This window comes from Cyprinus carpio, chromosome A5 (genome assembly GCF_018340385.1).
Source record: "Cyprinus carpio isolate SPL01 chromosome A5, ASM1834038v1, whole genome shotgun sequence".
Taxonomy (NCBI): Eukaryota; Metazoa; Chordata; class Actinopteri; order Cypriniformes; family Cyprinidae; genus Cyprinus; species Cyprinus carpio.
In genome coordinates this window covers 36,434,709-36,574,460 of record NC_056576.1, presented here as the reverse complement: position 1 = coordinate 36,574,460, position 139,752 = coordinate 36,434,709, and the positions used below count along the sequence as shown (strand labels likewise).

General features: G+C 36.9%; 6 protein-coding genes across 7 annotated transcripts in view; 5 read left to right on the top strand and 1 right to left on the bottom strand.

Moving 5' to 3' along the window:
- Positions 1-3,963, top strand: part of LOC109088989 (kinesin-like protein KIF1C) — a 55,022-nt gene extending 51,059 nt beyond the window's left edge. Inside the window, exons 23-25 of the mRNA XM_042757113.1 lie at positions 1-49; positions 293-670; positions 2,760-3,963. The exon at positions 1-49 is cut by the window's left edge and continues 126 nt beyond it. Of these exons, the coding sequence (XP_042613047.1) occupies positions 1-49; positions 293-670; positions 2,760-3,620 (1,288 nt within the window). The 3' untranslated portion in view covers positions 3,621-3,963. The remainder of the gene's footprint in view (positions 50-292; positions 671-2,759) is intronic.
- A 15,046-nt stretch (positions 3,964-19,009) lies between these two features.
- On the bottom strand, positions 19,010-46,502 carry LOC109098058 (voltage-gated potassium channel subunit beta-3-like). Its single transcript, XM_042757112.1, has 14 exons — positions 45,274-46,502; positions 32,173-32,216; positions 31,537-31,574; positions 31,077-31,156; positions 28,665-28,709; positions 28,409-28,453; positions 27,438-27,481; positions 27,276-27,362; positions 27,091-27,176; positions 26,080-26,200; positions 25,490-25,584; positions 25,217-25,337; positions 24,910-24,998; positions 19,010-23,170 (listed from the first exon to the last, which is right to left on the bottom strand). The coding sequence occupies exons 1-14, from the start codon at positions 45,525-45,527 to the stop codon at positions 23,081-23,083; spliced, it is 1,239 nt and encodes a 412-aa protein (XP_042613046.1). The 5' UTR covers positions 45,528-46,502; the 3' UTR covers positions 19,010-23,080.
- A 15,614-nt stretch (positions 46,503-62,116) lies between these two features.
- On the top strand, positions 62,117-70,069 carry LOC109081397 (mitochondrial 2-oxoglutarate/malate carrier protein-like). Its single transcript, XM_042757111.1, is given in 7 exon segments — positions 62,117-62,314; positions 63,492-63,644; positions 63,943-64,237; positions 65,048-65,138; positions 65,310-65,409; positions 68,107-68,158; positions 69,623-70,069. Coding segments are annotated over 7 exon segments (942 nt in total). The 5' UTR covers positions 62,117-62,219; the 3' UTR covers positions 69,779-70,069.
- Positions 70,070-71,255: 1,186 nt separating this feature from the next.
- LOC109081413 (sperm-associated antigen 7 homolog) lies at positions 71,256-76,533 on the top strand. Its single transcript, XM_019096402.2, has 7 exons — positions 71,256-71,410; positions 72,034-72,101; positions 72,171-72,259; positions 72,916-73,000; positions 73,784-73,873; positions 74,026-74,182; positions 76,012-76,533. Exons 1-7 carry the CDS (start codon positions 71,326-71,328, stop codon positions 76,122-76,124), a joined length of 687 nt encoding a protein of 228 aa, XP_018951947.1. The 5' UTR covers positions 71,256-71,325; the 3' UTR covers positions 76,125-76,533.
- Positions 76,534-77,608: 1,075 nt separating this feature from the next.
- On the top strand, positions 77,609-93,704 carry LOC109081415 (E3 ubiquitin-protein ligase RNF167-like). Its single transcript, XM_042757110.1, has 10 exons — positions 77,609-77,851; positions 81,170-81,281; positions 81,446-81,526; positions 81,610-81,750; positions 83,128-83,215; positions 83,595-83,685; positions 84,122-84,227; positions 84,460-84,553; positions 85,239-85,319; positions 92,674-93,704. The coding sequence occupies exons 2-10, from the start codon at positions 81,192-81,194 to the stop codon at positions 93,111-93,113; spliced, it is 1,212 nt and encodes a 403-aa protein (XP_042613044.1). The 5' UTR covers positions 77,609-77,851; positions 81,170-81,191; the 3' UTR covers positions 93,114-93,704.
- A 19,579-nt stretch (positions 93,705-113,283) lies between these two features.
- On the top strand, positions 113,284-119,564 carry gtf3aa (general transcription factor IIIAa). 2 transcript variants are annotated; one of them, XM_042757109.1, is made up of 10 exons: positions 113,285-113,598; positions 113,757-113,857; positions 113,949-114,045; positions 115,968-116,056; positions 116,184-116,257; positions 116,471-116,551; positions 116,635-116,864; positions 118,562-118,609; positions 118,744-118,891; positions 119,315-119,564. In XM_042757109.1, the coding sequence occupies exons 1-10, from the start codon at positions 113,476-113,478 to the stop codon at positions 119,320-119,322; spliced, it is 999 nt and encodes a 332-aa protein (XP_042613043.1). In that variant the 5' UTR covers positions 113,285-113,475; the 3' UTR covers positions 119,323-119,564. The 2 variants fall into 2 exon arrangements, with proteins under 2 accessions (XP_042613042.1, XP_042613043.1); XM_042757108.1 differs by having other exon boundaries at positions 113,284-113,598; positions 118,744-119,564.
- The last annotated feature ends 20,188 nt before the right edge of the window (positions 119,565-139,752 follow it).

Sequence of the window (139,752 nt, the reverse complement as noted above, 5' to 3'; positions counted from 1 at the left end):
CAGCTTAGAGGAGCTTCGCACGCAGGCTGTTAAAGAGATCTGCTATGAGGTGCCTCACTGTGTTCAAGAGAACATCTGAAATGGGAAATACAGGCACTGTTTTAATTCATCTCAGAGTAGATTTAGCCTCAGATGGCTTATGCATATTACACACAGAATAGCAAGAGCTCTCTCAGATCAGCAAGAACCAATTTGATTGGCTAGTGACTGGTCATACCAAATATTAATGTCTAGCTTACATGAGCAGTAGTTTGCAATAACAGGAGGATATGTTTTTATTTCTCCTCTTAAGGTGGCGCTTGGAGACTTTAAACACACTCGGCAAGAGATCGAGGCCTTGGCCATTGTCAGGATGAAGGAGCTTTATCGGACATACGGCCAAAAAGACCCTCAGGAAAGAGAGAGCTGGAAAAGTGTGGCCAAAGACGTATGTGAGACGGTGGGCATCGGAGAAGAGGAAGAAGACAGGGAGGAAAGAACGACGGCAGCAGCTGGAGGAGGAGCGAGCGAGCGAGGAAAGACAGATATGGGAGACCTCAAAGCTCATATCGACAAGCTGACTGATATACTGCAGGAAGTCAAGTTGCAGAATAATATGAAGGATGAGGAGATCCGATCGCTGAGGGACCGCATGGTGAAGATGGAGAAGATATTCCCAGTCGAAGATCAGGTAACACTCGTATATCTAGAAACCGCCACACTTCTCCCCAGTCCGTCACTAACAGTGTAATGCACGTTGGAAACAAAACTGGCAAATGTGAGCTGAAAATCTCACCTCACCTTATGCAACGTCCAAGACTGTTAGTGTGGTATCAGATATTTCCGATAAAACTGCTCGTTAATAACATTTTAAAAGAAAAACTGTGCTCGAAAGTCAAAACTGACACAACTACTTTCTACTATTAGACAGTTTTGCTTGTGGAATAAATCATCACAAATAGAGGAAGAAAGGCATGATGTCATTTAGTGGTCGACCACTTTATTTTTCACTTAATTTATCGTTTTTTTAAATTACCGATAAACCGATAATCTTGTCTGTTTGGCCACTAAATGTCAGTAGTTTTATTTTGACAGTGCCGAGAGTTTTATTTTTGATAGCACTGAGAATGCCACCGCCTGAGCGCAGACGTACAGAATTGACAAAAAGAAAGTAAAGAGTATATAAAAGGTGGTATAGCTTTGTAAATGTGCAAAAATACTATGAGAGGTTTACAAAATCATGTTTCCATCTAAAATATAAATGCAAGTTTATTGTTTTCAAATCATTTATTTAATAAATTATGTAAAATAAATATAAATCTTTAAATCAAAGGTGTTATGTGATATGCATATTGGCCGTTGCCCACCCTGCTGTCAGACATCAAAAAATCAAAACTGTATCGGTCAACCTTTTTTATTCATTTAAGATATAGTTGTGAAGGTTTTTTGTTTACTGAATTACTGTATGAATTCAATAATACATGACCGTTTTCCACCTTCTGACTGAAACTCTCCATTTTAAGGCCATTGACCTTTAGGACTTGAGTGTAAACGGCCACGATATTATGATGGCCTGCATCTGTCTAGCATCTTTGCATGATAAATGATTATGGTCCCTTTGATCATGCTTGTGAAACTCGTTTCAAAACTCTAGAATTCTTCCAAAAAGTCCATGCAATTAAAGGTGAAGGAGAGCGGGCTCTGGAGATCGTTTTACTCTTGGTTTCTGGCTCATTTTGGCACAATTATGACTAATTCAGTGAATTGTTATTATTTGGAGCCTCACTCTTGACTGTTTCACTGAATCAGTGAGCTGGCTTTTTGTTGTTTGAATTTGTTATTTGTGAACTGATTCGAGTTTCATGGAAAAAGATGATTGGTGAATAAATCACTGTCTTTCACAAACATCGCATGATGATATAATTAGAAACAATATGTTTTGATGAAACATAACAAACTTTGGAATGTAGTAAAGTAAAAGTTTCCCAGAACTCCATAAAACTGCAAAAAAAAGAAAGAACAACAACAAAAAAAAAAAAATACTAACAACTTATTTTAATATTTTAAGGTGTAGTTACTTGTTACATGTACTTAATATAGTAATAACAGTAAATTATGCATAATTACAAGCAACTACTCCTAAACCAAACCCACACCTTAACCTGTAGTAAGTAAAGTTATTATAGTTAACTAAAACTAAAACCATTAAAAAAAAGAAAATGAAAAAAAATGTTTTACTTGAAATAAAATGTTACCAGAAATAAAATATTAAAAATGTAAACTCTTATTTCAGCTAGTTGACAAAGCAACACTTCTAATTTTCTGTGTGTACTAAAACTGAAATAAAAATGTATTAATAAAAAGGACAAAACACATTTAAAATGAAAGCTGAAAATATAAAAAAAACACACCAAAATTACTAAAACTGTCTAAAATTAAAATGAAAGCTGAAAATATAAAAATAAAATCTCTCAAGTAGTACTAAAGTAATACTAGTAGTATGTTTAGTTAATATTACATTAATATTTGTGTAATTACACTTTATTTTAAGGTGTCCTTGTTACAGTGTAATTATACATTTAAGTACAGAGTAATATCAGTTAACTACATGTACTTACTATATGGTTAGGGTTAGATTTGTGTTTGGCTTAGTATGTAATTATGCATAATTATAACAGTAAGTACATGTAACGTGTAACAAGGACACCTTAAAATAAAGTCTTACCAAATAAAGTGTAACCAAAACATGACGAGCCGCCAGCACAAGTCGTGTATTTCAGGGAGACGACGATGACATCGGCTCGGATGGGGTCAGAGGTGACGAGCCGCCAGCACAAGTCGACAGATGCGACGAGGATTCGGGATACCAGCGGGGTCGCCATCGCTGGCAGTACCCAGAGAAATACCACAACCCTAAACGCCGCAAAGGAGCCGGCAATCAGCCAAACAACGCCCTCTACCCGGCGCCTCCCTCAGGACACTCTCAGAGCAACCCGTCTCGATTCTCAAACCCATCTTTCATTCCTCAAACCTCTCGCCACCCCAATGGGCCTTTCATGCCAGGCACGGGACGCTTCTTGCCGCCTCATGAGAGGAAGCTACAGTTCCCCTTTAAGAATAATCCTCAACACCGAGGGTTCATCTGGGGCCTGTCATCAGGGGGCGAAAGTAGAAAGGACCCATCCACTCAGTCCAGTTCGGATCTGGTTCATACTTTCCACTCATATACCTCACCAAACAAAGGCCAGTGGCCAAGCAGCCATCACCAGCAGCGGCGCAATCACGGGAACAGAGGCTACGGCAACTGGGGGACCAGGCAACGATCCAGAAACAGGGGACGGAATCCATTCGATGGATATTTAACCAATGAACAGGCTGGAAATGTTGAGCATAAAGACGCTGGCTCGTTTCAGCACAAGCAGGGTAGGGTGCGCTACACATGGTACAGTCCCAGCTTCTCTTCAGACCAGTCTGTTGGAGACGGATTCCAGCACAACTACAACCAAAGCAGACAGGGTGTCTACAAATACCCCAACTCACACTACCAGCACAACCCCCCAGAGACGACCCAGCGTGGGTCTGAAGGCAATCCCAATCCAACATCCATCCCAGACTGCAGTAGTACCCCCATGGAGACCTGATTTCATCTGCGGAGACCTGCGAGCCATAACACTCCGACTCTCTTGTGCACAGTTCTCGAGTGGGACTCCTAGAAACCTCTGACCTCAGATATACGGTGTTTTGGTTTGTTGTGGAAGGGTTTTAGATGCTGGGAGCGGTTTTTAAGAGGAACTTCTTAGTGCAATAACACCTTTCTGTTTGAAATGAGACACTATTTTATGCAGCTGAGTTTTTATGTACATATTGCAGTTACATACCTGCACCTACAGTGCTTTATGAGTGAAGTTTTTATGTGCGCACATATCTATATTAATGCTGTCAAACGATTAATCGCATCTAAAATAAAAGTTTTTGTTTACATGATATGTGTGTGTGTGTGCTGTGTGTATTTATTATGTATATAAATACACACACATACAGTATATATTTTGAAAATATTTACATGTATTTTAGGGATGCACAATATTGGATTTTTGCCGATATCCGATATGCCGATATTTTGCAACTCATTTTGGCCGATACCGATATGTTTCCCTTTGTTCACAAAACAGTGAATCCAATCACCATTTAGGCAAAACTTTGCTTCAAGAATGGGCTGCAATGCTGACTTTATCTAATCTCTAGCACACCCTGAGCACATGTGAGTTAATGTATTCCTCTTATCGGCAAGACATATCTGCATAAATTTTCATATCGGGCAGATGCCGATATTTATATTTAAAGCCATATTTCTGCCTAATGTATCCCTAAGGTATATTAAATTAAAATTACATTTATGCATTTAGCAGACGCTTTTATCCAAAGCGACTTACAGTGCATTCAGGCTATCAATTTTTACCTATCATGTGTTCCCGGGGAATCGAACCCCCAACCTTGCGCTTCGTAACGCAATGCTCTACCACTTGAGCTACAGGAGCACGTTATATAGGTTATATACGATATACAGTACTAATATAAGTTATATAAGTTATATTATAAATAAAATATATTTAATATATAAACATTTTTCTTAAATATATACATAATAAACATACACAGTACACACACATATATCATGTAAACAAAAACTTATTTTGGATGGGATTAATCGTTTGACAGCACTAATCTATATGTTGTTCAGATGTATGTATATCTAGACGTAGGTTATAAATTGGAAGGGTATGTATTTGCAAGAGAACTGAACCTCTTTTAACGCACAGTGCACTGCAATGTCGACGTTATGGCCTGAGAAGTGTTGTGCCTATAGAGATTTCTGATGAATTGACATTGTGCCTGCTGAAAAGCCAAAGAACTTTGATTTAGTCGCCCTCAGGCTCATAACTGCTTCGGATGCCATTTTTATAGTTGACATTTTTCTCTTTTTTTATCTTGGTATTCATGTTCTTTTATTCTTGCATCAAGAGGGGCGTGTTTCATGAATTGTGTTGTTTAGAGGTATAAAACATAAAAAAAAAGACATTCATGATCCTAAAACAGTTAAGGGCAAACAATCAGGGAGCAAAATGGACTACTTCCATTCTACTCAGAACAGCTCAGGAGTTTCCAGTCAGGGTTTAGTGCACCTGCATACAGACAGATTATTACTATGTTTTTAAAACAATTAGACATTCTCTGTGTTAACATGAAATATCTTCAACCTGCTGTAACGTTCCTATGAATATATTTCTCTTCCAAATATGCATTCTGAATAATAAATGAATATATTTCCCCACTAACCTGCCGAGGTCCAGTGCTTGTCTTCATATTCTTCTCTTACTGATCATATTTCATACCTGTTTTAAATTAATTTGACTGATAAACACCCTTACAAACAAAAACCATGGTTTTACTATAGTAAAAGTGTAGTAACCTTTTTTGTGTGTGTGGTTTACCATGTGTATAGCCAAATATAAACACCTCCAAACTGGTTGACAGTGCGACTACTTTGAATATTCATATTTTGGCAATGCAAACAGTAAAATGATTGTGAATGAAAAATGATACAGAATAGTGACATTTATATAGGCTACATATTTTTAAACATTTAATACAGATAAATCTGATCTTATTGATCAGATCTCACACACACTGCAGCGTCACGATCACTAGTTTAGAGCACTGACACCCTGTGCTGAAACAATCGTGTGTGTGTGTTTACCGGCCACTGCTTTATCACATCGGCTTGAGTTGGATTAAAACATAAAGTTTGGAAAACTGCACACAGTAATCATCAGAATATCTCTTCACCTGTCTCTGAAAACATCCGGATTTTGAAATCATCCTGCGGACTCTCATTTTAATAGGCATTTAACTCAACTAGATGATTATGGCACAATGAAAATATACAAAACCGGTAATAACTGAGCTGTATTATTTCAAAACGGAAGTGTGTCATAAGGCTCAGTGCAAGTAGTCCATTCTTTTCTCTTTGGTGTTACCTTGTCGTAATCGGGCACAACATGATAAAGAGGCACAAAGAGAACGGCTGCAGTCACACTGGCAATGTTTTGCATCAAAAAAAGCCACATAAATGTCAAGTCAAGTCAAGTCATCTTTATTTATATAGCGCTTTAAACAAAAAAGATTGCGTCAAAGCAACTGAACAACATTAATTAGGAAAACAGTGTGTCAATAATGCAAAATGACAGTTAAAGGCAGCTCATCATTGAATTCAGTGATGTCATCATGCAGCTCAGTTCAGTTTAAATAGTATCTGTGCAATAATTTGCTATCAAGTCAACGATATCGCTGTAAATGAAGTGTCCCCAACTAAGCAAGCCAGAGGCGACAGCGGCAAGGAACCAAAACTCCATCGGTGACAGAATGGAGAAAAAACCTTGGGAGAAACCAGACTCAGTCGGGGGGCCAGTTCTCCTCTGACCAGAACAAAACCAGCAGTTCAATTCCAGGCTGCAGCAAAGTCAGATTGTGCAGAAGAATCATCTGTTTCCTGTGGTCTTGTCCCGGTGATCGTCTGAGACAAGGTCTTTACAGGGGATCTGTCTCTGGGGCTCTAGTTGTCCTGGTCTCCGCTGTCTTTCAGGGCTGTAGAGGTCCTTTCTAGGTGCTGATCCACCATCTGTTCTGGATAAATACTGGATCCGGGTGACTGCAGTGACCTTCTGACTTGGAAACAGACTGGATCTGGTGGCTACAGTGACCTCTGAATAAGAGAGAAACAGACTAGTATTAGCGTAGATGCCATTCTTCTAATGATGTAGCAAGTACATACGGTGTTATGGGAAGTGTTCCCGGTTCCGGTTTACCTAATTAAAGCAGCCTAAAAATCCTTTAACGGATTTGGATATTAGAAGTGTATTAGTATGTTATGTGTAAGCCAGGTTAAAGAGATGGGTCTTTAATCTAGATTTAAACTGCAAGAGTGTGTCTGCCTCCAGAACAATGTTAGGTAGGTTATTCCAGAGTTTGGAGCGCTAAATAGGAGAAGGATCTGCCGCCCGCAGTTGACTTGGATATTCTAGGTATTATCAAATTGCCAGAGTTTTGAGAACGGAGCGGACGTGGAGGACTATAATGTAACAAGAGCTCGTTCAAATACTGAGGTGCTAAACCATTCAGGGCTTTATAAGTAATAAGCAAGATTTTAAAATCTATACGATGTTTGATAGGTTGCCAGTGCAGTGTTGACAGGACCGGGCTAATATGAGCATACTTCCTGGTTCTAGTAAGAACTCTAGCTGCTGTGTTTTGGACTAACTGGAGTTTGTTTACTAAGCGTGCAGAACAACCACCCAATAGAGCATTACAATAATCTAACCTTGAGGTCATAAACGCATGGATTAACATTTCTGCATTTGACATTGAGAGCATAGGCTGTAATTTAGATATATTTTTGAGATGGAAAAATGCAGTTTTACAAATGCTAGAAATGTGGCTTTCTAAGAAATGTGGCTATCAAATAACACACCTAGGTTCCTAACTGATGACAAAGAATTGACAGAGCAGCCATCAAGGCTTAGACAGCGTTCTAGGTTATTACATGCAGAGCTTTTTGGCCCTATAATTAACACCTCTGTTTTTTTTCAGAATTTAGCAGTAAGAAATTACTCGTCATCCAGTTTTTTATATCGACTATGCATTCCGCTGTGACAGAGCCACCCCTCAAGCTTCTGAAGTTTGCAGACAACACCACACTCGTCGGCCTCATCCAGGACGGTGACGAGTCTGCTTACAGACAGGAGGTTAAAGAGCTGGCTGTCTGGTGCAGTCACAACAACCCTGGAGCTGAACATGCTCAGAACAGTGTAGATGATGGTGGACTTCAGGAGAAACCCCCCTGCACTCCCCCCACTCACCATCATGAACAGCACTGTGACTGCAGTGGAGTCATTCAGGTTTCTGTGCACCACCATCTCTCAGGACCTGAAGTGGGACATTCACATTGACTCCATTGTGAAAAAGGCCCAACAGAAGTTGTACTTACTTCATCAGCTGAAAAAGTTCAACCTGCCACAGGCACAGATGACACAGTTTTACTCGGCTATTATTGAGTCGGTTCTATGCTCTTCTATAACTGTCTGGTTTGGGTCAGCTAGCAAATCAGATTTAAGAAGACTGAAATGAACTGTTAGGACAGCAGAAAGGATCATTGGTGTGCACCTGCCCAGTCTTCAGGACTTGTACAACTCCAGAGTGAAGAAACGGGCAGGTAACATCATCACAGACCCCTCTCACCCCGGACACAACCTGTGTGCACTTCTCCCCTCAGCCAGATCTCCAGCTGAAACAGCTAACATATGAATCGTTACCTGTGTTCTGTAATTCATTTCCGTAAATCATTCTACATCTTTAATTATTGCCTTTCTCAAGTATTATGTAAATACATATGTATATCTCTTTATTTATACAGTTCTATATAGAGTATAATTGCACAAATCTGTACATAAATCAATGTACTGCTCCAGATTGATACACATTATATATTGCTAAGTCTTACTAATTTTATTTCATTTTTATTCTGTTCTCATGTCAGATGTGTATGTATGCATGTATGTATGTACCAGGAGCACCTTAAAAAACACACACACAACAAATTCCTTGTGTGTTTGCGCACACCTGGCGAATAAAGCTAATTCTGATAAAGCTAATTCTAACTGAAAGAGACTGTTGGCAATGCAAACAACGTGAGCAGAGTTCAAATCCTGCTTCACATTGCTGTGTAGCTGGGAAGTCGTGGCCTAATGGTTAGAGAGTTTGACTCCTAACCCTAAGGTTGTGGGTTCGAGTCTCAGGCCGGCAATACTACGACTGAGCTGTCTTTGAGCAAGGCACCGAAGCCCCAACTACTCCCTGGGTGCCGCAGTATAAATGATACCCACTGCTCCGGGTGTGTGTTCACAGTGTGTGTGTGTTCACTGCTGTGTGTGTGCACTTTGGATGGGTTAAACGCAGAACAAGAAATTCTGAGTATGGGTCACCATACTTGGCTGTATGCTATCACTTCATGCATCATTTCATTTCAATTGGTGTTTGATTGTTTTTGGCCAGAATAAGCTGCAATGTGGAGCAGACTTCATGGCAAGGGTCTGAATCTGTGACACTAGCCAAATCCTCAGTCACGGCAGCGCCATATTTAATGTTTGGCAGGAATGAAAGTTAGGCTGTGAGGGACTGAAGCACAGCGCGTTCAGCTGTTGTTTAACAGCATAGTTTAGTTGACAAAATGTCTTTCCAAAAGACTTCCTTTCAGTTATGAGTTTTAAAAAAATGACGTGATCTAGGACTCTTATCCAGTGCATTTGAAGACTGTAAGTCTGTCCCTCACTGCCTCTTTGTCGTCTGTGTAACATTTAACACAGGATCCGTAGTCTACTATTAGGCAGTTCTTGATCACAGAATAAATCATGGGTGACAGATGTTGAATTTTTGTCTTTTTGTGCCACACTTTATAATGAAATTATAGACAGTTATGACTTCTTGCTGGATTCTTGTTCTGTTATTCCCAGTTTGACCCCTTGTAAGTTATCTGCTGATCTACAATTGGTAAAATAAATAATTTTATCTTAACTACCCTAGTAGTTTTATTTATTCAATAAAAGCACAATGATTTCTGTATTGTGTATAATTTCCAAAAAATACAATATGGACCAAAAAAAAAAAAAAAAAAAGTTAAGGTGTCTTAAGGTTTGCATTTGACTCTACCAAATATACTGAAATAAAAGTTAAAGTATTCCTCATCCTCTTTGGCATTAGGCAGTGTGGTTTTTATTCATATTTGGAATTAGTAATGTGCTTTTTTATTTTTTTTAATATTTTTTTTAATTACTATTTATGGTTTAATTTATTTTTATTTCTGTTTTAGTTTTTAATTTTATATGATAACACAGTTAGTAATTTTATAGCTTCAGCTTAAACAGAACAAAAATGAGAAATGTTGTCTTGGAAACTAACTTAAGCTTACCTTCTAATAGTTAGATTTTATCTTAAATTTATGTCAATTTACAAAAACGTTTTAATAGTTTTAGATAACAATAATAACCCTGGTGCAAGGTCAGACTTACACTGAAACATTTCTGATCTCTGTTTCACAGGACTCATCACACTCTGTAGCAGGAGACAGAGACACTATTATTTGAACACCAATGTAAACACTGGTATATGCATATGGTAGTTATTCACTGCCTTTATTCTTCTTTTGTAGGCGATAAAGAGAAGCATAGGAGTGATGGTCAGCATTGATTTCTGAGGTTATTCAAAGATATTTTTTCCTTTAAGCCAGCAGTCAGTATAATTTAAACAATTAAATATATATATATATATTTGCAATAATTAGCCAAATACCAGTGAAGAACTACACTACTTATGAAACCCTAAAGAGAGCTGTCATTCAGACGGCTAAGACACCAAGACAAAAAAGAATTAGTTACTGTTGTTTACCTGTATTTATGTACTGTACTTAGTGTACATTTATATGTCACTTCATATCGTCACCTAGCTTAATCGCCATTGGTTTTGTACCACTTTTTTAATGATGTAAAGTGTTTTTGTTTTTTTTCTGTAAACAATGGAAGCTTGTTTCAGTCACTGAATAAAAATTGTAATTGAGACTTTTTAGCATAAAATTTTCTCTCACAATCTCACAGACATTTCTTCTCAGAATTTTGAGTTCATAGCTCGCAGTTGCAACTCATAAATTCATAAATGTGAGTTTATATCTAGCAGTTCAAGATGTGTTCATTTTTCTCTGAATACTGAGTCTGTGTCTCACAATTCAGTTATTGTTTCCAGCACGAAATTTAGACTTTTCATTTCAGAATTGCTAGTCTATATGTTTTCGCAAGAAAAAAGTCAGAATTGTGGAATATAAACTCAAAATTCCAAGACAATGTCAGAATTTGAGATAAGTCTGTTTATTTTTATCTTGTGTGGAAACAAGCTTCCATTATAATCTTAGGATATTAAGTTTCAATGCAGTTAGCTTCTTTTGGTTGTAGCTTGTAGCTTGGCATGCATTTTTTTTTTTTTTTTTTTTACCTTGTACTTAAACTATTTTAAAATAGCTTTTAACTTTAGGGCTGCACAATTAATTGAATATTTAATCGCAATTACAATTATGGATGCCACAATTACGTAATCGTTCAAAGTGGCAATTAATCATCCAAAGTCCACTTATGTTTTTCATGCGTTTAAGATGCATTTTTTTCTTTCTACATGTTATCTTAAGGGTTTTTCCATTCATATATATATATATATATATATATATATATAATACAAATAAAAATATATATATACATATATATATATATATAAATATATATATATTATATATATATATATTATATATATATATATTTTTTTAATTTAAAGAAGAAACCAATCCGATGTATAGTTGACATTTGAGTGTTAAAGGGGACCTATTATGCAAAATTCACTTTCACATGTTGTTTGGACATAAATATGTGTTGCCAGTGTTTGTACACAACCACCCTATAGTAATAAAAATCCACCCATTCCTTTTTTTTAAAAAAATCCCCTTAAGTAATAAGCAGTGTCTTCCAACTACCTGTTTTCAGCATTGCTGCTAATGTGACGTCCCGCCCACGAAAGTTGACAGACACTGCTGTTCTAACATAGAACTGCCCCAAGCGAGTTCACAGCAAGTTGTATACAGTCCGCCATTGCTGCACTGACAAGAATGTCTCCCAATCATTTTAGGTGTTCTGTAGCTGGATGTATTAATCCACATAACTCTCTCCATTTACTCCCGGAACCTGAGCCACTGAAGACGAGGTGGATTAATTTTGATTTTGAAATTTACCGAAATTTGTTTATGTCTTTGTGAATCATTTACACTGGACTGCTTTGCGAATGAAGGTCAGTATAAAGCAGGTTTTGCACAAAAGTTGCCCCTGAAGGATGAAGCACTTCCAATTGCTCGTGATCCAGCTACACCTCCAGAAGAAGTAAGTATCACGCGTTTGTTTTTCGAATTGCCTTTCTGAAAGAGCTTCTTGGCACTCTGTAAGGCTAATGTTGCTAAAACTACCATTGTCTGTCTGTTTTCACCGATGCTGCCTTCACGTGCTACCAGAATGATAGTGAATAGGAAAGTGGGAATTAAAATTGCATACGAAAGCAATGTGAAGTCGACCGCTGGGATTAGCCGAGCTCATAATCACAATTGGGGCTTACAAAGTTTATATGGCACCATGAGTTATTTTTTATTGCGCCGTGCTCCCATCTGTGTAATTCATAAAGTGGATTTTTTTATGCACAGTACAATCAGATGACTGACTTTTAAAGTTTTCTGTAAAGATAACAGGCTTGTACTAATAGTGGAGTGTTTATTTGCAAAGGTTTGATACTCGGGTCGTGCTTCTCAACCTTACTCTCTTTAACCACTGAAGCTACACCCTCTTACCCAGAGCACCAGCTCATTTGCATTTAAAAGGAAAGACATGAAAATGGTGCGTTTTGGCTCATATCCTAAAAGTGGCAATTTTAACAAGCTATAAAAATGATCTGTAAGGTATTTTGAGTTAAAACTTAACCTACACGCTCTGGGGACATCAGAGACTTATTTTACATCTAGTGAAAAGGGGCATAATAGGTCCCCTTTAATGCTATAGAAAAGTACTAAAAAATTTCAGTTAGAGTGTTTTCAGCATATTTATTTTCATATAAAAATACGGCATGCAGTTGCATCAAACAATGGTATAAACATCATTCAATGTAAATTGTGATAATCGTAATTAATAATCGAAATTACAATTTTTAAGGGAATAATCGACAATTATAATTTTTGTCATAATCGTGCAGCCCTATTTAACTTGTCAAGCTAGTTGCTTCCCCAACATTTAGACATGCACAAATGAGCATGCGTGAAGGTGTACTAGCATGCTCACACACAGATTCATTCTGCTGACCATCTTTCTGTGCTGTAAAAGGCGCAAAATTCAGCACAATAATCTGCAGATGATTTATTTGGGTTATTCTGGGGTGTCGAAAGCTGTGTGAGTGTGTGTACTGTACTGTACTGTACTGTATTATGCACATTCAGCATGTTATGTCACCGATGCAGATGATCATAACAGACTCTCAGTAGGACATGAGGCACATATTTAACAACTCAGAGCACACGTTTATCTCCCTGCTTTCTGTCGCATGGCTATTTTCAACCCTTTGCGAAAGAACTGGGTCAGCTGTGTCATCCAGGGCTGATGTTGCACACTCGCAAACAAGCAAAATACACACAGATACATTTCAGCTCAGAATTTTACATTCTCATTACACAAACTACAAGATGTTTATCATTGTTTTATGAGGGGTTTTAAAAAATGCATTTTTTTTTTTTTTTAGATCCTGATGGAACTCTTCAATGTAATAGATGTACATATATTGAACAAGACAAAATAACTGAATTTGAAATGTACATACAATAGCCATTGTTTCTTAAAGGTTTACTTCACACACAAATGTAAATTGTCATCATTTACCCACTGTCCAAACTTATCTTGTAAAAAAAAAAAGAAGTGTGCTTAGTTGTAATGAATGTGCTCTTGTAGTGTCCTTCAAATCTTAAAAGTAAATATTATTGCATATTGTAATATTAATAACATAAAAGGCCACTTAATTGTACTTAAAGAGAGATATTTTCATAGCATTTCTTTAACACTTAAGTGCGATTTTAAAAATTGCACTGTATGTCAAATTTTTTTTTTTTTACTTTAAAGTACATTTTAAACCATTGTTTAAATCTGTTGTTGTGATTTAAATAAGTACACATATTTTGATGTATTAACTAACATACTAAAGCAAATGTAAAGTACTTATTATTTTAACTGTAGCGTTATTCGATACATTGCATAAATTGAAAGTTTAATATATTATGTACTGAATTGTAACTTCATCATTACAAAAATGCAATTACAAATATATTTAAATTCTTGACATTTAAGTTTCAATAGAAATAACATTAAAGTATATTTTAGTTTACCATAAATGCTTGTCAGTATAAGCTGCTTTGATGATCCATATTGTATAAAGTGCTATAGAAGTAAAGGTGACTTGACCTTTGAAAATTGCCTCTGTGGTTCCTTTTCATGTGGAACTCAGTGCTGCGTCTTGACATTAATACTATGGGAATGCTCCTATGTGAGCCAGCACCTGAAGCACATGTTGGAAACATGGCAATTCTACTGGCCATCAGAATGGTGACGTAACGTAACTGCATCACCATGACCATAAATAAACTCCTGAAATGCATGTCACCAGATTCTTTGTCTTCAGGAAGCCGTTTGTTTGCATGTGAGTGCACAATCTCTGTGTTAAATCCTTTGTGTTCTTTAGAAGTAAAAAACATTTTGGTAAAAGTTTGATAATCTCTTTGGGGTTTTATGTGAAAGATGGCATCTGCAAAAAATTGCAAGCAGTGTGTTCTGCCATACTCTCACTATCTGTGTGTCATCTGCTTGGGAGCGGAGAATGATAGATCGGCTCTCGAGGGAACCAATTTCCCTCATTGTGAACATTTCACTTTGAGGAGGATCCACTCATGCCTGGCTCTTTTCATGAGCAATGGGGGTCAGCCGTCTGCACCCTGTGGTTGGGGTCCAAAGTCTGCCAAGGCAGCGCTCCAACTCAGGTCGTGTGGGTCCCAGATGGAGATCTGTCATTCTTCTCGAATGAGGTCTTGGGGCAGTTAATACTTAGCTCGTATACACAGTTGATGGGATGCTTGCTAGCTATCTCTCCCCAGATTCGGCATCATCATTTAAAAAGGTTTTTTAAAGTTTTTTTTTTAAACCAGGCTTTTAAAGAACTGGACTCTGGTAAGGGTCTTCATCCTGAGTCAGTCAAGGAACTCCCCATGGCCACAGAATATGCTCTCTGTGCCACTAAGCACATGGCCCATTGCTGTTCGATGGCTGTGTTGGTTGGCATGGAGATGCATCTGTGGCTCAAATTGTCTGGCAGCAGGGAGAAAGAGAAAAGCTTCCTTCTGGACACTTCGGTTTTACCATCTGGCCTGTTCATCAATGCAGTTAATACTGTCGTCAACAGGTTTCAGGCAGCCAAGAAGCAATCGGTGGCATTCAGACAATTTCTCCCTCACCAGAGCCAGAATCCATAAGCTTCCACAAGCCATCCAAAAGCCAGGCCCTAGCTCCTCTCTAACAAAGAAAGGAGGCGCAATGGGCCAGTGTGGCTGCACAAGACCCCCACCACGCACACTCACACCGGTCCAAAGCAAAGGCTGTTTTAAGGGCAGTCATCATCACAGGAATCAAGTCTCCATTATATCGAGTCTCATCTCCACCCAAGAACCCTTGGAGGCTTTTCCACTCACCCTGCCACCTCTGGTGTTTCAAGAGGCGGCAGTCTCTGGTGGGGTTTCCCCCCGATCTCTGCTCAACAAAGCTCACGGAAAGTAGTGACCTCCTGCTATTCAAGAAATACTGAATCATATAAAGATGTGTGAGGGACAAGTTTGAGGGTTCCTTTGCCAGTATGCTGTTTCACATTCCCAAACAAATGACCTCCCGTTACAAGTCGAGTCAGGTTTTTACAGCCATTACCGACTAGTCTGCAAGAGGGAAGTTGGGGTTGCATCCAATTTTAGACCTGCAGGCTCTGAACCATACTCTGCAGACTTACAGGTTCAAGATGCTAATGCTCAAAATGATTGTGTCTCAGATTCAATCTGAGGATTGGTTTATCAAGATAGACTTAAAGGGGACATCAGATGAAATGTTAAAATTTTGGGGGGGCTTTTATTGCTTTTAGTTCTGGTGTGCCTGCCAGCTCAGAAAAGCTGAAAAGAAAACATGCAGCCAGTTTGGGGCTTCTGCACATGACGTGACATACAGCCAAGTATGGTGACCCATACTCAGAATTCGTGCTCTGCATTTAACCCATCCAAAGTGAACACACACACACACCGTGAACACACACCCAGAGCAGTGGGCAGCCATTATGCTGCGGCGCCAGGGGAGCAGTTAGGGGTTCGGTGCCTTGCTTAAGGGCACCTCAGTCATGGTATAGCCAGCCCGAGACTCGAACCCACAACCCTAGGGTTAGGAGTCAATTTTTCTAACCACTAGGCCACAACTTCCCCATGAGACCATTTCAGTTGTGCCTCAGAAGCAGAGGACTAGTGTTATGGAATGAAAACGTTTTTCGGGAGATCACGGCAGTAAAGGCTTGGTAACAATAACGACATGTCTATAAACCCGCCCACGCTAAAGCGGCACTAAACTGCAGTGGAAATGCAAACTGAGCCGTACCATGCAGTGTAAAAGTGTTATTACATGCAGAGGCCCTCATTCTCTTTCTATGTGGAAGGAACCACGTTTTCTGACCTTGGGACCCGCACTGGTCACAGGATGCCACAAGTCAGTGGCTATAGTTGCCTCCCTTACAGGTTGGGCAGCCATCCTGGATTGTTGTCCAGTCAAGGGGGTCTGGGAAGGCTGACTTCTCTTTTGGCACATAAACTGCCTGGAGATAAAGAATCAAACTGCTCTCCCTGAGACACTGAAATATGGGAGCAGACATCCTGTTGAGGCAGGGGGTAAAGCCTGGGGAATAGAGACTCCACCCCAAGGTTAATTTGGCAGATGTTCTTCAGAATGGAAGTGGACCTCTTTGCTCTGATATGACGACCCACTGTTTCCCCCAGTTGCTCTGCTCTTCTAGCCAGAGTTCATCAGGACGGAGTTTACCTATTCAGTGGCTCCATTCTGGGTGGCCCGAGTGTGGTTCCTTCTCTCTCAGGCACAATCTTTCACTCCCAGTTCAAGATATGGAAGTTATGGGTCTGGCCCCTGTGGGGTACCAGCTCATAGATTCCATTCTTTCAACTGAGGTTGTTGAGACATTCTGAATACTATACCACTTTTCTATAGTCCTGGAAGGATTATCGAGGGCTCCGTTTGAGCCTTTGCAAGCAGCCTCAGAGAAGCTTTTGACCGACAGATAGATCAGTTATTGGCATTTACCTCGCTTTAAGAAAGTAGGATATTTGCAGGACTTATCATCTGCATCCTACTTTCTAGACTTTGCCTGTGGACTGGTCGAAGTGATACTGCATCCATCGCTGGGTTACATTCCAAAGGTAGCATTTTCAACCAATAATCTGGTTGTCCTTCAAGCCTTCTCTCTTCTGCTGTTTGACTTGCTGGAGCTATAGAGGCTTCATCTCTTATGTGCAGTCAGGTCCCTTAGAATTTATCTTGACGTTCAAGCCTAAGGCATAATTCTAATCAGTTATTGGTTTGCTTTGGAGGTCAGGGCAGGTGTTCCCCTATCTCCAAGCAGTGCTTACCACACTGGAATGTGAATGCAATTTCTTTCATATAAGGGTGGGCAGCATGGCTTCGCCTCTAGGTATCAGAGCCCACTCTACCAGGAGTGTGGCTTTCTCTAAGGTTTTCACTAAGTTTGCACCCTTGCATCCTGCAAGTTCTGCGGCAAGTTGGTCATTCGAGGATTTACAGTCTGGACAAGGATCAAACCCCAGAATCTCAAGTCCTTTCAGGTTAATCCCTTTTGCATGCCATGAGTTTAAGGAAGATATATACAGTGACCTTACTGGTTGGTCTTTTCCTTCCTACTTACATTTTGCCTCTAGGCACCACCACATTCAATGTGTGGGAATTTATTTTTGATATGTTTGTGTTGTGGCAGGCCGATTCTTTTCACACCTATTTATGCATGTAACTGATGAATCGGATTGATCCCAGGCTTGATCCCTTTGGGTTTATTCATTCTTCGGGCCAAGGGGGTTGTGCTTGTGTGTATTTCGCAAACATTCTTGTTAGGCATTCCTTCAGTATGTCGATGTTGGTATTAACATTCCCATTGCATCAACGTAATTATGCAACTTTGAGTTTCATTTGAAAGGGAAGCATCTTCCTTCAGACAGTTAGAATCTGACATGCATTTCTGGCATCAATTTATGGTATACATTACGTCACCTTATGTAACCTGAAACTTTTTTGGGTTTTTTTGTCCACAGTGAACAGTGAATGTCAGTGGGGTCCAATATTGTTCTAAATTTGGAACGACATGAGAATGGGTAAATAATGACAACATTTTCATTTTTAGGTTAACTATTCCTTTAATATGATGTGTTGCCTCATGTTACCCTGTTGTGCATGGGTTGAGCATATATGTATTTTATAAATAGATGAATATAAGTATCTGTCAAAAAGCTTAATCAGAATGGTACTAAATAAAAATGCATTTTTTGGTCCATGAAAAAACAATAATACATTTCATGTAGCTTCTGCATGGGCTATGTTAACTTAGGAGCAAAAATGTATCTGAATACTTTTCATCTCAGCGCTACTGTCTAATGTGTAAGAGGTTCAAGTATGCTGTTGTGTAACATTTGTTTCATCAGATAAAATCATTGGTGTGTTAAACTCACAGCTGCTGCTTACAGGCTGACTACACAACCAGCAGAAAGTGTGATGGACACTGCATACAATGTGTTACACAGACTTGCCATGCTTTCTTTTTTATGTGAATCTCCGAAAATAAATAAATAAGATGGAAATTATATTTGATATATCTTGAACTTTTTCCCACCATTACAATTAGTATAACTTGCAACTTGGTCCGAATTTTTATGCAAAATACTTTCTTCTTCTTCTTCTTTTGATTATGGGATTAAATATAATGTTTTTTGGCAGCTTTTATTTTTTTTTATTTTTTATTTTTTTATAAGATTCACTTAAGGCAGAGAATATCCTGAATGTCAAATGCTTTTAAAATGTTGGATTCATTTAAATTACCTTTTACATGTAAATCTTAAATGACAATGTGCTTTTATTATGTGAGTTGTGAATTTATCTTGTTGGATGTGCGTGAATAAGTGTGCATTATTTTTTGGTGCGTAACATGCAAGTGTTGTTGTGATTGTCATGTTCTCCATCAGTTGACATAAATGACACCTGTGACAATAGTTTTCTCCACACATTTTAAAGGCAAGCAAGATACATTCAGTACAGGGCTTGTTTCTTGTTTCTTGTTGTTTTTTTGCTTCTTGTTGCATGACAGTAAATTAAACATATTCAGGCAAAATTACCATATGAGGGAGTGCACTAAATGTATATATACATTAGTTCAGGTTAACTAATGATAGTTAAGTCTTGTTAATGATTATATTGATCAAAAAAGATCAATCATTCCGATGCTTTTTCCGACTTGCCAACTCGGGTACAATACTTACATAAATCACTGAGCATTATAAATACAAAGAGACATTAGTACCAACCAGTTCTGTAGAAAGAATACAGAAGTGAACTTGGATTACCACTAAAGGGACTTGTGTTACTCCATTAAGAAGTGACCCAGGACCAGCTTGATGCTAAAAAAAAAAAAAAAAAAGCCGCAAAACTGATCTCAGTTCTGTCAGTGCTCGTAATTCTCTCCAACCCCGGCTCTGTTTAATAGAGGAAAGCTTAGCTGAATAAGTAGCAGTCTTGGGTTTTTGGGGAAAGAAAAACATTCAAATAAAAATTTCAACAGCATAAAATCATATACTAAATGTAATAAATACAGTGAATCTTGCTAGCTCTGCTGACCACGGTCTGGTTTCTCCAATGCAATTCATATTACACACATTGTAAAACTGATCTTAGTTGAATATAAAAGGATTAATTCTGTCTGTGCCTGTTTATTGTGCTGAACTAAATCTTTTTGTCTTCTTGTTTTTGACTGGGTTCAGTAGAGTTAAAAGAATAGTTCACCAAAATGAAAATTTGCTTGAAGTTTACTCATTAGTTTATTGGTTTATTATTATTGGCTCAATGATGATTGTTGGTTTGTTTCTTACAAACACTCAGCATTTGGCGTCTCAAGACATTAACTGATGGAGTGGAGTGTCATGGATTACTTGTGAATTATTGTGATGTTTTTATCAGCTGTTTAAACTCTCATTCTGACGGCACCCATTCACTGTAGAGCATCCATTGATGAGGAAGTGATGTTACATGTAATGTAAAATTACTCCAAATCTGTTCTGATGAAGAAACAAACATCGTAGAAGGCTTGAAGGCGAGTACATTTTCAGCAAATTTTCATTTTTGGGTGAACAATTCCTTTAAGCTTGATTAATAGCATGCTGTCATTTACTGCAGAAAATAATTGAGCTTTTGATTTAGTTTGTAAAAACAAAAATTGAGTTTACAGTAATTCACTCACAATAGTGGAAGTCTATGGGGCAAGTTGTACTATCTGTTCAAATACATACAATTTTGAAAGTGTGAGCACAAGACTAGACACAAAGCTAATGTGAAAATATCACTTACTAACCTTATCTGTGCACAGCTTCACATTTCTGCTATAAACCTCACTGTGGTGCACTTACCCTAAAAAGTTCATTGTAGATGCATTACTGTAAACAACATTTGCATTTTTATACACGAGTCCAAATGATTTTCTGTGGTAACCGACAGCATGCCATGCGATGCGTTTTGGGTTATGGAACAGGTGGAGTTATGAACCACATTCTGAGGCACTGCACACTCTGATATTCAACAATGGCTGATGGGAAATTGACAGTAATCCAGCCAATCTGTGTCTTTCGATCTGAAATCATGGAATGACACAAACACATTTTAAAAGTGAAGCGCTTCGCTTTTCATTGTCACTGACGCAGCTTGTATTTGTCAAACACACAAAGCAATACTAGCACAGTTCTCTGGTCATGTTAACCTTTGATCTTCATGACTATTTGTGAACTATGATCTTTAAATTATGACTCTGTCCACTTAGTGCAAAGGATGCTGACCGCTGAAGCCAAGCCCCACACCTATGATGATGCCTTGCAGAAGTATTCAGACCAGCATCCACTTCGTAAACTACAAATCCTGCATATAAAGAAGTGAAGTGTGTATCTTGCAGAAAACAGATTTTCAAACACCTGCCAATATTCAAGCAAGCAGTCCCTGTTATATCAGGCCCAGACAGACTTCTCAAACAGACTGCACTTCCTTTTGGTTCTTTCATTTTTCCTAAACACACTAATTCAATACAGGATATATATAGATTTAAGAATAAGAAAATAATCATAGAAATTATATTATATTAAGAAATTATTCCTATAATTAATTTTACACAAATGAAAAATATTTACCCTACTTATAACGCAACTGTCGATGGAAGCTTATTTCTGCTATGGAGTAAAAAAAATAAACTAAAAAGCTAATTGCAACATTTCATTTCACAATTTTGCTTTTTTTTTTCTTCTTGAAATTCTAATAAAAAGTTACAAACACAGAATTGAAAGAAGAATAGTCTGAATTGTGCATGAAAGGGATGCCTCTACAAAATTTGAAATTTGGGAATAAATGCATATTATAGGTCTTATTGTTACATTTCATATGTGCATGTTTCATTTTTATCTATCTATCTATCTATTTATTTTGACCTCGTAATGTTTAATCAGAAGGTCATCTTCCAGTGAAAATGACAGAATTCTCTCCAGTGATGTACTCTGACCTTTTGTCCACTCAAGAATGGTTTATCGTATCATATTGTCATCCAGCGCAGCGCTTCAGATTGTACAGTGAATATGTGGGAGGTAAGCAGCTTAACATTTAATATTTGACAACCATTTTGCAATAGAAATGTTCATGATCAACAGCAATATAGAGTGATGCAAGCTACTCAACGTTTTGTCAAATGTTGCTGATTTGTTGCTAATTCATGTAATTCATAATGCATATGAATAAGATTAAATGTGTGCATAATTTAAAATAAAAATATTATTTGCAAACTAATTTGAGTACTTCACAGTACTTTACTGTTCTTCTTTCTTTTCCAAATACATTTAAATCCTTAATTTATGTAATCCTACATATATATATTGTATTTTATTTTAATAAAAATACCTTTACCACTGGGGTCTTTCAAGTTCAAGACATGGCTATGGCCTTGGTCAGTGATATTCTGGTCCTATAGAGATTTTCTTACCTGTTTTTGTAATTAAAATCATTTGGAAACAAGCCGCGTGATTTGAGGTATCTTTCCCGTCTGTAGCACTGCATCAGTTTAAGTTAACAGAGAGTTAGGTGTTTGTTAGTAATAGTTAAGAGAGTAAAAGAGTTGTTTTTTAATAAGTGAACTGGTGAGGGTCTGAATATATTCGCAAGGTACTGCATCCACACTCACACGCCCCTCCACTATCTGCACAGATTCTCTTAAAGGGACAGGTGCACCGTTGTAAACACAAGGAGAGATGGAAAGGAGGGAAATGGAGGAAGACTTGTGATGTGTCCAAACAGCTGTTTGCAGTTGCTGCATGTTGCTCCTGTAGGCAGTGAACGTCCCAACAAACAGGACGGGCAGCTTTTATAAACATCTTCTGAGTCACTCATGTGCAACGCCATTCATGGAGAGTTTGATTCAGAAAGCGTGCCACCGCATGCACACACACGATCTTGAACGCACGACCAGGCCCACGCGGAATCTGTGCAGGTTTCCGCAGAAAGCTCACGATTCGGAAAGTCCTACACATCATTCGTCCCGCACATGTCCTTTTAATAAATATTTTGGCAAATCTGATCATGCTTCCAGCTGGAGATAACAATATAGCACTTTCCAATTTATCACATTTGATTCATTTCGCAGAATTCCGCACTGGAATTTCCGTAGCGGAAAAAGCTGCAGATTCCGTCTGGGCCTGCTAATAAACAAGCTTTTTGACACTTTCATCCTACAGTCGGCAGCAATTCCTCATGGAAGACTGAATCTTCATTCTCTCCGAGTAAAGAAATGAAAAGCTGTTGTTCGTCACATCGCTGTGATGTTGCAGACAGCCGATTCCGTGTTGAATTGGTAGGTTGTGTTCAGATATTTGAGCAGGGTTACAGAGAGCAGTGTGGGGTGGGCTGGAAGCATGTTGCAGAAGGCATGCAGGTGTTGTAATATATGGGAGAGCAGAAAAGCAATGGCACGCCATGTTCCGTTTTTCCCCTTGCGTTCTTTGTCTTTTCTGGCTGCACATGTTCATGTCATCTCTCTGGTTCCCTCACGCACGTGACTCTTTCTTGGAGTGAGGCTTGTTGCCCAGGAGAGCATCCATCTCGCTCACAGTCTGAGGCGTCATCTGAGACAGCACCTAGAGAGAATATGAAAATCATCTTATTAGGAAGTCTGTCTCATCGCAAGATGCCCCTTTTCATGAAACGTATTCAGCAAGGATTTATTACATTGATCAAAAAAGACTTTTAGAATGTTACAAAATATTTCCATTTTAAATAAATTTGTGAAAAAATGTATACGTTTCCACACAAACTGAAGCAGCATAACATTGATAATAATAAGAAATGTTGTTTGTTTGAGCATCAAAGCAGAACAGTAGAACCCTTGTGAGAAAGTACACTTTAGCAAACTTTTCAAGCGAGGGCTTTTTACGAAAAGTGATATACATATATGCATGTTATTTGCAATGAGAATGAAAATTTTTTATAGTTTAAATTAATATTAAACTTGTTGAAGAGTGCTTTTCTGACCCACTGAAGGAGGACTCAAGTACATCTTTATGTCATTTCATAATTACTTCTGTTGTCTTAACTTGTATGTCTTGTTTTTAAATATATTTGTTGTTGCTTTTGTTTTTAAATATATTTGTTGTTGCTCATTTGAAATGATGAAGTATGTCTTGTTTTTAAATATATTTGTTGTTGCTCATTTGAAATGATGAAGTAGCAGTTTAGTACATTTCAAATATGTTAACTTTAAATGTAATATCAAATAACACACTAAAATTTAAATAAGTATTTTAAATGAACTTTAGTATGTAATTCAACATAAAAGTAAGTGTACTTCTTTAAAGCATGCCTAAAAACTTTTAATTGGACAAAACTGCACCTTTTTTTTTCTTTAAACAGTCTTGAAAGTTTATTCTCTTTAGGTTCACTTCAGTGGTCTTTTATTGCATGAATATTATATTGTCTGCAAGTAGTTTTTAAAGAGATTATACATTTAAGATTTGAAGTACACTGCAAGTGCACATTTAATAGCTATGATTAATCACTTTTTCACAAGGGAATGATTTCTTAAGGATCATGTACAAATTCAGCTTTGCATCACAGGAACAAATTAAACTTTGAACTATATTTAAATAGAAAACAATTATTTTAAATTGTAATAGTATTTCACAATGTTACAGTTTTTACTGTTTTTGATCAAATAAATGCAGCATTGGTGTGCAGTAGAGAATTCTAATAAATAAATAAAATCAAGCCCTAATGTGTGTGTGTGTGTGTGTGTATGAGTGTGTGTGTGCATTTGTGTCTGTGTGTGTGTGTGTGTGTGTGTGTGTGTGTGTGTGTGTGCGCGCGCGTGTGTGTGTGTGTGTGTGTGTGTGTGTGTGTGTGTGTGTGTGTGCGCGTGCATGTGCGCTTGGGTCTGCATGAGTGTGTGTGTAAACAGTCTTGTGTGTGTGCGTGCGTGTTTGTGTCTGTGTGTGTGTGCGCACGTGCGTTTGTGTGTGTGCGAGTTTGTGTCAGTGTGTGTGTGTGTGTGTGCGCGTGCGTGTGCGTGTGCGCTTGGGTCTGTATGAGTGTGTGTGTGTCTGTGTGCGTGCATGCATGTGTGTGTGTGTGTGTGTGTGTGTGCGTGTGTGTGTGTGTGTGTGTGCGTGTTTGTGTGTGTGCGCGCACGTGCATTTGTGTTTGTGTGTGCGAGTTTGTGTCAGTGTGTGTGTGTGTGTGTGTGTGTCTGCGTGTGTGTGTGTGTGTGTGTGTTCTATCTATTTTTGTGTGTGTGTGTGTGTGTGTGGTGTGTGTGTCTGCGTGTGTGTGTGTGTGTGTGTGTGTGTGTGTGTGTGTGTGTGTGTGTGTGTGTGTGTGTTACCCGCAGGGCTCCGAGGTTCTCAAGGAGCTGGTCTGTATTGGAGACACCAAGAAGTACAGAACTGACCCCTTCACTACGCAAACACCACGCTGAGTGAGAGATTTCACAAAACATTATTGTACACAAGCACTGACCTTTATAAAGAACATCAATCTGTTCAATGACCATCTGATGCACATCACACACGAAAATCACAAGCACTTTCTGTGTCTGGCCTGCTCTAATCTACATAACTTCAAGAGGTTGTGGAGCACAAACAGTATAATATAAGTGACCAGATCATTTGCACGAGTACAGAGACACTCACCAATGGCGAGCTGAGCAGCCGTGCAGCCCAGTCTGTCAGCCACCAGATGGAGCTCTTTGATTTTTGCCAGCTGTCTGCGTCCTTCTTCACTGAACACTCGCTCCTTTAGCCACTGATAGCCCTAATGCACACAGTCACACACTGGGCCTTTATCATCGCTCACATGGATTTAGCAAGTACAGGACAGTCACTGAGTTAGACTTCAAACAGCACAGAGACACTGAACAGAGACTCCCAGGGAGGAGAGACGATCTCCTGCTGTTCACCACTCACTTTAATTGCGGCTCTGGAACAGTCTGGAACCCCGTCACTGTATTTCCCGGTGATCAGCCCGCATGCCAGAGGAGACCAGGTCATGGCTCCAACACCTGACGCAGCATGTGACAGACACAAGACATGGAGTAAGACTCGATCTGTCCTCAAATCATGAAATCAAACACTGTAAATTAAAGATTTTGCACATTAAAAAGGTTAGAGGGTCAAGGTTAGATACGGTAAATATATCCTGCCGTTTTATTCTGCACTGGCAAATTATAGCTTTGTAGTACAAAACGTCTAAAAACATAAGAAATGTAGTCTATGTTTCACCAGTGACTGATTTTTGGCTTTAAGCTTTTCAGTTTAAAAGCATGTTAAGTATGTTAAATTATTTTGTGTTGCTTTAAAGAACTACACTTATTTTGATGTGTATATATATATATTTAATCTAAAGATATGTTTTATTTTAATTGCAATTAACATGCAATTAAGTGTCCAAAAACACAACATTTCAGATCACGCTTTAAAGTATGAAATTTGAGAGTATGCTAAAGTGTGCTTGTTTCAGACTGAATTTCATTGTGAGGTAACTCTTGTGGACTGACCGATCTTGTGGTAGAGCTCTGGCAGCTGCACCTCCACTTTATCCCTCTGGAAATAGTGATACTCGGCCTGCTCACACACCGGTGGGATTAAATTAAACTGCCTCGCTACAGAGTACGCCTCCTAAACACACAAACACACAGACAACAAGGGGTTAAAGCGTCCTTTCAATGGCTGAGAAAACCAGCGTAACAGCAGTTCTGGGGAGGGACTAATAGTAGCGACACAATCAGTTTATTGAGATTGTCATATAGTAGTTCATATATATTCATAATAACAGTGTAACTTTTCCAGTAACAGATACGATACTTTTCTCAATGAGCAGAAGTGTAGACAAGCGAGTGTTACTCTGCAGTTTTTAATGTGAAAAAGCTTTTTTCTTAGAATTGCAAGATATAAAGTCAGAATTGCAAAATATACATTTTCAAACTCACAATTCTAAAAAAAAATTAAATATAAACTCATAGATATCAACTTTCAATTGTGAGTTTAAAAAAAAGGCAGAAATTTGAGATAAAAAGTTGCTATAACCTTTTTTATTCCATGGTAGGGAAAAAAACTAAATTGCGAGATGTAAACTCAGAACTCTGAGGAAAAAAAAACTGATTTGCAAAAGTCAGAATAACAAGATACAAATTCTCACAATTCTTAGTTAAAAAATGTTGCAATTATCTTTTTTTTTCCATACCAGAAGGCTTCCATAATAATAAAACACGCTCTTCTACATTTAATTTAGTTAATTAATTTATTTATTTTTAATGTAGCATTGGAAAATGAAAATAAAAATCGAACATGATATTGCTGGATAGTACATTTAATAGCTTGTAGTGTAACGAGCCACTTTCTCAAAATTTGAGTTGCTTGACTATGTTTTAACTACTTTCAATTGCTAGTTGTGCAGTTTGTAAAACTTGTGGCTTGACTTACATGCATCATATTATGTGAAACAGCTGCTGTGACACAGGAAAGCTTTGTGGTATAATTTTGGTATATCGAGAGAAGAAAGAGCGTACCATGATCTCCATGGCACTCCAGCGTGACGTGCCCCAGTACATGGCCATTCCCTGGTTTATTACAAACGTCATCGCACGTACTACCTCTGCAAACACAAACACACAACAGCGCTTGAGAGGTGCGATGTGGCATAAATGATGCATTCGTCACGCATGCCATGAGAGATGCTGAAGAAACGACAGACCTTCCATAGGGCTGTTCACATCGTTTCGGTTGGCGAAGACAATATCCACGTAATCCAGCTGTAGTCTAGACAGGGAACCTCTGAGACCTGTAGACACATCACCATCACTGTCCGTCTGCCTTATCATCATCATCATCGTGATATTCATAAACAGCACTTTACCTTCTATGATGTGTTTTCTGGACAGGCCTCTCTCTGTCTCTGCCCTGAGGATCATGAACGCAAATGTCAGAGAGTCAGAAAACCTCTCAAGACCAATCAAAATGCAGTGCATTTAAGTAGTACAGAGAATCTGCTGGGACATGATGAACAAGCATTGATACTGAATATTTATGATTTTCAATTCATTTGTATAATAAAAAAATAAAATGGGAAGAGCAAATTTTAATCTCACAATTTTGGCTTTTTTCTTATTTTTTTTCAGAATTGCAAGAAAAAGTCAGAATTGTGAGATATAAAACTGCAATTGCAAGAGTTAAAAAAAAAAGTGAGGATTATGATTCTGAGAAAAAAAAGTCACAATTACCTTTTTTTGTTTAGTGGCAGAAACCTGCTTCCATAGTGCACTGTACAGTATATAGCACACTTGTACATAGAAATTTGTTTCTGATGTTCATTACTGTTGTTGTTTCTATGCACTGGAAGCTTATTCTGACACCAAAACAAATTCCATGTGTGTGTAAATCACAAAAATAAATCTCATTCTGATTATGACCAGTTATTCAGTTCATTTCCTTCAGCTCTGCCACATTAGATTGTGAGGAATGACATAAATCAGGTAAGAAGAGTATCTGCGCATGCATAAGTGTTCCAGTGCTGCACTGACAAACATCAGCGCTCCTGGAAAACAGTTTGGTTAGAGGACTGGAAATAACTTTTGCATACAAATCTGTAAAATTGTTTACCTTTTCTTTTCTTTTGCATCAATTCTGCAGCTTTACGAACTGTCACATATTGCATTTGCCAGTCACCTCAGATTTGTATATATTTTGAGACTTGACTGACTGATTATGATTCATAAATAGTTTAAGAACTTAATAAAGAACTACTGTATATATATTCATTTTGACACTATTCTGAATCATTTGTGTGGGTCTGAATAAACTGCATGATGAAACTCAACAGATACTCACTGTCCTCCCCAGTAGATCTTAGTCGTTACTACATAACTGGACCGTCTGAAACACATTTTAAGGGAAAAAAGGTGATTATTATAGTGAGGACAAGCCTAATAGTGTTCTATATTCCCCCCTCCCCGCTAAATTAATCCAAGATTGACCATAACTAGAGCACAGGAATACAGAAATACTAGATAAAACGATTATTGATTATTCTGTGTATACTCAATCTGTAAAAAATGTAAGAGACATATGAATAAAAGCAGGTCACCTCCAGCCTTTCTTCTTGATGATATTTCCTAGAGTGATTTCAGCCCTGCGGAAAAAAGAAGGATACAAAATCTGAAAATATATATTTATGATTATTTCTGCACTGCAAAAAAATTAATAATAATAATAATAGTCTCAATATCAGACAGTCTAGTTTTACCAGAAGATACCTTTACATAAGAACCAAAAATACCAAAAGATATTACAGTGGTCATACTATATATTTTTTTTATATTATATATTTTTTTTAACATATTATATATTATACTATATTTTACATTATATTTTCAGAAATTGTATACATGCATTTTATCATGTTTGTCTTGCGTAAATCAGAAAATGCCGCTTTATGTACAATTTTTTTTCTTATTATCCCTACACAGCTATTTTTCAGTGTATTTCGTTCTATCATTTGTATTTAATCATACATTTGTAGGGTTTGAAGAAGTCATGATCACACTTTTATCAGGGGTCTCAGCTCTCTGCACACATTCGGAAGTGCTTCCTCTGCAGACACCAGTGAATAAAGCAATGCTATCATATAATCCAGCATATAAGAGAATCACTATTACTATTTCTTACGCTTTGGGTCAGGATCTAAATGAGCATTAAAGTATGTAACTTGTCCCACATTGTTTGGTCAGGGACAGCTTATTAAAGACGGATTAGATCAGTCATGTTGTGCATTAACCCTGCATTAACCCTATAAAGCCTGACATAATTTTCTGAACAATGTATTTAATCTTTAGACATGATATTAAAAAAGGGTAAAAGTTGTGCAGTATTATATTTGATGCATCATACATTTATGACTCATATAGTGTAATGTGTTGCTTATATTCCAGGAAGAAAATATATAATGCAATGCAATGCAATGATGATTATGAGATAAACAAATAAACATTCCTTAAAAGACTGATGATCATATCTGTATTTATACTCACATTTTAACATGACTTTTCTAAAAAAAAAAAAAAAAAAAAAAATGATGCATGGATAATCAAGAAAACTTACATTGCTTCAGTGCAGTAAATATTCATTTTTAAATATTACAAACAATATAGAAGCTTTTAGTCTCTTTTTACTTTGAAAAAATCAGTAAAGAACCACAACCCAAAGTTACATAATTTTATAAAGATATTAAAAAGACTTTTTCTTGCAAAAGAAAGAGCTTAGAAATGAGTGTTTCTAATATGATACGGTATGCTTTATAGCATTAAGGAAAGTGTATGGTTGACACTGGGCAATGTATGGATTTTAAAATAACCAACTAATATCAGGTCATAAAAGATGCATGCATAATAATTATAATACAACTATCTATTTGAAACTAATTTTACACACGACACGTTGACTTCTCGGAGGTTATTATGTAATCTACACAGCTCCGCATGACGATGAGCATGTTGGTATAATCCTCCCAAGCACAAAGATCCCCAAACAGCTGTTCAGGTCACTCCACCTTTATTTTAAACTAAGTAACTAGGTTAAATGGCACTACATCAGGGCTGTCCGATCCGGCTCCTGGAGGGCCTCCATCCTGCAGAGTTCAGCTCCAGTCTGCTCCAACACACCTGTTTAATTAGGACTGGAGCGAAACACTGCAGAAAGATCCTCCAGGAGCAGTGCTCCACACCGATGCCTACAAATGAAGACCTCAGCTCTCAATTCTGTCAAGTCAAAATGTTGCATGTTGATTGCAATAAAATGAAAATGTATTATTCAATGCAATTTCATAATTACCATTATGGTCTTTGAAATATGGTTAAAATTACTGCTGAATGAACTGACAAGCATTTGTGGTAAACTAAAATATACGTTAATATAATTTCTATAGACTAATTTGTACAATATGCCAGGCTTTTAAATATATTTGTAATTGCACATTTGTGATGATGAGGTTGCAATTTTTAATTGCAATACTGAATAGTACAATCCAGTATTTTACATGTGCTTTAGTATGTTAGTCAACACATCAAAATAAGTGTATATCTCAACAAAAGATTATTAAAACAATGGTTTCAAATGTTGAAATGTCAAAAATGTCAATTTTTAATTTGACATTATTACGAAGCACACTTTTTAAAAGTCTACTTAAGTGTGTTAAAAAATATAGTCATGAAAGTGTCTCTCAGTGCATTTAAGTGGCCTTTTATTTCATGAATATTATTATCTGCAAGTACAATTAAAGCACACACACACACACACACACACACACACACACACACACACACACACACACACACACACACACATATATATAAGATTTAAAGTACAAGTGCATACTCAACACAATTAAGTGCACTTCTTTCTCACAAAATGCATTCAGAAAAAAACCCAAATCTATCTCTTTGGTCCAGTACAAGACGGTTACAGTGAAATCTGTTCTCCACTGCATCGGTGGGAATCTTACCTTCCTGAAGCGTACACTTCTGCTGTGTCGAACAGATTAACTCCGTTCTCATAAGCTATCGTCATCACACTCTCTGCCATCTACAGAAAAACATCCACACACAAAACACACACGCAGAAGATGACAGAGATCTGGCTATTTAAAGACAAAAGCTTGGTGCAAAGTGTTTCAGTTACCACAGAACAATGATTTAAACTCATGCAGAAGCTATTTATGTTTGCTTACTGAGTTCCATTACATGCACAACATTTTTTTTATTTTTTAAAATGATCTTCTTTTATGTTTCACAATGGAAAGAAAGCCATACAGGTTTGGAACGACATGAGGGTGAGTAAATTATGACAGGTTATTTATTTATTTTTTTGTTAACTATTCCCTTAAGTGTGTCAATAACATATATTAAACACTAGAGGTAATCATGTGAAATTAAGCAACATTTATCCCAAACATTATGATTCACCTCATCAGAGATCTGAGATCCAAATGTCACCCAGGTACCTGTGGACAGAAAGACAGACCGATGAAACCATACTTTTTCAAAACTATGAAAAAATACCAAATGAATCATCAACTTGTCTATTTTCAATTTTCAGAAAATATCTTGACAATGTCCAACATGAACTAAGTATAAGCAATATATTTTTAACGTTAATGTTATTTATTAAAAACATTTGTTTGTTCATCTTAGTTGAGAGGTCATTAACTAATGCTAACATACTTTTTGATTTTAAAAACGTCTTAGCAAATGTAGAAATAAACATGAACTAAGATTAATAAATGCTGTTGAAGTGTTGTTCATTGTTGGTTAATGCTAACTAATGTAGTTAACTACAGTAATATTAATAAATGAATTTGCATGAAATTATAAAGTGTTAACAGAATTGATAAAATAATGATTGATTTCAACAGGTTTGTCTGCCACTGGTTAGAATGCACTGCTGTGACTTATTTATACTTGCATAAGCTGGGATAAATGAAAGCATTTAAACATGGAAAAAATAGACACTTCAGTTTTAAATAAATGACTGACTCCAGTTTAAACCTTGAAACAATTTCAGCCTTAAACAGAGATGACTGAAAATCACTGGCTACTCACCAAGACCCAAGCAAGAAACACGTAGACCCGACTTTCCAAGGTTCCTGAGAGAAAAAATAAAGCGAGAGAGAACATTTAGCAATTTTAACTGATATAGTTTTATCAAATTAAGATTTGCTTAAAGATGTGTTATATTGTCCATATGCTTTAATTCTGACTGTATTCATTTGCATCAAACAGAAAAAATGAAATCTTTAATAATTCTGCATATTCTTCATATAGCTTACATAAATACATTTACTGCATTCGTTTACATGATGTTTGTGAAAAACAATGAGCATGATGCAGAATTACTTTTGTAAACAAAATACAAAAAAAGAAAAAAACTTTTTGTAATCTAATTAATTCGCTCCAATTCATTCCAATAGCTGTCACTGGGGTAGTACATTTTTTTAAAGGCACACCTTGGTATCTAAACAGTCCATATTGGTAACTTAAAGGAACATATTAGTACCTAAAAGGTAAAAAAGTGTACCTTTTGAAAAGGTACTGCCCCAGTGACAGCTTTTGGACCTTTTTTTCTGAGAGTGTTGATTACTCAAAGGCAGAGCTGACTGGTTAATTGATTATTAGAATAATAGTCACATCCCAACACAATGCATGTGGATGTCAGCTCTTCATCTTAACGCCAGACAGCATACTGTATTTTGGATATGGATGCATATTCAAAACCATTGTAAAATGGCTAATAATAAATGAAAGTGTTGAAAGCTTGCGTAGCACCCTTGGTGTTTTAATTACAGATGCATGCTGCTCGTGAGAACACCAGTTGAAGATCTGCCTGCTTTTCATTTCCACCGCGGCTCGCTTACGTGTCCGACAGAAACAGAGAGATAGAAAGAGACAGACTGTCAGCGTGTTTAGATCCAGGCGGCTGAACCATGCTTTCTCTTCTCTGCATCTATTTTTGTTTGCCCGGCCAGTCTATTTATAGAATGGTTGCAAGTGTGCATTTGTTTGCGTCCAGTGTGTGTGTGTGTGTGTGTGTGTGTGTGTGTGTGTGTGTGTGTGTGTGTGTGTGTGTGTGTGTGTGTGTGTGTGTGTGTGTGTGTGTGTGCGTGTGTGTGGAACGCACTATTCATTACATTGATATAGACATATTACCAGCCAAGACCGTGAGGAATTGCTGAATTAGTAGCATTAATTTGATCTAAAAAAGCTGAGGAAAAAAAGGCAGATCTATTCATCACATGAGAGGACTGGGTGAGAGAGGTAGAGAAAGCTGCAAAGCTCTTTCTCGCTGACACAAATATTTTCACTTTCACTGTCATCCTTCATTTTTATCTTTCTCCAGCCTTTCCCTTTTTCCACAGCGCTGCATTAGAGCGCTGAATCACACACGCACACACACACGCACACACACATCTATATGCATGTATATGATGAGAAGCCGCAGGGAAGAAAACATGAAGATCATGGTGCTGAATATTCACAGTCGATGCTGCATGATTACACACACACACACACACACACACACACACACACACACACACACACACACACACACACACAAACACACACACACACACACACATTTTACTATGATGGTGGGGGCTTTCTGTGATATTTTCTAGCCCCTAGAACTAACTGTTATAGAAACCTGCAATATAATTTATGCAGTGCATTTTAGTAATATATATATAATTCAAATTCTGTTATCATTTACTCATCCTCACATTGTTTTAAAATTGTGTTGAACACAAAACGAGAATTACTCTTTTCCTTGCAACTGGTCTCTGTGTTTGAGGCTCTTAACTCGCATAATGCTTTCAAAATCTATACGATTTTCACATTCCAGGACGTTTGGACCTGAAGAATTGTAGACAGTCATAACTTAATATTTTTCAACTAAAACTATGATGTATCCGATCACCAACTTTTAATTAATGAGTGAATGTGATAAAAAATGTTGTTATCATATTATTACCACGGTATTACTGCATTCACCCCTTTTGATTAAAAATGAGAAATTCTTCAAAATGTATAATTCAACATGAACCTATATATATATATATATATATATATATATATATATATATATATATATATATATATATATATATATATGATTTGAATATATCATTGTATGAATTGGAATGTATTCAATTAATTTGACTTTATTATGTAATCCATGATTGTTAAAAACCAGTCCAAATTTATGAAACAAACATATTTGTTTCTAACAAAACAACATCCAAGCAACATAAATAGTACTCATAAAAGTTTTCAAATAAAATGAATTCATTGTACATGCATAAACCTTCACTTTCAGGTGAAAAAACTGATCATTTTTCATGCTGCAATAGTTCATCAATGGACTTACGCGTGTTTATCAACAAAATTCAGTCACAAAAGATGGGGAAATTGGGAAAATGCTATTTATATATTTAAGAATTCATGTTTACCCGATCACAAAACATTTGAAACATTTCTTAAAAGTGGTTATATCTTTTAACATGTAATCGTATAATCTATACTGTTTTATGAAATGTTTGTGTAACTCTTAGGTCAAATCGGACCTAAATGTGCAAATGAGGGGTAAAGCTCTAAACAGACACAAAAGCAGCATCTTGTAAATCATGCATATAATCTATAAAGCTCGTGCTCTGTGTTCAAGGTTTTATATTTACCTTCCAGTGGACTGTTAAATGCTACACCTGAGTCAGAGACCCAGATCCACTGAACGAGATCAACTGAGCTCACAAATCACACATACTGTATATAAGCATGCCAAGGAAAGATAGGGCGGATGTCAAGATTTTGAGTGATTAATGAGCTTGACTCTCACACAAACTATCGAGACGTCAACCTCATTGCAATGAGTGACTACAGCATTACCAGTCAAAAGTTGAGAGTGATTTTTTTTAAGGTATGTTTTTGAAAGAAATGAATACTTTTATCCAGCAAGGATATATTAAATTGATCAAAAGTGACAGGGAAACATTTGTAATCTTGCAAAAGATCAAATAAAAAAATTTATCATTACAAAAAAGCCCAAAAAAAAAACAAAAACAAGAAAGCATTAGCATTAGAATGAATTCTGAAGGATCATGTGACACTGAAGACTGGAGTTATGATGCTGAAAAACATTTGCACTACATTACAGTTTGTACCGTATATTTTTGAGCCAGAGACTTTAAGAGATCTTACAGATACCAAACAGTAGTGTGCAATGACAAAATTGTAATTTATGGGTGAACTAATCTTGTGGTTTTTCTTTTGGGAACCAGCCAACAGGAGGTCATTCCAGGTTTCACAAACAATGCTGTAACCTCCACACACAATTTTCACATTTTCTTAGATGCTTTTGCAATATGTCCAAGACAAGTGACTCTTAGATTCTTGCACTCTAAGTGATATCTCCACCATGAGTTGATTTCCACAACAGCAGCAGTTGGGACAAACGTTGAGCACCTGTACATTTGTTAACCATTCAGTTTCTGTTTCTGCAGTATCACTGCTGCACATACTATACATACTGTACAAACATGTATTTTCTGGTTGTGAGTGTGTTATGTGATGCAGCATCTCAATTTGAGACTTGTCATCTGGTCCTGCTTTTTTTCCTGAATATATCAACGGTGAACACTTGTTAAAGGCATTTGTTGCAAAAGATAGAAAAGATCTTTTAAAAGTCACACGCTCCCTATATCTCTTTCTTTTGTCTCTTTTGCCTTTTTCTGTGAGACAGAGAGGTTCAATAATGCTGAGATCTTGCCTGATTCTCTTTTTCCTACCATAAGCCTCACTGTAAATCATCCTGTTGACACACAAGCACATGCTGAAGAACTGCAGTAATCTCACACATGCCTCTATACAGAGAGTTTAACAAGAGATGTCTCAAACTGTGCTCAGATTTGCCAAGATCCCAAAGCCTGCAAGCAAAGTTTAAAAAACAGAACTATTTATCAATGCATTCTTTCAAAATATCCAAGCAATGACATTCACATTAACTGTATAGCAAGTGTATGTCAAGAATGGCCTCATCTGGTTTCAATTTGTTTTCTCAAAAATTTTTATGAGAAACTTTTTTTTTTTTTTGCAAGTTTTTGCTCGATTTGGGTCTCTGAATGAAACTGAGCTGTTTTTTTTTTTTTTTTTTCAACACATTCTCACTTTTCGACATTCAGGGTTTCATCCATTGCTTTCAAAGAGAACACTTTGGCATCATACATGGATGTGATGTACAGTATGGGAATATCGCCTTGATGCATTTAAATATCAAACTATTAATAAATACCTGTAAATAAACATTTGTGCAAAACATGCATCTTTATGCATAAAGTGTTTTGTTTATGTTTCATATTTATGTTTATGTTTAAATTTTTTATACTTATTTTTTTTTTAATAAAATGTATACTTTTACATATGTGAAGAATTACATGCATCATTATCTGACACATAAACTGAAAGCAATGGAGTATCCTGACTGTTAAAGTGTGTCACATTGGATCCTGATCAAGTGTCAATACATGATGAGCTCCACATTCTCTCTATATCATACTATATGAGCCCACCCCCCCCCTCCATTTCCCCCCAAAGTTTTTACCTTTTTTTTTTATTCAGCACAACAACACATCATGTAATATTAGGCATGCAGTTTGCTGTAAGTACAGGATGGCCCAAAAATTCACATTATCATTATTATTATTATTATTTAAACACAAATTAACTTGTATAATTTTTAAATTACAGCAAAAGAAGAAGAGAGTAGAGTTTATGTCGGCTTGAGCACTGCTGTCATTAAAGCATAATTTTTAACATTTTTTTAAATGAAACGTTTCTCTCCCATTGTTATGCTGCTAATATAATTCACGGTGACATGACACATTATATTTTCTCCTGTGGTCTCAGACTGTTGGGCCCCACTGTATATGCAAAGGTCACATCATACATCAACACAGACATCAGGCAGATTCATAAAAATCAGAAATGCAGAGCGCACAACTCCTCAGACACACTCCTCTCAGAATACTGCAGTGCACCACAACAGGGTGGAGAGAGAGAGAGAGAGAGAGAGAGACGGAGAGAGAGAGCAACACATGTGAAAATGTGAGTGAAGGCAGATAAAGTGGGAATGAAATAATGACAAGATGAGGCAAAATTGAAAAAATAGAAATAGGCAGAGGACAAAGAGTGAAAAGCAATGTGATAGAAAGACAGAGGGAACAATATTTAAGGAGAGCAGTGAACATTCGAGAAAGAGAGAGAGAGAGAGAGAGAGAGGGAAGAAAATGAACAGCAGTGGTGGAAGAGAATGGTGCATATTTCTCCACAGTGTGTCTGTCTGTAAGCTGTAAAAGGCCCGGTCTGATTAATGTACTTTATAATGAGTTAGCATAGGCAATTACTGCACATACTGAGAAGTGACCGAAAAAAACAGTGAGTGAGCAAGAGAGAGAGAGTTATGTGTGGAATGGATTTCTATCATATTACTCCTTCTACATACTATTCTACATAGATTCGTCACACACACACACACACACACACACACACACACACACACACACACACAAAGATATAAATATATATATATATATATATATACATAACCATATGTGCACCAGAGAATATTGCATAATATAATGTGCTCAGCTTCGTCTACTATTTCTTGTATGACAAATGCACCGAGAGCAATATCAACCATTAGTTTGATTGTGTACATAAAAAAACCTTTGCATACATTTTTGCATACTTTCAAAAAAAGTACTTGTTAGAGAAACAATATATTTTAAAATAATATTGTTTTCAGATTTTAAGACAGCAGTACATGCATTATTATTATTATTATTATTTTTTTTTACAATTTATATTAAATGCAATTTGTTAAATTTAAGAGTGCTTTTTGACCCACTTAAGTAGGAATTCAGTCATACTTTTTATGCAATTTCAGAAATTACTTATATTTTCTTTGACATGTAGTTAAAGCGTACTGTCGAATGTTTTGACATCCTTTACGGTGAACTAAAATACACTCTGAATATATGTCAGTTGAAGCTTGCGTGTCCTGTGTATTGACATGCATTTGTAATTACACAATTTTAATGCTGAAGTTACAATTTAGTACAAAATAAATGAACTTACACTTAACACATTACAGTTAATAATGAAAGTAAATAATTAAATAACAAGTACTTAACAAGTATTAATAATACTAAATAGTAAGTACTTTACATGTTCTTTAGTATGTTAGTCAACACAAGTGTCCTTCTTGAAACCACAACAAAAGATGTTCAAAACAGTGCTCTATAATGTACATTAAACTAAACTTTTATAAGTGCACTTTTTAATATTGTACTTAAGTGTGTAAAGAATCATATAGTCTTGAAAGTGGCAATGCAAACAGTATTCACTGTTTATTATCCCGGCTAAAAATCATTCTTGACTTGTTTCCATTAGGGACTATCCTCTAGAGATCAAGCTCTTTGTAGCACAGCATCACAGCTTAAAGGGACAGTTCACTCAGTAATGAAAATTAACTCGATAAGTCATGATTTACTCATTCCAAACCTGAAGTATATGCATTTCTGTAAATGTAAAAGAAGAGTTTCTCAGTGTTTCTTTTTTTCTTATCCAATACAATAGTTTTGGACCCCAACGACTTTAATTTTATAAGCAAAAGGAGTTGAAACATCCTTCAGAATGCACTTTATTTTACGATATGTGCACTTACAGTGTACTGTCCCAATAAACTTCTACTTATGTGGAGTAAACATAGGTTAGGGTTAGTTTTCAGGTTCAGGGTTAGTTCTTCTAGTTAGTCTTCTTTTGTGTTCAGCAGAAGAAATAAGATCATAAAGTGAACTGTGTGAACCATCCCTTTAATAGCATTGTTTGTAATTTGAAAATAAAAAACAGAAATAATTAAGAAAACACATACAAAGATGTATTTACGTCCTACTTAAACACGGGAAAAGGCACTCTGAAGTTCAGCTTTATTGCTTTCGACATTTCCGTTCATATGTTGTCTTGGATAAGTGTTAGAGATTTAATGGTAATCTTAGTTATGGATTTTGTGTGGGAATCAGAGATCAGTGTCTCTGACCCGATTGATTTTTATCGACTATCAATCAGACCAGCGCTGGATCACTCACTGTTGATTATGATATTGGGTTACTGAGAGAATTACATATTAGGAGACTGAACTGAACAGAGGGACCCAGTACACATTCATTTCATTTGCCCATATTTTGTATCAAACTCATCATTAGCCAAAACAGCAGTTAATCTTATTTTGTTTTTTACCCTAAAACAAAAATTCTTTCATCATTGACCCACCCTCATGTTGTTCCAAACCCATAACCTTCATTCATTTTCGAATAAAAAATGAAGATTATTTTAATGAAACCTGAAAGATTTCTGTCCCTCCTTTCAAAAAGTCTATTCACTGAAAACCTTTAAAAGGTTAGAAAAAGAGTGTAAAAGAAATCCATATAATTAAACCTCCTTTTTTCATATCATTTAAAATATAGTGCATGAATCATATGGAAAACTCTGATTATGCTTTTTGGAAGTTAATTTTTGTTGTATGGGAAAAGAGAAACATGGACATTCTGCCAAAAGTCTTCTTTTGTGTTTTTCATGAATGAAAAACACGTCATACATCTATAGAACAACATTGGGGTGAGATTTATCACAAATTATTATTTTCATTGAACTAACACACACACACACAAAAATAATAATAATAATAAAAAAACCTTTCCCAGTGAAAATGACTCTTGTGAAAAAGAAATACACTTAGAAAGAAAAAAAGAGAGAGAAAGTACTTATTACAGAAATAATAGTGCAAACTGAATGTAGTGTTTTTGGACATTTCATTTTATGTTATTTATAATTTATATAAAAATGCATATTAAATTCAATTAGTTGAACTTAAATGTACTTTTTGACCTACTTAAATATGACTTAATTGCGTCTATTGTATTTGAAACAAGATTAAAGTATATTGCCGAATGTACTGACAACCATTTATGATAAACTAAAATATTTGTTAAATGTGAGCCAAAATCATCACAATTAAAAGAACCAAAGACTTAAACTACTTCAGTCTGTGTGCATTGAATTTATTTAATAAACGAGTTTCACAATTTGAGTTGAATTACTGAAATAAATGAACTTTTCCACAACATTCTAATTTATTGAGATGCATCTGTATATATATATATATATCTTGTAGGCGCCTCTAGCAAAGAATCTGCAGGATTAATAAGCTCAGCTCACCTGCCGCTTCTCTCCTGTTGAAAATAACTTGAGCTCGCGGTTGCCGTGTATCGGTGCAGTACAGAAGGGATGAAAGGGGCATTTCAGTGCTGCCCACACATTCAAAACAAATATTAAAGCCTAATCTCATTTTTTACCCTTTAACAAAAATACAAAAAATCAAGCTAAATTTTAGTTTTCCGTCTCTTAAAAAAATCGAAAAAATTAAAATCAAACCGTTTCTCATTTCTCTTTATTTCTTTTTAAGTAGAAAATCAAAATGACCGAAAGATACACGGACCCTGAACATAAAACTTTTCATTTTACATTATTACAAAGTTAATTTTTTAAAATGTGTACTTAATTGTGTTATCTCTTTAAGCATACTTAAGTGTCCCTTTATTTCATTGAAATATTATCAGATGTACTGTACCTTTAAGAGACAGAGTACACTATAAGAGCACATTCATGTTAAACCCATAAATCACTGCAAGCCACTTCAGTCCTGCAGGAACTGATATAAAAACCTAACATATGGTTTGTGAGTAATTTTCTGGCTAATACAGAGTGCTGGACATTGCTGTATAACCTCTCTCTACGACAAGCACAACTGCAATATTCACAGATGATGTGCTATCAGACACATATGTTTCTTAATGGCCTCCATCTCCCATGAAAATGAATGGTAGCTTTTTAATCACAACAATTAGGGGTCATTAGCATAATTATAGCTGTTGTTATTCTGAATGTCATTAATGCTATTACACAGCAATTCTAATGTGTTGGTATACATGCATTTAAGGGGTCGGTAACACTTTACTTGAAAGGGTGTGCATAAGACTGACATGACACCTTCATAATCATGACATGACACACGTCATGAATATGAAGGAGGTTTTATGCATGTTTATGACAACTATCATTATGTCATTCACTCAGTTATGTCATTTTTAATGCAAAGATGACACTGTTTGAGATGTCTTTGTTATGGGTTAGGGGTTAGGGGTAAGGGTAGGGGTAGGGTTAGGTTAGGGTTAGGTCAAACAGTGTCATCTTTGCATTAAAAATGACATAACTGAGCGAATGACATTCAATGACAGTTGTCATAAACATAAACGTGTGTCATGTCATGATTATGAAGGTGTCATGTCAGTCTTTTGCACACCCCTTCAAGTAAAGTGTAACCAAGGGGTCATATGAAGCGATTTCAAATTTTTTCTTTCTCTTTGGAGTGTTACAAGCTCTTGGTGAATAAAGAAGATCTGTGAAGTTGCAAAGACTAAAGTCTCAAATCCAAAGAGATATTCTTTATAAAAGTTGAGACTCATCCACGCCCCCCTGAAACGGCTCTTTCTAACACGCCCCCACATCTCTACGTCAGTATGTGGGAAGATTTGCATAACGCCGCCCAGATGTTCACGCAAAGAAAGAAGGTGTTACTTTTATTCTCGTTGTAGTATTGTTGTTGCCGCCAACGCCGCCATGTTGTATAGACGCTGTGTGTTTCACTGTGAAAGCGAAACTTCTTTGTTTGGCCTTCCAAAAGAGGACGATATCCACTTCATCATGCCTGGAGCTGATCCGTGCTGGTCGCTGAGGAAATACATCAACTTTGCACAGAGTCCAGCCCGGTGTCGTCACATGTGGTTGCTGCAATCACAAGGCATGCTCCTTCGTAGAATCCACCTCAAGTCGCCCGCCTCTGCTCACTCAAGCCGGCCGCGGCTGTGTGTGACGCTGTTTCATTGAGAAACGAAACTACTTTGTTTTTGCCTTCCAAAAGAAGACACGACTAGAAATCATGTTTATATCACGTTTATAATGGGTTTCATGTTTATGTCTCGTCGCTCCGGCTGGACAGGGCATCACAATGTGTTAAGAGGCGTTACATTTCCATCATTTCCTTCCCGCTTGAGGCATTCGGCCAATCACAACGCACTGGATAGCTGGCCAATCACAGCACACCTCGCTTTTCAGAACGATGAGCTTTGTTTCAGAAGGCGGGGCATAGAGGAGAAACAATAATGTACGGTATGTTGAAAATAATGTTTTTTTTAACCTTAAACCGCATAAACACATTTCATTACACCAAATACACAAAATAATGTTCTTTTTACAAAAAAAAAAAAAAACATTTAAATAAATAAAAAATGCACATGGCGGCATTTAACTGCATTTGTGTGGGGATCCACTGAATAACATGCTATCTACTACTAATTATCAACTTCACTAGGAAAGAAAACCATTACACACAGTACATGCATGCTGTTTAGAAAATAGTTGGCAGTATGCAGTGTACACTGCGCAGCATGCAGTAAGCAGTACGCTAGTATTCTGAACACACTACTGATCCGTAAGAATGTAAGAAAGAGAGAGATTTGGTGAGAATCTCTTTATCTTACCCACATGAAACAGGTTTTGACTTGAAAGCACAGTGGGCACTTACTGAAGTTACAGCGCTTTTGTGTCTACATTAATTAAAAACTGAGATGACAGATTATTGAGAAAACTCAATAGAAAGACAATTTCTCTTTCCACCTGCCAGCTTCCACCCTCTGGCTAACAATCTCCTGTCCTTTCACCATTGGCACAGCTGCTCAACAGACAGGACTCCAGTAATAGCACAACGTAAACTAGATTAAAAAGTTTGCCAAGGCAAACTTTGAAGTTGGCTTAAGTAAGCCTGGCCAAAAGTTTGAAGTGGTTTTAAAAGACTGAAATCTGAAGGTTTTAATAGATAGAAATTTTAAATGACAGATGTGGTTGCTATGAATGATAGGGTGTTTCTACGTGGTTACTAAAGAATTCTGGTGGTTGCTAGGGTGGATAGATAGAAAAATAGAAGGGAGTTTAAAAGCATATCAAATGTCTAGTGAGTGTTTCTCAAGCCAGCATAATAACATCCATCTCACTTTCCAACACTCTCCACTAAACCTGTACTGCACTCTCTCTCTCTCTCTCTCTCTGTGTGTGTGTGTGTGTGTGTGTGTGTGTGTGTGTGTGTGTGTGTGTGTGTGTGTGTGTGTGTGTGTGTGTGTGATGCCTAGGAGGAGTCACTTGACCACAAGCAGCACCACACAGGACGTGAGTGTCTGGGAAATAGCCAACCAGAGTGTGCTTTAGGTCTAGCAGATCCAACAGAGTGATGTGCAGCAAAGTGGAAACTCATTTAAATAATGGCTCAGCAATCTCTGAGAAAGATCCGTGAACGATCCGTGGGTGTGAGTCTGAGGCTGAGATTAGCACAACACACGCTCACACAAACATATTTCACAGTGAAGCAACATATTCAATGAGAAGAAATGTGACGTTGTACTGGACTGTATCCACCCAGAATTGATTAGGTCATGAAAAGCCGGCATTCAGAGCAAGTACATTTTGATCATGAAATTTACAGAGCATTTTTTCTTTTTTTTCTCTTTGGGATATCATGCACTGATGAATCATGCAGGAATGTGTATGAAGGGGCAAATAGGGTCAATTCTGATTCCATGTTGTCTTTAATGGATAAATCTGCATTTCCTCATGTTCTAATAATATAGCATCCCTCAGACAGTGACTCATGACCTTTACAGACCTTATGGACAGCATAGATTGTCTGACTGTAAAATATGTGCTTGTGTGTGCTGTATAATCGCATTCCACAGAATACACCTAATCCAGATAACACACACACACACACACAAATAGTTGAGCTATAGTACAGAACTCCATCGACCAACTAGGTTTACATTTCCTAAGGAAAATGCCACAGTTCTAGATTGTTGTTGAGTGATTGCCAAAGTGTTGCAATGCTGTTGATAAGTAAAGATGGTTGCTTCAAATCAAAAGAGACCACACTTGTAATATTTTCTAACATTCTGGTGCCTACACTTTAAAAAATGTTTGTAAATTGTAATTATCACATGTGGTTAAAAAAACGATACATTTAACATCATATTTCAAGTCATTTTGCTGTAAAATACTGTCAAATATATGGATTTTGACAGGGTTTTATATGGGTTTGTATGAAAACAATAAAAGGTCATTCCCAGAAGTCCCTGAGTGATGACATATGGATATATTTTCTTTAAATAGTTATGTTTCATATTTTTGTTAGCAGTAGTGTACATTGGGATGTTACATTGTTACATTTTCTGTTATTTAGTTAATGTGTATGCATTATTTTAGTGACGTGTGTGTGTCCCTGATGGTGTTTTGTCTTTGTGTGTTTGATCAATCACAAAATTTTAAGGTAAAAGTCAGAATTTTACATTAAAAAGCCACTTAAGATTGTACAACCTGTATTATTATTGATGCTATCAGTACATTTTAAGGTAAAAGTCAGATTTTGATAGTAGATTGGTATTTAAAATGATATCAATTAATGAAATATACTGTTTGTAAAATATGCAGGCAGCATTATCCTTGACAAACATTATCAGTTCTGATGGCGGATTGCAGGCTGGGAATTTTATTTATTTATTTATTTTGAGCATCCACTCTTTTATCATCCACCAAACACAAAACACAAGTCAGATTACTTAAAAAATAACTCATAAAACAAGCTACTTTCGGCAAGCTGTGTGTTTTATGCAACAACTAATTCTGTGTGTCATGGTATAAGAGCTTATTGTGCTATATATAAAATACTGAAGGCATTAGATGGACTACTCAATAATGCAAATAAAGGAGATGATTCCATTCCTGCCCCATTGACATACAGTTTGCCATTCATTCAACTCAGCCATAACACAAGCACTGAAGTGAGCACACACACACTCAGTATTAAACTGGCTGTCAGTGGGCCTTTATGAATCTTTAAAGAAGCCATAAAACATCAGCCAGCGCAGAATAACCCAGTCTGCCACCCAACAGGTGGTGTTACACACATACACACACCACTTTCACCTGTCTCACCTGTATTTCATGCTACTGTGTCGACCAAGAGCCTCCTTCATGTGGGCGTGGCCTTGCGGCAGGGGTCGGGACCCCGCCACGTCCCGTGACTTGACCAAGCCGTGAGGGGTGTAGTTGCCGTTCCCCCCCTGCCCGCTCCCTCCTCCTCCTCCGCTGTTGCTGCCCCCTGGTGGAGGGGCAGTTCGCAGGCCGCACAGGCGGTCCTCGCTGCGACTCTTCAGATTGTGCTCCGTACAAGCGAATGAAACCTGCATCCTGACCACACTTGTGACACCTGTGTGTTTCAGTCTATCAGAATGAAACGCTTTGTGTTTGTGGTAGTCTCACAGTATGTGCCTGATAGATAGATAGATAGATAGATAGATAGATAGATAGATAGATAGATAGATAGATAGATAGATAGATAGATAGATACTCAAGTCAGGTCTTGCACCTGCTGGCACTGACTTGCAGCTGTTGCGCGGAGGCGGCGCGTCCGAACGCAACCCTAACGCGGTGGGGTGCGTGTTTATGTCGCCACTCAAAAAGTCACGACTGGCTGCTGTCCAGGCCTTTATTGTGCCGCTGCGTGCACTGTCTGTCTATGCAGTCGCCCACTGCACTTCTCCAATACCCGGATCAACGCAACTTGAAGACGCTCCTCTCCGTGTTGAGGCATTCCTCCGCAGAATCCGGGTGGTCTCTCTGTATAAGGCGGGGGACCTCCTCAGAATCCGGAACCACCCATCCACACCGGGCTTGCACCGACGGGATGCGCAACAGCCGGTGCCGCGTCACCTAAATGGCACTGAAGCTGAGCTCCGCGGTGGACGAACGCGACAGCAGAGACGCTTGTGTTCAGGCGCGCCTGGCCATCTCCTCGTCTACAGTCGAATGAACACAAATTCGAGCACACACTCACTAGGTAGTGATGGTCACTATCTGACACACAGCGCGCCCTCACGCGCTCGACACACGGCAGCAAATGTCGCGCTGTTTTCCTGACGCGTAATTATTATTGCCATGGTGATCATCGCACGCGATCAGAAGAGAGTCTGACAGCTCCGCAGTGTCCATATTCCGTCGTCAGATCTGACTATAGCAGCGCATATGTCGCATCTTGAAGGTGGTATATAATGACGAAAGGCTGTCGATGGAGATGTGAAGGGAAGTGTGCGTTCCTCCGTTCAGAGTCATCAGACGCGATACTGCCAACTCAGAGCCCAATCAAACTCTCTCTCTCTCTCTCTCTCTCTCTCTCTCTCTCTCTCTCTCTCTCTCTCTCTCTCTCTCTCTCTCTCTCCCTGATCTCCATTGTGATTAATGTGTGAATTGAGGAGGACCACTGCGGATTAATCACGTTATTGTTTGGTTTAGGGCTTGACACACACACACACGCACACACGCACGCACACACGCACACACGCACACACGCACGCACACACACACACACACACACACACACACACACACACACACTTTTTTACATTCCTCTGTTGCTTAAATATAAGCATAAGCAGCAAAGCAAAAAGGTTCCAAAGGTTAAGAATAAAATAAAAATAAAAACATTTAAAAATCTGCACTTTTCACTGTACAAGTAGACCAAAACAGGAGTTTGCCATTCAGACTCTCAGCCAAATTAAACCTAATAAAATGCTACAACAAACTTCCAAAACCATAAACCATTAACAGACCAAATTTGATCAAAACAAAATAATATATATATATATATATATATATATATATATATATATATATATATATATATATATATATATATATATTTATATATATATATATATATATATGTAATAATTTTACATTATATTTTTATTTGTATATTTTGTCATAACAGCCCACAGACCTTCTGCAGTAAATTTTTTTTTTCCCTAAAATATAATTACACTAAAATATTTAATTAACACTTGGAAATATTTTACAATCTCTGGACACAATCAAACTTCAAACACAAAAAGTGACAACGAGAGAGCAAGGGAAATATTTAAATTAAAGTAGCACAGAAGTGTAACAGATTATCAAAAAAAAAAAAATGTCGGGTGGAGATTTGTTTCTGTGCATTGGTTGTCATTCGGATGTTGAAATGTGGGTGATGCACTCAGATGTGGATTTGAGCTTGCAGGGATGGTGTTTAAGTGGACAAAATAATTAGAGAAGACGAGAGAGAAGTCTGACATTTCACCAGAAGGTCCAGTTATGATATTCTGATTAAACATTACAGGGTCAAAAAAAAAAAAAAAAAAAAAAGGCAAATGCAAGGATGAATTGTTCACATTATGGTCTATAACATGCACTTGGAAAACAGATAGAGTGAATTTTCATTTCATACCTACTTTAAGATGGCATGAGAAACATAAACATGCTATATATATACAGAATAATCTCTTCCAAGTCTCTGAGTTGATCACAAACCTGTACAATGAGTGAACAGCAACCCTGACATAAATATGAATAACAAACACATGCTCTTGGCTCTCCTCACAAGCTGCTTAAGAAGGCCACGGGTGGTTTTTAGAGCCGGACGGTTGCTAATGGATGCTGCTGCTGTAACATCTGCACTGAACCAGCTCTCTGACCACAGGCACAGGAGACAAAACCTCAAAATGATCACACCAAAGCATCCCGGATAATGCAGAATCGACATGAAACTGCAGTCGTTTACAGAGAAATGTAAGCATTCCTACACTGAGTTCTGTGTGTTGTTCAACTGACTGTTCAAGTGGCGCTGCATTTGTACACTGTCATGCAGCTAAAGCATGTTTTTCAAAGCCGTACTCAGTACATCAGAGCACACAGAGACTGCTGCCAACCAATCAGAGCGAGGCAGTGCAGAGGAATCAGCCAGTGACAGCGCAGCTGTGCGGTGTAGTGCACATGGGGGGGGGGGGGGGGGGGGGGGTAGAACAAATCTGCTCTCATCAGAGAACATCTGCATGCAATCCAGAGCCAGAGAGCGAGCGAGCGAGAGCGAGAGATGGAGGTATAGCTGCATGTCACTCAATTCATTTGCTTACTGACAATGCAAATAAACCAATCAAGAATGCTGTTTTAGGAACTGTCCAGGGTTCTGAAATGCTCCAAAAATGCCGGATAAGCATGAATTTACAATTTATCAGTATTAAATACTGTGTTTTTAATACTGTGTTCAAGGTGATCACAGCTGTGTCAGAGGCGATCCATGAATTTTCACTGCGTGCTGCGTTCCTGAGCAAGCCACTGAAATAAAGCTCATCGCATCCCTGCTGTGTTAGCTGAGGGCCACTGTCCTGAACCAGCTGATCAAGCTCTTACTAGGCATACTAGAAACTTCCAGGGAGGAGTGTTGAGGCACACTGGAGCTAAACTCTGCAGGACACCGAGTTTGGACACCCCTGTGTTAGATTGTACTTCTGTTAGTCTTCAAACAGTCGTCTCAGCTGCAAACAACACGAGGAGCGGTGACTGAACACGTGCTTTGTGGAATCAGAGCACAAACCACCTGGTTGTGATTTAGTCCATATGGCGGTAGAACGATGGAAAGAAAGACAGAATATGCCCTCTTATTTGCCTGTAAGGTGTGTCCTACTAAAAGCATAATTAAGATATAATTGCAAACTAATTGGCAGAAAATGACAAAAGTAGGTCTCGTCCGATAGCGTGAAGGGATTTATCAGAGGACGAAAAGCTCTACTTTCGTTCTTGTTCTAATTTAAGTAAAAAAGCATTAAATGGGGATTGGAAAACAGTTTAATTCTCATTCGCTTTTCTTCAGTAAATCTGTTGCATGGCCTCCAGTGGACAGCAAAGAGAACTGCATGTCAATTATTCATGGAAGTAAGATGATGTTTTTTAAAAAAGAGGAAAACTGGACACAGATCGCTGTCCCCCCTGGAGAGACAGAGCTTTTAAGTGCTTCCATCTGGAGAAAACACAATATGGGATAACATAAAAGCGTACACACACACACACATGTGCATGGACACTTCTAACAGTGGGATATGCATTCAGACAAACGCTGCTTTTTCTATCACTCATCTTCCAGATCCTCACCATCCCTGTGGCTCTCATTGCCCTCTCTGGATTTTTTTAAATTATTTTTTTCTCTTTAAGCTGCTAAACATAATCCTCTGATTCCTGTATGTTTGTCATCTTTATCTTCTCAGAACCACTGTCATAATTTAATGCAATACATTGAAAAACGTGAAAAAAGACACAACATCAAGAATGATTTAAGAGAAATTAGACATATCAAGCCATACGGCAAATAAATATATATTTTCACATATATTTTCAGTATATTTCAAAATATACACAAATGGCAAAAATATATTTACCAAAATATGTTTTATAATTTATGTAAATATATTTTTCACCAATATATTTTGGACATTTTTCTTAAATATATTTTTTAAATTACTATATTTCAATCCAAGAAAATGCATTTACAAATGTAACGTGAATTTTTTTTTTTAAATTAATGTCTGTAAAGTGTGAACTTGTAACACATTTGAATACAAATAAATGTGTTACAAGGCAAACATACATACATATCAACAGCCAACATGACAAGTTTATTCTGACTTCTTTATTGCTGCAGTTTGAGCTTGAACAGAAGAATTAATTAACACTCTGTTTTGCATCTGTATATGGTTTTCATATGAATCCATACTGACGTGAAATGTCATAATGCACCACACCTGACACCAGTCAGGCCATAGAGGACCGTCGCTCTTTCACACGCACACAAACAAGCACGCACACTGCGATCTCTCAGGATATATGAGGACACTGAGCCTCAAACCAGCGAACCTTGAGCACGGCCAGCAGTTCCCATGGCAACCTGCATAGAACTAATCACCTGGAGACACACAACAGCCTTATGGGATTTGTAGTAGTATACATTATTGTCCTCGGAAGGGAAATTGTTATGGTCCTGCAATTATAACAGGATCAAGTATTATAAACCTCACGAAAACGTCCACTATGTCAGGAGAGTCTCAGTCTATTAATAGTGTTCCTTGTGATAAATAAGTATGGATTACTATTCTCGTTCTGTTTCTGCATTTTATGTAGATTTATTATATGCACAGAATACCTGAATGTCTTGCTAAATGTATGCAATATATAACCAGAACACCTTGTGTAATCCACTGCAACCCAAAATGCATTGCATTCAACTCGACCTTCTACGCTGTCAGAAAAACAAAAAAGTGCAGAAATTGTACCTTTGAGGGTACAACATCTTGTTACTGAGCAGTACCCTCAAAAGGGCTTATTCACCACAGCCTTTACCACATTTAGCACAGATTTAGCTGAGAATGTACTGTATTTATAATGCGACAAACAAACAATAAGTAATACCAGCCTTGGTTTTTAACTAATTTTTAAAACACTGCCAAAGACATTTTTACACAAAATTAGATTTAAATGCACAACCACAATTATTCTAAGATGATAACTGAACAACATTCACTGAATGTGAACATGCAACATAGTGAGGTAATGTGAGAACAATGAAGCAATTCTAGCCAACACTCTGTCATTGCATATTTCACACTTTTTGTTTTTACTTATAGTTATTTGTTTATGTATAAATAATATTTGATATTTTGATATATTCAATTTTTATTTTTATTTTTTTTTTATAATACACATGAATGAATCATGCAAAATAATAACAACTATAATATGTATTACATTTATTGGTTAAAATGTTTTGGTTGTATGCAGGATTTATTTGTTTGTTTGTTTGTTTTCTGTTTATGTATTTGTTTAAAAAAAGCAAAGCAACTCAATTTGACGAAAAAAGGACACTGTTTGCTGAATTTAACAAGCAACAGAGTGTCTTCACATAACAGTTATGTAGTGCACTACTGTATACGGTTTACTGTGCAGCAAACAGCATGAGAGCATCCCATTCTGCTGCTGCTATCTCCACTTTTATACACCTTCATTTGCTCTCCTTTCACATCTGCTTTATCAGGTTTGACATTTTGACACCACTGAGAGAGCTTTTCCCCAAACACTTCCCCACACACACTCACCGGTACAGCATGGCTTTCCTATCTGAATTCAATTAATCTGATGCCAAACCCACACACTCACAGGTAAAGCTCGAGACGCCGCCTCTCGACCAGTCTGTGTGCCGCCTCCAGGATCTGAGAGGCCAAGGCATCCGTTTCTCTTTTCTGCCCCTTCCCACGGCCTTGCACGGCTCCTTTTGCCCCGGCGCTGCTTGCTGGCCCTAATGAGGCTTTAGGTTTCTTGCTGATCCCGTACAGGTCCTCAACGGAGAACTTGCCTCCCTTTGCCCCACGACTCCCAAACATGGCCATATTCCTGGGTTTGGTTTGGTTTGTGTTCGTCCTCAGTTTGAGCTCTCAGTTGAGCGTTTAGACACACTCCAACAAGCAGGACTAAATGTACAAAGATAAAAGAAAAGCAAAAAAAAAAAAAGAAGAAGAAGAACAAAGTTTCAGCATGCAGGTACAAAATAAATATATCATTTGGAGATGCCACATTTATCTGAAACTCTCACAGACAAAAAAAAAAAAAAAAAAGTCTCGTCCTGGATGTTTGTTCTTTTACACTATAAAATGGTGCCAAAACATCTGTACATATCACTGTCAAAAAGCACACACACATTCCCTTTTAAATTATCTTCTCTTGCAGTGTATAAAAAAATCATTGTTTACTTTCTAATTTTCTACTCGCTTAATATCTAATGTTATATTTTCTAGTAAATATATTTAGAATTCTGGTAAATAAGAATTTAAAATCCGTGAAAATAATATGATTTGCTGTAAAAGACTATCTCCTGATTTAAGATATTTTTTCTTTCTCCGTGATAGTGAAAATAGTGTGATGATGTTGCTGATACTTTAGGCATAAACCTATAGTTTGGTTTATGCTTAAAGGTAAACAAATAAACAACAAATAAAAACAACCCAGGTGAACGAAGGTTAAAAATTCATGAAAGTTTGCAAATCTCAGAAAAATTCTTACTTTTGTCTCTTTTGCTCTTTCCCTCTTTTTCTCCCGATCTCTTTCACTCTTTGGAATGAAAGATGATGGGGATTTACAGTGATGTCATTTAGATTTAACACACACACACACACACACACACACACACACAAACACACACTAATTCACAAGCAGCTTGCATTGGGCCTGATTAAAAAATAAAAAAAGAAAAAAAAAATCACCGGATGACAAGTGACCAGGTCACCCCTCCCTCATCACACGCAGGATGCAGGAACGGAAACGCTAAAAAAGACACAACACAACAAAGAAGTGACATCCAAAGGTAAACCAAAAATACCACACAAAGAACTAATTATAAAAATAGATGTTTGACAGGTATAATCACACTCATCTTAATATAATCTGCAAACAGTAGAAGCACTGCTCAAAGCACTAGATACAGAGTATGGTAAAACATCATATGACGTAAATACAACACTCATTATGGTATAAGTGCAGATGCAGATGTGTGTTATCATACAAAAATAATAAAAGCACAACTCTGTTGTTTCTCGTTGACAGGGTTGGGTAGTAACTAGTAGTAGTAACTGGGTAGTAAAGGTTCGTAAGATCTTTGGATCATTTCACTCAGCTGTTAATCTGTCTGTTATTCTGCGACACGCAGCACATGTTGATTCTGCTTTGACTTCCTTTTAGAATGTAAAATGTACAGTTCAGAAAAAACTTGTTTGTAGAACTGTTGTGTCGGTAGAAACGTGATGTATAGTGATGAAACGTGCATGCAGCATCATGAGAAACATCTGAAAGAAAGCTGAGACTTTCTCTGAGAGCTGAACTCCATTAGTCATGAAAAATCTGTCTACAGTGTCAAATTTTCTTCTGGATTGTTTTTCAGCAGCCTCTCTATGGAGCACTGAGCACTCGCTCTCTCTCTCTCTCTCTCTCTCTCACACACACACACACACACACACACACACACACACACACACACACACACACACACACACACACACAGATGTGTTGCTTTCTGTCCCATTTGTGTCACAGGACACAGAGGGTTTGGGAGGGGGACGAGAGACTCGAGAGCAGTGTAACAGTGATTAATCGTTTAACAGTACACTATTCTTCCATCACAGCACATCCTACAAACATGCGAAAATACTATTTTCTTGTTTTAAACATAAATCTATCAAGATACCCTTGTGAAAAAGAAAAACACTTTAGCATAAAGTATTTTTTATTTTTTTTTAAAGTGCTTCATTAAATGATATACTTTAAGTGTGAACTGAGTATAATGTTTTTTGGACACTGATTGCATGTTAACTCCAGTTAAATAAAAATGTATTATAGTTTAATTTATATTAAATGCAATTAGATGAACTTAAGAGTGATTTTTTTGATCCACTTAAACACATCTTTATATGTAAATTCATAATTATGTGTATTGACAAGCATTTATGGTGAACTAAAATATACTTTACTGTCCTTTCTATCAAAAAATGTTTACACATTTGTTGTGATGAAGTACATTTAGAATATATATTGGCTTTAAATGTAATATCAAATTAATTTAAAATGATCATCAAGTACCTGATGTGCTTTAGTATGTTAAACACAACAAAATAAGAGTCATTTTAAAGCACGAGAAAAGATTATTAAAACAATGATTTAAAATGTGCTTTAAACTTTTCATTTGACTTTAATTAAATTTTTGATTGCAAATTTTTAATAGTGTGTTAAGAAACTATGAAAGTGAACTCTCTACAATACACTTAAGTGGCCTTTTATTTCATTAATATATTATATATTCATATATCTCAGAAAAATTACTCACTTTTGTTTTTAAGTAAATTCAATGAGGACCTTCATTTATACAACATGTATTTTTGCAAAAAGAAAAAAAAAGAAAAGTTACTAATTGATATAGAACATCATCTAAGCATTAATCATTTTTATGTAGATTGATATGGCTAATCCATTCATGTTCTGGGTTAGATTTGGTAATAAAAAACAAATATAAAACAAAAATTCAAAATGCCAAGTAAAAAAACATCTTCCTCTGGACACATTAAGTGTTACATTAGGAATAGATATGATCACCTGAACTTCAAAATGCAGGTTTATTGTAATATCTCATACTAACAATCGCTAGCTAACTAAATACTAATAATAAATGCGCAAAATACTAACAAATTAATAATATTTATTATTTTTCATTTGCTGAACTTGTGTACCAAAAACTTTAACTGTTAATTTGATACAAAAAAAAATTTGAAGGACTTTTTTAAAAAGATTGCATGAAGTTTTGTGTTTTTATTTAAACTGTATTCTGTAATATTCTATATTGTAATTAATTGCTTTACTGACTTCATCTCATGTATAGTGTTAAACATCAGTACTTCATTAATATTGCTATCACAACTCTTGAATGATGTGAGGTGCTAAATAAATAAACAAACGCTGCAAAAATAAACAATGAACGCAAACAAATACAAAGCATGTTAATTCTACAGAACTTAGCATAGCTGTGCTGAATAATTAACCAAAGTTTGACTGGTAATGCACCAAACTCATAATGACTACTGAGATGCACTTATACTGAGGAAAAGTGAATTAACTTAAAACAGTAGTTTGAACGAACAACCATTAAACTTAAAAAGAAAGTAAGTTGGCATGACTTCAGCTACTGAATGCTTTGCAGATGGTTGCTTTATTTTTTAAAATGCACTATGTTTGGAAGAATTCTGTCAGAACAGTGTTCATCCGTCTGATTCACAGTGTAATGATGGAGAGCTGCTCTTGCTCCATCATCTGCTGTAAGAGGGTCAGATTATCAGGGATTAAACTCTAGAGACTGAGAGTCTGGGCACAGCTGTTCAGTCGCATCTCTTCTCTTTCATTCATTCAGTCACTCTCTCTTCATGCCTTCATTCAGGAACGCTGGGATCCAGGTTTATGGTGTGTGTGGGCAGAAAAAAAGAGAGATATTCCTATATTCTGCTCTTTTGACTTCATGTTATTATGTAAATGTCCCATAAACTGCTAGTCCACATAAATCCAGTGCTTGCTAAGATTGAGGAGTGATTTTAATCAGTTGCTAGGGTGTTATTATGCAGTTTATTTATACTAAAAAAAATACTTTTTCATTTATTAGGGTGTTCTGGGTGCTTGCTAGGCTGTTGCTGAAGTGATCATATTTTAGAAGATTGTTCCATTCTTCACAGTGATGCCCATAATTCTAATACAAGAACCATGTTTTGTTCTTAGAGTGAAGAATATTTTAATAATCTACAGAAACTTTTTCTTTTTTAACCTCATTATGCATTCAAAATCTGTGTATGATTCCAGGTCCATTTGAACATGAAGAATTGCTGATTTATAAAACAGTTATAATATAGTATTTTTCAGATAAAACCATATTGTATCTGATCAGCCACTTAATGTGTGAATATGACGGGGGAAAAAATGTCATGACTGCATTAACCCCTTTTGAGTAATTATACAATTTTGAAATTCTTTGAATTTTAAAATTTCAAATGAACCACACCAAAACTATGATGCAAAATATGTATTTTTTCAACAAATCTTAATTGAACATATCATTGTATGAAATTTCTAAGAAGAAATAATCTGAAAGTATTAACGCTATTGGAATTAATGAAGTTTTATTAAATTCCTTTGACTTTATAACTCATGATTCACAGTCCAAATTTATGAAACCTGCATATTTATTTCTAACAAAACAACATCAAACCAACATAAATATTATTCTGAAAAGATTTGAAACAAACCAAAACAATAATTTTACTTGCATAAACTTTCATTTCAGATTTTCATGCTGCGAGGGTTTGTCAATAGGCATACACATATTCATGTTTATCAGCAAAATTGATATTCCAAAAGTGTGTGAGATGTGGGAAAAAAGGCCAAATATATTTTAAGAATTTGGTATAATTAAGAATAATTGATTACAAATGCAGTATAAATTACTAGTGGTACATTAACATTTAAATCACTACTCTATTTACTGTTCATAATCAATAGGTAATAAACATACTACATACAGCCGTCTATTAGACAAAATGAAAATACACATCTATTAATGACTCAGTGAAACTGACAATAACAATCAGAATACAAAAGGTTTAAAAATATAACTGGAATCACAAAAACACAGCAAATCTACACCGTGAATCTACATTAGAATTTCTTTGCTAGGGAATACACTGAAATCCCTCAGATGTACTAGCTGTGAGGTGTTAAATGAGAAGGGACATGTAGATCCACGGTGGTATATGAAGAGGCAAAGTCAGAGGCACTGCAGCTTCCCAGAGCTCATGCTGTGATGCCATGGAAACTACATTAATCCTTGTGCAAAATAAGGGGCCAAGGTTCGGCTGGTTAGCGTGGTCCCGTGTGCTCTGGTGGATGCTGTTATTACATCATCTGGCAGCAGAAACACCTTTCTCCAGTAGAAAGTAGCCATGCATTCTGTCAACATCCAGTTTTGCAAGTGAAAAATAAATCACATTGAAATTGCTAATATATTATTATATCATTGCCAGTGACCGATTTTCTTTGGCAGTCTCTTAAAAGCATGAAACGGACTTTAGTGAAGGGCTTGGGACTGTATGCGCTTTCACAGTGTGATCAGCCAATCAGTGTTGCCATTTTCTATCACATGAGCAAAGATGGCGAAAATATGTCTTTCTTTTTCCAGCCAAGCAACTACCATTGATAGCTAATGTAACTAGAATATAAGCAGAGATAGTGAAATATGAAGAAAAAACAACAAAAACTCACTAACGCCACACAAAAACAATGCTGTGACAATTGAAAATTTAAATAACAAAAAACACTCTTTATACTTGATATTAGTTTGCACAATTTAGGGATAGATTGTAGATTTTTAAAACTTGAATTTCAATCATGCAAAGAAAACATATTACCTTATATATTAACAATTAAATGCACATACTTAATGCATAATGGAAAATAATAATGAATTGCCGCAATATATTTACTTAAATATTGTTATGTACGTCATTTTAGATCCACTTCATAATATATAGAGGTACATGTGATAAAATATAGTACAGTGTATGTATGTATAAACATATTTGAGTATACTATATGTACTGTATATTCATATATGGCAGCATGTATGTGTGATTAAATCATGAGTCAGGAAAATATGCTGAACTGAAGTCAAGCACATTGCATTTTTTGCATTCATAGCAATGTACTGCACTGAGAAATAAACATTGTTAATAAAGTGAGTTAGTAATTTCTAAATTGATCAAATTAGTTTAAGCATAACATTTTGCACTCGGTTCATGTATACAGACATTAAAGTGTAAATAACTTAATATAATATAATAATATAATAACTTATAATATTATAATATTATTTAGGATTGCTTGTTATATTTATTTTTGCGGTCAGATGTATTCCTTAATGCACTACTTCACTGTTACTCCTCTTTTTTGGGGGGATTAGCAGAAAACAGGATAATGAATGTTTATTTCTGATTGCATGATTACACTTAATTAAAGGAGTAGTTCAGCCAAAAATGAAAATTTGCTCAAAATTTACTCACCCTCAGACCATCCATGATGTAGATGAGTTTGTTACTTCATCAGATTTGTAGAAATGTAGCACTGCATCAGTGTCTCATCAATGGATGCTCTGCAGTGAATGGGTGCCGTCAGAATGAGAGTCCAAACAGCTGATAAAAACATCACAATAATCCACAAGTAATCCACAGCACTCCAGTCCATCAGTTAACATCTGGAGAAGACAAAAGCTGAAACAAATCCAGCATTAAACCATTTTATATTTAATTGATTAAGTGATGCAATGCTACATTTCTCCAAATCTGATGAAGAAACAAACTCATATCTTCCTCTTGGATGGCCTTGGATTTTCTGCAAATTCTAATTTTTGGGTGATTTTGGAGTGAAATATGACCTTGACATGCTGTTGACAGGCTAAAGTATAAAGGAGTACAGTATAAAGTACATATTCAGGCAAGACTGATTTTACAAACACTGAGCTTAGTGTTTATCTTTGGCTGAAAATGTATCAGAATCAGTGGTCAGCAGCAAAACTGAATAACAGGATCTAAGCTGAGTGGTTTTTCAGGCTGCTGTGACTCCAGAGAAATCATTTGTCTATTTATATCTCCAGTATGATGTCATAAAAGGGTCTATCAATAAAAACAAGAGAACTGTATCTAGAACACATACAGTATATATGATGGAAAATAATTTAAAGGTAAAATAAAGGTCATTTGAACTTATGCATCAGAGACTTAAAAGCATTTATTAACACATTCACTGACCAATTCACTGCTTTATACACTGTCACACACACACACACACACACACACACTTGAATGAGTAAAAGAGTCATAATGCATGATGACAGGGAGACGCCAAAGGCATCACACAGCCTTCAGGAGAAACAGTGATGTGTTATCATGATGCACCAAAGGAAAAGTGCCAGTCAATATACACTCTCAGGGGAGCAGAGCCAGAACTGCAGAACTGAACACATTCAGAAAGTGCGCACACACACACACACACACACACACACACACACACACACACACACACACACACACACACACACACACACACACACACAAAAGGGTAGCAAACAATAAACTTCTAACCTGATATGAACATCAAATGGACACATGTGTTGTATGAGTTTGTGCATTTCATCATTGGTTACACACATGGCTGCAAACATACACAGTTGTACTCTTTATAAATAAACTTAAATATTCCATGCCTTAGGCTTAAACATAAATAGGGTATACTACAATGCATTCACACATTTTCATGCATAAATATCACAAGTGCCTCTTCTTCTATGCTAATTTCAACATTCAATACCAGAGTATGCTATTGTTCAACTACAGAAGATTTAGCACACATTGTTTCAAATTGTTGCATTACAAGGATTGATCTTTTTTATTTGTATTTATTTATTTAGCATATTGCATATTTTGCACATTAAATGCTGCCATGTATTACTTCATGTGTTTGTATGTATGCACATAGAGATTCTTATACTGTATATTTTATATGGCCTACTGTATGTTTTCTCATATTCTATATGTGCATAAGTCTATATCTGCTCATTAAGTCAGAATTTAATTGTACAGTGTGCTTCTATGCGTAAAGGACACACATAACTTGACTTCAGCTGAACATGTTCATGCAGCCTGTCGGATCTGAGACTGTCTGCGCTTGTTCTGTCAGATTCATCAGACAGTGAAAGAACGACCTTGCTTCTGAAACAATATCAGATCACTGCAGTAGCCCAGGATGCCCCCTGTTGTCATGATACAATTCATTATATTGCATACAGATATTCATCTGTCTTAAATTAGATCTATGATCTTCCCTGGATGGCATTAAACCTCAGATGATTATACCATTTTAATTAAAAAAAAAAACTACAGGACTGAATCATCATATTCTTCTTAAAAGATCCCAATGATTTTAACGATGGTATAATGTGCAAAAACATCATTGATACTTTTTTTGTATTAAACAGTGAGAAATTACACATATTTTATGTATATTGCAATCTTCAATGGAAATTCAAGAGTTATTGCTTTCTTCTGGAGACAGATTTTATTGCATTGATATTCAAAAATCGCTTTTCATAGCTAGATTTTAAGCTAGATCGCTAGATGACAAAATTACTTCTTTTCAACAGGAAGCAATATTGCATTATTTTAGGTGGCAAATGTTGCTAAAACCTTTTTTATGTTGCTGAGAGCTGATGATAGTGTTATTCTTTTAGGGGCCACTTTGAGTATTGCAAAGTGAGAGCTCAATTTAATCACTTTCTGCTCTCTGTGTTTTTCATATGTTTTTGTTGACGCTGCTATTGTTTTGGGACTGGACAGAAACCATGACACCGAGAAACTTTAACAGCCACAGAAAAATATTAAATAAAATTTAAATAAAATGTTTCCGGTAATCACAAAGGTTTGTGATTGGTCCATTCTGAGCAGCGCTGAGAAAAGTTACACAATTAAAGTGTAGGCAGTTCAGCAATGGTTTGGACCGATTGATCTGGACAACATTACACACCTCAACACTGACACTGAAAAAATCAAGTAGCCATTAAAAACACAGAACACACAGTTATGAATTTAAATCATTACATTGTGTTTGGATAATAAGACAGAATAGAACAAAATAATTATATAACAAGGCCACCCCAATAAACAAGAAGAACATTCGATATTCTAATACGTGCATTCACTTAAGAAATAAAAGTATAATTACGAGCAAGCGGCCAAACAGTAAATCTATAGTTAGGGGCTGATTTAGTGATTTGGGGGCCCCATGCAAAATATAGGAATGGGGCCCTATACATTTGCACACTTTAAAATACATTCATTTTTAGTTATTTTAACTACAAATTTAAATCAAACTGAAAAATTTTAAGAGGAAATTATATATTTACACACCTAATGGTTATATCAACCAAAAAAGTAACTGCGTATGCGTCCTCTATTGGGCCCTTCTCATAAAGGGTAAGCGGCATTTAAAACAATAAACATATAATACACACTGTTGCTCAGTATTTAATTACAGACTCAGATGCATGATATTTTTATTTGCTACAAGCAGGATGCACAAGAAGCACGTTCAGCTCGGATAATAATAATGTTGTGATAATAAACAGCTTAATGTCAGCGCTTAATGCACATCTCGTGTATGAAAAGCATTTTAGGGGCCCTTGGCTTTTTGGGGCCCCATTTGCCTAATGGGTAAGTCTGCCCCTGTCTATGTAGGCTACATGTTGTTAATTTAGATGACTTTGTCATAGTAGGCTATATAAAACTGGAAAGGTAATCCTCCACCGAGCTGCCTTCATGACCTTGGCCTTAATACTCACATTTGTAGACCACAAAATCATTTAAATCCATTAAAGGACTGGCATATGATATAAATCAACACACTGAAGTGATCCCTATAAAATATATTACAAATATCTATCCAGTAATCACAGATTGTGATCTGTTTGTTGTGAGCAGTGCAGAGAAAAGTAACTGGACAATGTTTCTACACTGACACTGACAAACTTTCTAATAGTGTTTAACAAATGGTATTAAGTTAAAATATAAGGAGTCAGTAATGGTAATGAAAATTAGTAATAACAATGTACAACTCGATGCATTAAAATACACTTAAATAAAAGCATTGTTCGACAATACAGACAAGACAGTAACTTAGACTTCTGCAATGAATTTGAGCGATTTCTCTATTTTTAATGGATGACAGTGGAAGATAAAAGACGTGTCTGTCTTTTTTATATTTCATAACAAGAACAGTAACATAACATACACATAGAGAGGATCACAGTATTTTCAACTATTATCAATTACATTTATAATAGCATCAAAGGAAAAAACAGAAAATAAAAGAAAGGAGAAAAATTAAACAAAAAACTACAGGGGATAACGTACAAGAAATTTTCATAAGAACAGGATTCTATACATCCTTTGTGCTTTTTTATTTCTTTCTTTTTTTTAATGTAATGCTTAATTTTATTTTTTAAAATAATGTAATGTTAGGTTTATAATTAGTCCATTTGGGTATTTCCCATACATAATTATTAAATTAATCACCGAATTTTGCTCCGAACTCTTATTTGTATATATAAAAAATAAGTTTTTACCAGAAAATCAAATCTTTAATTTTATACATTTAAATATAAGATATTCGACATCGATCTGAAACATTTGGGTAAACGTGTCTGTCACTTTAAGAGAAATCACACGAGATCCTACCACACGTCACGTACGTGCTCGGCTCCGCGACTGAAAACTCGTAGGTGATTGGTCCGTGCGTGTTCCGCTCGACGTGCGCGGTCCGGGCGAGTCACCTTGCTGTACGCAGCGGAGCGACAGGAGCGCAGGAGTCCTGCAGAACCCCGAACCAGCACCGCAGACATGTCATCTGCAGCGGACACGGCCAGCACCAGGCCCAGCACCAGGCCCAAAACCTCGCCCAAAGCGATTAAGTTCCTCTTCGGGGGCCTGGCTGGGTACGTACGCGCTCAGAGATGCAGGAGGCGCTTCAGTCTAATGTTAATGTGTGTCACAGTGCTTTACATGTAACAGTTCTGTTCTTAAAACAATCACACCAATATAAACCTGATGTAACTAAACAACCTGGGTCTGTGGTGTAAGAAAAGACATGCTATAATGTCTCCTGGGCCCCAGACACAGACTTCTGTCCTCTGTAGAGGGCATTATATTTGACAGAATGATCAGATTTAGCACTCTTAGGGAAATGTGCATGATAAATCTGGCTATTTTTCAAATTGGTTGTCTTAGATGTAGAGATACATTGGATAAGATGGGAACATTTATGCACATATTCCATAAAGTACAGCAGCATATCAAATCATTCTGTTATATCTTTCACAACATAGTTATATATATATATATAAATATTTGTGTGTGTGTGTGTGTGTGGTGTAATAAAAAAAAAATGTATAAAAAAAGAACAGAAAATTGAAGGTTTTTATCACTTGTCAACACATTTTCAACTTTTGTCAAATTATCTAAAAAATAAATAAATAAATATATTAATAAATATAGCACTTGTAGTTCATTTACATATTATGTTATTACATTTTACACATTTTTACTGTGATTAACATTTAATTTTTTAAAAGACACATTTGCAATGGGGTTTCTAAGATTTGATTTTGATATTTTAATTAAAAAAATTTATTTAATTTAAATTTAAGATCTTTCTCTCTTCTGACTTCTTGATCTTTCTATAAGTCACGCAAACACAATAGAGGATTTTTCTTGTGCTTTTGGAGCGAGCGGGCACACAGTATGAAAACGGTCAATATTATTAAATTCAAAAAGATTTAAATCATAACTATAAATTAGCTTTAGTAAGACAAAGTCTGATTTATCATGAAATGCCATTTCCATTGCAGGATGAGCAGCTTCCCATTTAATTCAGTGTGTTACTTTCAAAATTCCCTTGTGATGCATGAACTTCACATTCTACGGTTTACAAGAAGATACTATCACAGTCTTTCTACTTCAGGATTTCTCATTTAATTCAGTGTGTTACTTGGCATTTATTGTATTTATTTGTGAAACTTACAAGCAGTTCTGCTGCTAATACGAATAGGATGCCTTCAGGACCAGGACTTTAAAGTAGAACAGTGATGTAGCTAAAGTGCACTGGTCTTCCAGGATGGGTGCCACAGTGTTTGTGCAGCCGCTGGACCTGGTGAAGAACCGGATGCAGCTGAGCGGTCAGGGCTCCAAGGCTCGTGAGTACAGGACCAGCTTCCATGCCGTGGCCAGCATCCTTCGCAACGAGGGCATCGGCGGGATCTACACCGGGTACGAAACACAGGCGCAAGCCAACCAGAGCCATTAGATAGAGAGCTTAGAGACTCCAGACGGCAGGAGAAATGATACCACACATGAATTATTGAGTGAATGCTGTTTTGTTTTTCTAAGATTAATCTTGCCAGGCACTGGATGTGAGAGACTAGGGAGCTCTAGCTGGACTTCCTGACTGTAGATGGAGCCCATAGCTGTAAATATCTGATTAGGTTTATATCTGATCATATTTCTCATTCTTGTATTTATTGTATTCACGCCTTCGTCTTTGTCTGTGCCGTGTCCTTCGCTGTAGACTTTCTGCGGGTCTGTTGAGACAGGCTACCTACACCACGACGCGTCTGGGCATCTACACCGTCCTGTTTGAGCGCATGTCCAAAGCTGATGGCACACCTCCCAACTTCTTCATGAAGGCTTTCATCGGGATGACCGCGGGGGCCACGGGGGCCTTCGTTGGGACGCCGGCCGAGGTGGCGCTTATTCGGATGACGGCTGACGGCAGGTAGAAGGATATAAACACATCCCATATTTGACTCTCTCACACATTGTTTATAATCCCGAAAGTGAGCAATGAACCAAACACCGATTGTGTTAAAATATTAAAATCTTCATGATCATCATCTTGTTTCGCTATTAAAATAATGAAACAGTTAATAAAATATCTATGTGTGAGTGAGTGAGAGAGAGAGAGAGAGAGAGAGAGAGAGAGAGAGAGAGTATGTGTGTGAGTGAGAGAGAGAGAGACTGTGTGTGTGTGTGTGTGTGTGAGTGAAAGAGAGAGAGTGTGTGTGAGAGAGAGAGTGTGTGTGTGTGTGAGTGTGTGTGTGTGAGTGTGTGTGAGAGAGTGTGTGTGTGTGTGTGTGAGAGAGAGAGAGAGAGAGAGAGAGAGAGTGTGTGTGTGTGTGTGTGTGTGTGCGAGAGAGAGAGAGAGTGGTGGGTGTGTGTGTGTGTGTGTGTGTGTGTGTGAGAGAGAGAGAGAGAGAGTGTGTGTGTGTGTGTGTGTGTGTGAGAGAGAGAGAGAGAGAGAGAGGGTGTGTGTATGTGTGAGTGAGAGAGTGTGTGTGTGTGTGTGTGAGAGAGAGAGAATGTGTGAGAGAGAGGGTGTGTGTGTGAGTGTGTGTGTGTGTGTGTGTGTGTGTAAACCTGTTACATGTGAGTTAAATCTATAGATTGGTACAAGGTTCTTGTGAGCAGAGGTATCCAAGCTTAAGCTATTGTTTTTTTAATTTAAAAAGTAATGAAGATTTATAGGAAGTTGTATTTTCAGACTTTTAAGTGTTGCTAATATTACTCAACTGAACACTTTGTCTTAGAAAGTCTTAAATGTACCTTCATCAAACCTGCAGAAACCCTTTGTATATGTAATGATGTGTGTGTGTTTTGTTTTATTTTTAATGTAGGGTTGCATACCCACCATGGCCAGAGCAGTCGTTGTGAACGCAGCACAACTTGCCTCATACTCCCAGTCCAAACAAGCACTGCTGGACTCTGGTATCAACATCCTTTTATCTTATCAGTCACAAACTTGTGCCGTCAGCTCTCTAGACAGTCTAGCTATAGCAGATGCGGACGGTAGCTTGCAGACGTTTCATTGTGTGTGTGTTCTTCTAAATGAGTGAGATATGAACTGAGGTCAAACTGAAGTGTTCTGTGTGTGTTCAGGATATTTCAGAGATGATATCTTGTGTCACTTCTGTGCCAGTATGATCAGTGGACTGGTCACCACTGCTGCCTCCATGCCAGTGGACATCGTGAAGACCAGGTACACTCAGTTTTAACTCTTGTGATTTATTACTAGACATAGGGTTGGTATGATGATATATCAATGTGATGATATAAAGTGTAATATCATTTATGTCGTGACGTGTAAATATTGCGGCTATTTATGGCTATTAATCTAACGATTAATCGAGCAATCGGATAATTTTTTTTGTGGTAATAAATATAGACCTAAGCAAACAGTAGACTTTGAAATGACTTAAAATACTTATATAATAGCATTGAGGCAATTGGTTCAAATAAAATATCAAAAGCAATTAATCATATGGTTTTATTGAACAAAACAGTTAAAATGCATAATGTTATAAAACAATATAATCGTAACTTATGTACTTTATGTATTATATCAAATGACTGCTGAGGGCGCCGACGGCTTGACGATTATTTTTACACTTTACAGCATGATTAAATCCTTGTTTAATACTGACTTAACAACATTTCATTCAAATGTCCACTTAATCTTTAATATTTGGCCACTTCTTAATGACAAAAATGCTACAGAACATGCAAACTCAGAGCGAGGGTTAAACTTTTATTTTGAAGTCATGAGGAACAGTGAGCATATTTAGAAAGATAATGACGTATTCTCCTGTGTTTGCAGGGGTTTCTAAATGATTTACCTTATAAATCTGACGGAATGGTGCACATTGTTCCCAGATGAACATTATAAGCAACTCAGACTTACAGCATATGACTGTTTGTGCGGAGCAGCATTTACTGTGAACCTCATTCTCATCCGTGAAATGCACCACTTCCAGTATTTTGTTGGTTAATCGACACAAAACGCAATCCAGGATTTTTTTTATAATTGAGGAATCATGACAGCCCTAGTAAATATATTAGTTTAGCACAGTACTGCTTAGAAATTGACACTTTAAAGTGATAATGGTTATGTCTGTAGTGAACAGTTGACAGAAAACTCTAAAAGTATATTAGATCCGTGCATTCGGTCTTAAAGGGACAGCAGCCCAATAAACCTGCTGTTGTCTGTGTCATTAATGTTAATCAAACAACAGAAGACAGAGAAAATCACATGCTGCTCTTCAATGACTTCTGAATCTTAAATCAGATTATATTTGATTCATACAGTGAAGACTATGCAGTGTTTTATTTTTGCATTTGATTATTGAATATTCTGTAGTATTTTTCACTACTGTTCCTGAAATACTTAGTTTATTTCAATTGTATCTTTGTTCTATTCTATTTGTTCTATTGTTTGTAATTTGCTAATCTTACTTTTAATAACAAAAATAGCTATATTGTGATGTATATCATTATCGTTAAACAATTTTCAGATTTTGGTGATATCACCCACTTCGTTGTGACATTTAAACATCCAAATAATCATTCAATAACTAATTCCAATAAATAGTCAAAAAACAAATTAATCATAATATCCAACACCAATTATCCTGTATATGTTATTTATAACGGTAATATTTCTGTACTGTTGCTTTCACAGTAAATGCTTAAAGGGATAGTTCATCCAAAAACTGAAAATTTCCCCATGATTTCTTTCAGTCGAATACAATCTTAAATTAAAAAATATCCTGGCTCTTCCAGGCTTTATAATGGCAGTGAATGGGTGTTGGGATTTTGAAGACCAATAGAGTGCATCCATCCATCATAAAAAGTGCTCCACACGGTTCCGGTGAAGGCCTTCTGAAGCGAATCGATGCGTTTGTTTAAGAAAAATATCTATATTTAAAGCTTTATAAACATAATATTATCCCCCTGAGCCGTGTGGAGCACTTTTCATAATGGATGGATGCACTTTATTGGGCTTCAAAATCCCAACACCCATTCACTGCCATTATAAAGCCTGGAAGAGCCAGGATATTTTTTTAATATAACTCCGATTGTATTCGTCTGAAAGAAGAAAGTCATATACACCTAGGATGGTTTGAGGATGAGTAAATCATGGGCTAATTTTAATTTTTTGGGTGAACTATCCCTTTAAATCTGATATTGGTTCATGCAGTGTATGACCAATGTATTTTGTATCCCTAATGATAACTATATCAGCATCACTTATATTTGCTCTGTGGTTTACAGAATTTTATACAGATTACAAGGTTATAAAGAACTGGCTTGATGCCAGGTGCATCAGTATTACAGAGACAGATCTAACACTCCTCATATGCATTGATATTGATGAAATCTGCCCCGAAATTGTGCTTCATTGTGCTTTGGGCACCAAAAATCTCAAAATATAGCATTGGTGGAAGAGCAGTGCAGGTGACTGATCGCATGTGTTTTGTTCAGTTGTGCTTAGGGCTGTAAACTCTGCAGCTGATTATTAAGCTACAGTAACTGATCTAAGGGAACATGATTATTTGTTATGCTATATCTTATCTCATGTATACATGCGAAGTTGTTGAATGATAAGGGTTTTTTAATGCATGGTACTGCTACTCGTATGCAGAGAGAAAGGTCTATACAGTCTGTATATGTGAAATGATAGCGAAAGAGGGTGATATGACCAAAATCTACATTAATATCACAGTAAAGTCCCGTTCACATCCAAAACAATTAGATGCAAACCAAAAGATAAGATCACATAACAAATGAATCACGCATTAGATAGCACCTGACTTAAAAACATTAAAGGTCTTTCTGTGGATTCTGTAGAAATGGTGTTGGATATTTAATGCTGACATATATCTGCTTCTTTCAAAAGAATCCAGAACATGAGAATGATTGATGGGAAGCCGGAGTGCAGGAATGGTGTGGTAAGTTGGATAACATGCTAAGCAAAGTGTAAATATACTTGTGCAATAATCAGTTCCTTGCAGACATGTAAACCTTTTGTGCGAGGCTCCAAAACATCATTAGGAAGCTTAAAAATGGCACAATGGTGCACTTTCACTGAAATAAAACAAACAATTTATTTTATTTTTCTTATTTCAGCTAGTTTCCAAGGCAACATTTATTTTTCAGTTCGTTTAACTTGATACTAAATAACTAAAACTTTTTCTGAACTTAAAATTAAGAACAATAGGCGTGTTTAAAAACCACAAAAATGTCAAAAATGACAAAACGACTTTAACTAAAATTAACATGAAAGTAGAAAATATATTTTAAAATCTAATTCAGAATATTAACCAACTATCTAGTACATCGCATCAGATCATATCTCCACTAAAATAATTGATTATATACTCTACATTTTAAATGTTAGAATTATTTTTATATCATGTTGTTGTAATATTGCTTTTTTTTTCCAATTTATAATAATATTATAAGTGATTGCATTCACTAGAAATACTTAAAGTGGATATCCAGTGAAATAATGTACTGTACAATAAATATCATCTGCTGGTGAAACCAGACATTATTAGGACAAGCACATTAATATACATTATATTCAGTATATGGATCAAAGATGAAAAAGTGTTTAAGCATAAAAAAAGTGTAATACTGCTTTAAACTGTTGTAGTTTTCCCCCCAAAAATGCAAAAAGTTTTCTGTTTTATTTAATTGCAATTTTGTATTTGTTTTTCTGAGCAAAAAACATCATACATTTTCCCCTGATTTACAGAAGACGCCCAGTAAAATGTCATTCAGTGTAACAATCTCGTCAGGCATATTTACAACAAAAATTAACATTAAAAGACTAATTACTTTCATCCCAAATACTAATGAGTTGTAATTTTACATTTTTAACATTTGCCACTATCCCAGGTTTTGCCCATTTGTCAGTAAGAATTTTTTACTAATTTAAAACAACATAAAATTTAGTATGCTCCATTATTCTTTTAGATATTTTAATATGTACACGTCAGAATAAGCATGTTTTTTGAATTTTTGCATAAATATTGTGTTACACTGAATGACAATCTAACATTATTTCAACCAAATTTTGACATTTTATTCTCCAAAAACTTACTTGAAACCTTAAAAGTAGACACTTTACTTACATTTAATGTGCTTTCTATGGACACAAAATCACTTTTGTACATTTCTTTTGATGCAGACATCTTAACGTCTTTGACCCATATATATATATTTTTTTTAGCTTTAATAGTGTCAATAAAACCTCTTTGCATGCGCTTAACATATAAATATAAACATGATCGCGTCTCTCTGTCACAGAAGGACGGAGTAATTAAACGTCCTCTATTATTATTATTATTATTATTATTAATGGTTAGTGTTAGAGACCATCCTCTCTCTCTCTCTGTCTCTTGCTGTAGGAGGTGTTGGTGAAGGTCATAAGGAAGGAAGGATTCTTCAGTCTGTGGAAGGGTTTTACTCCGTATTACGCTCGTCTCGGGCCACACACAGTCCTCACCTTCATCTTCCTGGAGCAGATGAACAGATTCTACAAGATCTATTTCCTTGACTCCTAGATCTGCGCTGTAGGTCATCGGTGGATGTTTCTCCCAGTACAGCCTCTGTTTCTGATGGTCGGTGACAGAACCAGCTGGGTGTGTGACTCAGCACAGTTTGGACTCTGATGTTGCACAGACAGATGAACTGAGGGATCATGTCCCTCGTAGTTTTGAGTGATATTTATGTAATAAATGCGCCGCTTTGCAGTGAACACTTGGTGATGTTTGCTAATGATGAGCACAGTTAACTGGGAATTAATGGAGATGATGTGGTGTGTGAAGGCCAAGACCACACCTGAAGCTATTTAACCCCTTAACTGTCACCGTCCCACCTGTGGGACGCTTGGCACTCTTTTTTTGTTGTCCTTTTTCTCTATAAAATCTTTTTGTAATCATCATAAATTATATATCATTTGAAAGCTTAGAAGCCCAAGATTCATCCTGTGAAAACCATTTTGAAATCGGACATTGCGTTACCAGGGAAATGGTACTTTAAAATCTTATGGCGGTCTCCTCCCCCTTAGTGGGCAGTGTCAAGTGTCATATTACAAAATGCATTACGGTCTTTTAGAATCAAAACTTTTTATAATCTTGGCAACAAACATATCATTGGAAAGGTCTGAGTCTCAGGATTCCATATTTGGTGGTGATTTTGAGTATAGAAGTAAAATTGACAGAGAAATATTCATTAAACAAAATTCAGAGGAGTTTTGATGGCTCCCAGTGGCTGTTTGTGGTATGACGCCCTAAATAAAATCTCACAGGAACCTCAAATTATTACAAAACAACTACAAAATTATAACAAAAAATATTTATACACAAAACATTAATAATAAACAAATTTTAAAATAAAACCTGTTATGTAAAATATTTATAATAAATAAAATTAAATTAATATAGCGCATTTTATTTACAGTACATTTAATTTTTTTTTTTTTATTCCACTTTTGCCAAAATCTACCAACCTTAGGTCTATATTCCAAAGTGTTCATAAAATACAACAATTTAAGTTTGGATAGTGCACTTTAATGCCTATTTTAAAAAATGGGGGGTGACAGTTAAGGGGTTAAAAAAAGGGCATTGTGGTGTTTCTCATGGCAGGAACGACGAACAAACACAAACTATGAACTAGTCCATATAATTAAACCCGAGGTGATCTGAAAACATGATAATTCAGTTGTTAAATCTGTAGATGTACTGCTGGATTTCACTTTTCAACTTTTAAAGCAATGGGTTGACTGTCTGTATGCACCAAAAAAAAGTTACACAGAGATAATTGGTTAAATATGAACTTGTTGGGAAATGTAATTACTAAAGCGATCCTGAGTTAAGAGAATATGAGAAACTGAGAATAAATGACAATTTCAGAATAAACTATGAATCACAAAAATGAATCCAGAGTGATGATAAAAGCTGTGTGCAAACACAGTACTTCGTTGATAATCGCACGCTTGCATTGTTTCTTTACATTCGAGCAGCGGATTGAGCCAATGACGTCACTCCGTTTGGACCACATTACCCATAATGCCAAGCGAGCTTCCGGTGAAAGATTAGACAGTCCAAAGATGGCGGACCTCCTGGGCTCGATCTTGAGCTCGATGGAAAAGCCCCCGAGCGCTCACGACCAAGAGAGCCGACGGAAAGCTAGAGGTAGAAGGTTTTGACCCTACGAACGCGCGTGCGTACAGTCTAGAAGACGAGCCCGAGCTTGCTTGTAGATTTCCGAGAGAAGCCCGAGAAATATCCGAGTGCCCTCTGCGACACTAACGCTGTGATCAAACAACCAATCAGCGCCCGGGAAACGATCGCCGTGCGTGACGCGTCATCGCTCCGCACGTCTGCCGTTGAAAACCCGGGATACAGCCAAAACCAGAAGCTAGCAATAAATTTAAATTTATATCTATTAAATCGTGTTTTATGAACGTCTACATCTACCCTTACCCTAAACCTACCCTTTACAATAATGCAAAAATTGTAATTATTGTTGTACACTATGAGAAAAATTACGCTGTATTGATGTGCGCATGCGCAGTAGCTATTGCTGTATCCCTTCTAGCCAGTTGATTTGTTTACATCTGTTTATAAGTTCAATTTATTAATTTGCGTCACAAATAGTTGAGGAAGCTACAGCAAGATCCCCGACATAAACAAGGACAGTATTTAATTATTTTTTCACTGACAGTTCACATACATGTGGTGCATAATAAATGTAATTTTATGATCTATCTGATGTTATCGTATGATGTGATGATGATATTGATATATATGTGCAGAACAAGCAGCCAGACTGAAGAAGATGGAGGAGGATGAGAAGAGAAAGAAAGCAGAGTTTAGGAAAAAGGTATAACTGCTTTGGATGCTGTGAGCTGCTGAGGTTTGGTTGCTGATCATGAGTGTGTTTGTCGGTCAGATGGAGAAGGAGGTGTCCGGCTTCATTCAGGACAGCGCCCTGCGGAAGAAGAGATACGAGCCCATGAGCAAGATCAAGAGAAGCATACTGTGAGTTCAGCACTGTCTTATCGCTTTTAGGATTATTTTCAATCAGCATTTACTTGTTTCTAATTTTGCTTTAAGATTTAGTAACTTTGTTTCGTGCATTTAGTCGTTTTTTATTTTCGTTGTAATTATTTTAGTGCATCAAGTTAAACTAAATGAAATGAGAAATGTTGCCTTTGCAACTAGCTTAAAAATATATTTATTTTATTTTAATTTTTTTAATTGCAAATAATGTAAAGGTTTTAGTTCTAGTGATTCAAGTCAAACTTTATTCAGTTTAGTTTTGATATATACTTAAAAAAAAAAAAAAATTAAATAAGAAACAAAGAAAAATTAGAAATGTTGCCATGGTAACTAAATGAAATTAAACAAGTTTAACCTGAAGTACCAAAAAAAAAAAAAAAGTTTCCTAAAACTGAAATAAAAATTAATTAAAGCTAAATAGAAACAAAATTAAAAAAATGACATAAAATTGCTAAAATTTAAATATAAAAACAAAGCTTATTCAAACAGTTAATGAACACTTTAATAGTATTTAAATCATACTAAAATAGCAGGTTACCCCGGGATTCGTTGTCCACACAATAACAGACCGCTGTGTAGAACTCTTGGACGTATTTTAAGGAGTCTACACACACTAACGCCTCCGTGTCTCTTAGGCATGATGTGGCCGAGGTGGCTGGCCTGGCGTCCTTTTCCTTCGGTGAAGATGAGGAGAACAGATACGTCATGCTGTTTAAAAAGGTAAGTGTGTATCACAGACAGCTTGTGTGTTCAGTGTTCTGAATACTGAAGGGTTTCTGTATGGTGCTGTATACAGTGCTGATTGTTTCAGAAGCAGCTTGGCAGTGATAAACGTGCTAGTTTTTCAAAATTCATCAACTATGAAATGAAGTAGTGTCGTTATTCAGCACAAGCTCCATTCAGTTTAGTTATTACATATACTTAAAAAAAAATATATATATAAAGGAAACAAAAATTAGAAATGTTGCCTTGGCGACTAAATAAGTTTAAGCTGAAGTAAAACTGAAATAAAAATGAATTAAAGCTAAATAGAAACAAAATAAAAAATGAAAAAATCACATAAAAATTGCTAAAAATTAAAATGAAAAACAAAGCTTATTCAGACAATTAATAAACGCTTTAATAGTATATAAATAATACTAAAATAGCTACAATTTTAGGTACAACGTGAAGCATAAATCAGCGTTAGTATTAAAATAAGCAGTGTTTTAATTATGCAGAGTTCATCAGATATGAAACATCAGATATGAAACAACTTCAGTTTCAGTACAAAAGCATCTCTACACAGCTCAGCTCAGCTCTTGTTCGATAGTCTCAGAGCAGTCAAATAGATGATAATGCCAAGCTTCAGTGCTCTTTTATATCTGGACTGAGCAAACAGTGACAAAGTGACAGAAGCGGAGGAAAAACCTCAGGAGGACCAGTTCTCCTCTGGCCTGTGGAGCTCTCTGCGTGAATGTTAAGTGTGTGTGTGTGTGTGTGTGTGTGTGTCTGGTTCTGAAGGAGTTTGCACCATCGGATGAAGAACTGGAGGCTTATCGGAAAGGTGAGGAGTGGGACCCGCAGAAAGCTGAGGAGAGACGGCGGTGGAAGGTGAGATCTCCTGAATACTGTGCTAGAACCGCTTCAGAAGAGAACGCCGGTTCATAATCTGGCACAGCTGTTAGTCTAATTGTTGATCTTCTGTTTGACGGCTCAGAGCAGCATGTTAAAGCTGTGTGTGTGTTTCACTGCATGTTCTTCAGGAGCAGGCTGCTCTGGAGACTGAAGAGGCCAGCCGCGCTCAGAAGAGGCCTGCGTCGCCCAGTTCAAACTACAGAGACAAGTACAGCCATCTGATTGGAACATCTGCTGCTAAAGACGCCGCCCACACGCTTCAGGCCAACCAATCATATGGCTGTGGTGAGTAGAATTAAAGAAACTGGACACTTAGTAACAAGTCAAAAAAAAAACACATTTCCTAAAAAAGCATTACTTTTTGCAACAGGATCATGAAACTTTTTATTTTAGGTTTAGTATAGCTTAATATGTATATGTATATATATATATATATATATATATATATATATATATATATATAAAATAAATAAATATAAATGCCAAAGGAACTTTTAAAAAAACAAGATTACTAAAAATAAAATTAAATTGAAAACTGGACTGGAAAAAAAATTTTTTTTTAATGTTTTTGAAAGAAGTCTCTTCTGCTCATCAAGCCTGCATTTATTTGATCCAAAATACAGAAAAAAATTATATTTTGAAATATTATTACAACTTAAAATAATAGTTTTCTATTTGAATATACTTTAAAAAAATAATTTATTCCTGTGATGCAAAGCTGAATTTTCAGCATCATTACTCCAGCCTTCAGTGTCACATGTAACATCCAGTCTATCACATGATCATTTAGAAATCATTCTAATATTCTGATTTATTATGAGTGTTGGAAACAGTTCTGCTGTCTAATATATTTGATGAATAAAAGGTTAAAAAAGAACTGCATTCATTCAAAAAAAAAAAAAAAATTCTAATAATATATATTCTAATAATATATTTTCTTTACTATCACTTTTTATCAATTTAACACATCCTTGCTGAATAAAAGTATTGATTTTATTTAAAAAGAAGAAAGAAAAAAAAATTACTGACCCCAAATTACTGACCAGTAGTGTATATTGTTATTACAAAAATATTTATATTTTAAAAACATAGCTTTTTTTTTTTTTTTTTTTTTTTTTTTTTTTCATCAAAGTATCCTAAAAAAATATTAAGCAGCAGAACTGTTTCCAACTTTGATAATGAATCATCATATTAGAATGATTTCTAAAGGATCATGTGATAATGATCCTAAAAATTCAGCTTTGCATCACAGAAATAAATGATCATTTAAAGTATAATAAATTTAAAAACAATTATTTTAAATTGTAATAATATATCACAATATTACTGTTTTTTCTGTATTTTTGATCAAATAAATGCAGGCTTGATGAGCAGAAGAAACTTCTTTCAAAAAAAATTAAAAATAGTAATGTTTCCAAACTTTTGACCTGTACTGTGTATATATATATATATATATATTATATATATATATATATATATATATATATATATATATATATATATATATATATATATATATAAATAAATAAATAAAAATGCCAAGGGAACTTTTAAAAAACAAGATTACTAAAAATAAAATTAAATTGAAAACTGGACTGAAAAAAATAATAAAATAAAATAAAAGGTAATTCAAAATATTAATAAATGCTGCCTGCAATAGTACATAAATTATACTAAAATAACCACAGTTAAAGTGTGTTAGGTATATGAAAGCATAAAACGTGGCAAAATTTTGCAAAAAAATCAATTATAATTTAAAAAAAAATTAAAAATAAAAGAATTATATATATATATATATATATATATATAATTTTTTTTTTTTTTCACAGATCGTGAAGATTTCTTCCAAATTAATTAATAAATTAATGTAAATTAATAATAGTCAAGCAGCATTAATTATGTATCTTATTCCAGATATTAATTCTGTGTAACATTGAAAAATGTCAGACCCCCTGTGATGATATTTATATTTATTATTCATTTATTTAGGGTTTATTTAGTCACATGAGAGGGAAAGAATTGAGATTTGTGTCAGTGCAGTACATATGCGTGAAGTTAATAGAAGTGATTGGATCTGCGTGTATCCCAGAGTGACTGTGGTCTCGTTCTTACAGTCCCCGTGGCCAATAAGAGAGACACTCGCTCCATTGAGGAAGCCATGAACGAGATCAGAGCCAAGAAAAGGCAGAAGAAAGACGAGGAGGAAGGCGCTGGCAGCAGTGTGTGATCATGCAGCACAGAAGAGTGACTGAGCAGTATTTTGTGTTTCATGAAGTGTCCCGCACATGAAGGCAGTGCACAGCTGCTGCAGTATAACCGCACTGTTCATATTACTGTCCCAAATCATGTGTTTTTAGAGTAAACCCAAACATGTGCTGTTTAATGTCGCAAAGTCCTTTGTGTTTTGGCATGCTGCTCTTTTTAAAGTTAAGCCACGACTGGTTTTAGAACGGTTTGTGTTTGCGTCGCTGGAGAGAGTCATATTTATTATCCTGGACATAACTGTGGTGTGTTTGTCTGACTCTGTGGCCACTTTATGTTCATTTTAAGTCACGAAACAGTATGTCCTTAAACTAGGAGTTGTTTCTTGTTACTGTTTATTTGCTTTGTTTTAAAATAAATTTGGTTGAGGATGATTTTTAAGTGTTCCTTGTGTTGGGTGCAGATTGTTTCTGAGTTCTAATAAGCATACTGTATGTTTATCATCTTAACTAGATCCAACATATTCTGTCCATTTACACTGGTTTCTGAACCATCGTGTCTGTTTATATGGACTAGATCACTCAAACATGATGTTAGATGGTATTTTAGCCTGTTATAATGACATATTATATATATATATATTAAAATAAAGATTCGGAATCAGTTCTGCAGAAAGCAAACCATATTCTGAGTCTCTTTAGTGATTGATGCAGTTCTTTACCCTTATTTTACTTTTGGAAGACAAACTGGGCAAATAAAATTGTCTCGTTCCATAAATATAATTTATATCATTTTGTTTTCTATAAAAAATATTAAATATATATTTCTTCAAATACAGTATTTATTTATTTTAAAAAAATATTTAGTATTTATTAAACATTTACATTACATTTAGTCACTTGGCAGACACAAAAATGTTACCAAAAAGAATAGGGAACGCTACTGTCAGAGGCTCTTCTTTATTTTATTTTTTTAAAGTAAAAATACAAGTCAAAATAATACAAAAAGAACAGAGAATGCTAATGCAAGAGGCTCTTTTTTATATAATTAATAAAAAGAAAAATAGAATAGAAAAAGAACAGAATGCTAATGTAGGAGGCTTTTTTTATTTTACTTGTATTATTATTATTATTATTATTATTATTTATTTTTTACAAAGAAAACAAGTAGATAGAATAGAATTAGAATAGAGAGTGCTAGAGTTAGAGGATCAATTGATTATTATAAATTTAACCCTAGCCCGGTTTTATAATTGTATTTTTTGTCTATATTATTGTTATTATCATTATTCTTATTATTGTTATTATTATTGTTGTTTACATTTAATCTACATTTACAATTAATTAATCTACTTATGAATTCATATATATATATATATAATTGTGTAAAATTTATATTTGTCTGTTTATTTTATTTTATCTCGGTTGGTATTTCCGTCTGTCGTGAATCTCCGGGTGGATCCGCGAACCTGCGGGAGTCTCGCTCATCTGTATCATCGCGATAATTGCAGTTCTCGCACTTCCCGTTCCGTTGGCCGTGCGGGATTGTAAACAAACGCGTGATCGTAGTCAGAGAGACAATTTATAGTTCCACCAAGGGCTGAATCGGCCAAGCTCCTCGAGAAACCGACACGGGTCAATGAGCTGTGAGCTTCGAGAAAGCATATTCGCGGGGAAAAGCGCCGTGTTACACCGATCTGAGCAGAATCACGGAGAAGACGCGAGTGATTAGCCAGCTAGCACTAACTTTGCAGTGAGTAAACAACTACACACCTCCCTGAAACTACATTTCGGGATTTTTTAGTTTGTGTGTGTGTGTGTGTGTGTGTGTGTGTGTGTGTGTGTGTGTGTGTGTGTGTGTGTGTGTGTGTGTGTGTGTGTGTGTGTGTGTGTGTGTGTGTGTGTGTGTGTGTGTGTGTGTGTCAGTTAACAATCGGCGGTAGAAATGGGTTTAGTAAGTTGTAATTATATGTTGCTGATACATAGCAATAAAGTTTGCTGGGGAACATGACTTCAGATTTGTTTCACCATTCCCTGTAATTATCCAGATTTCAAGGGGAGTAAACAGAAGTTAATGCACACTGTCCTCATGGCATGTGTTTTGATACTCTTAACAGATGACGACAGTTAAACACTAGCACTGTGTGAAGGGTTAATGAGGAGCCGTTTCTGTACATCCCAACGTCTGGGAATTGTGACGTCACTATCTGGGAATTTTAGATGGTTAGAAAAGAATAATTCATATTTCAAACTGAGGAGTTAGTTTTGAGTTCTGAAACCGGCAGTGTGTCTTTATCAACCTCTTAGATGTGTAAATATCAAGAGCATTTGATTCTTCTTCTCATACAGAAGTAGTATGTCTGTAGTAGTCACAGTAGATCGTTCAGCTGGTGTTAAACCTTCGTAGATTCGGACTCGAGAGGCTTGTCTCAAGTAGTTTCACTTCCTTACAGTTTATTGATGACTCATGCAGACCGCAGATTCCTCAGAGTTTAGCAACACTTGAAATCAGTGCCTCTCATGCTCAGGGTTAATTATTTATTGGGAAGATGAGTAAAGTGCAGTTCTCAGAATGGCTTGATGACGTCATATTAAGAGTGGTGGTTCGTTTTTAAGTACAGGGCTCTAGACTAACTTGTTGCACTGGTGCGCCTCACTTTTTTTCTTAGGTGCACCAGCACAAAAGTTAGGTGCACCCAGATTTTCAACTGCAATGCATTTAACACCTCAGTTTTACAAGTTGACTTTTTTTTTTTTTTAAATTGCTGTCCATATAGGCAATATTGACTTGATTAACTAACAATCTGTAAATGATTAAGTAAATGATTAACTAACAATCTGGTCAACATAATGTTCTTTATTTGAAGCACAATTCTACAAGAAAGGTAACTTACTGAAACAGTGTTGGTGCTAAAATTGCTTCCCTGAGCTGAAATTTACACTTAAAACATCTCAAGATAAATGAAATAGAAAGGAAATCTAAATTAAGTGTTTTAAGGGCTTCAAACTGAACATCTCATGGCTCAATGTCTTATGGACTATCCTCCATTGCAGTCACATGCCCCTCGGATCGCCATCTCCTGTAGTTTGGTCTTCTTGATCTTTGGCCTTGGCTAAACCAGCTGGACACACTCTCTCTAGCATCAAAATCTTCCAGACTTGGCCCCTCTACACTGATTCTGATCAGATCTTCACTGTGTCTGAATGAAGGGATGCTCTAGAGTCTGATCTGACCTGCCTAAAATAAAATCTAAAGATATAAAACAGTTCAAGCATATAACAATGTTTAAACGTTAGACCCAGATAAATGTGCGCTATATCCAGTAGTTTGTGCGGAGACGCTTCAGGACATGGAGATGACAGCGTGACCACTTGTGTTTTTTTCAGTATATACGCCGTCATTTTTGCTCATAAAGGTAAGAGTAATACATCATTCGTGACTGCAAAGGGTCTTTTATTTGTGTGCACTCACAATATCAACAAAACCTTGTGCTTTAATAAAATACAGAAAACAAACATGATGCGCTTTCTGCGTCTCGTCTTTAACAGGAGTACAAAAATGAACCGAAGCTCAGTGAAAACATGCCTCACATAAATACATCTATAGAAAGCTTTAAATTATTACTTAACGAAATAAAACAAATCGAAAACAAAAACTCTTTCATTCTAATCATAATCCGAAAAGATGCACTTCTCTCTAATGCTCGTCTGAGGAGATGGCGAGTCAGGATCTGCAACTTCATCCTTGTGAGACAGACTCAGAAAACACTAGTTTATTAGTAAATAATTCAAATATCTCCTTACTATTCCCCCCGTCACATTTATGGTAATTACTTTTGCCGGTGCTTTGCGGCAAGCTTGAGTCTATTGTGTGTATTTGAACGCTGAACTGTTCAGCTGGGGGACACTAAACACCGTCGAGTCACTCTCGTGTTGTTTCCATCAGCGCAGCAATTTTTTTCTTCATCACTAGTTGTTGGGTGTCTAAATTATAAAAGTAAGGAGAAAATAAATTTCCCACAAACATCTGGAGCCCGAGTAGATCATAGAAACCATTGGGACCAGTGCTATCTAGGATCTACTTGAGCTCAAACTATACTTCGTTCGTCCGCGTTCTGCAGTGGTCCGTGTTACGTAATTTTTGTTTTACGAGGGTCTTGAAGTCATTTTGCGTGACTTTTATAGCCATACAGAAAGCAACGATAGATAGTTGATCTCAGATCTTGAAAATAAATTAAAGCAAACGTGGTCAAATTGCTTGTCCCTGGAATCTTGTCACGTAGCGTCTGGTTAGCACACGGTGTTAGGCTCACAATGCTTTTGTGCACACAGCCCTGGTTAGTTTAGGATGCGGTTTGAATAGGGAAGCTATTAAAAATAAGAAAATGTGTTTAAAGCCATTTTGGGCAAGTCATTGAAATAAAAATTCACCTTATCTGTTTTCTAAATGCACGTTGTAGGTCTTATCGTGAACGATTCATCCGTGCCATGTGTCGTTTTTATTTTTATTTATTATTTTTTTAATATTCTGGTGAAAATGATGCCTCTGGATTTCTGCTTAAACCCTGCCATTCCACAAAAATACTGCAAGATGTGTGCCACGCCCACATTTCACAAGCAAATCAACAACCAAATTTATGCTCTACATTTTTTTTGATAATCTGTTATTCTCAGAATGTGTGTCACAATAAGGGGAAAAAAAAGAGATCTGTTGCTACTTCTGTCCTGTTGCAACTTTAGAAGGAGCTTAGTGCAGTGCAATAACTCACACAGATGAAAGCATTCATAATTCCAATTTTTTTGGTGTAGGCACATGACAGATCAGCTCCCCGGTGAGTCTGCCGTCCACTTACAGAGCCTTCATCCTGAGAGGAGAGTTATTATGTGCTTTCTCAGAAACCATTAGAAAGCCAGCAGTTATTTCAAAGTTATATAAAGAATGATTCATGCATTGAAGAGATCGCATTGTCTCGTGCATGCTTTTCTTTGTCTAATCTCTTCAGACATATTGTCAGAATGAAAATGTTTGTCGTTGATGGTGAAGGTTGTAAGCTCATGCGTCTGTATGCAGGTCTCCGTCGGCCCTCGTCAGGATGGTGTATGTGGGGACGCAGCTGGGCGTATCCGTCCTAGTCTTATTCTGCACTGTGGCGCCGTCTCCTGCTCAGGCATATATATATGCTGTAAGTGTCTGGTTTTAGGCTTCCATTCGTGTTCTAGATGTTTTATGATATTGGGCTACACATTGCACCTTGCAGCAGTCAGTGTTAATATTATGAAGTGGGCTTGATTGCTGTATAATGGCTTTGCGCTGCAGTTGTAATGGCCTGTTTTCTCTTCTGTGCAGCATTACAGTAACATGACCTCCATGCTGTTTGAAGATCTGCCTGCTCTCTTTGGCCCTCCTCTGCCAAAAGATGGACTGGTGGTAATGAATCTCTACTGCTGGATAGTAAATACAGTAACCGAGTGTGAGTGACTGACTGGTCTGTGTTTTGCTCTCTCTCCCAGGGTGTGCTGGTAGAAGCTCGTCCTCAGAATGCCTGCATGCCTATAGATCCTCCTCCGGTCTCTCCCACACCCGCTGATCCCAACAGCACTACAAAATACATTGTCCTCATTCGGCGCTATGACTGTAACTTTGATATCAAGGTTAATGTTCTTGCACAGCTGCGCTGTTCCTATTGATTCCAAAATATGGGCCATAAATGTTGAAGTGTAAAGTAATATGGTCATGTGACAAGAATATATATATATATATATACACAACTAAAAGCATGTGACAATAGACAATGTACCCTTGTGAAAAAGAAGTACACTTCAGCATACTGAAAAAAATACTTATGATGACTTAATACTTGGTACTTATTATGGAAATAATATACTTTAAAAGAATTAATGTGACCCTGCACCACAAAAGCAGTCTTAAGTCTCTGGGGTATATTTGTAGCAATAGACAACAATACATTGTACGGGTCAAAATTACATTTTTCTTTTATGCCAAAAATCATTAGGATATTAAGTAAAGATCATGTTCCATGAAGATATTTTGTAAATTTCCTACTGTAAATATATCAAAACTTAATTTTTGATTAGTAATATGCATTGCTAAGAACTTCATTTGAACAACTTTAAAGATGATTTTCTCAATATTTAGATTTTTTTGCACCCTCAGATTCCAGATTTTCAAATAATTGTATCTCAGACAAATATTGTCCTCCTAACAAACCACACATCAATGGAGAGATTATTTATTCAGCTTTCAGATGATGTAAAAAATTGTGAAATGTGAAAAATTTACACTTATGACTGGTTTTGTGGTCCAGGGTCACTTATTTAAGTGTGAAGTAAACGACCATGTAATTGCACTTTAGAGTGCTTTTTGACCCACTTCAGCAGGGCTTCAGTACATCTTTATATGGTATTTTTATAATTACTTCTATTGTCTTTGCAATAAGGTTACAGTGTACTGCCACATAAAACATACTTTAATTTCTCTAGAAACTTGTTTGTCATGAACTTAAATATGTTTATAATTATACATTTGTATTTTGTAATGATAGTCACGAACAGTCCATTTAAAATATATTACATTTGAATGTAACGTCACGTTTAGTAAAATCTAAATAAGTGTACTCCTTTGAAGCATGACAAAAAAATATTAAAGCATAATGATTATAAAGGATGCCTAAAAAGCTAAACTTTTAATTTGACATTATTACAAAATGCAGTGTTTAAGTGTACTTAACAGTGTGTATAAAGAAACATGAAAGTGTTTCTCTTTAAGTACACTTAGCCAGCCTTTGAATTTATTAATATATAATCTGCAAGTTTTTTTTTTTTTTTTTTTTTTTAAACACTAAGTGCACATTCGATACAATGAAGCACACTTCTTTTTACAAGGGCATGTTGTCCTGTGTCAAGGCTAGCAAAAGTTCAGAGACTTATGAATGTGCCACAGATATGTTTAGTGTGCAATTAATTAATAACAATATGTGAGCAATACTGTTTTTTTTTTTAATCCTATAGGTGCTCCATGCACAGCAGGCCGGTTTCAGTGCAGCCATAGTTCACAACATGTACTCTAATTCACTTCTCAGTATGGGATACAGCAATGGTGAGACTGACACACACACACACACACACACACACACACACACACACACACACACACACACACACACACACTGCTTCTATTGAGTGGTTATAGGAATTAAGACCTGTGCACCTTCATAGGTTTGTCTTATATTAGTAATGTGAATACTGCACTCTTATTGGTAACTGAAAACAAACAAAAGCTGATTAATAAGTGAACATACAAGCAGTGGTGGATGTATAGAGTGACAGGTGTTTGAAGTCCATCAACGGAGCTTTCTTTGGTATTTTGCAAATTTCAATACAATTGACTCCTACTGAGAGTGGTTTAACACATGCGTTGTAAGACACATACTTTATCATATTTGCAATCTAGTCTGATGTCTTTTGTTTCTGTTCAGACACTATCATGGAGGAGATCGAGATTCCCTCTGTGTTCACAAGCTACTATGCCTCTCAGATACTGCACAGCTTCATCATACCAGAGAAAGGGTGAGAGTGATATAGTCTACATACATTCTCACACGTAAAGGGAATCTAGATAGATATATGAATAGAAACAGTGATTTGGACACACCTACATTCTCAGAAAAACAGGTACAGCATCAGTCAGTGGGGCTTTGCCTTCTCGAAAGGGACACTTTTGTACCTAAAGGGTGCATTTTAGTACCTCAAAAGTACATATTAGTGTTTTAAAAGTACATTTTAGTACCTAAGTGGTACATCTTTTGAAAAGGTACTGCCCCAAGACAGATTTTGTACTGAGAGTGTACTCCATAATTTTAGAGAGTAAAGCATGTCTAGGATTTTAAGGGGTGTTTAACATTTTGAATGACTTTATTCAGCTTCCCATCTTTCAGGGCAAAGGCTGTCATAAAGGTGCTTTGATGTTTTTAAGGCTGTGTGTGTGTAACTTTATTCGCTGTAGGGCTTACGTGATTCTGAAGCCTGAGTTCTCCTTCCCTCTGTCCTACTATCTCATCCCCTTCACTGGAGTAGTCGGAATAATCTTCATTGTCATGGTCATCATACTGGTCAGTGCTGCTTTACAAACCCCTGAATGATGTTGTGGATGTGTAGAATCATGCGTGAAAGTACAGGTGTCTAGAACATTATTTAAAATTTCACAAATCATGAAGAATTGAAAAAAGTGTCAGGAGTGCTGTTGTGATGTAATAAGAAGGTAGTCTAGGTAGGCAGCTATATAGGGTTTGGAACAGAGTCGATGATGCGTTCATTCATATGTTCCTCTCCTGGTTGGTGCAGATTGTGCGGTGCGTGCAGCACAGGAAGAGACTTCGGAAAAACAGACTCTCCAAAGAACAGCTGAAGAAAATCCCCACTCACAAGTTCGTTAAAGGTGAGCAGAAGAGACTTCTCTCAAGGTTTATTCAGGGTTAAACGGGACATACACACTGTAGGCTGCATCTGTGGTGTGCTTTTAATTACCACAGGAAATAGTCTCGACTTCACCAACAAAAACAGACACATTTACCGAACTGACAGTCAAGTCCAAAATATACTATAAAATATATAAGATATTTTTCCTTTTTTTTTTTCCCTCTTTTTTTTTTTTATTTTTTTTTAGGAGCATTCCAGGGATATTAGTTAAACTAAAAACATAAAGCACTTTTGTTATTTGAAATAAAATAAATGTTAACTGAAATTAGATTTTAAGAACTTCAGCCATTTAAGGCAACATTTCACATTTTCATTAAGTTTAACTTTTAAAATTAAAACTGAAATAAAAATTAATTAAAAATATATGGACAATTTTAAAAACTAATAACAAATGCACAGCAAAATGACTAAAACTTTAACTAAAATTAACACGAAAGATGAAAATACAAAAATTGAATCTAATTCAAAATATAACAAGAACTATAATAGTATGTTGATGATGCTGGAATAACACTGGCATACAGCGCGTACTGAAACACAGAAAACTCCTCATCTCTGATGTGCCACGTTGTACACATTTTACAGTGGGTTCTGATTGTTCTGCTGGATCATCTAGCGCTTTGATAACTGTGTGTTTTTCTCAGGTGATAGTTATGATGTCTGTGCGATCTGCCTCGATGAGTATGAGGAGGGAGATAAGCTGAGAGTGCTGCCGTGTTCACATGGTAAGGGAACCTGTCATGTCTTTGTAGGAATTACAAATGTTTTGTTTGACATTCTGAAAACAAATCAAAGCGTTCAGAGCTGATCAGAGCCATACTGGAGCTCTCTCACACACATAACCTGGCAGACTGGCAAACAAAAGTAATGTCATTTTTAATAGCAGCGTTTATGTGGTTAAGTTTAATTATCATTGAAGCTGAGGAGTGATATCACTCTTGAGTTCACCTACATTCACAGAAATGCAAACAATAGTGAATGGCTGCAGGAAAATTGTTTGTTTGTTAATTTATTATTATTATTTTTTTCATGTTTGATTCAAATTTGATTGATGTTTTTAAGAATCTCTTTATTTGTGAAAAAAAAATAATATTAAGGCACTGATTACAGAATAAAGAAGCTGCATGTTTACAGATTTTGTTTTTATCAAGTTATCAAATTTTAAGTGATTTATTTCCACTTATTAGTAAATATTATGTAAAATATAAATTTAATGGCAGACACTGTTATGCATGTGCTGTTTTCTATTTTTATATTAAATAACGTGATGTGATATATATATATATATATATATATATATATATATATATATATATATATATATATATATATATAATATATATATATATATATATATATATATATATATATATATATATATATATATATAAGAGGTGGGAATCTTAAGGCACTTAACGATTCGATCCGATTCCGATTCTGGGAGGAACGATCCGATTCCCAAAACGATTCTTAATTAATTATCCTGCTGTGCAAAAATACTCTAAACTTTATATTTTCACCAAATTGGAGTTACTATGCTTTTTGTATATAGTTAGAATATCTGTTTGACAGTATTGCCAAATTAAAAGGATTATGGATATTTCTTTTTCAATACTTTTAATTTATTAACAAAAGTTATTTTTCAGGATTAACAAACTCTGAATGAATGGTAAGCCATACAATTGCAATGAACAATCATTAAGAATAAACAGTTCTCAATTTGTATGACAATTTATGTGACAAAAAAAATTTGTGTGATCAATACACACACTGTGTAATCAATTTGCACACTCAAACACACTCAATTTGTGTGACAAACACAAAGTGTGACAATTTTTAAGTTTATTTTGAACATTTTAACAAAAAATGTCTAGAGCCACACAAAAAAAAATCTTTAAAACAGGCTAATGCAGAAGAACAATGTCAGGGAACAAATTAAATACAAACTTAAATATTCAACATCTAGGCTGGCCTACCATAGTTTATCTTATATAATACTATAATTAGTGGTGGGAGAAAAGCTCGATGCATCGCGATTCGTTATCTAACGATCCAGAATCGATTCTCAAAAATTCTGAATCGATTCTGTGTTCAATTCAAATGCGAGCGCTGTCAAGACTCACGTGACCAAACAAAAAAACGTTGATGATGGACGACCCGTTCATATGCTGGTGAATTAGCTTCGTTTTAAAATAAAATGGATAAACTACGACCTGCACCATCTCATTTAAAATCGGATGTGTGGCAACATTTTGGATTTTCTGAAGACACCGAAGGTGCTCGTTGATAAAAGCCATACTGTGTTGCAAAAAAGTCTGTAGCGCCAAATTCAAATATTTTTTTCGGCAACACGACTAACATGCAGAAACATATTATGCGGTTCCACTCAGAGCTGGAGAAACAGTATTCTCTTCCAATCACGAACACTCCCGTTACATTTCAAAGGACCCTGGATCAAAGTAGCAAAGCTTCCACCGAATTCTGAAAAGGCAAAACGAATTACCCGATCAGTGGCGGGGTTTTTTTTGCCAAGGATCTGCGCCCGTACTCGTTGTGGAAACCAAGGATTTCGCACGATGCTTGACAGGGATACTTGAGCCACCATACACTTTGCCCTCGCGTCGTTATTTTAGTGAGACGGCTGTCCCCGCACTCTACAGTGAGTGTAAAGATCCACATCTTAGAATCCCTAAGTAATACGGACAGAGTGGGCAATAACATGCGAGGCATGGACATCAATTACAACAGGAATCGTATGTCAATATTACGGCGACACTACATTACAGATGAGTGGAAGCTTGCAGCTTGGTGTTCCTGCAAAACGCGTGCTATGAGCGAAAGTCACACAGGGGCGAATATTGCTGAACTACTGCAAAAATGTTTCAGACGAATGGAAAATTCGGAAACAAAGACTTGGTTTTGGTGAGTGACAATGCCTCTAACATAGGCTGTTGCAGCACAGCTCGGCAAGTTTTCACATGTGAGATGTTATGCGGCACACACTGAATTTGGCTTCCCAACGAGCGCTGAAGTTGCCGTCTGTGTCAAGGTTGTTAGGGAGAGTGAGGCGGATCGCGACTTTTTTCCACCTCAGCGCAATTGCAAACCATCAGTTGAAGGAGAAGCAAAAACAACTAAATCTTCCGTCTCACAAACTGAAATCAGACGTCATCACTAGATGGAACAGCGCATATGATGATGCTTGAAAAGATTTCTTGAACAACAGCCGGCTGTCTGTGCTGCGTTTACTATCACAGGAGGTGAGAAAGAGGAGCGGCTGAACAATCTTCACTCTTCACGGAATCCGAGTATTTCATGCAGTGAGGATGTGATAACTGCTCTTAAGCCTATGAAAGATGCCCCCACACTTCTGATGTCAGAGGAGAGGCAGTCCCCCACTGCGTGTTAATGTTGCCCCATTGCATGCTAAACTGATCCAGGACATGAAATGAAAACACTGAGGAAAAATCAGTGATGATCAGGGAGATAAAGAGGGTCATATGTGAGGACCTCAGCAAAAGGTACACGCACTGACCAGGAGACTAGCCTTCTAACAAATGTGCTTCTCTCGACCCACGCTTTAAGGCACTGCCTTTTCTTTCCAAAGAAAAGAGAGAGGAAACGTACAAAACAGTGATCACTGAAGCTTCATCATTACAAGAGTAATTATTTTATCATCATTGACTAAATGTTTTTAGCATGTGACATTAGAGTGCAATATTACGGTCTCAATATGTTATTAAGGTCTTATTTGTGTGATGATTTCATGTCTTAAATTAATTAAATTCTCTACATTTATTAAATATTTAAATATTTTATCAGTGTGTAAATAAATAATGTATACTGTTGACTTACATTACCTCATTGAATTACTGGAAGAGTTATTTTTTATCTACACTCTGTTTATTTTAATTTCTTTTAATTGCTTAAAAGCAGGAAGTGCATGGCAATCTATAGAAGACAGCACTGTGAAAGAAGCCAACATCTCAGTGAGCCCACAGCCTGAAGTCACAGAGTTGCAGGATGACTGTCCTACTACTTCAAAAGGAAGAGCTTCATCTCTGCTTCACAATCTGCTGGGGAAGACCTTCTTTGATGACTTCAGATACACCATATCATCAGTCACCCTCTGCCTTGGTTCGAAGAGGAGATGACCAGGTATTGCAGTACCCCACCACTCCCTCTAACAGAGGAACCCCCCTCAAACTGGTGGCATGTCAACAAGGTGTCATTTCCTGTGCTCTCCAAAATGGCAAAGAGATATTTATGCATTCCAGCACCAGTGTGTCTGCAGAGAGGGTCTTCTCCACTGCAGGTGATATTGTGACAGCACAGCGAAGCACACTTACTTCTGAACATGTGGACCAACTGCTGTTCCTACACAAAAACTTAGTATTATAGTTAGAGGTGGGAATCTTAAGGCACTTAACGATTCGATCCGATTCCGATTCTGGGAGGAACGATCCGATTCCCAAAACGATTTTAATTAATTATCCTGCTGTGCAAAAAAATACTCTAAACTTTATATTTTCACCAAAATTGGAGTTACTATGCTTTTTGTATATAGTTAGAATATCTGTTTGACAGTATTGCCAAATTAAAAAGGATTATGAATATTTCTTTTTCAATACTTTTAATTTTATTAACAAAGTTATTTTCAGGATTTAACAAACTCTGAATGAATGGTAAGCCATACAATTGCAATGAACAATCATTAAGAATAAACAGTTCTCAATTTGTATGACAATTTATGTGACAAAAAAAATTTGTGTGATCAATACACACACCGTGTAATCAATTGCACACTCAAACACACTCAATTTGTGTGACAAAACAAAAGTGTGACAATTTTTAAGTTTATTTTGAACATTTTAACAAAAAATGTCTAGAGCCACACAAAAAAACACTATCTTTAAAACAGGCTAATGCAGAAGAACAATGTCAGGGAACAAATTAAATACAAACTTAAATATTCAACATCTAGGCTGGCCTACCATAGTTTATCTTATATAATACTATAATACTAAGTTTTTGTGTAGGAACAGCAGTTGGTCCACATGTTCAGAAGTAAGTGTGCTTCGCTGTGCTGTCACAATATCACCTGCAGTGGAGAAGACCCTCTCTGCAGACACACTGGTTGCTGGAATGCATAAATATCTCTTTGCCATTTTGGGAGAGCCAGGAAATGACACCTTGTTGACATGCCACCAGTTGAGGTGGTCCTCTGTTTAGAGGGAGTGTGGTGGGGACTGCAATATACCTGGTCATCTCCTCTTCAACCAAGGCAGAGGGTGACTGATGATATGGTTTATCTGAAGCATCAGAGAAGGTCTTCCCCAGCAGATTGTGAAGCAGAGATGAAGCTCTTCCTTTTGAAGTAGTAGGACAGTCTCCTGCAACTCTGTGACTTCAGGCTGTGGGCTCACTGAGATGTTGGCTTCTTTCACAGTGCTGTCTTCTAGATTGCCATGCACTTCCTGCTTTTAAGCAATTAAAAAGAAATTAAAATAAACAGAGTGTAGATAAAAAATAACTCTTCCAGTAATTCAATGAGGTAATGTAAGCTCACAGTATACATTATTATTTACACACTGATAAATATTTAAAATATTTCTAAATAAAAGAAACTAGAGATTAATTTAATTAATTTAAGACATGAAATCATCACACAAATAAGCCTTAATAATATTGAGACCGTAATATTGCACTCTAATGTCACATGCTAAAACATTTAGTCAATGATGATAAAAATAATTACCTCTTGTAATGATGAAGCTTCAGTGATCACTGTTTTGTAAGTTTCCCTCTCTCTTTTCTTTTGGAAAGAAAAGGCAGTGCCTTAAAGCGTGGGTCGAGAGAAGCACATTTGTTAAGAAGGCTAGTCTCCTGGTCAGTGGTGTACCTTTTGCTGAGGTCCTCACATATGACCCTCTTTATCTCCCTGATCATCACTGATTTTTCCTCAGTGTTTTCTTTCATGTCCTGGATCAGTTTAGCATGCAATGGGGCAATTAAACACGCAGTGGGGCTGCTCTCCTCTGACATCAGAAGTGTGGCATCTTTCATAGGCTTAAGAGCAGTTATCACATCCTCACTGCATGAAATATCGGATTCCGTGAGAGTGAAGATTTCAGCCGCTCCTTTTCTCACCTCCTGTGATAGTAACGCAGCACAGACAGCCGGCTGTTTGTTCAAGAAATCTTTCAAGCATCTCATATGCGCTGTTCCATCTAGTGATGACGTCTGATTTCAGTTTGTGAGACGGAAGATTTAGTTGTTTTTGCTTCTCCTTCAACTGATGGTTTGCAATTGCGCTGAGGTGGAAAAAAGTCGCGATCCGCCTCACTCTCCCTAACAACCTTGACACAGACGGCAACTTCAGCGCTCGTTGGGGAAGCCAAATTCAGTGTGTGCGCATAACATCTCACATGTGAAAACTTGCCGAGCTGTGCTGCAACAGCCATGTTAGAGGCATTGTCACTCACCAAAACCAAGTCTTTGTTCCGAATTTTCCATTCGTCTGAAACATTTTGCAGTAGTTCAGCAATATTCGCCCCTGTGTGACTTTCGCTCATAGCACGCGTTCATTCTTGCAGAACACAAGCTGCAAGCTTCCACTCATCTGTAATGTAGTGTGCCGTAATAGTGACATACGATTCTGTTGTAATTGATGTCCATGCATCGCATGTTATTGCCACTCTGTCCGTATTACTTAGGGATTCTAAGATGTGATCTTTACACTCACTGTAGAGTGCGGGGACAGCCGTCTCACTAAAATAACGACGCGAGGGCAAAGTGTATCGTGGCTCAAGTACCTGTAACATCGTGCGAAATCCTTGGTTTTCCACAACGGAGTACGGGCGCAGATCTTTGGCAATAAAACCTGCCACTGATCGGGTAATTCGTTTTGCCTTTTCAGAATTCGGTGGAAGCTTTGCTACTTGATCCAGGGTCCTTTGAATGTAACCGGGAGTGTTCGTGATTGGAAGAGAATGCTGTTTCTCCAGCTCTGAGTGGAACCGCGTAATATGTTTCTTCATGTTAGTCGTGTTGCCGAAATATTTGAATTTGGCGCTACAGACTTTGCACACAGTATGGCTTTTATCAACGACACCTTCGGTGTCTTCAGAAAATCCAAAATGCTGCCCCACATCGATTTTAAATGAGATGGTGCAGGTCGTAGTTTATCCATTTTATTTTAAACGAAGCTAATTCACCAGCATATGAACGGTCGTCCATCAACGTCTTTTTTGTTTGGTCACGTGAGTCTTGACAGCGCTCGCATTTGAATTGAACACAGAATCGATTCAGAATTTTGAGAATCGATTCTGGATCGTTAGATAACGAATCGCGATGCATCGATGCATCGAGCTTTTCTCCCACCACTAATATATATATATATCTATCTCAGCCATCCTGCTCTCTGGTTTAAAAAAAAAAACATCAATCAAAATTGTCTATCAATAAGTAAATAAACATATTGGTCAACATCTAATTGTTTTTTTTTTCTTGTATGGTCTTCTTAAACTCTGTAAATGCGTGTGTATTAATATTATTCTGTCACCAAAACAAACTGAAAAAAATGCTTATTGTAATAAGTAATTGTTTTAGTAAATATTATGTAAAATAAATAGGAATTTCATTGCATAAATTGTTATGCATGCGTTATTTACTATATTTAAATTAAATAGTGTTTTATCATACAGTGTTTGTCAAAAGTTTGGAAACATTCTGATATTTCAATGTTTTTAATGACCATCACCAAGGCTGCATTTATTTGGTTGTTAAAACACTAATATTAAAAATACTACTATTATTACAGTTAATATTACAGTCTTCAGCGTCATGTGATCATTCAGAAATCTTTCTAACTGGAAACCGTGGTTTTAAATAGTAATACTATTTCACATTGTTAGTGTTTTGAATTCTTCTTGGTGAGCAGAAGAGATTTCATTAAAATACTTCTGACGAGTGCTGCATGCATATATGGGTGAAATAGCATTTTGAAGCAAAGTAGAGTTATTTTCTGCCCTCGTTCGGGAGACCATAACATGGGTGTGTTTTTGTCCCGTTGTTCAGCTTACCACTGCAGGTGTGTGGACCCCTGGCTCACCCAAACTAAAAAAACCTGCCCGGTGTGCAAGCAACGTGTGACCCGTCCCGACCCAGAATACTCCGAGTCTTCAGACTCCGACGGAGAGTCAGCGCCACACGAGGCTGACGAGGAAGAGGAAGGAGCGACCAGCGAGGCAGATTCTGAGCGCACGCCTCTCCTGCGACCCTCCAACCCCGCGTCCCCCGCCTCCTCCAGCCCGCCTCCCACCTACGCCTCCACGGTAACCTCAGAGGCCGCCGTCGCCACGGTAACGACCTCCGCACAGTGCCTGCAGCCTGACGAGCCCCTGCTGGGATGCGACGAGTACTACTCACCCATCGAGGACTCGGAGGAAGGTCCTGATGACGACGATGATGATAGAGATACCACGGAGCTCATCGGACGGGGCGCAGTGCGAGTCTGAGAGCTGGAGTCAAACAGCTGAGGTTGTTTTCTCCGGTGTAGATCACAGAGCTCATATATTTACACCAGTCTCGTGGAGATTCGCATCCATCTCGTTCTTAACTAGCTAGTGCGACCAACACTACACAGCATTTGTGCAGCACTTTCTGTTGCAGTCACACTTTTGTGTGTGTTTCACTAAATCTTCTTTCCCCTAAAACTTGGTCCGTGTCCAGAAAGGAGCCGATGTTTTGAAGCGAAAGAAACAAAATAGCCCATCCATAAATAAATGTGTTCAAAAATCAGTAAGAATTTCTTTCGTCCGTGAAACACAAATGGAACTTTTTTTTTTTTGGCAGTGTTTTGCAGTAGCCTGCAACGCTGCAGATGATTAGTTTTCCTTGATTAGGGAGACGACGACAACAAAAAATATCTGTCAAACCTGATTGTATGCAAGTACAAATAAAGCTAGATATACAGTGAATGATGACTTAAAGGGATAGTTCACACGAAAGTGAAAAATCTGTCATCGGTTACTCTTGTGGCGTTCCAAACCCATACAACTGAAGAGATTTTTAATATTCCCTCATCGATTAAAAGTCCAAGAAATCTGTCCGGTTTCATTAAAAATGTCTTCTTCATGTGTGTTTTAAAGATGAATGATAGTCTTAAAGGTTTGGAACAACATGATGGTGACCAAATGATGACAATTTTAATTTCTGGTTGATCGTATGGATTAATTTAATGGGGATTTAAACAAAACACAAGGTCAAGAAAATACTCACAAATCTCCCAAAAATCACCAAATTTGGTGGTTCTTGGCAAAAAAAAAATAATGAAATAAAATCAAGGGTGAGTAATAGAGAGAAAACTATTGGTTTAAGTTGGTGGGTCTTGTCTGGTCACCATTTATGTGCAATACGGACAGGTTTCCAGTTTGTAAATGAACACTTTTTAAAATTTTATTTATAATCCGGAGGCCACACAGAAATCATTGCAGACTTCTGAATCAGGGTCTTTGTTTTATGGTATTTTTAGTAAACCCCTGCGTAAATCAACCTGTGATCAAATACTACCATTCCTACAGTATTCACATTCAGAGCCTGCTGGCTTTTAATTAGCTTCGGTTATTACAACAACACAAATCCTTAATAATCTGTCATTTCTTGTTATTTTAAATACATGGGCTGACTTTCTGAACCAGTTTCTTGCAGATCATCATATATTGGCATTATTCGCTCTCACACTGATAGATATACAAAGGTTGCAGTTAAGTTTTATTATCGTTATTGATGCAAGCTGTAAAGCTGGATGAACAGACAGTCTTTGTTTAATATAGACATTTACAGTTTAAATGCTAGCTGCTGTTTTGAATTCAGATTGACTTTGATGATAGCTGACAGTGTATAGCCTTGTACTGTCCTGTTGACTGTGTTGTCTGTACTAAATAAACCCGTGCCTACTTCAGATTTTCATCTGTAAATGTAACCCCCTCCATCTCTTCCTCTCAATCACTAATCAGTCAAACGAATGTCATCTGTCTGTTTCTTTCTCTGTAGTGGGAGTAGTTTCAGTCTTTGACCTCACTGACCTAGAGACCAGAAGCTGAAAGTTAATAAGAGCATTCAGATATATTTGTGTCTCAAAACAAATAACACTGTAAGGAATCATTGATTTGCACCTGAGACTGGGACCAAAACATTTATTTACTAAAACATGACTTGTTTTTTTCTGATCGATTGGAATGAAGAAAAAAAAAAGTCATAAATTGTACTTTTTGAGATTTAATGTTATATTATTTCCGAAGGCTGAAGGGAATGGATTCTTTACTGAATAATGACTTGATTTTTGCTTTTACAGAAAAGCCTGTTGAAATGCAACCAGATTAAATACTGAAATACAGAATTTTGAATACTTTATTTACCGTTGCTATATTATTCTCATTTTGCTTGAAACGTGTCTTGCTAGATTTCTTTAAAATGCATGTCGCATCCAGATGAAGACACCAATGTGTGACAGCATATTTAACACAGAAGTGTGTGGAGAAAGTTAGTGCATCTCTACATCATCTCTGCAACAAATGCCTAAAAATAGAATCACATGCAAATTAGTAGGACATCTTTAAAAATAAATTAAACAGGGTTTGTTTCTTACAAACACGCAGCTTGTGTCTTCTCCAGATGTTCACTGATGGACTGGAGTGCTGTGGATTATTGTGATGTTTTTATCAGCTGTTTGGACTCTCATTCTGACGGCACCCATTCACTGCAGAGCATCCATTGATGAGACACTGATGCAGTGCTACATTTTAAAAGTGCACTTTAGATACCCACATGATGCACTTAACCATAAAAATGAAGGAATGTTCTCTTGGAATGTGTGGAATGTTCTCTTTACGCACTCAGCTGTCGCAGCTTTAATCACGGGATCAGACTCTGATGCTGAACGACAAAATCATTTGATAAATTTCTTACACTCCACAGATGAGCACATAGTGTATAGTGCATCATTTGGGAAGCAACTGTTGTTCGTTGCATCAAACTATGTTTTTTTTAACATGTTAACCTCTAGTCCTGCCCTTCATTTGAATGACACTGAAATATTGATCTGGACTTGTGCATAAGTCAAACAAACCAGTTATTACTGCAGAGCAAAATACAGATGATGGATCAGCACAACAACAGTGGGAGAATCAGAGGACCTATAAATATGAAAATTGGCAAAATAACCACAACAGTAGGCTAATCATGGTAACATTGTAATTAATACATTTCAATAAAATACACCATACTTGTTTATTTTTTCTTGCTTGCTTGATTTGATAGATAGACTATATGAAGAGGGAAGTCCAGAGCTGGTTGTCACGCTTCTCACCCCTTATAGGGTTATTTTCGAGTGTGTGCCTATAACATGTACAGTTATTCCACAGGACACACAATGAGCTTTTGTAACAACAAGTCCGATAGCAAAATGTACAAAAATATGTTGAATACCGTTTTGATTGACATGTTTGAAGAGTAAAGACTCTGTGTATTTGGACCTTTGACTATATGTTTATGTCCACCTTCTCCTTATCCACACATGACTGCGTGTTTGCAGTTATGCACATATTTTATTGGTTCTCAAGATTTTTAATCCCAAAAGAACGCTCCAGATGCTGGGATGCGATTGGTGCACAGAACTGCTCATCAGCATATTACTCAGGATGCGTTTCATCTCACGCGCTTCTGCACTCAGGACACTTCTGGTAAGCCAATGTTTTAAAATACATACTCAGAATTTCGAAAAGTGCTTCATTATTATAATATAATTGAAGTCATATGTGTCGAAGTTTGTTGATTTAGAGTTTAGAATGTAGGTTGTTATAATAAACTCCAGTGCACGAGCGCCACTCCTCTTTATTAAGTTAGGGTTTGGACCCTCCAGTTCCCCAAAAAAGTACTGGGCGATAAACTATGTACTGAATTATTATCATGATGTAGATAATGACATGCACTTCAAAAATACCATGCTACTACCACAGCACATTAAAAAAGGTAGCACTTTATTTTAAGGTGTCCTTGTTACACTTTACATGTACTTATTATTAATAACAATTAAATATGCATAATTATGCTAGTAACCCTAATCCTAACCCTAACCATATAGTAAGTAAATGTAGTTAATTAATATTACTCAGTACTTAAATGTATAATTACACTGTAACAAGGACACCTTAAAATAAAATGTAACATATATATGTATGTGTGTGTGTGTGTGTGTGTGTGTGTGTGTGTGTGTGTGTGTGTGTGTGTGTGTGTGTGTATGTGTTATTTGGTTGGTCATTAACAGATAATTATTGTCATGTTGTATCATGTGATAATGTATGTTTCTGTGCTTTTACTGGTGAAATGGAGCACTGTTGAGTTGTGAGCCACTGATTTCCATTTGAGTTAATGGACCTTTCCACAACCCTGCCTGCCTGATTGATAGCTAACAGAGAGATGCTGTCCTATACTCTTAGCTCTGAGCTTCTCCTGAAACCTGAAACCTAAATGAAGCTATAATGAGACCGGGAATGTGATTCCAAACCTATATAACACATCCAATAATGGAAACCTTGACCCTTGACTGAAATAAGCATGCCTCAGTACAGTAATGTTCTGCAGGAAGGTCACTCTTGGAGGATTTAATGGTTTTAGCTGAAAATGATACACATATTGTTGCTTTCATGCATTAATGAGTAACTTTATCAATATGAACGGATGTGTTAAATCTTTTGATGAATGTGGCAGTGTTCTCTCTCAGATGTGTCGAAGGAGTTACTGTGAGTGAGCGAGTGTAATCCAGTGTGTGTGTGTGTGTGTGTGTGTGTGTGTGTGTGTGTGTGTGTCTAATAACTTAATCCTGAGAGACTGGGAGCACTAACCTCCCCCTGTATAGTCTTCTGGTGAAATACAGTTACTTTTCTCATTTCGGCATGGATTGTATGCCACAGAATGAAACTAACACAACATGTGGAAGCTTTACAGCTACCCTGTGATGTGCTGTGGAGGTGTTTATAGAATATACTTATTAACAGATCGTTAGTGAAAAAGTGCACTTAATTGTACTGAACTTGCACTTATAGTGTGCTTCAAAGAAATAAAGAAAAAAGAAAAGAAAGCAAGAAAAAGAAAAACGCTGTAGCTACTTACAGATAATGTAACATTAATGAAATAAAAGAAAGGGATAATTCACCCAAAAATGATTCTGTCATCATACTTATTTACACACATTCTTAAAATATCTTCTTTTGTGTTCAGCAGAAGAAAGAAACTATGATGAAAATAATGAAAGTAATCCACAGCACTCCAGTCCGTCACTTAATGTCTTGTGAAGCCAAAAGCTGTGTGTTTGTAAGAAACAAATCCAACGTTCATGCATTTTAACTTTAAACCATCACTTCTGGCCAGAATATTAGTCCATAATCCATAAGAGCATGTTCTTAAATAGAGAACTAATAATTTAGCCCGAAGCAATGATTTGAAGTTTAAAATGCTTTAATGCTGGATTTGTTTCAGTTTTTGTCTTCTCCAGATGTTCACTGATGGACTGGAGTGCTGTGGATTACTTGTGGATTATTGTGATGTTTTTATCAGCTGTTTGGACTCTCATTCTGACGGCCCCCATTCACTGCGGAGCATCCATTGCTGAGACACTGATACAATGCTACATTTCTACAAACCTGATGAAGAAACAAACTCATCCTGATCTTGGATGAACTGAGGGTGCAAACAACATTTTCAGCAAATTTTCATTTTTGGGTGAAATGTTCCTGTAGCAATTTTGCCTATTTGACCTATTCACAGACTCTTTTCTAAGTGATTCACTCGAACTGATCCACTCCCAGATGAAAAATGTATTGCTCAGAAGTAACTAAGTAAAAGTAGTTTGTTTTTAAGATAACATTCAAATCACTTACATCGTCCTCACTCTCTCTCCTCCATAAACACTCTGGCACAGGAGCAGAAGCGGTGTGCTGATGGTACGTTGCCTCGTGAGTAACCTGTCACTCACATCCAGCGATTAGGTCAATTCCTGATAAACAAAGTCAAATCCCGCCTTAAGATGATTGCAATTTCTGAATCATGCCAAAAAGAAAAATAAATAGATAAATAAAACAAAGAGAAAAAGTGCATGATTTTTTTAACTCGTAGCAAATATTTTCTTTAGTAATAGCCACAAATTCTGTTTATAGGGTCTATCTCATATTCATTGGAATATTCATGACAATGTGCAGATATTTGCTTTCACAGGATTCCTCAAAATAATGTTCAATTTTGTATATCTACACTACCGCTCAAAAATTTTGAATAATTAAGGTTTTTTAAAGGGACAGTTCACCCAAAAATGAAAATTTCCCCATGATTTACTCATCCTCAAGCCATTCAAGGTGTATATGACTTTCTTCTTCTAGACGAATACAATCTGAGTTATATTAATACTATAACAATATCTTCATGAAGTATTATAGAACTGCAGATTGACTTCTCTCTTATTAATGCCAATGTGAAATGTTTGAGTAATTAGAAATTTAAAGCACCTGAAACTGGATGCTATTGGTAGACTATATAATCTAATGTACTAATATGCACCTTTTCTAGGTAGATAAGGTACTCTATACCATTTATTTACCATTTATGGGTACTTTCCCAGTGATAAGCAGTTTTACCCTGCACTTTTTTTTTCTGACAGTATTAGAGAGCTGCCCACAAAACTATTGATTTCAGCTGTTAATTCAATAAATATTACATTAATTAATATAAATAAAAATCTAAGTTCATAAAATTGACTTATTATGAATATGATTTTGGTTGTCTACATGAAATGGACTCTAGGTAGAGTTTTTTTTTACATGAAGATGGATAAAAATCAATACACTAAATATAAAAAAAAAAAAAAAAAAAAAGTAATAAAAATTTAAAGATTCATATACTTAAAAAAAAAGATATACTTTTGATATAATTTCAATACATTTTTTGTTTCCAATGTATTTTTTATTTTTTCAATCAAACAGCTCTTCCCAATTTAGACTGACTTCATTTTTTCACTCTGTCTCAGTTACTAAATGTATGGCTGTTAAAATGACACAAGAAGAGGTCAGGAAATGCATTCTGGATATATTTCCTATTGAAGATCTTGCTGATTTAAGACCTAAAAGTGTAGCGTTGTCTGAACACAATGGTGGAGGATTACAACATTTTAATGATTCAAACTCACTGTTGGGTGCATTGTAGGCCTCATGAATGGGATAAGTTAACAGACCACAATAGTGGCATTAGTGCTAAACTTTTTCACAATTCTAGATGTCATACACTTCACATATTTTTGGTGTTGTACATCTGGGTATGACGGAAGCTTTATGACATTTTATGAATGTATTTAAAAGGTTTCACATCTTGCAAACATAGTTTTTATAGTTGCAAGCATAGTTTTTAGTTGTGTTCAAATTAGATTTTTAGATGTAGTTATTTTTATTGGTCCCTTTTCACATTCACAAAAGAAGAAAATAATTTGTTCATTAAATAGCTTAAAAGAATGTCTGTTAATCGTTGATTATGAGAGGAGAATTAAATTATACAAACTGGAACAGGCGACTTAGTCTAAGCTATTTAGACTGAATGATGCGGTCATCTGCAGTATAATTGATTTAAAGCTGAGCATTATTGTGATTACATGGCAAAATAAAAAACAGTCTGGTGAGCGGATACATGCCTTTCTTACATTGTTTTGTTTACTGTCTGTCTGCATCACACAGAGCACCTGGTGGTCTGTCTGCCTTTTTTCTTTTCTTTTTTTTTCTATTCCTGAGACATTCTTTCTCACAGTCTGACAATTGTTTTCAAGTATTTAAATTTTTTTTTTTTTTTTTGGAATTAAAAACCCACAGCCTCAAAAGCGCTTGCCCCTGTTTCCATATGGCTCAGAAAAGTTCCCATAGCGATCTCCCACTGGCTCTGCTTATTTGTGATAGTAGTTGAAGTGCGGCATGCTGCCATGCAAAGTTCATTAAATCACTGTTTTACCACTCAGCTTAATCCCTATACCAATACAGCAGTACAATCCCGTAAAACAAGAGAAAGAGAGACAGAAGAAGCTTAAAGACTTGACAGATCAGAGCAGATCATTTTGTTTTCCCACTGTTGCCAGGGAGCACAAGGAATCTTGCTTTTGAGCACTAGCACTGCTCTTGAGGAAAAATGTGGGGATGCGGGACATGTCCTCCTATCCGCCCAATGAAATGCCTCCTCAATCTAGGACTGTCCTTGATTGTGGCCATCTGCCAGCTAATTCAGCAGGGCATCGGTTTTATAGAGCGCATCCTATTGTCCCGTTCTTGTATTAAGTTTGTATTAAAGATGAACTCGGGTGCAGGAACACTTTAGAGATAAAGCAAGTCCTATGTTTTTGGCAGCGCTGCCCCCTCCCTATCCTGTTCACATACAGCAGCTATTACTTAAAGGGACGTCTTCACCAGCGGGGAGCCAAAGAGGATCTCATGGAATGCCTATCCTCTGTTTTGTTTAGTGTTGTTTTGTTTATACATTGATCATGTGTGATAGCGCATTATTATGTGGAGTTGGGGAGGGTGGGATGTTGAGAGATGGTGTTAAGAAAAGAAAAAAAAAAAAGCAGTTGTACGTGCCAAGTGCCAATTGTCTCCTCGTAATAGGCATCAAAAGACCAACTTCAGTGTGTTACCATACAGGTGAACTCACTCCTGGGAAAGTAGGGTTTTTCTCAGCCTCCGCAGAGAGCCAGCGTTGCTCTTTTCTCTCTCAGCAGTAACGGGATTAGTCGTGCCATTGCTCTCCAGGCTTTCACACCACTGTCTACTTCCCATCTTCCACTAATGAGATTATCCCAGCCCCTGTGGTCCAAGCAGAAGGACGAGGAACTCCTCTTAGTTGCACATTCACAGTGCCTCACAGAACCCCCCTCCGGCACCACCACCCAAATTCTCTAGCACCTCTGTAAGACATGTTGGGCACAATTCAGATGCCATCTTAGTCAAAACAAGACAAAAATTTGAAAAAAACTGCATTACACCTCCATGCCTTGAAAATCAGTATATCTCAACAGCTATTCCTCCAAATATGCAGTCCCAAGATTAGTCCATTACCAATGACCTACTGCCTACTATGTTATTTCACAGCAGTGTGCTTCATGTCAAGTTAGATTAGAATCAACTTTTTTTTGTCACTGTGCAGAGTACATGGATAGCAGTTGTGTCTAAAAGTTTAAATACACATAGCAGATTGCAAATTGTTTAAAAATGAGGGATTATAATTCTATTTTTTTACTGCCCTAAATAAGCTATTTGACCTAAACAGATGAATACATGTCACAAGAAAAATATCTGAATTTCAATAATGTCAACTTTTAATAGTTTAAGCTTGTTAATGGATATGATGATGATGTTAATGTATTTGGTCTTGGTGCACTGGATCTGATATACATGCTGCTGGTGCAGCGCAAGTATGGACTTGCTACTGCCAACAAATACACAGACATGTTGCTTTATGTTGCTGCATTTGCAAGTTCACATGCATGAGTCCACACACCACCTTGTTTGGTGTGTAGTTTTTGGTAAACATGTTTAGAGCAGCAGGTCGTGCAGCAAATTTTGGTATAAGACACCTATATCAGCTAATGAGTGCAAGAAAGGACAGCACCTGCTTATTAGTCTGAAAAAGTAAAAAAGTGAAAAAACGTTACGTGACTTGTAGCCAAGTATGGTATCCCATACTCGGAATCTCTGCTCTGCATTTCACCCATCCAAGTGCACACACACACAGCAGTGAGTAGTGAACAAACACACACACAGGGAGCAGTGGGCAGCCATTTGCTGCGGCACCCGATGGACGGTGCTTTGTGAAGTCCAAAATGTAGAACCTAGAAATGGAAGTGTCCAAATGGAGTTCAGAAGGCGGTCATTTCCTGGCTCTCTGGGGTCAGTGGGACCTGCCAATAGCCCTTACAAAGGTCTAGAGTGCTGGTGTACTTAGCTCATCCCAGTCGCTCCCCACAAGAAAGATGACTCCCGGGCATGGGATAGGAGTTGAACTTGCTGACACTGTTTCCTTTCTGGAAGTCCTGGCAAAAATGAAGGCTGCCATCCTTCTTGGGCACCAAGATGACTGGACTAATCCACTCACTGGATGATGACTGTATGACCCCCAGACTCTGCATGATTTACAATTCCTGTATAAATGCAGGCAGGGGTCATTCTGGTATTCTATAAAAAGGTTGGCGTATCAGTTTAGAGCTGTATAGGATAATATGGTGTGATACCAAGTTGGTCAAACAAGGTGTCTCTTTAGATAGACCTGGTGATATCAAATCCAGTAATTGCTGCTTCTTACGCTCTGGCAATTGGCTCAAGTCCAGTTGAGGACATTGGCGAGGGACAGGGAAGTATTGTTCCTCTAAATCCTCTTCATCCTCCACTGCTCATCTGAGCAAGACTTGCTCTGGGCTTGATTGATCGGTGGCATTTAGAGAAACAGAGGATACAGGCTGTGCATGCCACTTCTTGAGCAGATTAACATGAAATGTCTGCACAGGCTTGCTTCTAGATGGAATGTGGACTTTGTAGGTGACCGGGCTAACTGTCCGTTGAACCCAGTAAGGACCCTACCATCTGGCCAGCAGCTTCTTTTCCGAAGTAGGCAGGAGTAACAATAACTCATCTCCTTCTTCAAAGCGGCAGGTTCTGCCCGCTCTATCATACCATTCTTTTTGACGTGTTTGGTTCTGGAGAAGGTTCTGCTGAGCCATAGACGTAGTTTTATCCAACTGCTTTCTCAACTTCAGAACATAGGAAATAATTTTTATTGGACCTGGCTTTTCTGCTGTTTCCCAGGACTCATGTAAGACATCAAGAGGACTTCTGACTGGGTGAGCGTACAAGAGTTAAAAAGGAGAAAATCCTGTTGATGCTTGGGGTACCTTTTGATATGCAAACAGCAACTACGGCAGCCACTCGTCCCAATCTTTCCTGTCTCTGAAACAAACTTCTTCAGCATATTTTTCTTTCTTTTTTTTACCTTTCAACCTAACCATATGTCTGAGGATGATATGGGGTTGTTCTTAGTCTCTTAATTCCCAAAAGTTGGTAAATCTGGTGAAGGGTGCGGCTCATGAAATTTGGGCCCTGATCTGTTAGGAAACTTTCATTTGGCTCTCTACTCAAGAGTAGAAAGTCAAGCAACTGCTCCCAGTGGTTCGGATCCTGTGTCTGCTGAGGTGGCGTGGTGATTATGACCATGGGGCTCACAGACTGAACTCACATAAGAGTTGCTAACCCTCTTTCTCTCTCTTTCCTGTGGATCTGAAGTCATTTCTTAGTCTGCCAAAAGAGACCATGACAACCTTACTGGTGATACTGACACATTCAATGGAATAAGGGCAAGCCCTTTCAAGGAAGTATGCACCTCACCACAACATTGTGAGCTCATTTCTCTCAATGTCATGGAAGGTATAATGCATGGTTGTTGTCCACACTGAAACTACCTTCTGTAGCCAAAGCACAATTAACTCATTTAGCCTTTTCCAAGGCCCATATTTACAAAATATAGACTTCTGGGAATCGATACTCTTGTCTCATTAGACCAAGTCAATCATTATGGATCTGACAGCATTGAAAATGATATGGCACTGCTAAGGGGAGGAGTTCAGTGAGAATGCCTGGTTCCCACAGTGAAGTTCAGTGGTAGTAAAGTTATTATATAGAGATGTATGGATGCTGAAGGTGTGAGGGAGTTTTATCACTGCTGTCATAAATTCACATACCATTGTGTAATGTAAAGCAAAAACCTGAAAAAGAATATGGCACCCACTCCTCAATTTTATAATATGACAGTGACTATATCCATTCGCCCAAGGAATATCTTTATGTGAACAAGTATTTCACCAAACCTTAAAACACCTGAGCACCTGTTGGGTATTTTGTAAAGACAAGTTAACAACACTGCCCATTAAAGATCAGGTGATTTAAGGAGGTCGTCCTCCAGGATTTAAACAGGATAGATGTTACAATTTGAAATGAACTTGTACTTTCAATGGCAAGAAGAGTCAGAGATGTATACTTAAAGTTATGCAAGACAGCACATTTGTTCAATTTAATCAAGGGTGTACTCATTTCTGCAACCCTTCAATTAAACAAAATTGACTTATTTTTCAGATATTAATTATTTTTTCTCAGTTTTTATTACATATATGTTCAGTAAATTTCAATTTTGCTATATTTCCATAAATTTGATCAGTGATCGCTCTTTTGTATTTGTTCAGAGGGGGTGTACTAATTTATGCTGAATACTAAATACTCTTTATTTTTTATTTGGCCTTTGGTTGATCATCCCAACAGTAGACGCAGGTCACAGCATTTCCTCCATCTGCTTCTGTCTCTGGCTGTGCAGATACAGGTTTTGCCCAACTTCTTTTTTAGGGATTCTGACCACCAATTTGGTGGGGATCCAAGTGGTCACTTTACCTCATAGGAGTACCAGGTTGTCTCGTTCAGCGGCCATCATTCATCCACTATTGAAGCTACGTGGCCAGCCCATTGATGCTTTTATTTTGCTGCCTATTTGATTGCATCTTTCTTGCCTCGCTGATGGTGGAAATCTCTGCCATGTAGCTTTCCATTGGTGTGTTCCATTCTGATTTCTTGGCATAGATAGATGTCACTATTGACTTCTTTGATCTTTTCAGAGCTGATCTAAATGACAGTGATTCTTGACTTTGTGGTTTTTCATCCACATAGTCTTTGATCAGCTCTTTAGGAGTCCAACCTTTGCACTTTCTTGGTTAAGATGGTTCTGCTTCTCTTCAACTTCTCTTGTTGTTCAAGTGATGACAGTGTCATCAGCAAATCATAGATGGTTTAGTCTTTCACCATTGATGTTGATGATATCTCTCCAGTCCAGTTGATGAAAGACTTCCTCAAGGGCAACATTGAAGAGCTTTGACGATTTTGTGTCTCCTTGTTTTACACCTCACACTACTGAGATGTGTAGGGCTTGATGTAGAGTGTGATGTTGGTGGAGTTCTTGCATCAGAGTGATACTGTATATTCATCTTCAGTGCCTTGATGGTGGAGGGCTTGGAGGACTGCATTAATCTCTATGCTGTAAAAAGCTTTTTTGTATTCTCTGCAGCATTCCAGAAGTTGGTTGAACACGTGGATGTGACTGATTGTTCCATACCCTGACTGGGATCCTGTCTGTTCCCTAGACTGCTGCTCATCTAACTTTCTTAATAGATAATTAAGGATGACCCTGGTGAATTTTTTGTATATGGATGAGAGAAGGCAAGCTCTTTGTTAGATTTTTTGAATGGGAGGATGGTTTTTGATTCCTTACACTGCTTTGGCATGAAGAGTTCCTTCATGTACCTGCTTGAAACGCACTGCAATTGCTGTCCACAGGGTTGGGTCACTGGCTTTTAGTGCTTCCATCTATATTCCATCTTTGCCTTGGCCTTGTCATTCTCTGCTTGTTCAACTATGTCTCGTACTTCGCCACCCAGCATGTCCATGATGCCTGATGATGAGGATTGTAGGTTGGTTGGTTGGTAAAGCAACTAGCACTTTTGAGGTGAACAGGTTTGTATAGAACCCCTGACACTCTCATTCAATGCCTGTAACTGTCCTTATGATTGGCCCGTTTGACTTCCTAAGGGCTGATATTTGAACTTCATTGTTGGGCCATTGGCATTTCCTGAGGCTCTGCTTCTCTTGTGCTGTGCTGAACAGTGTCTTGTGCCAATATTCCCCAAGGTCTGCTTTTAGTATATTGCGGATGAGTTTACAGAGAAGGCTGTACTCAATAAGGTCTCATCTGGCATTACTTTTCAAGGAGAGATTTGGTTCCTTATGAAATTTGCTTCATTTGTTGATCCTCAGATTTTTTTTCTGTTTGTTGCTGTGCCACTCTGAGATGATTCAACAAATTGTCATAATCTTTTGTAGATGTTGGCCTTGATTTCCCAGACCACTTCTCCTACGATCTTTTGGAAGGTTTTCTTTTTAAAGGTGGTCTTCTGTTGTCTACTGCTGTAGAAAGGGCATATAGGCACACAGGGTAGTGGAGCCCATTTTTCTATGGATGGAAATGGGTGTGCCAGACAAAGGAGAAATGCAAAATGTGCAGTGTTGGAGGGGCTCCAGGAACATGGTTGGGAACCATTAAGTTAGAGAAAGTAAGTTAGAGAAAGTAGAGACCAGCCCAGTGCATTGTACAAAAAAAAAATAAGGTATATATATATATATATATATATATATATATATGTGTGTGTGTGTGTGTGTGTGTGTGTGTGTTTTGTGTGTGTGTGTATGTGTTGACTATTGCAGTACAGATGATTGTATGTAACAAATAGGTGACAAGGCAAGGTCGAGAATGAGACGTAAGGGCAAGTTACCATGGTATTTTGGTTGTCAAGCCTCACAGACTCTAGTCTGTTGTAAGAAAGTCCAAGGTCCTAACACAGAGGGAGGTGCTGAAGGTCCTGTGATGTGAGCAGACATAAGGGTTGCTATTGCCCAGGTGAGTCAGGGCAGAGTGGAGAGCTGAGGTAATGGCTTTTGATGTCTTTAATGTATACAAGGATGTGCTTCAGTTACTCACATTCATATCTGCCTCTCTTCTAGTATACAGTGGTCACTTTTTACACTTTTTTAACAACCAACAAAAATCCAGTCTCATTGTTTGATTTTTTTTCTTCTGTCGAACCTAAAAGGTGATTAGATTTCTCTTTTCCATATAATTAAAAGGAATCAGAACAAAGGCTATCAAGCTTCAGAAACTATGCATTTGTTGCTGACTTTCCATGAACTGAGGGGCTTAATTGACATCAAGTCATGACCACATTTAATAGACCTGCTGACAGCATGAAGTGTAACTGGGAAGAGAACTACCTAGTTTAAATAATGGCACAGTATCAGAGGATTTTAATATTTTCTTGAAACAAATATACAAACTGTTAAACCAGCTCTTATTTTTCCAGTAAACGACAGGAGAACCTTAAGCTTCTCTTTTTGAGTCTCATAACAAATTTAAAAAGATAGAGGAGTTGTGAATGGCGTGAAGAGACATAATTGGCAACATAATCAGTGGTTCTCAACCACGTTACTGGAGCCCCAATCCCAAAACTGCACATTTTGAATGACACTCCCATTTCAGGTCTGGGAGTCTCTACTAGTGAGCTGATGACTTAAAACAGGTGTGCTTGATTAAGAAAACATGCAAAATGTGTCGGACTGTCCCAAACATACACTACCACTCAAGCACACAGGCTCACATCTGCTTGAAACTGTCACGATACACTGCCGGAAGGAACGAAGGAGCCATGGATAAACAAAACTGTCTTTTATTCAATCCAACACACAGGGTAAATTCACACTTGGAAGGGAAGGCACACTTCCACTTCAATAAAGAGTGCAGTCAGGGCCAGCTCCATGTAGATTCTGGTCTGCTATCAGGATTATCTTGATGTCTACTGCTCCAAGTGAGTCCTAGAAAAACAAACTGCATCCACAGTTCACGTAACGCTGGGTTATTTGGGATGCTAAACAAGGTTATCTTTCCCTTACAACCAGAAACACACTTTTTGGTGACATTCTTCTCTAGTAAGTCCTGTTCTGTGCTGCCAACAACTTCCATGACCCGAATGAAGCATGTTGATGGGTTGCTCTTGCTCTAACCTATAAGTAATTTATCTCTCACATAAAAAAACCGTCCATACAAGGAATTCTGCCCTTCATGACGTCATAAAGGGCCATGCTCAGAAAAAAAACTTTCCGAAACTTATATGAACCTGGAAGGAGTGTATTTGGCACAGAAATACTCCATCATACATCCAAATATTTTTTTTTTTTAACTTTGGCCATGTTAAGCATGAGAACATTGTAAACAGTGTAAAGTGAAGCGTAAAGTCTTTAACAGTGTAAATAACTCAGAATGTATGAAATATGCCGTGTTTCCACCGACATTACTCGGAACAATTGTACCAGGAACTTTTTACCCCAGGAACTATTTACCCCCCAGATCTGTTGCTTTCTGCGTTTCCACCACGGTCTAAAGTACCGTGAAGATTAGCCAAATAGTCTGGTGACGTAGGTCTGTGTGCGTTTCTCAATCCAAAGTATGCAAATTTCGGACTTAGCGAGTTTGACTCAGGAGTGTGATCTCGTTTTCATTTAGACACAATAATAGCCGCAGAAATGTACTTAGTTCAGGAAAATGTGTATATATACAGCCTACATTACAATGAAACGAAATATTATATCAATTGCCTCTTTTTATTTTAATTTTAACATATAGATAAATTGAATAAAGACCAAAGATTACCTGTTAGATTTACCCAAAATAATTATATTTTATGTTTAACCACTAAAGAGACATCAGAGCCATCGGCAAATGTGAGAAGGACTAGCCGAGTTGAGACTGCTCTCGGCAGATACATGAGCACTGAGATCCTGCTGATCGCGTGGAGCTGATCATCTCCGAAATCGGCGAAACACAGTTTTAAATAGGCGGTGTCTGTGCGGTGGAAACACACCGAGTACCAGCCCAAAGTCCCTAGTTCCTGGGTAAAGTTCCAGCGGTGGAAACGCGGCTATAGCTACGAGCATTCTTTCAAGCAGACATATTTCGACATTTTAGACATACATCAATCAAGGGCAGTGAGTGATTTTCTCACTGTTTTTTTGTTTGATTAACATTATGAACAGACAACAGCAAGCAAATTAGGGCCGCAGTCCCTTCCAAACTGAATGCTCCCAACTGTTTACGATCACTTAAGTCATAACCGAGTGTGTTTACGTGAGTACTCGTCAAAACAGTTTGATATCATTCTGTATGTACTTCTCCATTCATTTGCAATAAGATGTGAAAGAGAATTGAATTCAGTGCTTGTGTGCTGGGGAGGTGCTTTTCTGTGTTTATGATTCGGATGTGTGTGCTCAGAAAACCAGACTGAATTGAGTACTCTTTCGCTTCATCACACTTTCTCCACTTTATCATATGTCTGCTTTCTTTTTACTCCCAGCCGTTGACATTTTTGAACGTTTTTTGAAATGTGCAGCAAGTGTATGCTAGCTAATGTAGATCAGTACAGCTCAAATGTGTGCATCTAACCTCCAACCATGCACGAGATTGGAGGTTCCCGAATCGTCCCTCCCTAACAGATTTAGTCATAGTTTTTGTCATTTAAAACAAGTTTTTATTTCATTATAATTTTATTTTTATGTGTGAAAAAAAAAAAAAATCTTGACGAAAAGGCCTGATTACAGACTTTGCAGACAGTTGTCAGCATAAAATGACTGTTCTACTGATTTTGTTGGAGTGGAGTCAGTTTCGTTGTTATCATGACGTACCTGTTACAGAGCATATATAGCACAACAAAGACTTACCTAAAGGTAAGACTTGCCACGCATAAATCTTCAGCAGCTCAGATCTTTTCATGTTTCTCCATAGAAAGCACAGGATAATAATTTGTTACATTTGTTACATTTATATAGTGCTTTTATGTGTACTCAAAGTGCTTTGCATGGAAGGGGGAATCTCCTCAACCACCACCTATGTGTATCATCCACCTGGCTATTGTGATGGCAGCCATATTGAGCCAGAACGCCTAACACACACCAGCTTATTGGTGGAGAGGAGCAGGAGTGTAGAAGCCAATCAGTATATGGGGATGATTAGGAGGCCATGATGATGGACAGAGGCCAACTGGTGAATTTGGCTACGATTCTGGGGTTATACCCCTACTCTTTTTTTCTTTTCTTATTTTTTTCAAAGACATCCTGGGATTTTTAATGATCTCAGAGAATCAGGACATCGGTTTACCATCTCATTCGAAGGACGGTGCTTTTTGTCAGCATAGTGTCCCCATCACTATACTGGGGCATTAAGACCCAGACAAACCACAGGGTGAGCACCCCCTGCTGGCCTCACTAATACCTCTTCCAGCAGTAACCTAGATTTTGCAGGAGGTCTCCCATCCAGGTACTAACCAAACTCAACCCTGCTTAGCTTTAGTTCATTTTCTAATTTCAAGGCAGTGTGCTCCAGAACGTTTTGTGTTTTTGGCAAGATTGTGTTCAGTGCTGTGAAGGTTTGCTAGCACGGCTTCCTTTGGGGCCTTAAGGAAGTCATCACCTGGTCCTCTAAGCACAAAGTGCCATCCACCTCCACCCTTGTGGTGCGTGATTGGAGCAGTGACAGGGCATACTCGTCCTGTTTAGAAAGGGTAGCTGTCTTCTCATTTCTCATTTCAGCATAACCTTTGGAGATTGGTTTGGAAGACCCAATTGACCACTGACCAGAGGAACACTCTTTTGTGCCTGTAAGACTGCCTCATGGAGAATGGTTAGATGCAGCTCTTGGCAAATCTTGCAGGCTCACGTTTACTTTACTTTACTCACATTTACTATTTACTTTAGTTTATTTTAGTTATTTATTCTAGTTGCTTTTTTTCCAGTCTTTGCCTTTTAACTTCTTGTGCTTTGTCTCTCCTGGTTGTGTTGTGTCTGTTACAGTCTTGTCCGGTCCTGCTGTGCGCCCTGTGATTCAGTGCTCCATCCTGTCCTGTCCTGTTAATCTGAGGCTCCTCTACCTGCTGGTTTCACTCGATTGGGGTCCAGCCTGGCCCAGTGTATTTTTCCTTCACATTCCTTGTTGCTGGACTTCATCTACCTGGTTCTGCCAATGACTCCAAGTCATTGGATCCTTTCTGGGTGGATTATTGGGGTCACCCTCAGCCTGGCTCTTACCCTCCTATTTGACAAACAAAAGCTGTGTTCAACTTAAAGCAGCACTGCGCAGATCGATTGGTGTATGACATCAAAGTGCCAATTCACAGATCGGTCTGCTCAGCGCCGCTTTAAGTTGAACACACCTAATGCGTCTACTGGATTAACGTGCTTATTGCTGCGTGTACTTATTTTATTTTCACCACCTGCGAACTCATGAAGAGCTCATAAAGGCACTTTACCTCCTCATTGCTCTATGTTTGCCCTCTGCTCATTTTGTTTTGGGTGCACCAGTCGTTCCGTGTCATCGTCATTTTAATCAAACCAAACATGACAAGTGTGAACACACCCTTATAGATCTCATTCTGAGCAATTCGTCCATGCTTAGCCTATGTTTTTTGACCTTGTAATGTGTAATTAAAATACCATAACTGGATCTTCTGGTGAACATTTTCTATTTAATTAAAAATACCTATGTGCTGCAGCTTGCGAGTTATGTGTTCGAGTGCAGCCCATGACCCGCAGAGCTTCACTCTGAAACATGCAGCGCATTTATTTATTAGCTGGTAAACCACCAAAATAAAAGAATAATAGAAATCTAACAGATAAAAAAGAGCCAAGAATCAAAAAAAAGAGTCTGTAAAAAGAGGCCAGAGATGCAAAGAGGAGAAAATACATTAGCAGGCAGAGCAAGCTAACTGTTCACAATGCGCAAAGTATGAATGTATCTCTGAGGGGAACTGACTGTCTTTTGACAGTTTAAATGGCATTTTCCTTTCATCTTGCCTCTGCATAGTGTGGGGCAGTTGTGGCCTAATGGTTTTAGAGTCGGTCTTGTAACCCAAAGGTTGTGGGCAGCAATATGGCTGCCCACTGCTCTGGGCCACACGTCACTTCACTTCACTTTATTTAGTGTTTACAGCAGTAATCAAGGAAACAATGCATCACTGCCGTTCCTTAAGCGCCCCCGCTGTCAGAGACTGAATTTGAATTTTCATGCAGCCCATCTGCTGTTTGGTATGTTTTATGTAGCTTAATTTCACAAAGCTAAAGTCAGACCACTCTGTTTTTGCTTGAGGTTTTGAAATTATACAGTATAATTTAGATCAAAATATAGGGTAATAAAGCAACTAACCATATTCTTCATGCACTATATTTTCATCCTTTCTTGTCTTTTGCTTAAATAAAACACATTAAAAATCAGTTTTGGATTCTGACATGAAAAGTTAAGATTAGTGCATCCCTAAATTTATGAATGTATGAAATGAAGAAATTAAGATTTAAATGTTGTAGCTGTCGTTGGACAATAAAGTTCTCTAATTTAAATAGCTATGAGTAATGTCAGTTTATTTAATTGTTGTTTTGTGCAACCGACTTATTTATATTATATGTAATTTGTTTTATTTCATAAAGCTATGCAGTTTCTGAATTGGTGGGATTAGCTCATAAAAATCTTGCCTTGTGCACCAAATTGTCAGGGCAATATGACATGAGTGATAAATATAATAATTTTTCATTTTTATGCATTTTTAAAATATTTAATTATACAACACGATAAAACTAGATAAATATAATAATTTTTCATTTTTATGCATTTTTAAGGCCCTGTCCACACGAATGAGGGTATTTTCAAAACCTTAGCTCTTTCTATGCGGTTTGTCCATTCGTCCACACACAAATGCAGTATGCAGGTCACTGAAACCAAACCTTTTTGAAAACTCCTGCCAGGGTGTTGGCATGTAGCCGGTGAAACTGGAGATTTTTCTGATGTTGGTACTAACAACCAGTAATAACCATTTTTTCAGGCTTCTGATTAGCCAACATGGCTTTATTGTTACGGTTATATCGCCACCTGTTGGTTTGGCATGCTCTTGACGGCTAGCGTATTTTTGCATTTTCATGTGGACTAGATTTTTTTAAAACAAAGGACGAAAAACTCCGTTTATATAAATATCCGTGTACGTGTGGGCCAGGCCTAAGTTTTGACTTCATTGGCGTTCCATACAGGATGTGTCATGTTAGTGTTGATGTGACGTCAGATGTTTCGTAGGTTATCAAAATGAAGGCACACACGCGGTAGCTCTAGCCATACCTCGTAGCTGAACATATGACAATGCATGAAACTAACGTTAAACCCAGCGCAACATTTATTTGTTCGTTCCCCGAATGTCAAGCGTCGTATAACAAAGCATGGAAGCTAGAAGCGCATCTCTGCAAACATACTGGAGAGGTAAGTTAAGCGCAAGGCCAGCACGTGAGCGAAGATATATTTCATATAACGTTAAACTAAACCTTTCCGTTGTATTTGCGCATGTATGATGAGTTCACATCGGTCAACACGGCTGTCAGAGGTTTGATGTGAACGATAATTTTACTGATTGATTGCAGAGGCCATATCAGTGCGAGTATAGCGGCTGCGGCAAATCATTCTGCACAAAATATCATCTCGCTCGCCATACGCTGACACACACCGGCGAAAGACCTTACATGTAAGTGTGTGTGTGTGAGAGAGAGAGAGAGAGAGCGCGAGCACGTGTTTAATAGTATAGTAAAGTGTCATTTCTCGCGCTATATTGACAGATGCACGGAGGACGGATGCAACGAAGGATTCACCACAAACTCCAACTTGAAGAAACATATTTCTCGTATTCACAGACAAGAGACAAAACAATACATAGTAAGTAAATGTAAACGCATTTAGCCACAAAAAAGTTACATGTATTTCTGAGTACTGAATTAAATGTCTACACTCAAATACAGGTGCATCTCAGTAAATCAGAATGTCATGGAAAAGTTCATTTATTTCAGTAATTCAACTCAAATTGTGAAACTCGTGTATTAAATAAATTCAGTGCACACAGACTTTAAGTCTTTGGTTCTTTTAATTATGATGATTTTGGCTCACATTTAACAAAAACCCAGCAATTCCCAAATCTCAACAAATTAGAATATGGTGACATGCCAATCAGCTGATCAACTCAAAACACCTGCAAAGGTTTCCTGAGCCTTCAAAATGGTCTCTCAGTTTGGTTCACTAGCTACACAATCATGGGGAAGACTGCTGATCTGACAGTTGTCCAGAAGACAATCATTGACACCCTTCACAAGGAGAGTAAGCCACAAACATTCATTGCCAAAGAAGCTGGCTGTTCACAGAGTGCTGTATCCAAGCATGTTAACAGAAAGTTGAGTGGAAGGAAAAAGTGTGGAAGAAAAATATGCACAACCAACCGAGAGAACCACAGCCTTATGAGGACTGTCAAGCAAAATCGATTCAAGAATTTGAGTAAACTACACAAGGAATGGACTGAGGCTGGGGTCAAGGCATCAAGAGCACCACACACAGACGTGTCGAGGAGTTTGGCTACAGTTGTCGTATTCCTCTTGTTAAGCCACTCCTGAGGCGTTCTACCTGGGCTAAGGAGAAGAAGAACTGGACTGTTGCCCAGTGGTCCAAAGTCCTCTTTTCAGATGAGAGCAAGTTTTGTATTTCATTTGGAAACCAAGGTCCTAGAGTCTGGAGGAAGGGTGGAGAAGCTCATAGCCCAAGTTGCTTGAAGTCCAGTGTTAAGTTTCCACAGTCTGTGATGATTTGGGGTACAATGTCATCTGCTGGTGTTGGTCCATTGTATTTTCTGAAAACCAAAGTCACTGCACACGTTTACCAAGAAATTTTGGAGCACTTCATGCTTCCTTCTGCTGACCAGCTTTTTGAAGATGCTGATTTCATTTTCCAGCAGGATTTGGCACCTGCCCACACTGCCAAAAGCACCACAAGTTGATTAAATGACCATGATGAATACATACTAGACTAACCACAAAACCAAACAAACCTGAACCCCAAAGAGAATCTATGGAGTATTGTCAAGAGGAAAATGAGAAACAAGAGACCAAACAATGCAGATGAGCTGAAGGCCACTGTCAAAGAAACCTGGGCTTCCATACCACCTCAGCAGTGCCACAAACTGATCACCTCCATGCCACGCCAAACTGAGCCAGTAATTAAAGCAAAAGGAGCCCCTACCAAGTATTGAGTACATGTACAGTAAATGAACATACTTTCCAGAAGACCAACAATTCACTAAAAATGTTTTATTTTTTATTGGTCTTATGAAGTATTCTAATTTGCTGAGTGAATTGGTGGGTTTTTGTTAAATGTGAGCCAAAATCATCACAATTAAAGGAAACAAAGACTTAAACTACTTCAGTCTATGTGCATTGCATTTATTTAATACACGAGTTTCACAATTTGAGTTGAATTACTGAAATAAATGAACTTTTCCACAACATTCTAATTTATTGAGATGCACTTGTATAAGTGATGGTTATATTCAGATATATTTAAACACCCTTTTGCTGGAAAACAGTGGCATGCAAAACCATACTCACTGATGCAACAATATCCACTACAAATACTTGCAAGGCCTGAAAACACCTTACATGATCAACAAACCTGAGATATACAAACAAGTAGCAAATAACTCTTCTGTCGACTGAAATTGTATTACCATATAGTATTGTTAAGGGTTGTATGTTATATATGTGATTTTTGTTTATTTTATTGTCTTAATAGTTGTAGTAATGTTTTTTTCCCCCTAGTGTACATTTGAAGGATGTGGCAAAGCATTCAAGAAAAATAACCAGCTGAAAACCCACGAGTGTGCACACACCCAGCTGCTACCTTTCTTGTAAGACTTTTTACACCAGTTTGTCTTACGTCTCTGTATTAACGAACTCTCTTTCAGTAAACTAGCATGATATAACACTTGAGGTTATTTGATGTTCTGTACACACTGCAATGGCTCTGATCCTCAGGTGTTCACATGAAGGCTGCGGGAGGCGGTTTTCACAACGTGGTAAACTGAAGCGCCACGAGAAGGTACACAAAGGTACGTCCTCCGCTTGATCTTAGTATTATATAGTATAAGCTTATATAGAAGTATTCTGATCCCATACAGTAGCTTTGTGAGGCGTAACAAGTACAAATGTCAGCATATTTGATTGCAACACAAAATTATAGTACTTTTTTGGCTCTTTAAGTCATTAGATGTGCATCACCTTACCTTTCATGTGAAAAGCCTATCATACTGACATCTTTGCAGGCTATTCTTGCACCGAGGAGGGTTGCTCGTTCGTGGGAAAGAACTGGACGGAGATGACAAACCACAAAAAAGTTCATATAGGTAATCCTATGTTTTGTTCTAAATATAAATAGCCCAGCCTTACAGAAAGTTATTACTTTGGTGATTATTGTGTGTGTGTTCAGTCAGGGTACAGTGTGATCAGTGTAAGAAAACATTCAGGGACAGCTGGTTCCTGAAGCAGCATCAGCACGTTCACTCTGAAGAGCGTGTGGTGTATCACTGCCCCAGAGAGGGATGTTCACGCTCGTACACCACTGCCTTCAACCTGCAGAGCCACATACTGTCGTTCCACGAAGAGCAGCGCTCCTTCATCTGCACTCACCCTGGCTGCGGCAGGTCCTTCGCCATGAAGGTAACCGTGCTTTCCCATCAGCAGCGTTTCGAAGTATCTGCCTCACAATTCTAGGGCTGTCACTCGATTTTAAAAATGCAGCGGCTATTTGCACTGTGTAAATAGAGATAGATTCTATTTACACTATATTAAAACAGCAGGATTTTCTGCTATTTGTACTACTTATTGCAAATAGTAGCGATTATCTGCACCTCAGTTTTGTAGTACATTATAAAACGGTACACAATAATAATGTATTGAGTGTAAATTATAATTTTAATTCAAATTATTAAATTGATGCCACCTTATTGGGACAATAAAGCCCTCCCTACACCAACCTACCTGATACTTTTTCAAATGTTTAATTATTTCCTTCATTTTTATTGAAAATAATGCCTTTCCGATGCAATATGAGATTTGAAAAGGGAGGAAAAAAAACTTTGATCGTGTCAAAAAGCACGTGCCTTGCCATCTACGCCAGTGAAACTGATGTTTGACAAGCGTCTTTTTTCAGTATTGACTTTCCCAATCAGACGTTGGTTGGCGGAGTTAGTGTAAATAGCCTCTGCCAACAAGGTGGGCTATTTGCACTTAATGTAAATAGACACTCCGTCTTAAAAAATCCTCGATTGCATTTTGCCCTTGTTGAGTAATCAGCAAAATACCAGAAGTGGTGCATTCCACGGACGAGACTCCATGAAATGTGTTATTGGACCGTCTTCCAAGGCTGCGTGATATATTAAACCCATTTTAAAATCATCATAAAGCATAATGCTATTGTGAATTCACAGACGCTATGCTTCTATTAAATAAATATATGCAATGCAGATGTACAGTAAATGCTGCTCCACACAAACTGCAACCATTTACATGCGTGGAGCGTCTCAAACTCCATCTTCTGCATATTGCTGTGAGTTTGGGTTTATTATAACCTTCATCTGGGAACGCCATGTGTGCCACTTCATCAGATTTCTTTCTTGAGAAAATACATCGGTATCTTTCTCGTTATGCGAACTGTTCATCGCAATTTCAAAATAAGTTTACACATTTTGATGTCCACGTATTTAAGAAAGTGGCTGTAGTATTTATGTCATAAGGAAATGGCCAAATTTTAAAGATTAAGTGGACATTTGAATTAAATCTTTAGTCAAAATGAAACGAGTATTCGATCGTGGTGTAAAGTGTTAAGTAATTTTAAAGGCTGTTGTTCGCTTGGGTCTATTTTTAATAACACAAATTAATTATAATTATCAGATTACTCAATTAATCATCAGAATAATCGTCAGATTACTTGATTGCCAAAATAATCAGCTGTACTAACTACATTTCCATTTTTTTTTTGGACAAAAAAAAAAGGTTTTACACATCAACAGAGCTGACTGAAATGCTAATTATAGATAAAATTCAGATAAAAAAGACTTTCAACTTTATAAAAATTGTTTTTATTATTTTCATCCTGTACCTGCTCCAGTTCGACATCGTCTTCTGATTTTATTAGCATTTCCTAATTTGAAAATGTTAAATTAGTAAGTTTGCCAATTTCGGTTGCCTTATTACTCTTTTATAAAGATTTGCGAACATCTGGGATTCAAAATATATAGAATTTGTGCTATACATTAAATTCAGTGGTTAAGAAATTAGTGTGGGTTTGGGGCTTTGGCTTTAAACCAGTGTACTGTAAAAATGTTGTCTTAAATATATATTTTTTTTTGCTACAGCAAAGTTTACTGCGCCATGGTGTGAGTCATGATCCTGAAAAGAAACAGGTAACTACTTGTAGTATTTATTATCGACCAGCTGAATCTGACTTTTAGTCTTTAGGTTGTAATTGAAGGGTTGATGAAAACAGGTATTTAATATGTTTTTAAGTTGAAAATAACTGCCCTTTTGTCTCTTTCAGTTGAAACCCCGTCCGAAGCGCTCCCTGGCATCCCGTCTGAGTGGCCACAAACCAAAAAACAAACGTCTAACAAAAACTTCAAATCCAGATGAATCTCCGGTGCCACAAAGTAACCAATCAGAAACGACTATGAGTCCGCAGTTCATTGGTCAGTTGCATTCTTTCAGCTCTGAAAGCTGTAGATTTCCAAAACCAAACTTCACAGAAACCTCCCAGAGTTTAATAAGTTCTGATTTAGAGCCCATTAAATCAGAAAGTGTTGTCAGCAAAACGAAATCCATTTATTCTGAGCTCAATGACGCTGCAAATCCAGCGGTTCTCCTTTTAGAGCCGCTCTTAGTGTAGAGTCCAGTGGTCATGAGTCATATTCCCGTGAACCCTAAAGCTAGATTTTTGGAGACTTGTTCCAAAGTAAACATGCCACTGCAAAAAAATACATGTTTGTACTGAAATTTGCATATTTTATTGTTGCTTCAAGTCGTTTGGTTCCTCTGTTAGAGGAGGTACAGAGAGATGCTGGTGTCTCAGGTTTTAAATTCTTGTTCGAAGTCTCTGCTCCCTCTTCCTGCAGTTCTTTAGCAGAAGCAAGCCGAAGGACACACGTGGCTGCGCGACCCCCACGAACCACAGACGGTTTCGATACAAACCCAACAGGCACTGATATCCTCTCCACCGTTTGTTTTAAGACTTTGTCCTGTTTAGGGAAAAAAGTGAAGAAAATACTTTGTTCATTTAATAGTAAACGTAACCGTTTTGTTGGTTGTAAGTTGACATTTATACAATGAATTTGTGTATAAATAAACTAATTGCATGTAAACTTGGATCACGCATTCCTGTGTTTATCAAGGAACGTTTCAGGGTCAATACAAGTTTGACAGCATCCATGACAAGTTCATACTAAAAAAATGATTAAATCATGCTTTTACAATGCAATTCTGTGCACAAGACATCGTAGTGGAACAAACATCATCATTCTGAAAGCATTGCCACAAGTCTTGACCGCATACTAGACGACTAAATTACTAGTAATACTAAATAAAGAGTAAATCGCTTTCATCAGTGAAGTCATGCGTCAGAATTTTAGTCTCACAGGTAAAAGGATGATTTAGACAACTATACTGACTAATGCATAGCAGGTAGAAAGTCGCTTTCCAGAAACTTCACCTTCTCTGTCCTTCTGTAGTGGATGGCCCACCGTAAGCATATTAATGTAAAGACAAGATATTACTATATGCACAGGCTCAGGGACAAAATATTTGTCATAAGACTTGTCCTGATCCTGAGACATCTTTCGAAGCTTTCTTTGTGCACGGTGAAACACTCACTTTAAACAACGCAAACATAGACAGGAGACGTGCTTTTGAACAATGCACTGATTTACTAATCAAATGCAAATGAAAGGAAATGCATATTCTGTTTCCATACCAGTGATGTGCCACCGTCAGTTCATGCTCAGATAGTGAGGTTTTTTTCCAGCCAGCTGACAACTTTCCACAGTTTAGTGTCATGAAGGGGAGAAAATGAGCTCCTTTGATTGGACGGAAAAGAAATGCTATTTTTATTCAAGAGCAGAAGATAGGAGTTTCTTCAAAGAAGCACGAGGAGTTGGAGAAACAGAGAAACAAAAAGGAATATTTAACATTCAGCTGTTTAGTCACCACTGTTGTTACAAACTCATATTCTCTTAGAAAACGAAAATTAAGCATCTTTTTTTTTTCACACTACATGTGTTCATAGGGCCCACAGCCGTCAATAAATACATCATAAGAATAGTCCCTATAACTAGTGCATGTGATTCCTAAAGACTTATTATAGCATTGAGTGAGGAACAGACCAAAATTAGAAGGAATAGTTCAAAATATGGTAAAAATGTATTGACCATCTGAGTTGTAGATGAGTTTGTTTCTTAATCGGGACAGGTTTGGACTGGAGTGTAGTTGATTATTCTGATGTTTTTATCAGATGTTTGGACTGATAGTGTTCTGAAGAGAGTGTCATGAACATTACAAAGGAGAAACTGTAATCATTTAGATCTCTTAATGATTGCAAATAATGTGAACAGACACTCTCTCATTTACTCAAAACCCACAATAACACACAAGTAGAGACAGTTCCTCCATTATTGTGGTATCTGATATGTTTATTCAGAAATGACTTAACATATTTCTCAGATGTCCTTTGTACAATGAAAAGTCAAAATGCAATAAATCTGTTTAATCTTGGATTTGTTGAGCTGAGCCTTTCATCAGGGTTGCCAACTCTCCAAAGTGACAACCCTGCTTGCGATATGAATTTTTTTTGTTGTTGTTGTACGTTTTAATAATAAATTCTAACAATAAATACCATTTTTGCCCACTTAATGCAGCGCTTCAGTTAAAGCCAGAGCTATTGAAAAACAGAGTTGCAACAAGCTTTGATCTCGCCGCTTTATATCACGTGATCCATGGAACAAAATACATTTGAATGGGTTTAAATAGGATAGACGACAGCTTCATTCAATTCTACATCAATTTTTTGGTAAACAGTACAGCATATTATGCATTGATTATTACGTTGATGACATTTACAGTCTCATTTTTTCTGGAGAGTGATGGAGAGGCAACATTAATATGGTTTTCTTAACCCTCAGGTATTGCTTACTTATAATGTGACCATACAGCTTAACTACTAAATACCATTTGTGGTCCATTAATGACTTATTTTTTATTATTCTAATATGTCTATTACTTGTATTACAATTAGTGTAGTATTTAAGGTTAAAATAGAGAAAAGGGTTTTAAATTCCAAAGCAAAGAGGCAAATTAGAGTCATTATGTGGTCAGAAAAAAAATCTTTTTCATTTGTAATGCCATGGTTTACCCACTAGGTACCTGTATGGCACACTACAAAAAAATTATAAAATAAAAATTAACATCCAAATTCTAACAAACACCCACACATAATAGAGAGTTACTGACATAAACGATAAATATAAAAGTTAATAACTGAGGCCTGCATCCTTTTTTTTTTTTTTAGTAATACTCGCATAATTACACACAATGAATGCAAGCCAATGCTGAATTGAAACCAAGTTTAAAATGGTGCTAAAAAGCCTAAAAAGTAAAATAAAATACATAAACATTTCCTCTGATTTGTAGGTGTCTTTTGGAAAGGAGTACAACTTTGCTTAGCCAAATAAATACATACATAAACTTTTCGATCCCTTTTGAAGGTGTGACACATAGCGTGATTAAAGAAGCAAGTTTATCAAACTTTCTGAGCAAGAATAAAAAGTTTAATATGTTTAAAATAGGTTAATATATAAAACAATACATTCATTTGTAGAAGAGATACCCCGTGATTTTGTGGGTTTTTTATTCTATTTATTTTTATGCTTTGCTGCATTATTGTACTTGTACTGTGCTGTGCATTTTTAAGTATGGTATTATGGATGTTTTTTTTTGTAGGCTATTTCAATTAAGGAAATAGTGAAGTTTAATTAAAAGTTATGAGTTCCTTGTATAGAACTGGGTTAAAATGAAATATAAGACTGCAGTACATTTGAACATGGTAGACTTAAGCCAGATGTATCAAATGTTGTTGTTAATAATAATAATAGTTTGTTTTAATTCAGGAATGCATTTTAATAAAGAAGTAAAGAGCTCTGAATAGCATCATAGGATAGCGTGGGTCAGTTTCTGTGCGCTGGACTGTGTGTAACTGGAGCTGACACAATTTGACGCTCATTGCTTCTCTTTATACTGCTCGCTTGCTACTTTTACAAACCTCCATTGGCTGAATTAAAAAATAAATAAATAATAGCCACAACATAATCAGCTATAATAATATTATCTCCTCTTTATTTTGTCCTACTTCTGTTCCATTCTATACTAAGCAAAACAGCACACTTTTAAAACAATGCTAAATGGAACAATAGTGCTTTTTGATCCATGTGTTCATAAATTATTGTGTATTTATTTACTTACGTACTTATTAATTATTTTGTGTAGTACCCTTATAATTTATTTTTTTTAATTTGGAAATGGATCTCCCTTAAAACCACCATGCATAAGCACTTTTTATATACTTACTCCTAAAAAGCAGACAAAACTTTGTAAAGGCTTTCTAATAGGTGTTTTAGACATTGTGGGAAAGGCAGCATGGGTTGACCCTGTGGCTTAGGCCTGAGCTGCATTGACACAGTAACTCTAGAGATTTTACAGTCAGCTGAGCAGCAATAGATTAATTTGTTTAACGCTCACGGCTACAAAGAGCCTCTAATCTTTGCTCTTCTCAGTGGCTTTAACCTTCGTGTCAGCGAGAAGCTGCTGTGTTTCTAAGGCTCCATTTCTCCCAGAATTCCTCTGTCACCTGCCCAGCCGCAGGTGCACCCACAGATCCCTCCCATCAGAGCGCTGGGCACAGGAAGTGCAAACAGGCTGAGGTCAAAGGTCATAGCGGAGGCGCTTGTTATGTTTCCATCAACAAGGTTTGAGTTTCAAAGGGATAGAGAGAAAGGCGAAGAAACGGTTTGAATGAAAAAAGAGCCTAAGTTTAAAAAAGGACTATTCTTTGTCTTGTTATGTGGGGGTTGGGTGATTGGCTGTGTAACTGTGCTCTCCAGAAAACAACTTGCAAGTGTTAAAAAATCATTTAGTTTTTTTTTTTTCTATAATTGCATTGAATCTGTTTAAGTATGTTGTAGTGGTGTAATTTTTTTTTAACGTTTAGGAGTCATTTTAAAAGACAGATGGCACAATGAGAGCTCATTTAACAATGCTGCTTCTCTCTGTTTTTGGGCTATATGAGTCTTTGTTTGTTGCTCATGGAGCACGTCTTTGTTAGACTCTTACTTTGAGTGTCATGTCTGAAGAGATTTTGTAAGGCTAGGATATATAAAATTCCTCTGGACAACTACAGAACTTTTACGGTTAGGGATTTGAACCAATAATGTACTGTTAAAAATTACATTTTGTCCGACAAACTCTGTTTAAAAAGTTGTCTGGACTATCAAAATTTTAAGTTGATATTACATAAAACAGTTTTATCACTGATGCACTAATAATTTGTTCATCTGAAGGAATGATTAGTTTAGCTTAAAATGCAAGATTACTAAACTTGGATCAACAAGTAAAGGTTAGGCCAACTATAATTGTTAAGATGATACAACTGTATTTTCTAGACGAGATGAGATTTGTAGAAATGTAGCATTGCATCAGTGTCTCATCAATGGATGCTCTGCAGTGAATGGGTGCCGTCAGAATGAGAGTCCAAACAGCTGATAAAAACATCACAGTAATCCACAAGTAATCCACAGCACTCCAGTCCATCACTAAAGCTGTGTGTTTGTAATAATTTCATCATTAAGATGTTTTAACCATTGCTTGGCTAAACTATGTGTCCTCTAATATGCGGTCTCATCTGAATCAGGAGTGAAATCTGCACAGATCAAGCACTGTTTACAAACAAAAACAGTCCAAAACAGCTCTAAACAAATTATGTGGGGGATTTTAAAGTGAGAGACAACTAGGGAGATGGGCTTTTTCATTGGAGGACAAAATACACATCTGACACAGTTTACAAAGCACACAGGCAGTGTTGATCATCTGAACCGGTCTGAATGCCTCTGGGCTCAAAATCAGAGAAAATCGCAAGTTCCTCTGAGTTTTCTTCATTTCGTGTCTAATTCTGCCATCGCACAATTGCAAAATCCTGAAGGGACTGTACATTACACACTGAAGGAAAAAAAATAATTATAATGGACTTTTGTGGCTGTTTGTTTTAGTTAGAACATAACAATATCGACGATTAACGATTTGTTAAAATCACACGTTTAGAACAATAGTTTTGTTTAATGCAAATAAGTAGCTGCAACCAGAGGGCCGGGGCAATCCACCAGCGCTGGTCAAAACAAGTCTTAAATGTATTTCAATTCCAGTCTTAATGAAAAATAAATAAATAAACCTGTCATCATATTTTTGAGTCCGTTCATTTTTATTACAACAGAATTACCAGAGGTGAATATCAGCTCAGATAAGAGGGTCTTCGTATCTTATCTTGAACAAAGAAGGGCCACAGCTCGAGGGAAAAATCGTCAATGAAATTCTAAAGAAATGGGAAAGAAATCCTTCCACGCCAAGCTCCACAGCCCTCTCAACTTATTCTGATTTATATCAGTACTTCATTGTGCCTCTAACTGTTTTAATCCAAATAAAATCAAAGGTAATGTTTTATTAGCTGTTATTGTTACATAATGATCCTTTATCAGCAGAATGATTTTTTTTGTATTAACATAATTAGCCAGCTCTCAGCGGCTTGTGGGGTCCGCAAGGTCTAATTGGCCCTGTGGCATGATGGGAAACAGCACAAGGTGTCGCGTTGAGCAGGTGTTGATGGTGGAGGTGAGTGGCAAACGCGGGGCAACGCAGAGGCGGGTAATTACAGGATGAATTTCACTTTAATAAATGTGGGAGATGCAGATAGCTGGGCTTTCTACCTAATGGCTTCTGCCTCTGGAGCCACTTTAGACAGCGAATGATCTGAAAGAGTGTTTAATTAGCACATGCTCTCTGATCTAGAGAGAGAAAGAGAGGATGAGAGAAACAGAATGAGAGAAAATGTAAAGCGAGCAAATACAAAGAAAGAATAATCTAGAGAACAAAACAGGGCAGACAGAAAAGAGGATGGATGAAGGAAGAGACAATAAGGAGAAGTGGAGAGAGAACACTGAAGAGCTGACAAGATATAAAAATAGAGATCAACGTATATTTTTTACATTTTCTGTACACAAAGCCTGCTGTTGCAATTGAGATTTAAATCATTTTGATGCGCCTGTGTGCATGCATTGTTCTCTGACAACATTTGACCATAAATTAAACGGCTAACATTTTTACATCTGCCTGTTTTGTTAAATAGCTGGTCATGTTTTATATTTTTGTTACATTAACGCATTCATTTGCAGTTTCTGGTAATTTTCATATAAGTTGCATTTTACACTTAATGTGTTTAAATGACACATTTGTGTGCTAATTTGCTTTACACAATAGATGCATGATACATTTTTACACACAAACTGTGTTAAATCTGACACAACATGTATTGTCCCTGAACACACACGCTACAGTGTTAAAATTGTGCAAGGTTTTTTTTTTTTTTTTTTTTTTTTTCTTCAGTGTACCAATAGGAGCGCAGAAAGTGTACCGCAGAAAAGTGGGGCCAGCTACTAGAAACCTAAGATCAGATGATCTGCAACTTCCAGTGATTGAACTGCTGTCTGTTTTGGGACTGTTTGCAACCCCAGGATGCAATTAACACAATTCGTCACCTACTGGCAGTTATATTGAACTTTGAAACTGTTTGTAAGGCCACTGTGCTTCTGTTTTCATCTCCTACTGAGCATGGTGTCACGTTAGACTTAGGAGATAATGTATTATGAGAACAAAAGTGTTAAACAGCATAACTTCTTTTTGGATTTTTGAATTATATGTATCTTATATGCAAATTCAGGGAATACAAGTCTGTTGTTTGTCAAAAGCAATTAACAGGCAGCAGTCACAGTGTAACGGAAGTAGCGAAAGTTCTTTTTTTCTTTCTTTATTTGTCATATTGTGACGTACATCTAAGTGAAATCGAAAAAGAAAACAAGTGTTTTGGATGGAGGCAGATCTGAATGCAAGCTTGCAGTCGATGGTAAGAAACATCTGTACGAAGTCTGTTTCCCCTTACCAAAAAGTAGTATACTTCAGGTTTATTTTATTAAGTATACTTAAGTAAAGTTCAAGTATATTTTTAAGTATACTTTATTTAGCAAGTATTCAAATATCAGTGTTCTAGTACTATACTTGTAAGTGTACTGTTTCAATACTCCTTGGGAGTTTCAATACTCCTTTAATTATACTTTAAGTATAACAGTAGCAAAGTACACAACTAGGTTACCTCTATGTTTGTAGTTTGTACTGCAATTATACTGAAAGTGAACTTATAGGTATACTGATGGTTTACTAATTAAATACTTTGTACACTTTGAAGTATAGTCTGAGTAAACTACTAGTTTAGTAGTTTTATACTGCAAGTATACTCATAAGTTTTCTTTAAGTGAACTTTACATCATACTTTAAGTATACTACTATGTCCCTATTTAGGTTTTATTTGTATATATTTTGTTATATGAATATCTGAACATACAGAACATCCAAAGAAAGAACAGGGTATCTGCTCGTAAACAAAAACATTTTATTCTAGCCTCATGCATTTTTTCTTTAAACACTTTAATGTGGGTAAGTTTCATAAAAAATAAAGAAATTACATTTTGAACAAAAAATGATAATCAAAACGTAGATGGATTCGATCAACACCCCAAAGCTTGACTGTAATTATTACTTCTTCATCAGTCCACATTTTATTCCATAACGTTACAGTTTTGATGATCGAGTTAGATTACATGTGTTACTATCTGTTGTTTCTTTTTCTTCTTCACTTGTTTTTTTTATTTTTTTATTTTTTTTATTTTGTGCAGAAGATGTGTTCTAGCGCCCTCTACTGTATAATAATGAAAACAGATTTTAGGAGCACAAGTATAGCTCAAATATATTCAGACTTTTTGTAAGTATAGGTCAAGTATACTTAAATGTCATTTTAAGTATATTTCTGAGGAGTACATAAAGCCCATTTCTGAGAAGTACATAAAAAGTTAACTAAAAGCATACTTTCCTGTTTTTAGTTTAAAAGAGGTATACTAATAGCACACTTGAATAAACTTTTTTTTTTTTCGTAAGGGTCACTGGAAGTTATATTTTGATTAAAAATTACAAAGTTAAAAAAAAATTGAGAGTTCACAAAACTTGCATTGAAATTGAATAAATTTCCATTTAATTCCAACTTTAAATGTGCAGCAGACCCTTGGGCTACACCAAAAATTTCAAGTTGTAACTTTTTTACAGTGTAGGTCGGGTAATCCAGCTCCTTCAGCATTATACATCGCTGTTACAAAACAGAAGGCTTAATGCTATTTTTGAAAATGAAACGTAAGTTCGCTTTGTCTGGGGTCACATAACGCGTCTCTGTTATCGGAGGCCTGTGCAGACTTTATGTGGGTGTGGTGATGGTGTCGGCGCTCGCGTGTCTCTCTCTGGCTCTCTCTCTCTCTCTCTCTCTCTCTGTGTGTGTGTGTGTGTGGCTCTGTGGAGTACTCCGGGCCGCGCGCTCGCTCTCTCCACTCAGCTCGAGCTAAAAGCCCTGGAACGGGACGGTAATTGCCCAATTAGGCCCCTCGCTCGGCGGCCCGTACCGCTCTCTCCGCGCCTCCGCGCCACCGCTCGCACCGATAATTGAGCTGAAAGCAAACGAACGGCCGGCAGACAAACAAGCTACTAGAAAATAATTACTTGGAGTGTTTCTTTTCAGTAGCTGTACAGCGGATTTCATTATCGTGAATAGCCACTAAAGCTGCTCGAAACGCCGGTAGTTGTCATTTTCATAGGGACTTGATAATGACATTAATTTGTCTTAATGGCTGGTTCTATTGTTATAAATAGGAAAATGAGCCGAAATTGTCTTGCTGTGGCGAGGCGAAGAGGACTCCGTCGAGCTCCCTGCAGACATGAGGAGTTAAATTGGTGTGCTTGTCAAATTTCCAATAATTTGTTATATGGAACACGAGTAATGCCAGGGCCATTAGGGTTCATTTTCCCTAAATTCATTACTGCCCTTGTTTCCCTTTTATGTTTCTAATGCCCAATCACATTTCTCTCTGCTTCAAGTGGTTTTACAAGGATTGGACTGACTGACAGACAACACACACACACACACACCGCCTTGTGCAGTTATGCACTCACACACTCAGAGAGAGATATGCATACTGACACACAGGCAGCACTACTCACTAAACTATGATATTCATAGTAGCAGATGTTGTGAGATTACTTTGGTACCGATGTGGATTAGAACTGTCAAGTGTGTATTTCAGTGCTGTTAGCGCACTAATGTAGCTGATGCGGGGATGCTGCAAGCTTTTCCTCCAATGATTTAAAATGGCATTACAGCAAAGTAGAGCTAATGGTGAATCCGTCCTGCAGAGATGACTGCAAGCATTAGCTCTGACCAACCAGAACCTGAATTGCTGTTGCTTTGGTTTATCAACAGGGGGCGACGTAGTAACATTCATATATTATAACATTCAGATAGCCCTCGCACATTTGTTTAACTTTTAGAAAACCTGCAGACATTAATAGCGCAAAACAATCACATTGTGAAATTATTTCAGAATGACAAGAACTTGTTTCAATCCATTCAGCTTGTCACAATCATTTCTTTCATTTCTAAAATTTTCTAGGATAGATTCTTAAGTTTGTCACTATGCTGTCAAAACACACACACACACACACACACACACACACACACAAATACACAATTTGTCTATATATTTTAATTGCCGTTTAGATGACATCAGCATCAATAACAGAACACAAAGAAGGAAAAAATAGTAACAAAAAATAGCAGGGTAGAAAGTTTGATAAAATGTATCCTTTCAAATGTTACAATTAAAGCTTTATTTGTGTTTTAAATAGTTTCAATAATTCATGCATTGCTATACATGGATGATTTTTGCATTTTCATTTCATTTTCCTAAATATTATTGCAATATGCATTATTCAAATTCAAAAGCTATTGTGTTAGTTAATTAATATTTAACAAATAAAGATATAAAGAAGTGAAATTAAAAATAACTGCATTGTGTTGAGCTTCTATCTGATAGATCTCTTATGATCTTCCACCCACCTTTCCCTGTATTTCATTTAAATGCAACATAAAGTGCAAAATAAATAAATTTTAAAAAGTGCTTAATTAGTCTAATTACCAACAATTGGATTGCAATAGTTCTAATATACTTCTCTAATCCATATCTTCTGCAGGAACCAGCAACCGCAGCCCCATCAATGCAGTACAGAGAACAGCACAGGAACATGTTTTCTGCTGTCATACTGAATTTTCTCATTTTTGAATGCTGTGGTTAAAAACTATTAAAGTCTTTTCATTTATGTTTGAAATATATTATGAATCATATGGAAAATTGTGTTTTAAATTAAATAAAGTATTGGTGGGTTATACAATGCAGTGCATTTTACATGTCTCTGTTACAAATGGTTTGTCTTTATATACTGAATAAAACACTAAACTCAGTTTTACAACACGAAAAAAGATGGAAACCGCATTAGTGCATTTTCTTTTATCATAATATAACAATCAGATGAGCATGGGGTGAATTTTACGTGATTTAATGAACTAAATTTCTAAAATAGAAAACTTTTACTAAAAATAAATTAACTTTTACCTTTAAAACTACTTATTAATAATAATAATAAAAACATTTACCTAAATTTCTTAAATTCTCCACATTATTTGGCATTAAGGCTCGTAAAAACAACTCTGATCACATATTTGTCACTGTTTTTAAACATTACATTCACACTTTTAAAGGCCAGAGTTTCAAAGATCTTTTTTTGAATGGACTGTGATTTTTGACACTAATTCTAGTTAATTCTACTATTCTAATCTCACTTACTGAAGAAGATGGGAAAGCATATGCAGCTAAATAAAAAATAAATCTATGCATCTTTGCTTAATCTCTTCATCGGTATAAGAAGAAGTATTGAATGGATGGGTCAGATGGAGTATTGTTGACTTGAAATGAACTCCAAATAATTCGACCACCTGGAAAAATAGACCCACCTCAAAAAGAAGAAGAAGAAGAAGAAAAATCATGGCTGAAAATAAAATAAAAGATTAAAGTAAAAGTACTTTAACAAAAATTCAGGCATCACAATTCTGGTTCTGAATTGTGAATAAATTAATATATTTTATTAATAAATATTTTTATTTAATTTTGAATAAACCCATTTCTGATCTTTTATACAAACTGGGGCAAAAATGAAAATTGTATTCTATGCTAATCTACCACAGACCACATTGAAAGAGCTTAAATTGTATTTAACTCTTGTAATTAATAATATTTAGTTATGAATAAGAAGACCTTCAAAATAGTCTTTTTTTTTTTTTACTTTTAATGTCTAAATGAAATTGCTAAGAATAAAAGGTGTAGTATTTCATCTTGAAAATGTATGAATACAAGTTAACCTTTTAAAAACAGTTTCAGTAATATTTAAATGAAGAAAAAATAATACCTCAAATAATACTTAATTATGAAAGTCGAGTATAGTTACTCAAATACTTTAAGTACTCTGTTTTCTTGAGCATGTTTAACTGGTTATCAGTTTATAGAATATTTGTGTTGTTAACATCCTGTTCTATCACGTTAGTCCTTTGTAATTTTACTTTAAATAAAAAGCCAATCATCGTCCAAGAGGTGAGAAAGATCCCTGAAGCAGCAGATGGAATCTGTGAAATATGTGACGTTGGTTGGTTTCACTCTTAAACATTACACCTTGTGAAAAAATAACATAATATAATAAAATATAATAGCCTACAGTATAATATCAAAATTGTATAACAGAAATGACCCAGTAACTAAAAGGTTCTAAAACTATATTTTTGTTTTGTTTTGTTTTGTTTTGTTTTGTTTCAGGCAAAGCAAGTTTATTTATTTTTTGAATAACATGGAGTTGGAATAACTTGCCTAACTTTTATGGAATAACCTGATGAATCACTGAAGAACTGTTCTTAAGCATCTTTGGCAAAAACAGTTTTCCAAAATCATTAGTTGTGTACGTAATGCAGATGATATTTTGGATATTTGCAAACATAAGGCATTCTGCCACAGTACCTGTTATTGTTGTTCTTTAAATATTTTACAGTTATTAACAGTAATTTAATAATTTAAAGAGTGATATGCTGACATTTGTGTTATAAAACTGCATAACAGAATAGCAGACACAGCTTTGCACATTATTTTGTCTAGTAAATGTTTATATATTGCATTATTTATTATGTGGCCATGTTGCAATCTGTGTATTTTCATGTATTTCTCTATGTGATGTGTAGATGTTTGCCTGTGTATTTCAGTAGTGTGTGTGTGCGTGCGTGCGTGTGTGTGTGTGTGTGTGTGTGTGTGTGTGTGTGTGTGTGTATTCATGCTCTCTGAGTCTGTTGGTTCAGTATGACTCACTGATATGAGTGCTTTGACTCTGGTGGGAATGCTGTGCTCTTGTGAGCTGTGTGTTGTGTAACTGCTCTCTAATAATACTTTTTAACTCTCTTTAAACTTCCCAAAGGAACTGTCAGCCAACAGAGCTGACCTGCTGCTCAATAAAACACCGTTTTATATCCAGAGGGTCACACTGGTGCCACAATAGAGCCGAGCAAAGCCGAACTCAGCATATTAGTCGCCCACTGGGCCAAAGCATTAGATATGAATGTTATGATGATTTTACATAAACGATTTAAACTCTTGTGGATTTTAATGAATGGTAAGACCTTGTTTTTAATTGTGCGTAACCATTTGAATTAATCTTTTCAGAGTAGTTAAAGGTTCATATGCAGATAGATGTATACAATGCCCCTAAAAAGTATTTGAACATTTTAGCTACATTTAAAAGGCGATGCATTTCATTGAATTAAATACAAAATGTCATACAAAGTTGCTATTTGCAAACTAATTAGAGTGTTTCTCAGCCATTTATGCTATTAACCAAGCGGGTTTAAGTCATTTTTTTACTGGCTGTATAATGTTCACGCAGATGTCGTAACCACAGGTAAAATAAAAGGCACTTCGTTTTAAAGCTACATTCTTCATACATTTTGGTGCTAATTTAAAAAGCTGTACACATTAATAAATAAATTGGGTTTTGAAAATTATTTCAAGATAGAATGGTAAAAAAAAAAAAAAAAAGTAAACCAATAGACAATGATACACTTATTATTATGCATTGGGGAAATCAGTACCACTCAAGAAGCATAAAACATCTGTAGCAAAATGAAAATCTGATGAATGAGAAATCTGTAGCTGTCTTGATGAGTTTATTCACTAAATGAGGCAGTTTGCAATTAGCAAACAAAAAAAGTAGTGTTATTTAGGGCAATTTTTAATACAGTAATTTGAGAAAACCTAAAAAAATCTGAATGCATCACAATTCCATTTTTACAGTGTAGTTGAAAATTGCAAGCAAGAAATCTGTAGCTGTCTTGACGAATTTATTGGTTAAATGAGGCAGTTTGCATTTAGTGAACAAACAAATTCAAGTTGACAAATCAAAGAACCTAGGACAATTTTTAAAACAATGATTGAGAGAGAACCTATTAGACTGTCTTAAGAGAACCTAAAAATCTTTTTTCATGTTTTCTCAACCTTATACAGTGCATAAGACAGAACGACTGACAAAAATGAAATACGAGCGTAAACATCGGGACGGCATATACAAGGTAGAAAGAAAAACCTGAGCAGTGATGCTCAAGTTGCATCGTTTTCTGTTGAACCGATAAACTAATTAGTATCAGTGTAATTTACTGTACACAAGCCTTGGCGTTCATGCTGATCCAGATGGTAATGCAACACCTCACACCACTGTGGAATTGGTACTTGAAATACCAAACACACTCTCTTAAGAACGACTGAATGCACCTTTAATATCTGGAATCTAATGCAGCTCGTTTTTAGCTTGCTTGGGGGTCCAGATACTTTTGGGGGTACTCTATATTTTTCATTTGACTTTGCGTAGGTGTTTGTATCTACACGACACACTCTCCATACAGCCCTCATCTCCAAGACACAACACACACACTCAAATACACAGAAAAAAAAGTGAAGGATGGGTGACTTTTATTGGTCCGGCAATAAAAGAGTCTGCTGAAAGGAGAGAGGGTCCAAGAGAGAGAAAGAGGCATTCAGAGGGAGGGGCAGAGGAGTGTGAAACAAGGTCTCATCCATCAGTGGTGTGGAGTTAAACAGGGAGGACACACTCACTCACTGCCACAATGGGGGGGGGGGGTCGCTGGGAGGAGCGAGGAGTCAAAGCACAGCCTCCCTCGCCTCCTTCTTTAGCTTTCTGTTCTTCTCACAGCCGATTCAGCAAACTCTATGGCCATGACCAATGTAAATTTCAGATGCTCAAAGCATGCATACCAGCAATAGGCTCTTTGAAGACTTTGATATTTGGCTTTTGGCTGTCTTTGCGGAAGAATCTGAGTTTCAGTCAATGGTATTGTGGTTTGTCAATTGGGTTGGTCCTTACTGTGTATTTTGGAAAATGTCCTCCCATTTCTCCAGCTGATGCGACTAAGTTTTTCTTGTTTCTCCTCCTCTCAGTCTTTAACTCCGTCCATCATTCGGCGAGCTGATTCAGCAAACTCTATGGCCATGACCGATGTAAATTTCAGACGCTCAATGCATATGCATACAAGCAACAGGCTCTTTGAAGACTTTGATATGTGGCCTTTGTTGAAGTTTTTGAGTTTCAGTCAATGATATTTTGGTTTGTTGGTTGGATTGGTGCTTATTGTGCAGTAGTTTGTGTGTATTTTAGAAGTTCCTTTGGAAAATATCCTCCAGTTTTTCCCAACTGTTGCCTTTGGGAACAGGATTCCTTGTTTCTCCTCCTCTCGGCTTTAACTCCCGTCCATCGTTTGGCGAGCCGATTCATCAAACTCTATGGCCATGACCAATGTAAGTTTCAGATGCTCAAAGCATGCATACAAGCAACAGGCTCTTTAAAGACTTTAATATTTGGCTTTTGAGTTTTAGTCAATGGTAAAAAATGGTTCTCCCATCTCTCTAAACTGTTGCCTTTGAGACCAGGGTTCCTCGTTTCTCCTCCTTTTCGATCTTTAAACACATCCACATGAACTTTAAAATCCTGAATTAAGGATGCTCAAAGCATGCATACCAGCAAAGATCTTTGAAGACTTTGCTATTTAGGCAAGCTTTCTGATCAATTGTATTTTGGTTTGATTGGGTTGATTTGGGTTGGTACTGAGGTTCAGTTAAATCTTGTGTTATATTGTACTATCGCACAGTTTCCGGTATAATGATAATTTATCCTTTGCACTGCCTTTAAGACCAAGCTTCCTCTTGTTTGTCTCTCCCTAACTCTTGTCCATGCTTGGTGTGTGTGTGTGTGTGTGTGTGTGTGTGTGTGTGTGTGTGTGTGTGTATGTTTATGTTTGTGATTGCTCAGCTCTTGGTGAGTAGGGATTGGTGGATGTGTATATCTGTGCGATTCGTATTTAAGTGAGTGTTTGGTCAGATTGTAGGGAGCAGGTGATGGCTTTTTGGAGTGCACCCTTTCACACCCCTCTTATTTTGCAGTTGAGCAGCGTGAAGAGTTGGGAGAGCCTCCATCCCTCTCTCTCAGGGGCTGCACCTGCCCAGACTGAGTGTGTGTGTGTGTGTGTGTGTGTGTGTGTGTGTGTGTGTGTGTGTGTGTGTGTGTGTGTGTGTGTGTGTGTGTGTGTGTGTGTGTGTGTGTGTGTGTTATACTAAGTGTGAGTGAAATGGTGAACTCTGACCAACCGACCCCAGAGCCTTGCTAAAAGCAACCTGACCTGCATAACTGTAACGCATGACAGACGGCTTGTGTTACAATGATTTTATCTAAGTAGAGATGTTGAACACCACATGAAACAAAAATCCCTGAATTCAATGAAGGACATGCAAATCCATGTAACATACAGCATCTTATGGTTTATTGCTTTTATAATAATGTGGCATCTGGAGTATGATAAAAACACCAATGTTTAAAATAACTGCATGTGTTGTTAACATAAATCACAGTAAAGACGCCTTCTATCCAGAAATGTATTTCATTAGTCAAGTTATAAGCTTATTAACAGCCAATCTTTGCAGGATATAAGCATAATAACGTTAATATAGAATTCAACTGATGATGTGAATATATACCGGATACTTTATAACGACCTCAAGCTTGTCATATCTAAACGAGCCAATTACTACATCCATTTTTTTTTAAAATGCTCTTCTCTCATGGTTCCAACACTGTAAAAAATATCTGTAATTTTTACAGAAAATTACTGTAAAATGCTACACATAACATATGAATAAATTTTATATAAATATTTTCATTTCATTTTTCTGTTATTAGAAATGTACATTAGGTTGTTTTCTGCTTTTTATTTAATTAATGTGAAGTGCATTATTTTAGTGTCATATGTTTATATGTATTTACCTAATGGTGTTTTGTCTCTGTGTGTCTGACCATGTGCACCGGCTATTTACGCATATTGGTCGTGTTTTATGGATAGGCCATGTATAATTTTGTTCTGGAAAACAAATAACAAACAAAAGTGAAATCAAGTGATATTTCAGTTGTAATTTACAGATGGCCTATTACAGATTTTACAGGTGCCTTGATGCTTTCTGTCTCGTGGAGTTTATATTTGTTTTAGGATTTTTGTCAAATGCTCTGTATCATGTTAGCTTTTTAGAAATAACTTCGTACAATAGCCCCACAAACTTACACCACACTAAAAAATGTATAAATGTCACGGAATTTGATTAAAATATCAACATAAGTGGCATTTTTAAATAAACATAGCATAAAGCACATTCAAAAGGAAGCTGGCTGTGAATGTAAATTAAAAAACAATAGAGCACTGCAGTGATGATGTGTTTTTGTAAGCCAAGCCTGTAAGTTTGCATCAACCTGGTTCCCTCGACAAAAACCCTCCACTGGCTTTTAGATAATTGTGGAAAATAAGCTCTGTGACCAACAAAGGTTTATGATTCCTACATGTTTTGTTCATCATGATAATGGTTACAAATAAACACAACATTCATGAATTCTGAAGACTAAATACAATCACCAGAAGTAGAAAGCTAAACATAGGCTTTAAATGAAGTTGCATGACCTTTACTTCACCACCATTATAAGCTGATAACCTCTGTAGTCCCATTTAGACAACCACATTGTTCAAGACAAGTACAAGCTTTAAAAATTCACAAGTGGGTATTACTGATGTACCTTGTGTCCTAGAATAAAACACGAAAATATCTTGAGCTCATGTTTACCACAGACCTTATTTCAGGCATTTAACCAAAAACCCATTGAAAAAGCCCATTGACTTAGGGTATGATGGAACTGGAAGTGCTGAAATGCACTGCAGACTCGTTTTTGGGTTTTTGCCTGCAAAACTATGTAATTCCTGCAGCACTCTATAAACCAGGAGCGTTTCCTCTGAGGAGATAAGAGAGGCATCGGCTCTTCCAAAAATTGGATAAGAAAAAAAATTGTAGTACAAAAATAAAACAATGTAAATATTAGAAAACATGACATTAAAAAGTGTACAAAGCACTCGTTTTTTTCTAAAGAAGCACTGTCCAACAGTGACACCAGCGGCTGAAGTTACAGCAGGAGTCCACGTCTTGCCTCCCCTGAGCCCATTGAGTTTTAACAGACCCCCTGGAGCATGCGGTGAGTTTGGTGGGGGGTAATTGAGAATGAATGGGGGAAAATCACGTGAGAGGAGATATGATTGGATATGACTGGCTATGTGCGGCTGTGATCGGGTCATGTGATAAATCCCGCCTCTTGTGTTCATGTGTGTGTTTCGTGTTCGCGAATCAGTCTGATTGAACAATATAATGGCATTAATGGGAAGACTAATTTTAAAAAGTAAGTAAACAACTCACACACTTAGATATAATCACTTTGTTATGCCAAAATAAAACTTAAATGTACTGAAAACATGATCTGTGGGAGTTTTGTAGTTAGTAATCAGCTTAGTAAAATTAACAGTAAATCTCTGTGTCTGTGACCAATAGCTATTTAGCTAGCTTTGAAAAATAAAATAAAAAGTTAAAAGATAACTATTTAAAAGAATAGCTGAACCTAAGTTCACAAATAAAATATGTTTTTTAAATTGTTACTGTCTTGAGTTATTATTTTGGTAATAAATGTAAAGTGCCTAAAAACACTAACTTGATGAGATTGATCCTCGACTTTAATAAATAGAATATTGGTTACATTGGTAATGTAAAAATATCAAATTGAATAGAATTTTTTTTTCTTTTCTCTTTTTCTGATAGTATAAGTAATGTTTAAGCAAGAAAATGTAACTGGGACATGAATTTACATTTGATAAAAAAAATAAAAAAAACAACTGTGAGGACTTTGCCTCCTCATTTCATAACACCACTGCACACCACTAATAAGACAAAAACATATTTGGACAATTACTGGTTGTTAAAGGCTAGTCAAACATGTCACATTTAACGCCTAAGGGCCAGACTTTCACTAAAAATCACTTGGAACTAGTTGCTTATTTTCCCTTCTGAGGAAAGGTCTAGTGTTATTTGTTTGCAGATGTGCCTTGTTTTGATTTTTTCTTGTCTGGTGCAATGACGTACAGTTTTTGGAGGCACAGTATGTGTAGTGTGCAATATTATTGAATTAAGATCAACTCAAATGTTCTGTTATTGTTTATGTTCAGATTGCAAAACAATTACAGAGAATGTATTATTATTTTATTATTCATGTATTCTATTTTAAAGGCGCTATAGAAAAATAAAGTTATTATTATATTATATTACATTATTAAATAACCAGATTAAAAGAAATTGTACTAATGGTTTAGAAATTGAAGTATATAGTCATCTCACAAGTGTAAGTTTGGTTTGTAAACAGTTTGGACAGTACGGTCTGTGAGTTGTGTCTCTGGTGTGGTCTGTGCATGAGAACAGTGGGATACAATACTCGTTTATAAGGTCTGTCGTTCTCATGACGAGCTGTCATGGAGATGCCGGCGGCTCTTGTTATGTCAGACAAACTGGGTACAAATGGGGTATTATTTGCCACACAGAGGTCCGTTCGGGTTTCATCTGGATCCGGGTCCGTGTCATTGCACCCCTGGTCTGCTCTGGTCCACTGAAAGCTGGTTTCCAGGGTGATAGAGAGGAGGAGGGGGTCGTCAGCGGCCCCTCCTCAGGACTGCGTCCCGCCGCGTGTCGACCCCTCAATAGAGCGCATCTGCAGAAAGGCAGGGAGCCTCTGCTTTTGCCCACTGACCCGTTCATACTGCAGCCACACAAAAACACACCCAACAAATTTTATACCCCAAGCACAGGCCTTCTCTGCAACGCCACCTGTTGTCATAACACACACACACACACACACAGAGAGAGAGAGAGAGAGAGAGAGAGAGAGAGAGCAGTTGCCCTGGTCATTAGTAAAGGGGGAAAAGTCAAATGCGGGAATGAAAGAAACCAGGGAGAAAAAAATTCAAAGGAAAAACTTAAACAAAAGGCAGCCCTAAAACACAAAACACTCCATGGAGATTTGGGAAGAAAAGGGGATATTGGGTTATGAAAATGAATCAGGGGGCTTTTATTGCACATGCAAATGGGGCTTTTTAGATTTCTAATTTATTACCCTGAGAGAGAAGCTTTGAGCCCGCTGTCTGTACAACCATCTCTATATAGTCTGATATATGCAACCCAGCTACAGCTCTTTTCTTTATGTTTTGTAATATTTAGTCATTTATAACTAATTACTTTCACAGTCAAGCAGAAAGTGACAAAACATAAATGGCCATAAAATGTGGAAAAAATAATAAGGCAAATAAAATTAATTAGATTTTTATTAATTTTAATGATCAGCCCTGCTGCAAATAATAACTTCATTTTCACGTGCATAAGGCATGCTAGATAATTTTGAAAATAATATACCTGTCATCATTTACTCTCATGTTGTTCAAACCTGTATGACTTTTTTATTTTTTTAGAAAGGGTAGAAAGAGCTTTTTGAGTGACAACAGCCCATTTTCCATATTACATGGTGAAATCGATTGATTTATGCGTGGACATCAGATAGCAGGTGATTCCAATCAAACTCCCTCCCATCCATCATCCTTTAATCCTTCCTCCCTTCTGATCCCTCTCTCTACTCCTCCCACCGTCTCTTCCCCAAAGATGGACAGAATAAGAGTGAGGACGAGGACGAAAATGTGGTTTGCATTCCTTGACTTTTGTTGTTTTGGGCAGTGAAAAAGGAACTGGTTCAAACTGGGAGAACAATAGCGAAACCTCGGCTGACACCGCCGTCCTCAACACTTTGAACAATCTTGTCA

Bases quoted from the DNA above. Each gene is read 5' to 3' on its own strand.
- gtf3aa (XM_042757108.1), top strand. From the start codon at position 113,476: ATGACAATGCATGAAACTAACGTTAAACCCAGCGCAACATTTATTTGT. The intron at 113,858-113,948 runs GTAAGTGTGTGT...CTATATTGACAG, and splicing joins ACCGGCGAAAGACCTTACAT to ATGCACGGAGGACGGATGCA. The intron at 114,046-115,967 runs GTAAGTAAATGT...TTTTCCCCCTAG, and splicing joins AAGAGACAAAACAATACATA to TGTACATTTGAAGGATGTGG.
- LOC109081413 (XM_019096402.2), top strand. From the start codon at position 71,326: ATGGCGGACCTCCTGGGCTCGATCTTGAGCTCGATGGAAAAGCCCCCG. The intron at 72,260-72,915 runs GTGAGTTCAGCA...CGTGTCTCTTAG, and splicing joins AAGATCAAGAGAAGCATACT to GCATGATGTGGCCGAGGTGG. The intron at 73,874-74,025 runs GTGAGATCTCCT...CATGTTCTTCAG, and splicing joins AGGAGAGACGGCGGTGGAAG to GAGCAGGCTGCTCTGGAGAC.
- LOC109081415 (XM_042757110.1), top strand. From the start codon at position 81,192: ATGGTGTATGTGGGGACGCAGCTGGGCGTATCCGTCCTAGTCTTATTC. The intron at 84,228-84,459 runs GTCAGTGCTGCT...TGGTTGGTGCAG, and splicing joins TTGTCATGGTCATCATACTG to ATTGTGCGGTGCGTGCAGCA. The intron at 84,554-85,238 runs GTGAGCAGAAGA...TGTTTTTCTCAG, and splicing joins CACTCACAAGTTCGTTAAAG to GTGATAGTTATGATGTCTGT.
- LOC109098058 (XM_042757112.1), bottom strand. From the start codon at position 45,527: ATGCAGGTTTCATTCGCTTGTACGGAGCACAATCTGAAGAGTCGCAGC. The intron at 28,454-28,664 runs GTGACCTGCTTT...AATGTGTTTCAG, and splicing joins ATCAAGAAGAAAGGCTGGAG to ACGGTCCAGTTATGTAGTAA. The intron at 27,482-28,408 runs GTGAGTATCTGT...CATGATCCTCAG, and splicing joins AAGATCTACTGGGGAGGACA to GGCAGAGACAGAGAGAGGCC.